General features: G+C 42.9%; 4 protein-coding genes across 7 annotated transcripts in view; all 4 read left to right on the top strand.

Annotated features, from left to right (window-relative positions):
• The first annotated feature begins 25,682 nt into the window (after positions 1-25,682).
• On the top strand, positions 25,683-109,215 carry LOC135528075 (helicase ARIP4-like). 3 transcript variants are annotated; one of them, XM_064956849.1, is made up of 20 exons: positions 25,683-25,818; positions 47,073-47,258; positions 71,785-72,022; positions 73,637-73,773; positions 80,135-80,272; positions 86,226-86,461; positions 92,221-92,403; positions 93,736-93,869; positions 94,472-94,668; positions 95,133-95,475; positions 96,045-96,222; positions 97,814-98,026; positions 98,246-98,364; positions 98,572-98,687; positions 98,962-99,061; positions 99,365-99,570; positions 101,379-101,554; positions 101,983-102,179; positions 102,543-102,922; positions 103,059-109,215. In XM_064956849.1, exons 2-20 carry the CDS (start codon positions 47,129-47,131, stop codon positions 103,961-103,963), a joined length of 4,326 nt encoding a protein of 1,441 aa, XP_064812921.1. In that variant the 5' UTR covers positions 25,683-25,818; positions 47,073-47,128; the 3' UTR covers positions 103,964-109,215. The 3 variants fall into 3 exon arrangements, with proteins under 3 accessions (XP_064812921.1, XP_064812923.1, XP_064812924.1); XM_064956851.1 differs by lacking the exon at positions 25,683-25,818 and adding an exon at positions 26,460-26,514; XM_064956852.1 differs by lacking the exons at positions 25,683-25,818; positions 47,073-47,258 and adding an exon at positions 54,593-54,998.
• A 202-nt stretch (positions 109,216-109,417) lies between these two features.
• LOC135528077 (transmembrane protein 115-like) lies at positions 109,418-113,594 on the top strand. The gene is made up of 2 exons (XM_064956860.1): positions 109,418-111,269; positions 111,662-113,594. Exons 1-2 carry the CDS (start codon positions 110,413-110,415, stop codon positions 111,891-111,893), a joined length of 1,089 nt encoding a protein of 362 aa, XP_064812932.1. The 5' UTR covers positions 109,418-110,412; the 3' UTR covers positions 111,894-113,594.
• Positions 113,595-115,056: 1,462 nt separating this feature from the next.
• Positions 115,057-119,467, top strand: LOC135528079 (rho-related GTP-binding protein RhoA-B-like). Its single transcript, XM_064956861.1, has 5 exons — positions 115,057-115,188; positions 116,955-117,112; positions 118,029-118,149; positions 118,379-118,509; positions 118,709-119,467. Exons 2-5 carry the CDS (start codon positions 116,957-116,959, stop codon positions 118,880-118,882), a joined length of 582 nt encoding a protein of 193 aa, XP_064812933.1. The 5' UTR covers positions 115,057-115,188; positions 116,955-116,956; the 3' UTR covers positions 118,883-119,467.
• An 18,217-nt stretch (positions 119,468-137,684) lies between these two features.
• LOC135528072 (semaphorin-3ab-like) overlaps positions 137,685-144,179 on the top strand; it is a 39,883-nt gene continuing 33,388 nt past the window's right edge. For both annotated transcript variants that reach the window (XM_064956847.1, XM_064956846.1), the window contains exon 1: positions 137,685-138,134. In XM_064956847.1, the coding sequence (XP_064812919.1) occupies positions 138,035-138,134 (100 nt within the window). In that variant the 5' untranslated portion in view covers positions 137,685-138,034. The remainder of the gene's footprint in view (positions 138,135-144,179) is intronic.

Raw genomic sequence — 144,179 nt, 5'->3', positions numbered from 1 at the left:
TGTCCTCTGGTCTGATGAAACAAAAATAGAACTGTTTGGCCATAATGACCATTGTTATATTTGGAGAGAAAAGGGGGAGGCTTGCAAGCTGAAGAACACAATCCCAACTGGGGTGGCAGCATCATGTTGTGGGGGTGCTTTGATGCAGGCGGGGCTGGTGCACTTCATAAAATATATGGCATCATGAGCAAGGAAAATTATGTGAATATATTGAAGCAACATCTCCAGACATCAGTCAGGAAGTTAAAGCGGGGTCGCAAATGGGTCTTCCAAATGGACAATGACCCCAAGAATAATTCCAAAGTTGTGGCAAAATGGCTTAAGGACAAAAAAGTCAAGGTATTGGAGTGGCCATCACAAAGCCCTGACCTCAAGCCCATAGAATATTTGTGGGCAGAACTGAAAAAGCGTGTGTGAGCAAGAAGGCCTACAAACCTGACTCAGTTACACCAGCTCTGTCAGGAGGAATGGGCCAAAATTCACCCAACTTCTTGTGGGGATCTTGTGGAAGGCCACCCGAAACATTTGACCCAAGTTAAACAATTTAAAGGCAATGCTACCAAATACTGATTGAGTGTATGTAAACCACTGACCCACTGGGGATGTGATGAAAGAAATTGAAGCTGAAATAAATCATTCTCTCTTCTATTATTCTGACATTTCACATTCTTAAAATAAAGTGGTGATCCTAACTGACCTAAGACAAGGGTTTTTTACTAGGATTAAATGTCAGGAATTGTGAAAAACTGAGATTAAATGTATTTGGCTAAGGTGTATGTAAACTTCAGACTTCAAATGTATGTATGCCAGTTAGGCTCTACGCTGGTTGTAAAACAAATTAATGCGCTTCATTTAAAGAAGTTATTTGTTATGTTACTGCCTTATTCAAAAATGTATTTAAAAAAATCCCCTCATCAATATACACACACTGAAACTGTCACACCCTGATCTGTTTCACCTATCTTTCTGCTTGTCTCCACCCCCCTCCAAGTGTTGTCCATCTTCCTCATTATTCCCAGTGTATTTATACCTGTGTTCTCTGTTTGTCTGTTGCCAGTTTGTTTTGTTTAGTCAAGCCTACCAGTGTTTTTTCGTGTACTCCTTTCTGGCTCTAGTTCCTGTTTTCTAGCTTTCACGGTTTTTGACCATTCTGCCAGCCCTGACCCTGAGTCTGCCTGTCGTTCTGTACCTTGCCACACCACCCTGGATTACTGACCTCTTCCTGCCCTGAGCCTGCATGCCATTTGGAACTTTGGGACTCTGCTTTGGACTACTGACCTCGGCCTGCCCTTGACATGTCGCTTGCCTGCCTCCCTGTTTTGTAATAAACTTTTGTTACTTCAATACTGTCTACATCTGGGTCTTCTCCTGAGCCTTGACAGAATCAGAAATGGTCCACCCACACTGTGTGGTGAAGGCACAACAGCGTCTTTTCAACCTCAGGAGGCAGGGGAAATTTGGTTAGTCACCTAAAACCCTCACAAACATTTACAGATACACAATTGAGAGCATCCTGTTGGGCTATTTCACCACCTGTTGGCAACTGCATCGCCCTCAACCGCAGGACTCTCCAGAGGGTGGTACGGTCTACCCAACGCATCACCGGGGGCAAACTACCTTCCCTCCAGGACACCTACAGCACCCGAAGGCCAAAAAGATCATCAAGGACAATAACCACCCGAGCCACTGCCTGTTCACCCCGCTATCATCCAGAAGGCGAGGTCAGTACAGGTGCATCAAAGCTGGGACTGAGAGACTGAAAAACAGCTTCTATCTCAAGGCCATCAGACTGTTAAATAGCAATCACTAGCACATTAGAGGCTTCTGCCCTATATACATAGACTTGAATTCACTGGCCACTTTAATAACAGAACAATAGTTACTTTAATAATAATGTTTAAATATTTTGCATTACTCATCTCATCCCGTATTCTATTCTGCTGTGCCACTCTGACATTGCTCGTCCAAATATTTATATATTCTTTATTCCGTTCCTTTACTTTAGATTTGTGTGTATTGTTGTGAAATTGTTAGATATTACTTGTTAGATATTACTGCACTGTTTGAGCTAAAAACACAAGCATTTCGTGTAGCTCCCTTCAGTAACCACGAGCACAACCGTTCCTTGATTTTAACTGGCGGCTTTATTCTGTAGTTTTAGTCAGAATTATCACCTTCCGTGAGAACTATAAAGTAAATGAAAAATACAGTTAAGCACACTCTTACAACCTTATCTTACGAGTGACTTATTAGCTTGGTATAACTCTGAAGTGCTTACATGCATAACAGTTTAACCGGCGTTATAACGGGTTCAGATTAAACACATGAATAAAGGAAAAAATACCTCATTGGCTGCTTATACAGAAGGGAGGAAATCAAACTTCACACGTATTATTCCTGGCATGAATTCACACTTCATCCTAACATAAACTCTTCAACCTTTATGAACTACACCCGATGACATGAAAACTTAGCTAACTAGCAGCGCAGGATTGCCTTCCCTCCAACAGTGTATTGCTACAATAAGGATCCCTGTTACAACAGTATTAGCTACATAGTTCCGCTTGTATTATCATTTCCCCCGCACAGCGGACACGTAAACAATTCAAACAAAAGACAACGACATAACCTGTAAGTCTAACTGTCAGTTACATTTCGTTACACCCGCAATAACATCTGCTAAACACGTGTATGTGACCAATAAAATTGACAAAATACCCCATAATGACAAAGCAAAAACAGGTTTTTAGAAATGTTTGCAAATTCCCTTTCTTCTCTGCAGATCCTCCAAAGCTCAGTCAGGTTGGATGGGGAGCGTTGCTGGACATCTATTTTCAGGTCTCTCCAGAGATGTTCGATCGGGTTCAAGTCCAAGCTCTGGTTGGGCCACTCAAGGACATTGAGATTTGTCCTGACGCCACTCCTGTTTTGTCTTGGCTGTGTTCTTAGGCTCGTTATCCTGTTGGAAGATGAACCTTCACCCCAGTCTGAGGTCCTGAGAGCTCTGGAGAAAGTTTTCATCAAGGATCTCTCTGTACTTTCCTTCATTCATCTTTCCTTCGACCCTGACTAGTCTCCCAGTCCCTGCCCCTGAAAAACTCCCCCACAACATGATGCTGCCACCATCATGCTTCACCGTAGGGATGGTATAGGTCAGGTAATCAGTGGTGCCTGGTTTCCTCCAGACGTGACACTTGGCATTCAGGCCAAAAGGTTCAATATTGATTTCATCAGACCAGAGAATCTTGTTTCTCATGGTCTGAGAGCCCTTTAGGTGCCTTTTAGCAAACTCCAAGCGGGCTGTCATGTTCCTTTTCCTAGTTCTAGGAAGAGTCTTGGTGGTACCAAACTTGCACTGTATAGGCCTATGGGCTAGGCTATATGAGATGTGAAACTATGATTTGAAAATGTTGCAAAAATAAGACATGCACTATTATTTGCCTTATTCCACACGTTGGGTATCATTCACAAGTTATAATACATCATTCACAAGTAATAGGCTAATATTGTCAACTCTCAGACCATTCTTAATTTAATGTTGTCTTCACATATCGGAGGGCCTGTTGTCCGGACCTCTGGCAGACTCTATGGGGGTGCCACAGGGTTCAATTCTCGGGCCGACTCTTTTCTCTGAATACATCAATTATGTCGCTCTTGCTGCGTGTGATTCTTTGATCCACCTCTACGCAGACGATACCATTCTGTATACATCTGGCCCTTCTTTGGACACTGTGTTAACTAACCTCCAGACAAGCTTCAACGCCATACAACTCTCCTTCCGTGGCCTCCAGCTGCTCTTAAACGCTAGTAAAACTAAATGCATGCTCTTCAACCAATCGCTACCAGCACCTGCCCGCCCGTCTAGCATCACTACTTTGGACGGTTCTGACTTAGAATATGTGGACATCTACAAATACCCAGGTGTCTGGTTAGACTGTAAACTCTCCTTCCAGACTCACATTAAGCATCTCCAATCCAAAATTAAATCTAGAATTGTGTTCCTGTTTTGCAGCAAAGCATCCTTCACTCATCCTGCCAAACATACCCTCATCCTACCGACCCTTGATGTCATTTACAAAATAGCCTCCAACACTCTACTCAGCAAATTGAATGCAGTCTATAACAGTGCCATCCATTTTGTTACCAAAGCCCCATATACTACCCACCACTGCAACCTGTATGTTCTCATTGGCTGGCCCTCGCTTCATATTTGTCGCCAAACCCACTGGCTCCAGGTCAAATATAAGTCTTTACTAGGTGAATCTCCGCCTTATCTCAGCTCACTGGTCACCATAGCAGCACCCACTCGTAGCACGCTCTCCAGCAGGTATATTTCACTGGTTACCCCCAAAGCCAATTCCTCCTTTGGCCGCCTTTCCTTCCAGTTCTCTGCTGCCAATGACTGGAACGAACTGCAAAAACCACTGAAGCTGGAGAGTCATATCTCCCTCACTATCTTTAAGCACCAGCTGTCTGAGCAGCTCACAGATCACTGCACCTGTACATAGCCCATCTGTAAACAGCCCATCCAACTATCCTCAGCCCCATATTGTTATTTTTTTGTGCTCTTTTAAACCCAAGTATCTACTTGCACAGTCATCTTCTGCACATCTATCACTCCAGTGTTTAATTGCTAAATTGTAATTATTTTGCCACTATGGCCTATTTATTGCCTTACCTCCCTTATCTTACCTCATTTGCACACACTGTATATAGACTTTTTTCTATTGTGTTATTGATTGTATGTTTGTTTATTCCATGTGTAACTCTGTGTTGTTGTTGTTTGTGTCGCACTGCTTTTCTTTATCTTTGCCAGGTCGCAGTTGTAAATTAGAACTTGTTCTCAACTAACCTACCTGGTTTAATAAAGGTGAAATAAATAAATAAAAACATTTAAATAAAAAAAATGTGTGAAATTAGTTTTGATTAAGAATGAACCATTATGAACCATTATCATGCAGCTGTCTTGGAACATGGGATCAAAAATACATGTCATCTATGCACTTAAATAGCAAATGGAGGACACTTTTCCCGTTGTCCACTTTCATTCCAGCCAGGTAATGAAGGCTATACTCCTGTTGTAAAGCAAAGCAATGTGCTTAATATTAGGAAAGTTGATAAATAAATATAGTAGGCCTAGCCTATAGAAAGCTAACGGGATCCTACTCTTTTTAATAGAGGCCATCACTCTGTTTTCTCACAATTTCATAGCCTATAGAAATGTTGAGCAACATGAGCTCATAGGTTCTCATGAAGTGTTTGAAAACATTTGCATTGATGTACGAAAAGAGTATGTAAGTGTATGCACTCATTACTGTAACTCTCTCTGGATAATAGCATCTGCTAAATGACTAAAATGTACAAATCTAAATGTAATTTCGGAGTGATTAGAAGGACAATAGAGTGCTGAATACCAGGCAGTTATCAAATTTGGTTGGCTACTAATGACCATCAGCAGCATCAAAGCCTGGAGAAGCCTCGTTACCGTGACTAAACGGTCACGTGGAATTTGACTGCAGTCAAGACTGGTGACCGCCGGTGTGGTGGTAATACGGTCACCGTAACAGTCCTAGACCAAACCTTTGGAATCATTCCTGAATGGAAAATACTTCAATTCATGGTGATAAAACAGTACATTATTTGTGTTTTTCTCTGCAAAACTCTGCAGCTTCTAAATTGCCATGGGTGGGGTGTAGTGCAGTTCTTAGAAAAGGTAAGCTGAGTGACATATGGGTTGTGAGGTCACAGCTTTCACTCACTGTAGATAGAAAGGGTATGAATAAAAAGCAGAGGCTGTTCTTGGGCATAAACCATAGTGACGGAAATAGGACACCACAGTGTCTGTTTAATGTGCCATAACAAACCAATTGAAAAGGATGGGACTATTGACTGTGAATAATACCCATCTCTGAACAAATAATCACAGCAGGCTACTGTTAACTTAGGAGTCATGTTGAGGAAAATCTGTGGAATTTAAGTGCTGCTGCCCTGACTGGGTCAGAAATGGTAGAGGTTGGCATGTTCTCTCATCGTTCATGTTTGGCAGTCAGAGTATGAGACTCTGACACCTGTGGCCCTGGCAGATGGATGCTGGTAGACAGGTCAGAGCTGAGCAGACAGGCTATATTACAAAAAGTGCCTATAAATCCAATCAAGTCAAGAAGGTACAAATCCCTTTTTAGCTTTGTGGGAAGAACCATCCAGGACAAAACTAAGGTCATGAGTAGGGTGTCTCTGGTCATGGACAATCAGTTAGAGACACCCAACACCATCGAACACTCCATGCAGGTTGCTGTTTCAACGCAGGTAGTTGTAACAGCTGGGTAAGCATTTAAAGGCACTGACACACACACACACACACACAACTATTTAAAAACCCCTTTCAATGACTAAGACAAGGACCAAGCTCAACCACTGGGAGCCACAAGGCCTTTTATTCTTTATTTTATTTAACCATTATTTAACCAGGTAGGCTACTTGAGAACAAGTTCTCATTTGCAACTGCGACCTGGCCAAGATAAAGCAAAGCAGTGTGACACAGACAACAACACAGAGTTACACATGGAGTAAACAAAAAACAAGCCAATAACACAATAAACAAGTCAATGACACAGTAGAAAGAAGAACGTCTATATTCAGTGTGTGCAAAAGGCATGAGGAGGTAGGCAATAAATAGGCCAATTTAGGCAATTTAGCAGATTAACACTGGAGTGATAAATGAGCAGATGATGATGTGCAAGTAGAGATACTGGTGGGCAAAAGAGCAAAAAAGTAAATAAAAACAGTATAGGGATGAGGTAGGTAGATTGGGTGGGCTATTTACAGATGGACTATGTACAGCTGCAGCGATCGGTTAGATGCACAGATATCTGCTTTAATAGAGCAGTGGAGGGGATGCTATAGCCTACTACAGTAGCCTAGTGTGATGCTCTTTTAAGGGAGGGATTTGTTTATTCACACACATACACACATTTGATCTATGTGTCAGTCATAATGAACATGGTAATTGGGGCCCATGCATGCAAATCTAAGAAACATATTGTGATTAAAACCTTCAGGCCTACATCCTTACAAATGCAAAAGCTGTCACGCCTGCTCCCGCTCCATCATTATGCACACCTATCACCATTGTTACACGCATCAGCACTTCATGGGACTCACCTGGACTCTATTACCATTGATTGCCTCCCTTATATCTGTCACTTCCTCAGTTTCTTCCCCGTGTCTGCATTAACGTCGTTTTGTTCCCCTTATCCAGACGCTGTCCCTGTTTTGTTTCATGTCCTTTATTTATGAAATATTCACTCACTTGCTTCTCCATCTCCCAGCGTCTGTCCTCACAAAAGCACGGTAGCGTGATAAGATGCACACCTCATCTCAACACAGACTGAGTAAGCCTACTTATTACCAAGAACAGCCAGAGTCACTGTGATTTGTAGTTTGTTTGTAGTCCATTTAATGTTATGACAAGACTAGACGAAGGTGACATAAGGGCGATTTCGAATGAAACTAGAACAAAACAGGGCCATGATTTGGGGAATTTTCACGAAATGTAATACATAGAAGGGTCCTTTGGAGGAAGGATTGCTGACATATATTTGGCATTTGTATCTTAAAGCATAATTGAGAAATAATTCCTAAGAGTTGGAACATTTGTGACATTTTGGCCTTACCCAGGCCTACGTTAAGACTCCATAAGGTTTAGGGCTATTTGTATGGGCTATGAAGGAAAAATGGTTGATGCGTGTCATATGAAGATTTCCCGCCTACTCGGAAATAGGAGTCAAATTTTGATTTCAATAACAAGTTTCTTACATTAATATATGAATATTGAAAAATCTAAACATGAGTACTGCAAATATAACATTTTTGATTTGGCTAATCCAACAATAAAATCTCCAATAGAGTGATAACATCACCAATAGTGATAACATAACCAATAGAATGATAAAATCACCAACATCACCAATAGTGATAACATAACCAATAGAATGATAAAATCACCAACATCACCAATAGTGATAACATCACCAATAGTGATAACATCACCAATAGAATGATAAAATCACCAACATCAACAATAGAATGATAAAATCACCATCACCAATAGTGTTAACATTACCAATAGAATGATAAAATCACCAACATCACCAATAGTGATAACATAACCAATAGAATGGTAAAATCACCAACATCACCAATAGTGATAACATAACCAATAGAATGGTAAAATCACCAACATCACCAATAGTGATAACATAACCAATAGAATGGTAAAATCACCAACATCAACAATAGTGATAACATCACCAATAGAATGATAAAATCACCAACATCACCAATAGTGATAACATCACCAATAGTGATAACATAACCAATAGAATGATAAAATCACCAACATCACCAATAGTGATAACATCACCAATAGAATGATAAAATCACCATCACCAATAGTGATAACATCACCAATAGAATGATAAAATCACCAATAGAATGATAAAATCACCAACATCACCAATAGTGATAACATCACCAATAGTGATAACATATCCAATAGAATGATAAAACCACCAACATCACCAATAGTGATAACATAACCAATAGAATTATAAAATCACCAACATCACCAATAGTGATAACATCACCAATAGTGATAACATAACCAATAGAATGATAAAATCACCAACATCACATATTACTCCAGTGCTAGCCTTTCTACACTGGCTTCCTGTCAAAGCAAGGGCTGATTTCAAGGTTTTACTGCTAACCTACAAAGCATTACATGGACTTGCTCCTACCTATCTCTCTGATTTGGTCGCAGGCCTCCTAATTGTCCCTAGAATTTCTAAGCAAACAGCTGGAGGCAGCGGCTTCTCCTATAGAGCTCCATTTTTATGGAACGGTCTGCCTACCCATGTCAGAGACAGAAACTCGGTCTCAACCTTTAAGTCTTTACTGAAGACTCATCTCTTCAGTGGGTCATATGATGGAGTGTAGTCTGGCCCAGGAGTGGGAAGGTGAACGGAAAGGCTCTGGAGCAATGAACCGCCCTTGCTGTCTCCGCATCTCTGAATCTAAGTGTATGTTCTTTAATTCTCTCCTTCTCTCATTCTTTCTCTCTCTCGGAGGACCTGAGCCCTAGGACCATGCCCCAGGACTACCTGACATGATGACTCCTTGCTGTCCCCAGTCCACCTGGCCGTGCTGCTGCTCCAGTTTCAACTGTTCTGCCTTATTATTATTCGACCATGCTGGTCATTTATGAACATTTGAACATCTTGGCCATGTTCTGTTATAATCTCCACCGGCACAGCCAGAAGAGGACTGGCCACCCCACATAGCCTGGTTCCTCTCTAGGTTTCTTCCTAGGTTTTGGCCTTTCTAGGGAGTTTTCCCTAGCCACCGTGCTTCTACACCTGCATTGCTTGCTGTTTGGGGTTTTAGGCTGGGTTTCTGTACAGCACTTTGAGATATCAGCTGATGTACGAAGGGCTATATAAATAAATTTGATTTGATTTGATTTGATTACCAATAGTGATAACATCACCAATAGAATGATAAAATCACCATCACCAATAGTGAAAACATAACCAATAGAATGATCAAATCAGCAACATCACCAATAGTGTTAACATCACCAATAGAATGATAAAATCAGCAACATCACCAATAGTGATAACATCACCAACAGAATGATAAAATCACCAACATCACCAATAGTGATAACATCACCAATAGACTGATCAAATCACCAACATCACCAATATTGATAACATCAACAATAGAATGATAAAATCCCCAACAGAGTGATATTCATTCCAATAGTCCAATAATATCTACTGCCTAAAGTAGCAAGACCATTGCCTAGATACATGCATTTCAAATGATATTCATTATTGGACAGATTAGTAGAGGGAGTTATGATTATAATGTGTATGGCCCATAGGACATGGCTTAGATAAGCCTTGCGTTTCAGAATACCATTTGACACAGCTTAAATTCTCAAATAGCTGTCTTTAGAGATCCAGATTGCATTGAGACATGCACACACAAAAAATGTAAACGCCCTACACCACCCTGGGCCAATCGGTCACATTCAGAGAGAAAGAGGTCCATGGAACACACTTTGAGAACCCCTGGTCTAGCCTATTTGGCTATATAATGATGGATATGTTGGGTTAGGCTACACATTATCATCATGCCAGGAAGGTCTGTCTTTCTACAACACGGTGTTAAAATCGAAATAATCAAAGGACTGATAATTCGATGTTTTTTTAAATTAAATGTTTGTTATTCATTGCTTATGAATTTCATTCTGCAAAGCATCCCGACACTGTTGCGAGCTGGTACCCACAACATCTGAAGATGATGTCGTTTGCACAACATTATCGAAAGAGTGGCGACACTGACATGAATGTCTTAGATAGCCGAACTACTACTAGGCTACACACATATAGCAGCAATAGCTTCTCCCATGCAAACACCAATGCGGAAACGGAGGAGCTCGAGCATCCTTTATGACAACCTCGAAATAAACTATAATTCAGTGGAGGGTCATGTCCTCTAACGCTATAATTTCATGGTTTTACTTTTTACCAATTACATTACACTTGATGGAGGGGAAATTCTACCCATTTCGCATTATATGATATGAATGACACGTCCCAACTGCGAACCCATGATAGGCAAAAAACAAGTAAATTGTAAAAGCTTGTCAAATCCAACTGCTGAAGCCTAACTGCATCGTTTCACTACACAACGAGCAGATATAAAGCATCGTATACAATGTCAAGTGTATAAGGATATGAAATCTATAATTGTTCTTGATACTTAATATCAACTGCACCGTTGATTATTACAGGTCTTACCTATTCATCCCCGGTCCGCCACCCATTCCTCCCCCAGCAACAGCACCATTGGCGGGCTTGATGTGCTGTCCAGAGCCCGGTGCTGAAAACGAACCGGGAGCTCCAACCATAGAGATGGAGCCCGGTTCTCCGGGTTGTCCGCTTCCCTCGATGCTTCCTTCGTTGCCCATCGTCTCTGGTTAGGAGACCAAGGAGACTAATTGTATTATTCGATAGTTTTTATAATTATATTAACATAGAAAGCTCAGAGGAGCGAACTCAGCGATGCTGCTCATCGACCGCCATCATCACCTACGATCCAGAGACCTGCGTGAGGCACGCGCACAGATGCGAGAAAAAGCCAGGGCACGAGCGCTGGTGCTGACGCTGAGATTGGCGTGCGCGTAGATTTATCAGACTATTCTCATGTTTCTTGGAGGAGAGGGAGCGCCCAGAGATCTTGGGATGATGATGATCTGTTTGTTATCTGTTGTAGGCTGCTGATGTAGGCATCATGTGAACGACACATCCACCACCAAACACCCACATCAAAATATATTTTTTAGAAACGCACCCACATTAATTAGTTAATCAAATAACCATAACCATAGCACATGCGGCCTAGGCTTGCATACTGCCATAAAGGGGGCCAACAACAACACCAATGAAGTAAATGCATCCAGTACTATGATATTTTCATATGAAAATAACACTTGATATGTGTGATACTTCTGTAGCCTAAGCCTAGAGCAACATATATTTTTTAAATAATTTGAATATAGGCCTACATTTATTTACAAAATATTATATAACAACAAAAACGAAAAATAGGGTATAGACTAATACATTCTTAGTTAGGCATCTAGTATGGACAGTGCTGGATTAGGGCACATGCCTTGGCACCCAGACCTCCAGGGGGACCCCACTGATTTTGTTATGAAGTTTGAGTTACTCAGATAGCATAAGAACACAGCATAAGCCATGGTAAAACGTGTAGAATTGCAGTAAATTTGTTTTAAAACTGTAACATTTTCCTCCACCACTGAGGGGGGCCTCCAAAGTGTTCTTGCCCAGGGCTCCAGATTTGGCTAGTCTGGCCCTGTGTGTGGAGGGAATGCTTCATTTCCTCTACACATCTTCAATAGATGCAGTACCTCTGATTTGAGTAAAGAGGGGTCTTTCCTTTATTGAATTGGTCGACAAGCCAGGCACCTTTCCTACACAAAAAACCAGACCTACACTCTTAGAAATATGGCTTCAGTTAATTTACAGTATTGTTCCCAAGGGTTCAAAATATACATAATGTACCTTGAGGTACACATATATCAAATTTTATTTGTCACATGAGCCAAATTTTTATTTAACCTTTATTTAACCAGGTAGGTGTCACGTTCTGACCTTTATTTCCTTTGTTTTGTCATTATTTAGTATGGTCAGGGTGTGAGTTGGAGTGGGCAGTCTATGTTTGTTTTTCTATGATTTGGGTATTTCTATGTTTCGGCCGAGTATGGTTCTCAATCAGAGGCAGGTGTCATTAGTTGTCTCTGATTGAGAATCATACTTAGGTAGCCTGGGTTTCACTGTGTGTTTGATTGTTCCTGTCTCTGTACCAGATAGGGCTGTTTTGGTTTTTTCACGTTTGTTTTGTTAGTTTATTCATGTATAGTGTCTATATTAAAGAACCATGAATAACCACCACACTGCGTTGTGGTCTGCCTCTCCGTCCCCTCAAGAAAACCGTTACAGTAGGCAAGTTGACAACAAGTTCTCATTTACAATTGCGACCTGGCCAAGATAAAGCAAAGCAGTTCGACACATTCAACAACAGAGTTACACATGGAGTGAAACAAACATAGTCAATAATACAATAGAAAAGTCTATATACAATGTGAGCAAATGAGGTGAGATAAGGGAGGTAAAGGCAAAATAAGGCCATGGTGGCAAAAGTGTAGACCTTATAGTTGTAACGGCTGTCTTGGTTGGAAGAAGGATCGGACCAAAGCGAAGCGTGGTTAGTGTTAATCTTTTTAATAAGAAACTGAACACTTCAAAAATACAAAACAATAAAGTAACAACCGAAACAGTTCTATCTGGTGAAGACACACAAAGACTGAAAATAACCACCCACAAAACACAAAGGAAAACAGGCTACCTAAATATGGTTCTCAATCAGGGACAACGATAAACAGCTGCCTCTGATTGAGAACCATATCAGGCCAAACACAGAAATAGAAAATATAGAAAAACTAGCATAGACTGCCCACCCCAACTCACGCCCTGACCATACTAAATAAAGACAAAACAAAGGAATAAAGGTCAGAACATGACAATAGTTAAATACTTACAAGCCCTTAACCAACAACACATTTTTTAAGAAAAATAAGTGTGAAGTAACAAATGAAATAAACAACTAACAAATAATTAAAGAGCAGCAGTAAAATAACAGTAGCGAGGCTATATAGAGGGGGTACCAGTACTGAGTCAATGTGCGGGGACACAGGGTAGTCGAGGTAATTTAGGTAATGTGTACATGTTAAATTGACTATGCATAGATAAGATAATAAACAGAGAGTAGCAGCAGCGTAAAGAGGGGGTAGATAGCTATAGTCTGGATTGGCTGTTCAGGAGTCTTATGGCTTTGGGGTAGAAGCTGTTAAGAAGCCTTTTGACATACACTTGGTGCTCCAATACTGCTTGCCGTGCGGTAGCAGAGAGAACAGTCTATGACTAGGGTGGCTGGAGTCTTTGACCATTTTTAGGGCCTTACTCTGGCAACGCCTGGATGGCAGGTACTGGGCCGTACGCACTACCCTCTGTAGTGCCTTGCGGTAGGAGGCCGAGTAGTTGCCATGCCAGGCAGTGATGCAACCATGCTCTCGATGCTGTAGCTGTATAAGTTTTTGAGGATCTGAGGACCCATGCCAAATACTTTCAGTCTCCTGAGGGGGAATAGGCTTTGTCGTGTCCTCTTCACGACTGTCTATAAGCTTACATGGTACTGTTCCGTATCATTTAGGGTACATGTGTGGACACAATTAAAAGAATTGCACCCAATATTGTGAATATAAAAAGGTACAATCAGTGGTGATCTGTCATTCAGGGCAGGTGGGGCTCTGTCTTGAGCCTCATATTTTTAGCTAAAATATGGGGGAGGGGGTTTGACTGTTTTGCATGTTATTTTAGCATTAATACATGTCACATATCAATTTGCAAACAATGTAAAATAAAGATAAGTGTACTTAATAAAGCCGCATACAAACATTTTTTTGAGTAAGGCAGCTCCATAATCAAGGTGTTTCAGCCTAGCTCAGTGCTTTTTGTGATGGTGGGGCAGCCAGGGAAAATAGGGAGTGTAGGGGTTGGTAATGTTCTCTAGTTGCGCCATGACTGGCTCAGTGGTCTGTCACTCATGGGGACATTACGTCACTGCCAAATCTAAGGGTAGAGCTAAAAAATTCAATTCCCTTGGGTGCTGCCATAGAGTTATATTAGAAGTGCCCATCCAAGAAAGCTCAAGGTCATTGGCCACAGATAAAATGACGTCAAATCACGTTATATCTACAGTAGCTTTGATTGGACGGATCATGTCAACATCATACTTTCAAAATCTTAGCTAGCAGTCATCATCATGAATCAAGTCGACAATATACTGGCAAATTCTTTTTAATTCTTGTCATATGAAGAGAAATAATGAAGAGAAATTATAGATTAAACGTATCGGTACTCATCGGCCATTGGACATAAACATTACACAACAAGTTGGAAATCGCAAATTCAACAATGACTGGTTTTGAAGGAATCAGTGGCTAACTGCAAGCATTGCAAAGCAATCACTAGCCTGCAATTCAGTGGAGTAGGTCTGTGGTCCCAAATCTGGGTTTAAGGGTCTCTTTTCCAAGTTGAAAATGATAAGCATTCAACATTGGCCATGCTGTCAATCCAGCATGATTTCTGCTGCGCTCACAACAACTGTTAATTTGGAACTAGGAAATCTGACTTCAGCGAGTTCAAGACAACTGAGAACTCGGGGAAAAAACAAGTTCCGACTGGAAAAAGATGTTTTGAACGGTCATCCAACTCAGAATTGTAAGTTGAGAACTCAGCCTCTTTCTAAAGCTACGACCTGAAGATCACTGGCGTCATCATGATTCAACCTTATTTTGTTTAGTTCCCAGTTGTCTTGATAGCACCATAAATCCAGAGAATGGCAAGAAGTTTGATGACAACATTTTCCCACGAAGGACCAGCCACGCCACCTTCCTATTCAAGTGAGCACAGCACAACAAGGTGAGACCAAAAATGTCTTGTATGCTGCTGCACAAATGATGTAATATGCCAGGTAGATATCTAATCTAATCTCTCTAATCAGCTTGCCATTCCCTCATGCCATAGTTTGTACATCTCAGTTGTCAGTAGAAACCAAATTTGTTTAAGCAAGTCAACCATATCAGCTATGTTTTTTAAAAGGCAGTAAATAAGTCTGAATGAACTGTTTCGCTGCCAGACAAGGCTCACCTGATAGCCAGGTGTAGCAGTGGTAAGGCCCTAACAGTTTGTGGGCACCATTTGTCACCGTTAAAGTGAAATTAATGTATTGTTTAGTGTTGTATTGTGTAGCGGCTTTGCTGGCCCCAACAAGATTTACATGCTAAAATCGTCACTGGGTACAATCATCACACATTCTCAAAAACCACACCCATCATTATCATATTTTCCACAATTGTTTCTTTCAATATGATTTCTTTCAATATCACATTGATTAATTGATCTTATGCTACTCAAAGATAAATATATATATATATATTTTTGTTAACATATCCAATCGGTTTAGTAGTTGGATTTATTGCACACATTACTGAGATGGTTGTTCCCATTTAGAGGGTTTAGGCAGTCTCATTTATACATTTTTCTCACCTTGCAGTCAAATGCAGGTTGTAGTGATTATTTCGAGCTATCCTAACTCTGGCTGGTTTCCAATAGGAATTACATATCACTTCGCAAGGCAGCATAATGTGACTTGCCCAATGTGAGTTTCAGACCACTGTGTTCGGGTAAAACTAAGCTGTCAAAGTGTGGCCTTATGATATAGTATGTAATGTATTGTCAAACAGGGTTTAATTTAAATTATAAAATATTCACTTAGGCACCTACTTGGTGAAGGCTACAGGACTGAAAGACATTGAATGCAACAACCATGTCTCTGTCACTAGTACAGGTAACTCTAAAATTCACTTGAAAGGCACCCTGGGAAATATGCTTTACCACCCTTTGTTAAAACAACACACCAAAAACATTTTAGTGGTACATTTTTGCCACTTAAAGGAACAAATGGCTTTGTCACTGTGGTCGTAGCCTAAAAAGTAACTTTATACCTTTTCCAAAAGTACATTTTTGTACCTGTACTATCATGTTCCCCTACGGTACACTATTGGCTCTTTTATTATGGTAAGAACTGCAAAAAAAGCAAAAAAAGAAACGTCCTCTCACTGTCAACTACGTTTATTTTCAGCAAACTTAACATGTGTAAATATTTGTATGAACATAACAAGATTCAACAACTGAGACATAAACTGAGCAAGTTCCACAGACATGTGACTAACAGAAATGGAATAATGTGTCCCTGAACAAAGGGGGGGATCCAAATCAAAAGTAACAGACAGTATCTGTGTGGCCACCAGCTGCATTAAGTACTGCAGTGCATCTCCTCCTCATGGATTGCACCAGATTTGCCAGTTATTGCTGTGAGATGTTACCCCACTCTTCCACCAAGGCACCTGCAAGTTTCTGGGGGGAATGGCCTTAGCCCTCACCCTACGATCCAACAAGTCCCAGACGTGCTCAATGGGATTGAGATCCGGGCTCGTTGCTGACCATGGCAGAACACTGACATTCCTGTCTTGCATGTTAATACTACCTCAATCAGCCTGGTGTCTGTATGTAGCCTCGCTACCTTTATAGCCTCGCTACTGTTTTTCACCGTCTTTTTACGGTTGTTTTTATTTCTTTACTTACCTATTGTTCACCTAATTTCACTGAAAGGTCTACACCTGTTGTATTCAGCGCATGTGACAAATAAACTTTGGTTTGATTTGAAATCACGCACAGAACAAGCAGTATGGCTGGTGGCATTGTCATGCTGGAGAGTCATGTCAGGATGAGCCTGCGGGAAGGGTACCACATGAGGGAGGAGGATGTCTTCCCTGTAACGCACAGCGTTGAGATTGCCTGCAATGAAAACAAGCTCAGTCCAATGATGCTGTGACACACCACCCCAGACCATGACGGACCCTCCACCTCCAAATCGATCCCACTCCAGAGTACAGGCCTCGGTGTAACGCTCATTCCTTCAACGATAAACGTGAATCCGACCATCACCCCTGGTGAGACAAAACCGCTACTCGTCAGTGAAGAGCACTTTTTGACAGTCCTGTCTGCCCATAGGCAACGTTTTTGCCGGTGATGTCTGGTGAGGACCTGCCTTACAACAGGCCTACAAGCCCTCAGTCCAACCTCTCTCAGCCTCTTGCGGACAGTCTGAGCACTGATGGAGGGATTGTGCGTTCCTGGTGTAACTCAGGCAGTTGTTGTTGCCATCCTGTATCTGTCCCGCAGCTGTGATATTCGGATGTACCGATCCTGTGCAGGTGTTGTTACACCTGGTCTGCCACTGTGAGGATGATCAGCTGTCTCTCATGTCTCCCTGTAGCGCTGTCTTAGGCGTCTCACAGTACGGACATTGCAATTTATTGCCCTGGCCACATCTGCAGTCCTCATGCCTCCTTGCAGCATGCCTAAGGCACGTTCACGCAGATAAGCAGGGACCCTGGGCATCTTTCATTTGGTGTTTTTCAGAGTCAATAGAAAGGCCTCTTTAGTGTCCTAAGTTTTCATAACTGTGACCTTAATTGCCTACCGTCTGTCAGCTGTTAGTGTCTTGACGACCTTTCCACAGGTGTATGTTCAGTAACTGTTTATGGTTCATTGAACAAGAATGGGAAACAGTGTTAAAATCCTTTACACTGAAGATCTGTGAAGTTAATTTGTAAAAATCCAAATATCTTTCTAAGACAGGGTCCTGAAAAAGGGACGTTTCTTTTTTTGTTGAGTTTATGTACCTACAACTAAAGGTACAAAGGACGTACCTTACAGGGTACCCTGACAGCATTGGTAACCCTTTAAGAACAAATCTAAACCTTTATTTCTGTGAGTGTATCAATACTTATGGTAACTTCAATGTCCTCTTTGAGCAGGAAATTAACACAGTAGCTCTCTCAAGCTACTGCAGGACTAGCTTTGTTCCAGGTCGTTTGTGCGCATTCCTCCACTACTTCAGGTCCAGGGCTAGAGCAATGTTTCTGTTGTGTCACTAAGACCTTAAGAACCCCAACAATACAGATTAATAAATCACGTCAGGTTACGGCCCCACTCCAAGGTTGATCAAATATCTTTTATGCTAAATAAACAATCACTTTGTTCCTAAACTTCCATCCACCATCAGAGCTGATATTCTGATCCAAAGTCATCAAATAATCTGCCAATGGCCAGCAAAGCATCTTGGATGGACAGCCTCAGGCATTATCAGTCACACTGATGATATGGAGGTTGTGGCGCATACTTAAGGAGATAAAAATGAGGCATGTGCCAACACACCACTCCACCTCAGGCGACACGAATGGGGAAATACCATTGGCTTGGCTGGGATGATTGATTGGCTGTAAGTCGGCCTTGATCAGCACTTTGGCTGCACACCTGTTCCCTGGACCACAGAGAAGAGCAGAGGCTGGGCAGTGCCAGTCTGCCAGTAGTTTATCTGATCCCCCTCTCCCCCTTCCATCACAGTCAGACTAGACTACAGCTATAGACAGCAATGAACAGATCCCTACTGTAATGCCATAAATGAGCTAAACTAAAGATTTTCTCTCTGTTTTCATTTGGACTGCAGTAGGCCTATCACTGGAATCTAAAACAGAACTTCGTACCTGAAACTCCAAATGACTTGATCACCTTCACTACCGTATAATGAAGGACTTGTGTTGATCAATACACTGCCCCATAGGCCCGTCAACCACAGAGCAACCGGTCTATATCTGTCATATATATCAGTTTCAACATGATTAGGAAAGCCTGGGCATTGCCAGAAGAGGAGAGTAAATGCGATGCCAGAGGAACACTTAGCACAGAGCCATATATAAAAATACGGTATACTGTAATTAGTTAAATATGGCTCCGAGATCAAGCCCTGCCTATATTAAATTATATCCATATAAGCTATAGCATATCGGCTAGCCTAATCCACCTGGACTTTACAGGACACAGACCCCTACCTATCCCTTTCATGAATGGGTTAATTCACTACCTGCCCTACATTGAGGTCTCTCCATCCCTCTCCACCACTCCCTCCCTCCTGCTACCTTTCCCTCTCTTCCCCTGTCCTCCCCATCTCACTCTCCACCTCTCCTCTCTCCTCTCACAATAGAGTGGATATTTGACCATCTCTCCCTGCTGTCTGAACAGAACATGTTGCTGGCGTGCCAATGCTGTATAAAGAAACCCAAGGGAAATCTGAGAGACAGATGGCTGAGAGAGAGAGAAAGAGAGAGATCCTAAGCAGTCAGTCACCACCACTGCAAGACGTCCACATTTTCCCTGCTGGGTAATTCAAGGCCCGTTTCTGAAAAAAAATATATCTACTCATAGCATTGCAGAGGCTTGGTGGGAGCTGTGTTGAAAGATATTTTGACATTTGATTATGTTTGTGGCGTGTTGGAATGTTGGAGTGTTTTCAGACTTCAGGACACGTAGAGCTGCAACAAGTGTAGTCTGAGGATAGGTTTGGGAGGGAGGAGAGTTTGTGAATGTCTCTTAAATGGGTTTAAAACTCCACATCAGCAGGTTCTCAAATTAGTCCAAATTTGGTTTATAATTGCATAATAAAACAAGGTTTTTAACCCCTCACGATGATAACGTGGTGTCTTGCCAACAATGTACAAAACAGCCATGTGGTAATTAAATATTTTTTAATTGTTTTTAATATGGCATGTTTGCCCTATATGCACTCTACAGAACAATTTACAGGCTGGTATGGCTTGTAATACGCATGATGACGTAAGACCCTGATTTTATTTAAAACAGCATATGACACCACTGAGAAATAAGCAGTGAGGCAGTCATTTGATTCTACAGTACAGAAGAAGAGCAGATGGAATTATCAAGGGTAAAATGCACTGTTTGGTTCCTACAGTTCTATTTAGTCCAGCTGTGCTCCAAAACAGATTTGTTATAATGACTTAATAAACTTAAAAGCATGGTGGCCTATAGCTACATGAGAGCATGTTTGGTGGTAACCATGGAACCTAAATGCTGGTCGGACTGCACTAGGAAAATTACCATGGTGAGCTACCACATCTAGTGGAGGAATATCATCATTGCACTAACAGCTGCAAACAGCATCATCATCATCAGTAATGTGATAAATTGGTGTAGAAGAACAAGGGTTATTCACCCTCCTCCTGGAGAGCCACCCTCCTCCTGGAGAGCCATCCTCCCCCTGGAGAGCCATCCTCCTTCTGGAGAGCCACCCTTCTTTCTCCTGGAGAGCCACCCTCCTGCTGGAGAGCCACCCTCCTGCTGGAGAGCCACCCTCCCCCTGGAGAGCCATCCTCCTTCTGGAGAGCCACCCTTCTTTCTCCTGGAGAGCCACCCTCCTGCTGGAGAGCCACCCTCCTGCTGGAGAGCCACCCTCCTCCTGGAGAGCCACCCTCCTGCTGGAGAGCCACCCTCCTGCTGGAGAGCCACCCTCCTGCTGGAGAGCCACCCTCCTGCTGGAGAGCCACCCTCCTGCTGGAGAGCCATCCTCCCCCTGGAGAGCCATCCTCCTTCTGGAGAGCCACCCTTCTTTCTCCTGGAGAGCCACCCTCCTGCTGGAGAGCCACCCTCCTGCTGGAGAGCCATCCTCCCCCTGGAGAGCCATCCTCCTTCTGGAGAGCCACCCTCCTGCTGGAGAGCCACCCTCCTGCTGGAGAGACACCCTTCTCCTGGAGAGCCACCCTCCTCCTGGAGAGCCATCCTCCCCCTGGAGAGCCATCCTCCTTCTGGAGAGCCACCCTTCTTTCTCCTGGAGAGCCACCCTCCTGCTGGAGAGCCACCCTCCTGCTGGAGAGCCACCCTCCTCCTGGAGAGACACCCTCCTGCTGGAGAGCCACCCTCCTGCTGGAGAGCCACCCTCCTGCTGGAGAGCCACCCTCCTGCTGGAGAGCCACCCTCCTGCTGGAGAGACACCCTTCTCCTGGAGAGACACCCTTCTCCTGGAGAGCCACCCTCCTCCTGAAGAGCCACCCTCCTCCTGGAGAGACACCCTTCTCCTGGAGAGCCACCCTCCTGCTGGAGAGCCACCCTCCTGCTGGAGAGCCACCCTCCTGCTGGAGAGCCACCCTCCTCCTGGAGAGACACCCTCCTCCTGGAGAGCCACCCTCCTCCTGGAGAGACACCCTTCTCCTGGAGAGCCACCCTCTTACAGGATTTTGTTCCAGTCCTAATTTAACACAGTTGATCCTGCAATTAGTTAGTTGTGTTCGTGTAAGTCTGGGAAAAAAGCCTGCACAAACAGTTGACAAGTTTCATCATCCTTCTATACAGATACTACAGTAATCAATGTCAGAAACATTATTAAGGGTGTGTATGGTTTGGTTGCATTCTTAAACAGAAACTTAAACATCTGATTCAATAAGTAAGGAAAGGTTACATGGCCCCAGGTAACCCCTGTTAAGGCCTGCCAAAATAATAAAATCATCCTGGAATGGCAGTTGGGTATGATGGCTCTCTCTCAGCGCTAGGTGTATCGAGACCACTGTCAGAATGGGCCCTGCTTTGCTCTGTCTCACAGTAGAGGATTTAAAAACAAACATGAAGAAGCACAGAAAACTGACAGAGGCTTGAAATGGAAGAAGGACTGCATCTCTCCCAGGAGGAGCTAGACCGGGCTGAAATGGGGGTAATTCTAGGCACTGGTGGTGTAATGCTGCTGAATTTACATTGCAGAGCACAGCTCAGGCTGCCTGCCTGACTGAGTGCCAGCCAAGGCTCGTTGTGATTGATGCAGGGGATCAGAGGAACAGTGAGGGAAGCAACAACGACGGCTCCTCAGGAAATTGGAACAGGTTCACTGGCTCAGGGCCTTTAGCTCTCCGGCCACGACTACATTCACAAAGCCTTCAGATCCCTGTCGGGGGATTGGGAGACAGACAGAGGGTTGACTGACTATATTTGAGCTGAGAGAAGAGTTATTACAGATGATAGACAGAACAGATAGATTAGATAGATATCATGCCATCGTAACATAGAACAGAATATTGGGGGAGAATAAACAGACAGAGAGAAAATAATCAATGCGAAAGGGCCATACATTTGGTTTGACATCTGCATTGGTTTGACCCAAGTCTGATAGCTAGTAAAGATAAATGCTGTAGCGTAGGTGTCTGCAACTACAAAATCATTGTAAGTCAAGATCAGTCTTCAATAGCCTCCTAGCTACAGATTGTTACACCAGATAATGTGATTTATCAAAAATCTTTGGTAAATTACATTATCTGGTGTAATAATCTGTAGCTACTGGACCCCCACTGGTTGAATCAACGTTGATTTGACATCATTTCAAGTCAATTACATTGAACAAACATGAAATAGACGTTGAATTGACGCCTGTGCCCAGTGGGAGTAGTCTCCACCTCCCCATTAAACTCGCTCTGACTCCTATCATTCCAAACACTCCACACATTTTCAGTGTGCTGTTGTGGAAAAACAAGTCATTATTTCAAGTTTATAAGAGAAATGGACCAAAAGGATATGACTTTAGTTAATTGGCTAATTAATTATTTTTTTTACAGATCAATTCTGTTTACTTGTTAGAGTGGAAGTGAACACTGCCAGTACATTGCTCTCCAACCAGGTAAATGATTTGAGGAGAAAACTGAAGTGAAAAGGGAATTCGGCAATGGAAGTTGATAAAAACAGGTCTTTATTGATATAACCTCAAGTTTGCAGGTGTGGTGACACTGATAGCTTGACTTCACAAAGCAGGTTAGGATAGCTAACGTAGCAGGTTAGGATAATTAACGTAGCAGATTAGGAGAATTAACGTAGCAGGTTAGGAAAAGGTTTAGGCTTAGCTAAAATGCTACAGTTGTCCCCAACGCAACACGAACATGCAACTTTTGGCCCGTAGCTGTAATCCATTTTGCCACAACAATAGAAGCCATCAGTTCCGAGAACAATGAGAGTCACCTGGAGGAGACTGGTGGGTGGAACCATAGGAGGAAGGGCTCATAGTAATGGCTGGAATGGAATAAATGGAACTGTATCAAACACATCCAACATAGAGAAAGACCTAGTTAAACTGCAACTTACACACATCACCAACACACACTTACCCCACCAGACATGCCACCAGGGGTCTTTTCACAGTCCCCAGGCCCAGAACAAATTAAAGGAAACATACAGTATTATACAGCCATGATTGAATGGAACTCCCTTCCATCTTATATAGTGCAAGTGAACAGAAAACCTGGTTTCAAAAAACAAAGAAAGCAACACCTCACGCCTCTCCCCCATGTGACCTACATGTTGTGTGTATGTACTGACATGTATGTGGAACTAATAGTTGCACACACTACATGTTCATGTTTTTAAATGTATGTAAATTGTCAAGTATTTTGTCTGTAATGTCTTTTTCGTAATGTCAGACACTAATAAGACTAGCTGTCGCCATTGGTGTCGGCTAAGGGGGATCCTAATCAATGAAATCACATGGAAACCATGTTTGGCTCTGTTCCAGAATTCCATTCCAGCCTTTACAATGAGCCGTCGTCTTATACCTTGTCCCACCAGCCTCCACTGGTGTCACCACACAGCCCCGAGTCTTCATTGGGGTTTTTACCAAGAGGCCAGGGTTCCGGTCGATAAGCATGGTTTAGACAGCTCCTACAGTCTTGCTTCGGTACTGCAGTTTAACTGACGCCCGGCCCAGAAAGATAGAGAAGTCAAGATGAGAAAATTCCTAATAAGACACTTTTGTCATGACCTTTGTGCACAAAATATTCATTTAATTATTCTAATAATTGTCACTGAGGCCATTTTTTTTCCATCACTCACAGCCAAAGATATTAACATTTCATATTCATCCAGCGTCTGCCATGTTATTGCATGATTTTGTTGCTGCTGATGCCGCGTTCAAAACAGGGAAATGTTTAACTTCCGAATTCAAAACGACAGGGGACTCTAAAAAAAACTAGGTCCAACTGGGAAAAATCGATTTGGATGGTCATCCAACTCGGAATCCCAACTTGGGAACTCGGGCCTCTTTCTAGAGCTCCGACTTTCCGACCTGAAGACCACTGACTTCATGATTTGACCTCGTATTTTACTGAGTTCCAAGTTGTTTTAACGCTGCATAAGCGCTAGTGTGTATGTGGAGTTGGCCGTGTAAACCGGATGCAAAACTAGTATAGATGGTCCAGGAATAGGTATATGCGAACATGAGTATATTATGTTGAAAACAATGGTCGGACATCTTCTTTCTACCTAAAATTAAAGGAGGGTTTTGTAGATTTCTAAATGGCCTCCCATGGGTTCAAGGACCAATCACAATGGCAATACAAAACAAAACATATTGTGATTAGGGAATGGGTATAAAAAATCTGACCAATTGTATTTTAGACGTAGAATGACCAATATATTGTGGTTACATGTTATAGCCTACCGATAGTAGGCCTATTTATATTTTTTAAGATTAAGATAACTTTTTTGTTCAATTGCCCACAAGGTCCAACTGAAATATGCCTTCTGGTTTTAACCCAACCCCTCCGAAAGACACACGGGCCTACATATACTGTTTTTTTTGGAGAGGTGTGGGGGGCTGCCACGGGGAGTTGTTGTGGGTGGGTTAAGTGCCTTGCTCAAGGGCGCAACAACAGGCGATGGCATCTAGAATCTGACACCAGCAATCCTTCAGTTGCCAGCTCACTTCCCACCAGATTCTTCCCATCTATCCTGGGATTCAATCTGGCAACCCTCCGGTTCCTGGCTCGCCTCTCTAACCTCTAGGCTACCTGCCGAGAGATGAACATCTTAACTCTGAGTTTGTTTTTTCTCTAACGAATATGTTATTATGTATAATGACACACGTGACATTGACAAAGAAGAAAAACCCTGCAACGAACCAGAAGTGCGTGAAAAGCGGGTTCATAACTAAATCAAGGCGCGTTTAACATAGTTGGGCAGTAGGGGGCACCGCGAGAATGAGAGAATTTAGAAGTGATGCAGACTGCTTTCTGAAGATAATCCAGTAGACTACTAGCCTACTACAGATGCTGCGTGAAATATATGGCAAAATACTCTGTTAATTACCATTCCATCGATCAATTAACGCAGAAATCAATGTGTTAGGTTACTGTGTAAGAAGATAGAAAATGTAGACTTGGAAAAGCTTCCATGTCATTAATTGAAAACCCATAGAAATTGGACAACAATCTAAAATGGGTTCATTTTATGGTTTTGCAATTCAGGCTTCATTTAAGGTATTTATTTATTTTGGTGGTATAGCAATTGGATATTAATTGTCTGTCTAAATTGCAGTTGAGCTCAATGTGTAGCAAAAAAAATATGTGAATCAACATAATAATTAGTTTGCGGCGTATTTAACTTTATGCATATTTATTATTACGCAAACTGATCATGTGTCTCAATCAATTTGATACCCATTTTCGCCGAATTTCTTAAGATTTTGTCTGTGCGTTTCCGGAACTCTCGAATTTGATTTTGTATTCCTGGAGGGGACCGACAGCGTCGTTGCTCCTCAAGAAACTGATGAAAGAAATCTCAACCTGTATGTAACAGAAAATGTATTGACAATTGAATGCAAATTAATTGACCATTTAATGAAAATTATTCAAGAAATTTCACGAAGCGAATGCGAAAGGTAAGGGTACTTTTTCGTTTGCATGCCAAATGTAATTGTGGGAGATGTCATTGTTAAAACATTTGTCGTGTTTCGTCTGCCCAGTGTGTCAACTGTGGACAAGGGGAGCCTAGTGTACATCATCGGTGGTCAGACTGCATTGTCATTGCAGTGACTGCATGTTATGAAACGTGTGCTTTTTCATAAGACTTACAGCAAAAGCAGTGGAAATTGAATATGTTTCATTGTTGTCGTTCTATCTACAACAGTCAAATAATAATTCACTTCAGTGGCATTGCTTGCTGAAGTGTTGACTGAAATGTATACCTACGTCAACCTTAGCTGACTAAACTCAACTCCATTCTGATTAACTTCATCAACGGAGTTGACCAGGCTTTGTGGAATTCAGCTCCAGCTACATTTAGTCGCCCAAGGTCAATACTTCCAAAAATGTCAATTTTAAGGAACGCTTGCCTTGTACATTTGCCCTCTCTAGTTGTCTGCCTTTCTTTATTTGCTGAAATCCAAACTTTAAAATTAAATATTTAATCAAATACTACCAACTCTTTCCTTGTTGAGATTGAATTGGCACATGCGCATTCACGCTGAGTTGCGGTAACAATGAGGAAACAGTTGGTTGTATTTGATGTGTTATTAAAAATGATGGATTTCAGCAAACAAAGCTATACAACTACAGATTACAAGCATCAGTACAAGGTAGGCGTAAGCGTTTCATAATGTTTACATTTTGAAAAAGTATTGACCTTGGGCAAATACAGCAGATGTAGTTGGAGTTGAATTCACCATAGTCAGCGAGTTCAATCTTTGGTTTTGGTTGTTTTTTTTTTTGGTGTGACATAACTAAAATCATGCATGTTCTTATCTTCTGTAAATCTTTTTTTATATGTAGTCATATCTGCCTCTGCAAGATTTGGACCATTTTATTTTTGGGGAATAAGAATTGTGACTTGCCACAGATTCCACTTTGTCATCTTTAAAAATATCTAAAGATGTCTAAGGTACAGTATGTTGTGCTGAGGGATTAGGCTCTTTGCCCTGGTCACTTGGATTAACTACTGGTTCTCTTGTTAAAGTGAATTCAAAGACATTTGCTTAATTTCCCCTTACATAACATATCCAATGAACTCTACCCAGTCCCAAACCCAACATGAACTGTTCTGTGAGCACTTGAGGAAGATGAAATGGTCTTTTTAAGCTGTCACACCTTGTTCTTTTTAGATTGCTCTCGTAACGTTTATTTTTGTTGGCCAATTTGTCTTCAATCTGCCATCGGTTCCATGTGAGTCTATTGTCATGGTGAGCAGACAGTTAATTTGTTTACTTTTAATCAACCACTCCATTGACGTTGTGGTTTTGACGTTGTGGTTAGTCTCATCTTATCCCCTTGGCTCACACTGAAAAGTGTTAACCACACAACACAGTACACCTTTGTGCTCAGTGTCTATTCTCTCTGTCTTTTCTCTGGAGCTTGTCGCTAAGCCACCTCAGTGAGGTGTGTCTCAGAGCAGCACACAGATTCCAGGTTTGATCTATCGGGAACATTTTAAATGGCCTTCTCCTTTCAGAAGGTCCGGGGGTGGCTGCTACTGGCACTCCTTTGCTTGCTCACTCTGTTCCTGCGAACAGGCACAGAGGGAGACCTGCAGGCGAGGGAGGGTGTCGTGACACAATGTCTCCAACGCACTCCCTCGCTCCCGGCCATCCCGAAACGAGGAGCCGCACTCTTCTTTCCTTCTCCTGCCTTGAACTCTCCAAACTTTGAACTCTGTCCCTGTCTCCTCCCCATCTTCTCTTAATCATGAATTCATGCACTTTTCTTTCTCTCGCCCACCCAGCAGGCTATGTTCTCACGTCCCTGTTACAGGTGTAAAAAAAGACATGTGTAGAGAAATGTATGCATGCATCACTCTGATGAGCTGGCTCCATTATGGACCCATGGCCTGTACATACTGTACTGTACTAGTCTGAGTGGAGGGGCATTCATTTTTTTTGCTCTGGAAAGGACTAGCCTATTAAGTAGAAATCAAAAGGCGAGCAGAATGTATCTAAACTCAAAAAAAGAAACGTCCTCTCACTGTCAACTACGTTTATTTTCAGCAAACTTAACGTGTAAATATTTGTATGAACATAACACGATTCAACAACTGTGACACAAACTGATAATGTGTCCCTGAACAAAGGGGGGGGGGGGGTCAAATCAAAAGTAACAGTCGGTATCTGGTGTGGCCACCAGCTGTACGGGGGGGTCAAATCAAAAGTAACAGTCGGTATCTGGTGTGGCCACCAGCTGCATTAAGTACCGCAGTGCATCTCATGGGCTGCACCATATTTGCCAGTTCTTGCTGTGAGATGTTACCCCACTTTTCCACCAAGGCACCTGCAAGTTCCCGGACATTTCTGGGGAGAATGGCCCGAGCCCTCACCTTCTGATCCAACAGGTCCCAGGCGTGCTCAATGGGATTGAGATCTGGGCTCTTCGCTGGCCATGGCAGAACACTGACATTCCTGTCTTGCAGGAAATCACGCACAAAATGAGCAGTATGGCTGGTGGAATTGTCATGTCAGAATTAGCCTGCAGGAATGGTACCACATGAGGGAGGAGGATAACGCATAGCGTTGAGATTGCCTGCATTGACAACAAGCTTAGTCCAATGATGCTGTGACACACCGCCCCCAGACCATGACGGACCCTCCAAATTGATCCCGCTTCTGAGGACAGGCCTCGGTATAACGCTAATTTCTTCAACGATAACCGCGAATCTGACCATCACCCCTGGTGAGACAAAACTGCAACTTGTCAGTGAAGAGTACTTTTTGTCAGTCCTGTCTGGTCCAGTGATGGTGGGTTTGCGCCCATAGGCGACGTTGTTGCCGGTGATGTCTGGTGAGGACCTGCCTTAAAACAGACCTACAAGCCCTCAGTCCAGCCTCTCTCAGCCTATTGCGGTGATTCTGAGCACTGATGGAGGGATTGTGCGTTCCTGGTGTAACTCAGGCAGTTGTTGTTGCCATCTTGTACCTGCCATGCATTCTGATCCTGTGCAGGTGCTGTTACACGTGGTCTGCCCCTGTGAGGGCGATCAGCTGCCCGTCCTGTCTCCCTGTAGTGCTGTCTTAGGCATCTCACAGTACGGACATTGCAATTTATTGCCCTGGCCACATCTGCAGTCCTCATGCCTCCTTGCAGCATGCCTAAGGCACATTCACGCAGATGAGCAGGGACGCTGGGTATCTTTCTCTTAGTTTTATTCAGAGTCCGTAGAAAGGCCTCTTTCGTGTCCTAAGTTTTCATAACTGTGACCTTAATTACCTACCGACTGTGAGCTGTTAGTGTCTTAATGACCGTTCTACAGGTGCATGTTCATTAATTGTTTATGGTTCATTGAACAAGCATGGGAAATGGTGTTTAAACCCTTTACAATGAATATCTGTGAAGTTATTTAGATTATCTTTGAAAGACAGTCCTGAAGGGCTGTTTCTTTTTTTTTTTTTTTTTTGCTGAGTTTATATATACACAAAAATCAAGCCATGAGGTTGAATTAATTGTCCGTAGAGCTCTGAGACTGGAGTTTGTCGAGGCACAGAGCTGCCTCTTCCCAAAACTTCCTGAAGCATTGAAGGTGCCCAAAAACACATTGGCCTCCGTCATTCTGAAATGGAGGTTTGGAACCACCAAGACTTCCTGGCCGCCCTGCCGAACTGAGCAATAGAGGGAGAATGGCCTTGGTCAGAGAGGTGACCAAGAGCCCAATGGTCACTCTGACAGAGCTCCGGAGTTCCTCTGCGGAGATGAGATAATAAATATATATATATATATATATATTATCCCAACTAGGCAAGTGAGTTAAGAACAAATTCTTATTTACAATGACTGACTACCCAGGCCAAACCCAGATGATGCTAGGAAAATTGTTCGCCGCCCTATTGGACTCCCAATCATGGCCGGATGTGATGCAGCCTGGATTCGAACCAGGGACAGTAGTGATGCCTCATGCACTGAGATGCAGTGCCTTAGACCACTGCACCACTCGGGAGCCCCGAAACTTTCCAGGACAAGCATCTCTGCAGCACTCTTCAGTAAAAGGCACATGACAGCCCGCTTGAAGTTTGCCAAAAGTCACCTAAAGGACTCTGACCATGAGAAACAAGATTCTCTGGTCTGATGAAACCAAGGTTGAACTCCTTGTCCTGAATACCAAGCGTCACTTCTGGAGGAAACCAGGCACCGCTCTTCACCTGGCCAAAACCATTCCTATGGTGAAGCGTGGTGGCAGCATCACACTGTGGGTATGTTTTTCAGTGGCAGTGACTGGGAGACTAGTCAGGATCAAGGGAAATATGAACGGAGCAAAGTACAGAGAAATCCTTGATGAAAACCTGCTCCAGAGCTCTCAGGACCTCACACTGGGGTGACGGTTCACCTTCCAACAGGACAACAACCCTTAACACACAGCCAAGACCACGCAGGAGTGGCTTTGGGACATGTCTCAATGTCCTTGAGTGGCCCAGCCAGACGCCGGACTTGAACCCGATCAAACATCTCTGGAGAGACCTGAAAATAGCTGTGCAGTGATGCAGTCCATCCAACCTGACAGAGCTTGAGAAGATCTGCAGAGAATGGGAGAAATTCCCCAAATGCAGGTGTGTTACGCTTGTAGCGTCATACCAAAGGCTCAAGGCTGTAATTGCTGCCAAAGGTGCTTCAACAAAGTACTGAGTGAAGGGTCTGAGTACTTATGTAAATGCTATATACTGCTCGCTTAACCCGGAAGCCAACCTCACCAATGTGTCGGAGGAAACACCGTACAATTGGCGACTGAAGTCGGCGTGCATGCGCCTGGCCTGCCACAGTCGCTAGAGTGCGATGGGACAAGGACAACCCAGCCAGCCAAACCCTCCCCTAACCCGGACGACGCTGGACCAATTGTGCGCCGCCTCATAGGTCTCCCCGTCGCAGCCAGCTGCGACACAGCCTGTTATCTTACCATTGGCTGTAGGGTTTCTTTTCCTTTTACTATTTTCTACATTGTAGAGTAAGTGATGACATCAAAACTATGAAATAACACATGGAATCATGTAGTAACCAAAAAAGTGTTAAACAAATCATTGAGTCACGTTTGAATGTTAGGTCACTCACTTTGCCCATTCTAAGTGACTTTGAGCATGGTATGATCATCGGGGCCAAGTACAACATTTGTTTGCAGAACGCCATCTCGGAATGCACAACTCACCGGTCCTTGTCACGGATGGGTTATTGCAGTAAACGACCACACCGGGTTCGACTCCTATCAGCTAAAAACAATACGTTTTTCCAGTGGGCACGCAATCACCAACACTGGACAATTGAGGAGTGGAAAAACATTGCCTGGTCCGACTAAGCCTGGTTCCAGGTGGCTGGTCTCAACAATCCCACAGGTGAAGAAGCCGGATGTGGAGTTCCTTGGCTTGCATGATTACAGGTGGTCTGCGGTTGTGATGCCGGTTGGACGTACTGCCACATTCTCTAAACAATTTCTCTACCATAAGCCTCCAACGTTAACTTTCAATCATCTAGCAACAGCTCTGGTGGAAATTCCTGCAGTCATCATGCCAATTGCACGTTCCGTCAACTTGAGACATCTGTGGCATTGTGTGGTGTGACAATAAAGCACCTTTTGGGTTTCGGGGCTGTTTAAATGAGAGCTCTGTTTTTGCTTGTTGGCTGCTTGTTTCTTGAAATAATTAGTTTGAATAATGCTGAGGCTAAGATCATTAATAATAGCCTATCCATTGATAATAGCCTATCCATTGATAATAGCCTATCCATTGATAATAGCCTATCCATTGATAATAGCCTATCCATTGATAATAGCCTATCCATTGATAATAGCCTATCCCTCGGACACTTATCAGGCTGCTGATTTCAATGTTTTATGGGAGACTTTTTTTAAATCCTCCAACACCTCCCCATTCACAACTTAAAAACAATGTATCTTTTCTTTTGATTTACTCTGTGTGTGTGTGTGTGTGTGTGTGTGTGTGTGTGTGCAGTGCTCCCACATCTCAGTTTTGGTTTGTGTGGGTCACGGGATATGAAGCAGTGTCTGTCTGGTGAGGGAAGGTGGGGTGTCTGTCCTTATCTAGGCTACTCTGAAACTCTGTGCACACTAACCCTCACGTAGATACACGATCCCAGAACACTCCTTTTTAGATGTCTTTTCCTGTCCACACCTGTCTATTAGGGCCGTGATGATACCAGTATTGCCATATCTTTCCATTACAAAAAATGAAAACTCGTAACAGATCAAACTCATTGGTCCTTTAACCTGCTGTATGTGAATGATTGTGTGCTATAGCTTGGGAAATAAATACAAATAAATACTCTGGGTGAAAACATAACGATGTTTGTTTCCAACATTAGGGCTGTTTTCCTAAAGTTAAATCTGCTATGTGTTTTGTTTACTTGCTATGATACTAATGAGTATCGCGATACTGGTATTGTCCCGGCCCTGCTATCTATTGCCCTCAAACTCAACTCTGGAGCTCGAAGCCAGTACCACAGGTTCCCCTCTAATCAGGGACAGATTTAGACGAGGGTCTCCAGGTGGCTTCAATTTAACTTTCTGGTAGAACAGAAAACCAGGATTCTCCGGACCTTTTAGGGTAAAGGCGTTCGCATGCTTCCCAGCTGAAATAGTTCAGAACAGTTTGCATATATTATGACAGCATTTAGTGACATTTTTGTTAGTTTGGGACTTCGGCTAGGTTTTTTTTTGGGGGGGGGGGGTCTGTTCGGCCACACTTTTGTATTTATTTAATTTTTTCTCCGGCAAGCCGTAGTCATTAGCCAAGGTCTTATGCCCCTTGCCAGTGAGTTGGTCAGCAGTAGGGATTCAACGAGAGACGACTTGTCCTCAGGCACATTTTTTTTCACTTGAGAAATACTGCACCGAGCATTCTAGTCAGATGAAAAATGGCACAACAAAATTAATGACAGATTGCTTGAGTTATCTTCGATTAATTCAGACTATTTTGAGGAAGTGTATACTTCGGCGTCTCAAAATGGACAAACAGAACTATTGCCGCTTTTTTTTCTATTTTTTCAAGCGAACGTCTTTTAAGGGAGTATGTGAGCACACTCATTCTGTTCACCTTGCCGAACTAAAGCATGCTGACGCCTTAAGAGTTGAATATCTCTGGTCTATTGTGTCCCTTCGCTCGTTGGAAGTTTTTCAATAAATTATTATTTGTAGCTACTTTTTAAGTAAATATACCTGCAGTTAACTTTGTCAGGAGATAAAGGAGGTCCACTTCAATCAGTGTAGCTGAAGTGGAGGAGATGGGTGAAAGGATTTTTTAAGCCTTGAGACAGTTGAGACATGGATTGTGTATGTGTGCCATTCAAAGGGTGAATGTGCAAGACAAAAGATTGAAGTGCCTTTGAACAGGTCATGGTAGTAGGTGCCAGGCGCACCGGTCTGAATCAAGAACTGCAACGCTGCTGGGTTTTTCCACACTCTTAGTGTTTTGTACACTCTGCATACAATGCCTTCAGAAGGTATTCATACCCCTCGACTTATTCCACATTTTGTTGTTACTCGGGCTGTTACGGTGACCGTATTACCGTCATACCAGTGGTCACGAGTCGTAATGACAGTCAAATTCCACATGTTAACTGAGACTAGGGCTGTTACGGTGACCGTATTACCGTCACACCAGTGGTCACGAGTCATAATGACAGTCAAATTCCACATGTTAACTGAGACTAGGGCTGTTATGGTGACCGTATTACCGTCACACCAGTGGTCACGAGTCATAATGACAGTCAAATTCCACATGTTAACTGAGACTCGGGCTGTTACGGTGACCGTATTACCGTCACACCAGTGGTCACGAGTCATAATGACAGTCAAATTCCACATGTTAACTGAGGCTAGGGCTGTTACGGTGACCGTATTACCGTCACACCAGTGGTCACGAGTCGTAATGACAGTCAAATTCCACATGTTAACTGAGACTAGGGCTGTTATGGTGACCGTATTACCGTCATACCAGTGGTCACGAGTCATAATGACAGTCAAATTCCACATGTTAACTGAGACTAGGGCTGTTAAGGTGACCGTATTACCGTCACACCAGTGGTCACGAGTCATAATGACAGTCAAATTCCACATGTTAACTGAGACTAGGGCTGTTATGGTGACCGTATTACCGTCACACCAGTGGTCACGAGTCATAATGACAGTCAAATTCCACATGTTAACTGAGACTAGGGCTGTTATGGTGACCGTATTACCGTCACACCAGTGGTCACGAGTCATAATGACAGTCAAATTCCACATGTTACGGTGACCGTATTACCGTCACACCAGTGGTCACGAGTCATAATGACAGTCAAATTCCACATGTTAACTGAGACTAGGGCTGTTACGGTAACCGTATTACCGTCACACCAGTGGTCACGAGTCATAATGACAGTCAAATTCCACATGTTAACTGAGACTAGGGCTGTTACGGTGACTGTATTACCGTCACATCAGTGGTCACGAGTCGTAATGACAGTCAAATTCCACATGTTAATAACCTCTTGGAACTCCCCATCCCGGATCCGGGATCGTGACTAAAGCCTCAGGCTCATTAGCATAACGCAACGTTAACGATTTCTGAAAATCGCAAATAAAATGAAAATAATGCGTCTGCTCTCAAGCTTAGCCTTTTCTTAACAACACTGTCATCTCAGATTTTCAAAATATGCTTTTGAACCATAGAAATTGACTAATTTGTATAAGAGTATGCAAAGCTAGCATAGCATTTTGAGTAGCATTTAGCACGCAACATTTTCACAAAAACCAGATAACCAAATAAATAAAATCATTTACCTTTGAAGAGCTTCTGATGTTTTCAATGAGGAGACTCTCAGTTACATACCAAATGCGCAGTTTTTCCTGAAAGCGTCTGTGTGTAGGAGAAATCGTTCCGTTTTCTACATTGCGTCTGGCTACCGAAACGAACCGAAAATTCAGTCACCTACAACGTAAAACTTTTTCCGAATTAACTACATAATATCGACCGAAACATGGCAAACGTTGTTTGGAATCAATCCTCAAGGTGTTTTTTCACATATCTCTTCATTGATATGCAGTTCGTGGAAGCTTGCTTTCCTCTCTGTATCCCGTGGAAAAATACTGGCAGCTGCCTTTTGCGCACCAATTTCGGCGAAGGACACCGGGCGGACACCTGGTAAATGTAGTCTCTTATGGTCAATCTTCCAATGATCTGCCTACAAATACGTCACAATGCTGCAGACACCTTGGGGAAACGACAGAAAGGGCAGGCTCATTCCTCTCGCATTCACAGCCATATAAGGAGACAATGGAAAACAGAGCCTCAAAAATCCTGCTCATTTCCTGGATGCCGTCTCATCTTGGTTTTGCCTGAAGCTCACGTTCTAGGGCACGCACAGAAAATATCTTGGTAGTTCTGGACACGTCAGAGTGTTTTCTTTCGAAAGCTATCAATTATATGCATAGTCGAGCATCTTTTTGTGACAAAATATCTTGTTTAAAACGGGAACGTTTTTCATCCAAAAATGAAATAGCGCCCCCAGAGCATCAACAGGTTAACTGAGACTAGGGCTGTTACGGTGACCGTATTACCGTCACACCAGTGGTCACGAGTCGTAATGACAGTCAAATTCCACATGATTGCTTCGTCATGGTAATTAGGCTTCTCCAAGCTCTGCTGCTGCTGGTCATTAGTAGCCTAGCGAAGTTGCTAACTGCCTGGTACTCAGCACTCTATTGTCCCTCTAATCACTCTGACATCAATGCAAATGTAATCGAATATCTAATTAAACACTTAATGATAGCCCATGAGCTCATGTTGAGCAACATTTCTATAGGCTATGCATATAGAGGAGGATCCCATCATCTTTCTATATATAGGCTAGGCCTACTATTTATTCTCTCAACTTTCCTAATATGAATCACATTCCTTATCTTTACAATAGGAGTATAGCCTACCTGGCTGGCATGAAAATAAACCACAGGGAAATGCGTCCTCCATTCGCCATTTAAAAGACGAAAAGAAGGTGAAAAGATGGCATGTTTTGTTTTCTGCTGCCCCTGTTTGGAGACGGGTGCATGTTATGGGTCCATTCTAAATCAAAACTAATTTCATGCATATATTATCTAGTATATATAAAGTAGGGTTCTCCGCGACAAAAAAAAAACTGTTGACTAAAAGTCACCTGCTCTTTCAACCAATCGATGGATCAACATGTTTAAACGTGTATTTTTCCATATATAGACACACCCTATGTGTTTTTATAAAATCAACTAGATGCATTGAGCTTGTCTGAGGCTTTAAGCTTAAGGTTTGATGCCTCCAGGGTGCCAGAGATAACCAGAAGGGGAAAAAACTTAACATGACCCAACTCTCCTGAAGTTAAAAGGCAACACGAGGATTTTTCAACATTTCTCATGTGGAATGCCAATTTATCTTACCATTTCTACCAATCTGCATGCCAGTTATGATTTTCAGATTCACATTTTCATGAATGTTTCATTTAATTTGTCTTCATAGCTCAATCATTGTAATGTGGTTCATCAAAATTCTATCTAAATGAAAATTTTACAAACCTAAAAAATAACTTTGGTTGCCAACTATGTAAAAATAGCCTACATAAAGCCAACAAATAATAACATTGCAGCCTGCAGGTAGAAAATATCCTGATAATTAATATGCTATAAATCACATTTGCTACACATGGCCTGTTTGCAATAAACTTTAAACATTGTATCAACTATTAACTTGGGTGTGGCCAATGCTTGCACCAGCAAACTTGCAACATTTTATAAAATATTCTGGGCACAGCTGTAGGCTATTTGTGCAAGGTATAAGAAGCAATGCTTGACTTCTGCAGGAGCTCACCTCACCTCAAATGTTCTACTGTTTGAGCTCCTGTTCCTCTTATAGAATATTAACTCAAAAGTATTGTGGAGCTCCTGCACCTAAATATAAACAGTACCAGCACCCAAAATGAGTACCAGCACCTATTTCAGTCCAAGTCCAGCACTGATAAGAAGCCTATTTTATGACATTTCCACTGAATCAGAGCATGACATTTTTCCCTTTCACTCTGAGTGGTTATCAAAAAGAGAGCGCTGGAAAGATTTTTCAAATACATTGAGGAAATATTGTCATTCTCAATGGATGTATAAACAGACTTTGTTTGCTTGCTATTTGAGGTGAAGAAAAACATTACTTTGAGAAGCTCCATAGGTCATTAGTGGTGGTGTGTTAACTTCTTGCGTCGAGCAATCCCGGATCCGGGATCCTATTTATAGCCTCAAGCTCATTAGCATAACGCAACTTTAACTATTCATGAAAATCGCAAATGAAATAAATATATTTGCTCTCAAGCTTAGACTTTTGTTAACAACACTGTCATCTCAGATTTTCAAAATATGCTTTTCAACCATAGCTAAACAAGCATTTGTGTAAGAGTATTGATAGCTTGCATAGCTATAAGCCTAGAATTCACCCAGCAACATTTTCACAAAAACAAGAAAATAATTCAAATAAAATCGTTTACCTTTGAAGAACTTCGGATGTTTTCAATGAGGAGACTCTCAGTTAGATAGCAAATGTTCAGTTTTTCAAAAAAATATTATTTGTGTAGGACAAATCGCTCCGTTTTGTTCACGTTTGGCTATAAAAAAACCTGTGTCCAGTTATAGCCTCAAGCTCATTAGCATAACGTAACGTTAACTATTTATGAGAATCGCAAATGAAATGAATGTGCTAGCTCTCAAGCTAAGCCTTTTCTTAACAACACTGTCATCTCAGATTTTCAAAATATGCTTTTGAACCATAGCAAAACAAGCATTTGTGTATGCGTATTGATAGCTAGCGTAGCATTTAGCGGGCAACATTTGCACAAAAACCAGAAAATAATTCAAATAAAATCATTTACCTTTGAAGAACTTCAGATGTTTTCAATGAGGAGACTCTCAGTTACATAGCAAATGTTCAGTTTTTCCTGAAAGATTCTTTGTGTAGGAGAAATCGCTCCGTTTTGTACATCAAGTTTGGGTACCAAAAAAAAACGAAAATTCAGTCATCAAAACGGCGAACTGTTTTCCAAATTAACTCCATAATATCGACTGAAACACGGCAACCGCTGTTTAGAATCAATCCTCAATGTGTTTTTCACATATCTCTTCATTGATATATCGTTCGTGGTAGTCTACTTTCTCCGGTGCATCCTTTGGAAAAAGACGTGCAGTTGAAGATGACGCACCAATTTCGACGGAGGACACCGGGCGGACACCAGGCAAATGTAGTCTCTTATGGTCAATCTTCCAATGATATGCCTACAAATACGTCACAATGCTGCAGACACCTTGGGGAAACGATAGATCGGGCAGGCTCATTCCTTGCGCATTCACAGCCATATAAGGAGACAATGAAAAACAGAGCCTCAAATCCTGCTCATTTCCTGGTTGAAGTTTCAACTTGGTTTCGCCTGTAGCATCAGTTCTGGGGCACTCACAGACAATATCTTTGCAGTTTTGGAAACATCAGAGTGTCCTCTTTCCAAACCTGTCAATTACATGCATAGTCGAGCATCTTTTTGTGACAAAATATTGCGCTTAAAACGGGCACGTTTTTTTATCCAATAATGAAATAGTGCCCCCATAGATGTAACAGGTTAAGCCAATCAGAAATACTATCAGATCTCCAAATAGGCTCATTTATATGACTACATTTATATGCAGGCAAGGAAGTCTATTGGCCTACTACTATGCGTGCACGTACTTACTCAACATTGACAGGAGCGCTCCAAACAAAAGACAATTACAAAACTGGTAAATGGAATTATATAAACCAAAACTTGTTTCTCAAAAGTGTAGTATAGGTTGTGCGCTCTGCAAACGTGTCCACTGACATGGCATTATAATATAGTGAATGTATTATCAGACATTACCTGAACCGAACAAATGGTAAATGTACTACTGGTGATATATGTAATGGGGAATTGATATGCCATAATAATCGAACGTGAATAATTCACACAATGAAGTTATGAAACCATGAATGTGTACATATTGGCGGGAGAGAGCGCATTCTGGAGAGAGACATGCATTGTGCAGCCACACTCCCCTTCTTGGACTGTGCAGTCCCCGCGGCTTCCACAATGGATCAGTTCACTGAGATGGGCAAGAATAAGACGGGTATCTTGTGTGCAATTAATAATGCGCTACTGCTCAACTAAAACAATCGACCAGTCTAATAATTGGGGTCAGCCCTAGTCTGGAGGTCTGCTCCTGCAAGTAAACGGTGTGTTCTAAATGTTAGCCTTGTGGTATAGTCTACTTCCAGATCTGCCTCTCTCCGTTCCCACTTATGTAAGCTGCATTGCATCACAAGGGGTGATTTTATAGTTTTTCCAATATGTAAGTCCAAGTGCAAAACAGTTTTTTTAGGCTCTTTACAAACCCAGTTACCAGAGACTTAATGTGTAGGGCTTTACAAGTAGGACATTTTTTATATACACTGCTCAAAAAAATAAAGGGAACACAACACAATGTAACTCCAAGTCAATCACACTTCTGTGAAATCAAACTGTCCATTTAGAAAGCAACACTGATTGACAATAAATTTCACATGCTGTTGTGCAAATGGAATAGACAACAGGTGGAAATTATAGGCAATTAGCAAGACACCCCCAATAAAGGAGTGGTACTGTAGGTGGTGACCATAGACCACTTCTCAGTTCATATGCTTCCTGGCTGGTGTTTTGGTCACTTTTGAATGCTGGCGGTGCTTTCACTCTAGTGGTAGCATGAGATGGAGTCTACAACCCACACAAGTGGCACAGGTAATGCAGCTCATCCAGGATGGCACATCAATGCAAGCTGTGGCAAGGAGGTTTGCTGTGTCTGTCAGCGTAGTGTCCAGAGCATGGAGGCGCTACCAGGAGACAGGCAAGTACATCAGGAGACGTGGAGGAGGCCGTAGTAGGGCAACAACCCAGCAGCAGGACCGCTACCTCCGCCTTTGTGCAAGGAGGAGTAGGAGGAGCACTGCCAGAGCCCTGCAAAATGACCTCCAGCAGGCCACAAATGTGCATGTCTATGCTCAAACGGTCAGAAACAGACTCCATGAGAGTGGTATGAAGGCCCAACGTCCACAGGTGGGGGTTGTGCTTACAGCCCAACACCGTGCAGGACGTTTGGCATTTGCCAGAGAACACCAAGATTGGCAAATTCGCCACTGGCGCCCTGTGCTCTTCACAGATGAAAGCAGGTTCACACTGAGCACAGTTCTGAGATCCTCAGACCCCTTGTGAGACCACATGCTGGTGCGGTTGGCCCTGGGTTCCTCCTAATGCAAGACAATGCTAGACCTCATGTGGCTGGAGTGTGTCAGCAGTTCCTGCAAGAGGAAGGCATTGATGCTATGGACTGGCCCGCCCGTTCCCCAGACCTGAATCCAATTGAGCACATCTGGGACATCATGTCTCGCTCCATCCACCAACGCCACGTTGCACCACTGACTGTCCAGGAGTTGGCGGATGCTTTAGTCCAGGTCTGGGAGGAGATCCCTCAGGAGACTATCCTCCACCTCATCAGGAGCATTCCCAGGCGTTGTAGGGAGGTCATACAGGCATGTGGAGGCCACACACACTACTGAGCCTCATTTTAAATTGTTTTAAGTACATTACATCAAAGTTGGATCAGCCTGTAGTGTGGTTTTCCACTTTAATTTGGAGTGTGACTCCAAATCCAGACCTCCATGGGTTAAATTTGATTTCCATTGATCATTTTTTGTGATTTTTGTTGTCAGCACATTCAACTATGTAAAGAAAAAAGTATTTAATAATAATATTTCATTCATTCAGATCTAGGATGTGTTATTTTAGTGTTCCCTTTATTTATACATATTTTACTGAAAGCTGAAGTCACTCCTTTCTTGATGAACAAGAGGAATCATGACATTGACCAAATATACTGTGTGTGTATATACAAGTATGTGGACATCCCTTCAAATTAGTGATTTTGGCTATTTCAGCCACACCCGTTGCTGAAATGTGAATAAAATAGAGCACACAACCATGTGCTCATAAATTGTCTGTCATTTGGGGAGTTTCTCCCATTCTTCTCTGCAGATCCACTCAAGCCCTGTCAGGTTGGATGGGGAGAGTTGCTGCACAGCTATTTTCAGGTCTCTCCAGAGATGTTTCTCATGGTCTGGGAGACTTTAGGTGCCTTTTGGCAAACTCCAAGCGGGCTGTCATGTGTTTTTTTTCCGCCTGGCCACTCTACCATAAATGCTTGATTGGTGGAGTGCTGCAGAGATGGTTGTCCTTCTGGAAGGTTCTCCCATCTCCACAGAGGAACTCTGGAACTCTGTCAGAGTGACCGTTGGGTTCTTGGTTACCTCCCTGACGAAGGCCCTTCTCCCCCTGATTGCTCAGTTTGGCCGGGCGGGCAGCTCGAGGAAGAGTCTTGGTGGTTCCAAACTTCTTCCATTTAAGAATGATTGAGGCCACTGTGTTCTTGGGGACCTTCAATACTGCAGGATGTTTTGCTACCATTCCTCGACACGTTCCTGTCTTGGAGCTCAGACAATTCCTTCAACCTCATTGCTTGGGTTTTGCTCTGACATGCACTGACAACTGTGGGACCTTATATAGACAGGTGTGCCTTTCCAAATAATTTCCAATCAATTGAATTTACCACAGGTTGACTCCAATGAGGTTGTAGGAAGGATGGTTAATGGTAACCAAGCTGCACCTGAGCTCAATTTCGAGTCTCATTGCAAAGGGTCTGAATGCTTATGTCAATAAGGTATTTCTGTTTTTTAATTTTTATACATTGCTTTGGCATTATAGGGTAGAGGTCGACCGATTTCATGATTTTTCAACACCGATACCGATTTATTGGAGGACCAAAAAAGCCGATACCGATTTAATTGGCCAACAAAAAATGTATTTTATTTGTAATAATGACAATTGCAACTACTGAATGAACACTTATTTTAACTTCATAAAATACATCAATAAAATCAATTTAGCCTCAAATAAATAATGAAACATGTTCAATTTGGTTTAAATAATGCAAAAAGAAAGTGTTGGAGAAAGTGCAATATGTGCCATGTAAGAAGTTTTAGGTTGTAGTTGTTATAGGAATTATAGGACTATTCCCTCTATACCATTTGTATTTCATTAACCTTTGACTATTGGATGTTCTTATTGGCACTTTAGCATTGCAACAGTATAGCTTCCGTCGCTCTCCTCGCTCCTCCCTGGCCTCGAACCAGGAACACAACGACAACAGCCACCCTCAAAGCAGCGTTACCCATGCAGAGCAAGGGAAACAACCACTCCAAGGCTCAGAGCGAGCGAGTGACGTTTGAAACGCTATTAGCGCACGCTAACTAGCCAGCCATATCACTTCGGTTACACCAGGCTCATCTCGGGAGTTGATATGCTTGAAGTCATAAACAGCACAATACTTGATGCACAATGAAGAGCTGCTGGCAAAACGCACGAAAGTGCTGTTTGAATGAATGTTTACGCGCCTGTTTCTGCCTACCACCGCTCAGTCAGATACTTAGATACGTGTATGCTAGGTCAGATTATACGCAACGCATGACACGCTAGATAATATCTAGTAATATCATCAACCATGTGTAGTTATCTTATAAAAAACAATCATAATCACAAGTTAAGTTTAATGCTAGCTAGCAACTTACCTTGGCTTACTACATTCACGTAACAGGCAGTCTCCTTGTGGAGTGCAACAAGAGAGAGGCAGGTCGTTATTGAACTAGTTAACTGTAAGATTGGATCCCCCTTGCTGACAAGGTGAAAATCTGTCTTTCTGCCCCTGAACAAAGCAGTTAACCCACCGTTCCTAGGCCGTCATTGAAAATAAGAATGTGTTCTTAACGGACCTGCCTAGTTAAATAAAGATTTAAAGGTGTAAAAAAAAATCTGCAAAATCGGTGTCCAGAAATACCGATTTCCGATTGTTATGAAAACCTTGAAATCTGCCCTAATTAATCGGCCATTCCGATTAATCGGTCGACCTCTATAGGGTATTGTGTGTAGATTGCTGATTTAATTGGTTGTATTTAATCAATTTTAGAATAACGCTGTAAAGTAACAATGTGTGCAAGTCGAAGCGTACTTTCCTAAGGCACTGTATTTAGTGGAGCCAAATATTTTTGAATAGCCTCTGAGTGTTGCACAAAACAGTAGCCTAGGCTATTGTCGGGCTCTGTGTGTCTGTGTGCATTTTGTGATTGGTTGTAGGCCAACTACGCAGTTATTTCATAAGCTTTCCTCAGCTCTTGCCTAAGTATGTTTTGTTTATTTATTTTTTTGGCCCCTCTAGATTTTTCCATCTTGGTATTGTTTGCTCAATTTCACATCTCGTGGCCTAAAATATTTGTTCTAAATAAATCTGTGAATGAGAATAGCATATAGTTTCATAATTATTCCTATTTAAAAGCTGCGACTTTAGGACGACAAACACTATTAGACTAGTTTAGAAATATTCAACTTTAATTTGTCTTAATGCTTTTATGAGATTTCCGTTATAGGGATTAGGCTTTTGGTATTTTGGTTTGCCACGCCAAGAAGGGATCTTTTGGGGGGGGGGGGGCTCGCATGCAGAATTTCTGGTGGGCGACACATTGTTCAAAGTTCTTATTTGATTTGTATGTATTTCTATCTTTCATTGTTACCTTAGGCCTCCCATCTTCACTTTCTGCGAGCTTAAAGTAGCACGGCAGGAGATCTAGCACCCATTAACCTGAAAGAGTGACTTAATAGGCCAAGTCATATTCATGTCAAATGGAGAGAAAATAGAACATTTGAGGTCCTACAACAAGACACCGGCGTGTCCGCTATAAAAATAGACTTTGACTATTGACCCAGATCATCTGACACTTGAAAAAAATTTCTGACCAGATATTTTGTCCTGCTTTGGTGACTACATTGTTCTCTTGCTTTGTGTAAATATAAAATGTGTTGATGTAGACTAGCAAATAGAAATGTAGGCAATTTACTCAGTGTCAAGCATGCACTGCCTGATCCAATTCTGATCTGAGTAATTGTTTGATATTATGATAAAAAAACACACAAAAAAAACAAAAACTAAACTATAATCGTTGTAGTTATCTATTATTCTTTTTACTTGCCCCGAACAAGCCTTAATGTCAGGCTATGTTGTGAGGACGTACTTTTTAATACTTTATTTGTGTTCTTATTGAGGTAACCCTGCCAACTAAGAGGTAGCGCAATACTGCATATTCCATAACATAAGGCTAAGCTAGGTGAAGAGTCTCATGACTACAGAATTGTTCTCAATCTTGAATGCCTCCTTCCTTATTGCTGAATAGGCTATAATGTAGAATAAAGCTCCTTTTTACTCGAACAATAACATATAGGCTAGGCACACATGTGCATACACTCACAAAGTTAATCAACAGCCTAATAAAGCAATATTCAGCAGCACCACAACACCATCCAGGTTCTCCTTTACCCAAATCCAGATAGCAGATGTTCTGAAAGAGCTGCAAAACCTGGACCCGTACAAATCACCTGGGCTTGACAATCTGGACCCTCTATTTCTGAAACTATCCGCCGCCATTGTCACAACCCCTATTACCAGCCTGTTCAACCTCTCTTTCATATCGTCTGAGATCCCCAAGGATTGGAAAGCTGCCGCAGTCATCCCCCTCTTCAAAGGGGGAGACACCCTGGACCTAAACTGTTACAGACCTATATCCATCCTGCCCTGCCTATCTAAGGTCTTTGAAAGCCAAGTCAACAAACAGGTCACTGACCATCTCGAATCCCACCGTACCTTCTCCGCTGTGCAATCTGGTTTCCGAGTCGGTCACGGGTGCACCTCAGCCACACTTAAGGTTCTAAACGACATCATAACCGCCATCGATAAAAGACAGTACTGTGCAGCCGTCTTCATCGACCTGGCCTCGGCTTTCGACTCTGTCAATCACCATATTCTTATCGGCAGACTCAGTAGCCTCGGTTTTTCGGATTACTGCCTTGCCTGGTTCACCAATTACTTTGCAGACAGTTCAGTGTGTCAAATCGGAGGGCATGCTGTCCGGTCCTCTGGCAGTCTCTATGGGGGTGCCACAGGGTTCAATTCTCGGGCTGACTCTTTTCTCTGTATATATCAATGATGTTGCTCTTGCTGCAGGCGATTCCCTGATCTACCTCTACGCAGACGACGCCATTCTATATACTTCCGGCCTGTCCTTGGACATTGTGCTATCTAACCTCCAAACGAGCTTCAATGCCATACAACACTCCTTCCATGGCCTCCAACTGCTCTTAAATGCTAGTAAAACCAAATGCATGCTTTTCAACCGATCGCTGCCTGCACCCGCATGCCCAACTAGCATCACCACCCTGGATGGTTCCGACCTTGAATATGTGGACATCTATAAGTACCTAGGTGTCTGGCTAGACTGTAAACTCTCCTTCCAGACTCATATCAAACATCTCCAATCGAAAATCAAATCAAGAGTCGGCTTTCTATTCCGCAACAAAGCCTCCTTCACTCACGCCGCCAAACATACCCTAGTAAAACTGACTATCCTACCGATCCTCGACTTCGGCGATGTCATCTACAAAATTGCTTCCAACACTCTACTCAGCAAACTGGATGCAGTTTGTCACAGTGCCATCCGTTTTGTCACTAAAGCACCTTATACCACCCACCACTGCGACTTGTATGCTCTAGTCGGCTGGCCCTCGCTACATATTCGTCGCCAGACCCACTGGCTCCAGGTCATATACAAGTCCATGCTAGGTAAAGCTCCGCCTTATCTCAGTTCACTGGTCACGATGGCAACACCCATCCGTAGCACGCGCTCCAGCAGGTGTATCTCACTGATCATCCCTAAAGCCAACACCTCATTTGGCCGCCTTTCGTTCCAGTACTCTGCTGCCTGTGACTGGAACGAATTGCAAAAATCCCTGAAGTTGGAGACTTTTATCTCCCTCACCAACTTCAAACATCTGCTATCTGAGCAGCTAACCGATCGCTGCAGCTGTACATAGTCTATTGGTAAATAGCCCACCCATTTTCACCTACCTCATCCCCATACTGTTTTTATTTATTTACTTTTCTGCTCTTTTGCACACCAATATCTCTACCTGTACATGACCATCTGATCATTTATCACTCCAGTGTTAATCTGCAAAATTGTAATTATTCACCTACCTCCTCATGCCTTTTGCACATAATGTATATAACTCCCCTTTTTTTCTACTGTGTTATTGACTTGTTAATTGTTTACTCCATGTGTAACTCTGTGTTGTCTGTTCACACTGCTATGCTTTATCTTGGCCACGTCGCAGTTGCAAATGAGAACTTGTTCTCAACTAGCCTACCTGGTTAAATAAAGGTGAAATAAAAAAATCCTGGCTGGCCGGGACTCACACTGCTGAGGGGGCAGTGTGGGGAGAGGAGCAGTGTGGCAGAACACAGTCTTGGCGTTGGAGGACGTGTGTGTGTGTGTGTGTGTGTGTGTGTGTGTGTGTGTGTGTGTGTGTGTGCTCTACATCAGTGGTTCCCAAACTTTTCACTTGGGCCCCCTTCCATCATTGGGAGATCACCCCATCATCCCAGTATCTCTACTTGCACATTCATCTTCTGCACATCTATCACTCCAGTGTTTAATTGCTAATTGTAATTATTTTGCCGCTATGACCTATTTTATTGCCTTACCTCACTAATCTTACTACATTTGCGCACACTCTATATAGACCTTTCTATTGTGTTATTGACTGTACATTTGTTTTCTCCATGTGTAACTCTTCTGTTTGTGTCGCACTGCTTTGCTTTATCTTGGCCAGGTCGCAGTTGTAAATGAGAACTTGTTCTGAACTGGACTACCTGGTTAAATAAAGGTGAAATAATACAATAAATAATGCCTCTAGGGGATGCGCCCCACAGTTTGGGAAGCACACTGTCTTGGAAACATTAAGGATGGGAAGGTGTGGTTGTTGACATTGGCATGTGTGAAGATGAAGTCCATGTTGTATGGGTGTTACAGGGCTTTGAGCTTTGTGTTTTCAGTTATCCCTCTGCAAGGTTAAGTTAACAGTAGTGTGTTCATTCATTCAATAGTTATTTTTATTTGCACTGTACGACAGAACAAAGACACCGTGTAGGCTACATTTTATGCCAAAGCAGTGTTCAAATAAGAAGTGTGTGTTGCAGGTGGCCTGTGTGTGTGAGGATGCCTAGGTAATGCCTCCGGGTGACAGAGGGACACCATGTCTGACAAGGGGATCTCAGGAAGAGACATGGAGCCCCACCTCCTCAACAGTGAAGAAGAGGAGGATGAGCTGGAAGAAGAGGAGGTGGAGAAGGATGAGAACAACGGAGATGATGAAGACTACCCTGGTAGGTGGAAACTGAAATAAGACCGACACACACAGAGAGATGAATGTTGTCTAAAGAAATGCTATCACGAGAGCTGATATGACAGTTTCATGGTATTATGTCCAGCATGGACAGAGTTAACTATGATGCTTATACAACAGGTTTTGATGGGAGGAAAATTATCTGTAATTGAGGAGTTGCAGGTAAACATGAGTGATAGTGAACTGATTTTGACAAGTTGTTTTAATACAGTCTTATCTCCTCAGTTGTGTTGGTTCCCCTTTCTGATTGTCTAACAGCATTTGCACAGTTTATTCAGGGTAGTCTTTGGTAGCATAGATGAATCCTGTCTAAACTCTGTTACTCTTCAAGAGAGGTCGGCTGTTGAACGTGGAAGAAAAAAGAAAAGAGATGGTTGAGTAGGATGAGGGGAAGGGGATATGAAGAGGATGAGGTAAAGGGGTATGTTATTTACCTCTCCCAGCCTCGGCGCTGCTCGCTGGGTTGTGGTGATATTCACACAGCCGTTTCTGGGTATGTTACACAAGCGCGTTATGAAAGACTGCCCTCTACCCCTCCCATTCTCTTGGTCTGTGCAGCTATGCCTCTTTCAGCCCCACAGCCCCACAGCGCCACTGCATCCTTGCAGCACACATGCACACAGCTACATTGTTAGGCATCAGTTCGATTTTGTTGTGGGAATGAATAATAGTTTGAGCCTGAATCTGTGTTCTCTGTTCTTTTTGTCATGTTTTCTAATATAAATATTTGGTTCACAGTCAGGAAAATGGATTGCCCCTTGACATGTAGGCTAGCAAGTGTACGTTGACTCTACTCAGTGTCAGACCTTACGCACTCGCTCACACTCCTACCTACTTTTTCTCACACACACACACGCCGACACGCATGCCGACATACACAAGTCACATACACGAACACGTATACAGTTGAAATTGGACGTTTACAAACACGTTTAAACTCAGTTTTTCACAATTCCCTACGTTTATGGCCACTTTAAAATGTGCAGTTTTGTCACAGAACACAATGCCACATAAGTCTCAAGTTTTGAGAGAGCGTTTAATTGTCATGATGACTGCAGGAATGTCCACCAGAGCTGTTGCCAGATAATTCAATGTTAATTTCTTTACCATAACCACCTCCAATGTTGATTTAGAGAATTTGGCAGTACATCCAACCGCAGACCACGTGTATGGCGTCGTGTGAGGAAGTGGTTTGTTGATGTCAAGGTTGTGAACAGAGTGCCCCATGGTGGGGTTATGGTATAGGCAGACATAAGCTACGGACAACGAACACAATCGCATTTTATCGATGGCAATTTGAATGCACATGGATACCGTGTGATGCCATTAGCATTTGTTCCCGCCAATATCCAGTAACTTCACACAGCCATTGAAGAGGAGTGGGACAACGTTCCACAGGCCACAATCAACAGCCTGATCAACTCTATGCAAAGGAGATGTCTCACTGCATGAGCCAAATGGTGGTCACACCAGATATTGACTGGTTACTCCACGCACCTACTTTTTAATTTTTTTAGGTATCTGACCAACGGATGCTTTTCTGTATTGCCACTTTATTTAAATTGTCTGATTTCCTTTTATGATCTGTCCCTCAGTAAAGACTTTCAAATTGTTGCATGTTGCTTTTATATTTTTGTTCAGTATAATAATAACAAAGTGTGTTGACTTGTTTCAAATAGGTTTTTATTAAGAAGCAAATCCATGTAAACACGAGTGCAAAGAATTGTGATCTCCCCTTTTTTCATAGGCGTAAGACAACAGTAACATACTTTTAAACAAATGGCTGCATCGAAAAATACAACAAATAAATGAAACGGGGAAAGAAAAGGAAAAACTAGTAATGGAGTGTAATACGACATTTCTTAGATTGGAGAGGATTGTCACATTAGGTTATCAATCTGACATTTCTTAGATTGGAGAGGATTGTCATATTAGGTTGTCAATCTGACATTTCTTAGATTGTGTACTAGACTAATATTTAGAGGTAATAACTTGAATGATAGTAAAGAAATGCTACTGATAATAACAGTGTAAAGGTAATAGGGAAGTATGCGCCAATTCCCCAGAACGATGACCGTGTACATTGGTCTGGCCAATTACGGTAACCTCAAATTTCAAGACCGTCACAGCCATGCCATCCTTAGTACACCCCAACCAAGCAGTCCAACATGTGCTGTTGATACGGAATCTATCTGCGACAACTTGTCTGCCAGAGGCCATGGAAGATGGAGCACTACACACACAGGAAGCTTAATGCATAAGAACATTTGTGACTTAAATGGACATATTCATCTGGGCTCTGAAGTTTCTTTGGTGCTCGTTCTACCTCCCTCCCTATTTCCTCTCCTTCGGATAATGGTCACACAGACTGTCACCTATGCCACCTGCTCTGCGCTGTTTCTGTCGCCATAACAACTGGAGCCTGGATGCTCGCTCTCTCCCCCTTTCTCTCTCTAAGTCGTGAGCGTACTTATATTCTCTTCCTCTCCCTGTCTTTTCTCTCCTCTACCAATCCTTTTGCTGCGATACCTTACCAACGCTCCCACAGGAAGTTCAGTTCCCACTTATCATCTTTTCTTCTTCCCATCCCCCTCTCCCTCTGGTTCCCTTGTGCTGGTGTGAGAGCTCAGTCATGTAGCAGCAGCCCTATATGAGGTGCTATGTTTGTGCCCTCCACCTTCCCTCTGTGCTGTGGCCCTCCACCCTCAAAACAACACTAACAGCTGGATGGAGGCAGGGGGAAAAGTATATTTGGAGTAGCAGCTGATGTTAGACGGACAGAGGTGTCGTGCCATAAGCAAAGCATAGAGTGACTGTGAAGCTGAGGGACAGACTGACATGCTGCAGGGAGAGAGACCAGGGGAGAGGCAGGGAGACGTGCAAGGGGGCAGTCATGGATAGAGGCTAGAGGTCGACCGTTTAATCGGAATGGCCGATTTTAATTAGGGCCGATTTTAAAGTTTTCATAACAATCGGAAATCGGTATTTTTGGGCGCTAATTTTGCCCTTTTTTTGTTTTGATAACTGACTTGCCTCGTTAAATAAAGTTAAGAACACATTCTAATTTTCAATGACGGCCTAGGCACGGTGGGTTAACTGCCTTGTTCAGGGGCAGAATGACAGATTTTTACCTTGTCAGCTCAGGGATTCAATCTTGCAACCTTACGGTTACTAGTCCAATGCTCTAACCACACTAACCACCAAGGTAAGTTGCTAGCTAGCATTAAACTTATCTCATTTTCATTTTACCTTTATTTTACTAGGCAAGTCAGTTAAGAACAAATTCTTATTTACAATGACGGCCTAGGAACAGTGGGTTAACTGCATGTTCAGAGGCAGAACGACAGATTTGTACCTTGTCAGCTCGGGGGTTTGAACTTGCAACCTTCTGGTTACTAGTCCAACGCTCTAACCACTAGGCTACCCTGCTAACTAGTAGTTATAACTACACATGGTTGATGATATTACTCGTTTAACTAGCGTGTCCTGTTTAACTAGCGTGTCCTGCGTTGCATATAATCAATGCTGTGCCTTGTTGCGAAAAAGGACTGTCGTTGCTCCGTGTACCTAACCATAAACATCAATGCCTTTCTTAGAATCAATACACAGAAGTATATATTTTTAAACCTGCATATTTAGCTAAAAGAAAGGTTAGCAGGCAATATTAACCAGGTGAAATTGTGTCACTTCTCTTGCGTTCATTGTACGCAGAGTCAGGGTATATGCAACAGTTTGGGCCGCCTGGCTCATTGCGAACTAATTTGCCAGAATTTTACGTAATTATGACATAACATTGGAAGGTTGTGCAATGTAACAGGAATATTTACACATAGGGATTCCACCCGTTAGATAAAATACGGAACGGTTCCATATTTCACTGAAAGAATAAACGTTTTGTTTTCGGAATTTTCCAGATTCGACCATATTAATGACCTGAGGCTCGTATTTCTGTGTGTTATTTTATGATTTGATAGAGCAGTCTGACTGAGCGATGCTAGGCACCAGCAGGCTCGTAAGCATTCATTCAAACAGCACTTTCGTGCGTTTTGCCAGCAGCTCTTCGCAATGCTTCAATCATTGCGCTGTTTATGACTTCAAGCCTATCAACTCCCGAGATTTGGCTGGTGTAACCGATGTGAAATGGCTAGCGAGTTAGCGGGGTGTGTGCTAATAGTGTTTCAATCGTCACTCGCTCTGAGATTTGGAGTAGTTGTTCCTCTTGCTCTGCATGGTTAACGCTGCTTCGACGGTGGCTGTTGTTGATGTGTCCCTGGTTCGAGCCCAGGTAGGGGCGAGGAGAGGGATGGAAGCTATACTGTTACACTGGCAATACTAAAGTGCCTATAAGAACATCCAATAGTCATATGGTATATGAAATACAAATGTTATAGAGAGAAATAGTCCTATAATTCCTATAACTACAACCTAAAACTTCTTACCTGGGAATATTGAAGACTCATGTTAAAAGGAACCACCAGCTTTCATATGTTCTCACGTTCTGAGCAAGGAACTTAAACGTTTTTTTTAATCGGTATCGGCTTTTTTTGGTCCTCCAACTATCGGCGTTGAGAAATCATAATCTGTCGACCTCTAATCGAGGCAGGCAGGGAGAGGGGTCGACAGGGTGGCAGGCAGGGTGGCAGTCCTGCATGCAGAGGAGGAAGGCAGGGAGAGAGGCAGACTGCAGAAGGACTGTATGGGGTGGGGGGGCAGACAGACAGACATGCTGCAGGCAGAGAGGGGCCGACAGGGTCGCGGGTCGGCAGGGTAGCATGCAGGGGGAGAGGCAGAGGGGAGGAAGGCGGGCAGGGAGAGAGGCAGACAGGCAGAGGGACTGTATGGGGCTCTCCACCCCCTGGCTCCTGTGAAGTGGCACAGAGCTGCAGCATGTGTCAGGGAACAACAGGAGCCATTAGTCAAAAATGTAGTTTGAAGAATAATCAAGGGGGTCTGAGAGCAGCTGAAAATAACCTGGAGACGAGACCAGGGGGAGGCTCTGTAGAAGGTCAAGGGTGTGTGTGCGAATGTGTGTTTTATGTATGCGAGACCATGGATATGCAGCCAGAAGTTCTAGTAGTCAGGTTTTAAAGCACCTTGTTACAGCTCAGAGGGCCCAGGGCTGGTTCCTCTGCCCTGCAGAAGCTCCTGTTTCTGGGTCAAGTTGAGTGTGTGAGCCGTGTTTGTGACCTGGATATTGGGTGAGTGAGGGAGCAAAGGTGACTGGGAACTAGAGGCACAGCCTGGCCTGGGAAGAACCATCATGAGAACACACTCGGGGGGGGTGTATTGGTAAAGGCGACCGCATGCTCCCCAGCTGAACAGTTCGGTGAAGTTGGTGCGTATATCATGACCACATTTTGTGACATATGCTAGGGTTTTGTCGGCTGTTCGGGCACAGAAAAACATTTCTGGACGCAAGCCGAAGTTTATGCTCCTTCGTTGTTGATTGGTCGACAGTAGAGTTTCTTCAGTAAAGTCTGTCATTCAACGAGAGCCAACTCATTTTCATGCAAATTTTTTTAATTTAGTAATACTGCACCAAGCATCTTAGTTGGATGTAAAATTGCGTGACGAAAATGAAAATGTGAAAATTAATAACAGACTTCATGAGTTATCTTCGATTAATTCTGACTATTTTGAGGAAGCGTATACTGGCTACGGCGTCTCAAAATTGACAAACAGTACTATTTCATTTTTTATTTTATTTTTCCCCCATTTGTAGGTCTTTTAAGGGAGTATGCGAGCACACTTGTTCGGCTAGCCGAGTTCAGTTCGGTTGGCGCCTAGGCCCTAGACGAAGCATGCTGACTCCTTAAGGCTGTCATTGTCAAGAAATAGCTGCTCCCCATCAAAGACAACACCTCTTTTTAAGAGTTTGTGTATTTTTCTGTATGTATGTTCTGTGTGTATCTGTGTTGGTTGGTGGTAATAGCAGGGAAGTCTGTCTGTACAGCAGTAAACAAATCCAGCACATTGATTTTCCCCTGCTTTTCTTTTGCTGTGTCACTCAACAGGAACATTCTGATATGGATTTGAATGTTGTTTATCAGTGTTAATTACCCAGTTCATGCCCCCTTTCATTTGCTAAGACTGTTTACATAAACCGAGAAATGTGAGCTAAGAGACTTGAGAGAAGTAAAGGCATGTCTATGGAGATGTGTGGTGAAGTTGAGCGTGGGAGAAATGGCCTACTCTTTGGGATGAAAGACTCCTGTATGGTCAAGCTATCTTTATAGGGCTGCTTCTACCTCTTCTTTCCCCTCCCTCCCACCCTCTCTTGTTTCTAGCTCTTTCCTCCACAAGGGGAGGCTGGGGAGGGGATTGTAAAGGTGTGTTTTTAGTGTGTGTGCAGCCTCCACGTGAGTGTTTGTAAAGTGATCCAGGTAAGGGGTGTGTGTGTGTGTGTGTGTTTGGAATGGTCCTGGGACCTGGCTCCACCACGTTGTTGAGCGCCCTCTCTTACTTTTTCCTCAATCCATCTGTTCCCTCTGTCCGAATGAACTCTTACCTCCATTACCTAAGGCAGCCTCACTGAGGAGGGGCCTGCTGACTTCATGGCGACATGGGTGTCAGTTGGTGGGGCGACTCTCCCGGTGGAAGGGGTGTTTGTGACAGCCAGACAGAGCTGGGCTGCTTTCAGCCCCTCATTGTTTTATAATTGTCCCTTGTGGCTGTGGCTCTGCTTACAGAACCATGCCCTCAATACTCTGGTAGTCTGGGGCTGTATGGCAGAGTGGCGCTGACATGGATACACTGGCTTGGCAAGAGGACAGAGCTGAGACCCATTCTAGAGTAGGAGGATATCATTGCTTATACAGAGAGGTCATGGGTAAAAGTGTCTAAACCTGTTTTGGGGGTTTGAGGTCTTGGCTAGGAGGAGGTGGAATCTTGACTAAGGGGGAATCTCGCTTTAGCAGTAGTTGAATAGCCGTGAAGGGAGGTTTCATACATTTTATTGTATTGTCTAGTTTTGGTCCACTTTTTCTGTCTTTCTCTTCTCCATCCTTCAAGAGTGCATATGTTTAGACGTGACATGTCATTTATCATTTGTCCACATCATCTACCTAACTACATGATGAAATATTTCCATTGCTACTCTCTTTCGAGCGCCCCTGCCTGCAGTCTCTCCCCTGTTTTACACGGCACACATGCTGCTCCTCCTGCCCAGTCGGCATCTCTGCTCTTAGTCTCCCTCTCTTCCGTAGGGTAGTGGTGTGCGTACATAGACAGCCCCCCTGACGAGGCCCCCAGCTCCAGCATGAAAGGTTATGTAATGAGTTTTTAGTAGAGTTTCCTGGTTGTCAAGAGCCTGACTCGACTCATATTGCCGCTTAGGACAGGGATGAGCTAGCGTACTGCCAGTCACTCATCCTGTCAATCAGTTAGTAGGGGGAAAAACTCCTCAGATAAACCGGTAACGCCAAAGACCAACAGTAGAACAAGAAGCCAGGTTCTGCCTTACAGCTTGTAGGCAAAGACTTTTTTTCACTCGAGGAAGTGAGTTAGTGAGTTTTCAGAGCAGACGGCGGTAGTCAGGCCACCTGTTCCCCCAGCATCAGAGACCGGTAACAGAGAGAGTGAGAGAGACGACACAGAGAGAAGCGGCAAGCGGGGAGTAGCATCACCACCACACACCCTCTACAAGCTTTTGGGACACTCCACACACCCCTCACGGAGATTCTAAGCATGCTGCTGCTGGAGGAGTCGGAGACCTTTGCAGGTAGGTGACCCCCTGAACCCTGCTGGCACCCTGATCCTCCTTGGTGGGTGGGGAGTGTCACTGACTCTTGGGACAGTAGCAGGTGGGGGTGACGTAATGACTGAGGTGGACACTTTGAGGCTGAATCAAGGATTACCGGAGAAAGATGTGTAGATTAATAATTTGTTGTTAGTGAGAAATCTGGATGATGATGAAGAACCAGGGTGTTTTACATTGTAGTTCAGAACCGGGGTGTTGTTGTACATTGTAGTGCAGAACCGGGGTGTTGTTGTACATTGTAGTGCAGAACCGGGGTGTTGTTTTACATTGTAGTGCAGAACCGGGGTGTTGTTGTACATTGTAGTGCAGAACCGGGGTGTTGTTGTACATTGTAGTGCAGAACCGGGGTGTTGTACATTGTAGTGCAGAACCGGGATGTTGTTGTACATTGTTGCGCAGAACCGGGATGTTGTTGTTGTTCATTGTTGCGCAGAACCGGGATGTTGTTGTTGTACATTGTTGCGCAGAACCGGGATGTTGTTGTAATACATTGTAGTGCACAACCGGGATGTTGTTGTAATACATTGTAGTGCACAACCGGGGTGGTGTTTTAATACATAATACAATGATGATGAAGAACCAGGGTGTTTTACATTGTAGTTCAGAACCAGGGTGTTTTACATTGTAGTTCAGAACCGGGGTGTTGTTGTACATTGTAGTGCAGAACCGGGGTGTTGTTTTACATTGTAGTGCAGAACCGGGGTGTTGTTGTAATACATTGTAGTGCAGAACCGGGGTGTTGTTGTAATACATTGTAGTGCAGAACCGGGGTGTTGTTGTAATACATTGTAGTGCACAACCGGGGTGTTTTAATACATTGTAGTGCACAACCGGGGTGTTTTAATACATTGTAGTGCACAACCGGGGGGGTGTTTTAATACATTGTAGTGCACAACCGGGGTGGTGTTTTAATACATTGTAGTGCACAACCGGGGTGGTGTTTTAATACATTGTAGTGCACAACTGGGGTGGTGTTTTAATACATTGTAGTGCACAACCGGGGTGGTGTTTTAATACATTGTAGTGCACAACCGGGGTGGTGTTTTAATACATTGTAGTGCACAACCGGGGTGGTGTTTTAATACATTGTACTTACTGTCTGTGAATTGGAGTTGTTTTGTAACAGTGTGCAACAGTGTTGTATAACGCTCCCTACTTATGCATCAGTTTGACACCAGCCATCCTTTCATTCAATCTGTTTCTCTCTCATTTGGTCTTTCTCTCTTTCATGTTGTTCTCTGTTAGGAGCGCTCAGATGTTTTATTTGATGTGGGGGCTCTTTGACCGTTTCTACGGTAACCTAAACAGGTGGCAGTGGGAGGATTTAGTGTTCGATGAAACGGTACTAATCAGTCTGAATGGGTGCAGCACGAGGAACAACATATGGTCAACTACAACAACAAACATATATATTTCTATACTATAGAGCACATCACATGAGGGATGTGGTTACCTTCTTCTAAGATTGTGATTTACTGGTAGCCTGTGTCTCCTTTCTTATTGTTTCTGTCCATTCCTCTGGTTGTGGTAGTTGATTGGGTTGACAGTTATGTTGTGATCAGTGTGGCCACCTCTAATGGGCATGGGGGAGTTGTCTATGTCGACCACATTACCTTTTATATATTGTACTCATATATCACAGTGTTTCTTGAACTCGGTCCAGGCGCCCGGATCATCAAGCTTGGATTATTTGAATCAGCTAAGTAGTGTTAGGGTAAAAACCATACGTGGACCCAGGGGGGAAACCATGTTTTAGCAGACCTCTTAACCCTAATTGCTCCTGTAAGTATCTCTGGGTAAGTGCCTTGCTGAAGAGCATGTAGACAGATTTTTCAGCTCGTTGGCTCGGGGACTCGAACCAGCAACCTTTTGGTTACTTTCCCAATGCTCTTAACTGCTAGACTACCAGCTGCCTGGTTAACAACTCTGTCACGATCAAACTTTGTAGAACGCTCTGACAATGTCCCCAACATGTGATCTGCTGAACAGAGATCCTAGGATGTGTCCTGATGATTCTAAGGTGTCACTACACTTGTCTACCCTACGATGCCAAAACATGTTATTTAACTCCTCTGCATTAACATGCTTGCATCCAAGATGAGCTGTATAATAGTGTGAGTAATAGATTCAGATTTCCCATATTTTAAGTGAACCCTTAGCATGGTGGTGTTTTCAGAGACAAGCCCCCCTCCCCAGTCAGAGTGGAGTGTTAGTCACACAACATGAGGTGTTATTGTTATAGAAGCACCCTCCCTGCCTTCTGCTGACCCGGGTCATGGTAATCTCTCCAGTCTGAGAGATACTGGCCAAGTATATCACTAGATCAGTCTCCGAACACTGAGGGTCGCACAGCCATGCTGCCACCCCCCTCAACGCTCCACTAACACTCCTCCTGTCCCTGTTCAACAGGGCTGTCAGGCTAGTTATGCAAGTCGTGTCCTCCTCTCCTATCCTCTGCAAGTCGTGTCCTCCTCTCCTATCCTCTGCAAGGCGTGTCCTCCTCTCCTATCCTCTGCAAGGCGTGTCCTCCTCTCCTATCCTCTGCAAGGCGTGTCCTCCTCTCCTATCCTCTGCAAGGTGTGTCCTCCTCTCCTATCCTCTGCAAGGCGTGTCCTCCTCTCCTATCCTCTGCAAGGCGTGTCCTCCTCTCCTATCCTCTGCAAGGCGTGTCCTCCTCTCCTATCCTCTGCAAGGCGTGTCCTCCTCTCCTATCCTCTGCAAGGCGTGTCCTCCTCTCCTATCCTCTGCAAGGCGTGTCCTCCTCTCCTATCCTCTGCAAGGCGTGTCCTCCTCTCCTATCCTCTGCAAGGCGTGTCCTCCTCTCCTATCCTCTGCAAGGCGTGTCCTCCTCTCCTATCCTCTGCAAGGCGTGTCCTCCTCTCCTATCCTCTGCAAGGCGTGTCCTCCTCTCCTATCCTCTGCAAGGCGTGTCCTCCTCTCCTATCCTCTGCAAGGCGTGTCCTCCTCTCCTATCCTCTGCAAGGCGTGTCCTCCTCTCCTATCCTCTGCAAGGCGTGTCCTCCTCTCCTATCCTCTGCAAGGCGTGTCCTCCTCTCCTATCCTCTGCAAGGCGTGCCCTTTGTTTTATTTATTCCACAATTCGTTTCAATTTTTTCGGAATTCATTGTTTTTTGCAGAATAGCTTTGTTTTTCTGATTTTTGCTTTGTCTATTTCTAGATAGAGGACTGATCAAGTTGACTGAGATGTTTACATGGAAACTGATGAGCAGCTGTCTGCCTCTCAGGTTGTTTCCCGTGTAAGCCATTGTAAAACACAACAGCTGTAAAACTACTTTTCTGGGGTTGAAACACACACACAGACCTAGAATAGCCTGTTCTAGGGGAAGGGCTGCCATACATTGTTGATGGGAACAGAAGATGTGGTTTTGTTTGTGAATGTACATTGTAAGAATTAAAGTCTGTTCTGTGGGTAGTTTATGTGATTGGGCGTGTACTTTATTAGGTGTGCGGTTCTTGGGCTTGTGTAACAGCCAGAGGCTGTCGTTACATAACTGTCCCTCTGCCTGAGTCCATGCTCATTGTGCTGTTGGTGTGTGTGTCAACAGCGGGTAGGAAATAGAGGCAATATGTGTCATCTTATTGGGCTAACTTGCCACGGGGGGGGGGGGACTAACCATTGAGCTCATAGATTTCAACAGTCTATTGACCCCTTAGTTATCCTTTATTCACGGCTGTAGTACTAAGACTTCTGTGGGTTGGCACATTAACCTCTCGCACATCGAATTTACACAGAAACCTTAATATTAAGTTGGCAAGTGCTGATTATTTACAAAGACACAATCTGCTCTGGCTCACATGGTCTGTGTGTAATGTATACCCACTTGCGAAAGGTTAATCAAGCTTATTACAACTCCTGGTCAATGGTACTGGTAAATATTTTGTCCTGAGGTGAACCTCTGTGAAAGGTGGCCCTGTATTGCAGCTTCCGGCAGTTTCCCCGCTCCGTGACCTGAAGTCACCCAGTGAACACATGTTGCTGCTGTGATGCTGAGCGTAGGGGCTTCTCTGATTTTTGTACACTGGACTGAGCGTTCTGAAATCTCCTTACTGACGTAGATGAGAGGGAGACCACTTCACTAGTGTGTTTTTTTTTAGTGGGCCAGTGGCTCGCTCACCCTTTGGATGTCTTCTTTTGGGCTCCTAGTGGATCTAAGGCCCTCAATCAGAAGCACTGAGTTTGTTTCTCTGATTCTGGCTCAGTGGTTTGTGGGATTTGTGGAATTAGTCATTCTAATTATGTGGTTTGATTTCCTACCTCGCTCTGGCAAATGTTCTGGTATGGCTGCCTGGGCGTGTTCTGGATTAGGTTCAGTTGGCGCAGTCCCGCACCTGCCTGCAGACCTGTTGTGTAACTCCGTGGGTCAGAGCGAGCTTCAGCAGCACTGTATGAAGTAGGAACATGACATACACACATATAGGCCAGGCTGCCAGGAAACGGGGCCTCTGAAACATTACACTCATGTGATTCATGGACCTGGATCAGACTTGGTACCAGTGTTGCATGTCCACTCCACTCAGATGACATGGATTCTGAGAGCTCTGAACGTTGTTTCTCAACTGAGTCCTCACATATTTGATCTATACCAATACCAACATTCAGTGTCTTGATGGTTATTTGATTCAGTTGATTCAGGTGTGCTAGTGGTTGAATAGGTCAAGTTGGCAATGTGAAACGACTAGGTTAAGAAACGCTGGGTTAGAAAGTGCATTGGAGAAGAGGAAGTAAATTAACTCTTTCCAGATAATTAATTGTCTTAGCGACACATGGAGACCATGATGACCTTGAGCCATTGTTGTTGTTTACCAGTCAGTTCCTCTTCCTCTTGTTGTCATGGCGCCCCCTGGTATTCATCAGGGCACGTCGCCTGTTGGTAAATGTCGGTCTGGTAATTGGTAATTGTCGGTCTTTGATAATCAGCACTACGCAAATGCTGATTCTCTGCCGTAGGAACGGTGTTACTTTAGCTAAGCACCGTTCCATAAACGACCAGGATAACATCAGAAATCCGCAGGTTTACACAAAGTGAAAGCGCCCCCCCCCATCCTCTACCCTGCATCCCTCCCATCCAGGATACCCCAGAAGAAGCAGTCGGGGAGGGGGAGAGAGCAGGATGTGAAACCATGGACTGCACTCTCTATGCTTCTGGAATGAATTAGGACAGGAAGTTGATGGGTAGTCAATGTGTCATCGCTGTGATGGCCTTTGTGTGTTTCCCAGGCTTATATAAAATAGTCTTTGTTGTGAGTATTCCTACAGTGTTGCATGGAGGCCAACTCCCCTTTATCTCACTGGCTATTATGATTGGACGACTGCCATGGCTTGCTGTGTGTAAAGTGTCGTTGCCACAAAGTTAGTCCACTCCCTATCTGAGTTTTTTTTTTTTTTTTTTATTATTTACTACCAATCGGAAGGAATTTTTGTTTTCCGAAGTCCTGTCTTTGGTGAATGGAACCTAATTGTGTCCCCACTGTCTAGTGGAATGGTGCTGATGTCCTCAACTCGCCTGGTCAGAGGCACCTATAACAGTAGAAATCCATGATCGCTTGACGATATACACTCCGGTGCCAGTTTTAGGTACACACATCTAGTACGAGGTCGGACCTTCCTTATCCCCGGAACACCCTGAATTCTTCAGGGCATTGATTCTACAAGGTGTCGGAAATATAACACTGGGATGTTGGTCCATGCTGACGCAATGAAATCAGGCAATTGCTGCAGATACAAGTCTCCGCTAGGTAAAGCCCCGCCTTATCTCAGCTCACTCGTCACCATAGCAGCACCCTCTCGTAGCACGCGCTCCAGCAGGTATATCTCACTGGTCACCCCCAAAGCCAATTCCTCCTTTGGTCATCTTTCCTTCCAGTTCTCTGCTGCCCATGACTGGAACGAATTGCAAAAATCTCTGAAGCTGGAGACTCACATCTCCCTCACTAGCTTTAAGCACCAGCTGTCAGAGCAGTTCACAGATCACTGCACTTGTACTTAGATGGGCTGTTTACAGATAGGCTATCTACCTACCTCATCCCCATACTGTTATTTATTTATTTATCTTGCTCCTTTGCCCCCCAGTATCTCTACCTGCACATTCATCTTCTGCCAATCTACCTTTCCGGTGTTTAATTACTATATTGTAATTAATTCGCCACCATGGCCTATTTATTTCCTTAACTTACCTCATTTGCACTCACTGTATATAGACTTTTTGTTTTCTTTTGTTCTACTGTATTATTGACTGTGTTTTGTTTATTCAATGTGTAACTCTGTGTTGTATGTGTCGAATTGCTACGCTTTATCTTGGCCAGGTCGCAGTTGCAAATGAGAACTTGTTCTCAACCAGCCTACCTGGTTAAATAAAGAACCTGGTTAGATGGCAGTACATTCATACTGCGAACAGCCCGTTCCATCTCATCCCAAAGATGCTCTTTTTGGATTGACCAGCAACAATGTTCAGATGTGCTGTGGTGTTCAATTGTTGTTCAGTTTGTATAAAGGGACTTATCTTGTGCCAGGAAAATATTCCCCACACCAGTACACCACTGTGACCAGCGTGCACTGTTGACACCAGGCAGGATGGGTCCATGGACTCATGCTGCTAGTGTCCAACCCTGACTCTGCCATCAGCAGGACGCAGCAGGAACCGGGATCCTTTGCACCAGGCAATGTTTTTCCACTCCTCAATTGTCCAGTGTTGGTGATTGCGTTCCAACTGGAGTCGCTTCTCTTTGTTTTTAGTTGATATGAGTGGAACCCGGTGTGGTCGTTTGTTCCAATACCCCATCCGTGACAAGGATCTATTTTTTTTAAATTGAATATCTGAAACATACAATATACTTGCAGTGAAGCCGCTCAACAACTACATCATACCAGACATCCAACAGACTCTCATCCAGAGCGACACACAGAAGCATCCAGGGTCAATGCTCTGCTCAAGGGCACGTTGACATATCTCCCACCAGGCCAAAAAACGTGAACCCGAACCCTCCAAGTTCCCCCCACAGTTCCCCAATAGCTGGACAACTAAAATCATAACAGCAATGCAAACTGTATATGTTTGTGTGCATGTCTGGCGCTATTACATGTATATGTGTGTTCTTGTATGCGTTTATTTGAACCAGAGAGTGTGTGTGTGTGTGTGCACAAACACCTGCACGGCATCAGCCTCAGGAAAACTGGCATTGACTGTAAAAACACTGCCTCTCAGTGTTTATTTATTTTTATTTGACTTTTTATTTAACTAGGCAAGTCCGTTAAGAACAAATTCTTATTTTCAATGTTGACCTACCGGGAGCAGTGGGTTTAACTGCCTGTTCAGGGGCAGAATGACAGATTTGTACACTGTAAGCTCAGGGATTTGTACTTTCAACCTTTTGGTTACTAGTCCAACGCTCTTACCACTAGGCTACCCTGCTGCCCCAGTGTCATTCAAACATACGTTTTATTATGTTTTATTTTTACTTTATTTTTTACTTTTATCTTTGACCATCATTCTATTTCTCGCACAGCAACTCCACTCCCACTTGTCTCCAATTCCACATCCCAACCTTCAGCCCATCCCACTTATCTCTGCTGGCCACCCTCTTCAGATTTCTATGCAACATATCTTTCAACTATGCTGTGATGTTTAACGTACAATTTCAATCTATCTAATCGAATAGAATCCAGATTGCGAGTTGAAGATAAATACTTTTACTAAGAGTATTAGTAAATGACTGACCCGGTCTCTCCAGATCTCCTAATAGTACCATTTCTAGGGTCAATTTTAGATCAATGTTATGCATTTTCAGCCATTCCTGAACCTGAGACCAGAAACAGGCTACCTGAGGGCAATACCAAAATAAATGGTCTATTGTTTCTGTATCCTCACAACTGCAATCAACTGGTTTGTTTGTAACACAATCAAATGTGATGGGCCATTTCACGGGACGTATTGACTGAAAGAAACCGATTTGAAGACAACAAGTCATGACATTGTGCACCAATGATTTGCCCGCTGTTTTGTTGATTGACTGTCTTTTAACCCAATGACCACTGATCGTCTTGAAATCTAGCTGGGTAGATGGCCAATGAGCTGAGCTAAACGGCAATACGCCATGTTTATGTGTTGCAAGACCAACCCATGTAGTAAGCTTCAGCGTAACGAGAGTCATTCGCTATTGAAGTTTCATACCGGAAGGAGAAGCACATATTACGCACTGCATTGTTTGGTGAACACACAGATTCAGCTGTTTATATATCAATCATAATGGCGACTAAGTCAGGGAAAGCTAAATCTAAGTCTAGGTATACAGATGTACACACAATTTTAGAATAAATTGATTGGGAAGGTGAGAGATTGTTGTAGGACGCTTCATTTAGCGATTGTGGAGAAATATTTTTTGAACGGGAGAGGACATCGTTTTGGACTGGTAAGTTATTTTCATGCTAATGCCCTTGTTTGAAATTAATAATATAAAATATTATTTGATTTTTTAAAACATTTTAGAAGCAATATATAAACATGTAATGTCATGAAATGTGAGATGCGTGTGTCTGCCGCCACACCCCAACCCACATGAAATAGCCTATTTGAGGCTGTTGAGGAGAGGGCAGGACCACATCAATGGCCAAAGTGAAATGAAGACAGTAGATCTGGTCTGTCATAATATAATAGACACAGTAGATCTAGCTGGTCTGTCATAATATAAAAGAGACAGTAGATCTAGCAGGTAATAATAGTATAATATATTCAACCTAATATATTCAACCTTCAACTCATATATATCTGTTTATTATACCTGTTGATACAGGGCTCATATGTGAAACTATTCTAACTGAACATTTTCTTTCACAGTGACACTGACTCCGAATGGGAGTCTTATCCGGTGTCCTGTATGAATTTAAGTATGCTCTCTCTAATTCTCTCTTTCTCTCTCGGAGGAGGACCTGAGCCCTAGGACCATGCGTCAGGACTACCTGGCATGATGACTCCTTGCTGTCCCCAGTCCACCTGGCCTTGCTGCTGTTCCAGTTTCAACTGTTCTGCCTGCGGCTATGGAACCCTAAACTGTTCATTTTTACTCTTGAGGTGCTGTCCTGTTGCACCCTCTACAACCACTGTGATCTCCACCCGGCACAGCCAGAAGAGGACTATTTTTCCTAGCCACCGTGCTTCTACACCTGCATTGCTTGCTGTTTGGGGTTTTAGGCTGGGGCTATATAAATTGATTTGATAGAGGACTGAGGGTCCTCCAAATATTGAAAGTGTGTAAATAGTTACCCATGTTATTTTGTAAATGTATATATACATATATTTTTTCATTTTTTAATCAATTATTATTATTTATTTTTTATTTTTTTTGTTTTTTTTGGGGGGGGGGTGTTAGAATACCATTTTGGTATTTTGTATATAGTTATTTGTTTCAAAATGTATACCTTCACCAATTTGGCCACTTGGGTACATTTGGTCTACTTGTGTGGGGCACCTGGGTGACTTCATGATAAATGTCATGAAGCACACTCATTTTGGAAGTTATCATTCTGTTATCATATCATTTGCCCTCTTATATTTTTCACTGAAATTGTCCCCATCATCCTATCTGAATGTTTGTTTTATCTTGTTCATTTTAAAGATGATGATATAAAAAATGTGGGTTTTTTCATTGTTTTATCTAAACCAGATCTATTGTGTTATATTCTCCTACATTCAATTCACATGTACACACACTTCAGTGTTTTCTTTCAAATGGTACCAAGAATATGCATATCCTTGGTTCTGTGCCTGAGCTACAGGCTGTTAGATTTGGGTATGTCTTAAGGCGGAAATTAGGGGGGAGCTGGAAGAGGTTTTAAGCGTGAGAATTTTACTCTGGCTAATCTCCAAACTCCCCCTCAGCCCTCCTACCTCCTCACACAACCTTTCCAGTGTTGCATTGATTTTAGCCAGAGCACTAGCCTCTATTTCAACAGTAAGTAAATCATCTGTGTCTGTAGATTAATCTGTTTTTCTTTTTTTTAATTGGGTTAAAGATCTTTCCATGATGGATTATGTTGTCCCTCCATAGCGTAAAGCTGTTTGTACTAGTCGATTTCCCTCGGGATCTGCTTAGTATCCAGATTGGCTCTTTACTGCAACCAGTTTTTTTACGAAAAGATAACAATGAGTCTTTCCCATGACGACAGGTGTCTATAGTACAGCCAGCTATAACTCGCGGAACCCACACAAACTTGCCAGCCATGAAGGCTAACCGCATCGTGGAATCCTTAGCAACAAAACTTTAGTTGTGAGTATATTCGATTTAATTGGCCCACCCGACACGCTAGTGTCCCACCTTGCCAACAATAAATGCAAATGCGCTACGCCAAATGCTAATAGCACTCGTTAAAACCCAAACGTTCATTAAAACACATATGCAGGGTACTCAATTGAAGCTACACTCGTTGTGAATCTAGGCAACAAGTCAGATTTTTAAAATGCTTTTCGGCGAAAGCATGTGAAGCTATTATCTGATAGCATGCAACACCCCGAAATACCTGAAGGGGACGTAAACAAAAGAATTAGCGTAGCCGGCGCTACACAAAACTCAGAAATAAAATATAAAACATTGATTACCTTTGACGAGCGTCTTTGTTGGCACTCCTATATGTCCCATAAACATCACAATTGGGTCTTTTTCTTCGATTAAATCGGTCCTTGTATACCCAAAATGTCCATTTATGAAGACTGTGTGATCCAGGGAAAAACACTTTCTAAACGCAACGTTATTTTTATAAATTAAAAAAGTTGCCTATAAACCTTGACAAAACACTTCAAACTACTTCTGTAATCCAACTTTAGGTATTAGTAAACGTTAATAAACGATCAAATTGATCACGGAGTGATCTGTATTCAATAGGAGAAAGTTTGGAAATCGTACTCCAGTTTCCCCTTTTCATCACTTCCTCCGGGAGACTGTACCACAGGATGTGCCTATTACTCATATGACCAAGGATTTACCTGCATAGAATTCACAACACTGGCGACATCGTGTGGAAGCTGTAGGAACTGTAAGTCGGTCGCTATCTATTATACCTGGCAATAGACAATACAGAGACTGGCGGATTGATTTTTTTCTTCGTCGATTTTGTGATCAGGTTTCCTTGGGATTTTGACCACGAAACACGTTCTGTTATAGTCACAGACATCATTTAACCAGTTTTAGAAACGTCAGTGTTTTCTATCCACACATACTAATCATATGCATATACTATATTCCTGGCATGAGTAGCAGGATGTTGAAATGTTGAGCGATTTTTAACAAAATGTTGAAAAAAGTAGCCCTAGCTCTAACAGTTTCAACCAACCGAGCGTAGACAGTACAATGTTCTGTTGCCCACTCTGATGACGTATGTTGCTTGATGAGGTTGAATGCCCAGCACAAGGATCGATTAGTTGTGCCTTCTGAGATGCCGTTGTTGTACTGTGCCATTATTTGTCTGTTTTTGTTTTCCACATGACACACTGTCTGTAGGAGCAATCCATGTTCATGAACATGATCGTGTACCTAATAAACTACCCACTGAGTGTGATTGATTGCTGTTCAAATTGTTGTTTGGATGCTGGCTACCTTAACTTGGCCTGATGAGGCTTTGGTCTACAACTTTGATTGGGGTGGGGGCCACAAAAAATCTGAGCTCCTCATGAGGGGCCACAGTGGCTCGCGGGTCTGCATACCCACATCTATAACCACATGCAGTCAGAGCTGTCCCTAGCCTTTTGGGGGCCCTAAGGGAAATTCACTCAATTTGTAGTTTTAAAGCAAATTTCCTGCACCGTCGACACATTTTTCCAAATCTGAGTGAGAGTGACTTGCAAAATCAATGAGGTTCCCCTGGTCAGTAATTCAACCATGATTACTACAAGTTTGGTTAAATAGTCTAGCCAGCTATCTCATCTAAAAAATGTTAGCTGACATGGGCTAATTGAGTGACTGACCATTTTTTTTTTCACAGCCACATTTCGGAATTGTACCTTGCGCATTCTACTATTCTTGAGACCCCAATTGAGTTCCCAAAAATATTTTGAAAAATATATGTATTTAAAACATTTTACAAATAATTTTTGTGGGGGGGTGGTATTGATTAGCAGGCCTACAAAAACAGCCGCCAGTTGCTCATCCCTGGTTTACATGGTACAAGGCTGAACATAACCCACACTAAACTACCATCCTAAATCACCCCCTGGTTTTCTCTTGGTGTTGGGGTGTACTTTAGGATCTTGATAATCAAAGCTGACCTAGCTATTAATAGGCTTAGTCCCAGCTGTTGCATAAGGGTCAGAGTTTTTTCACTGGTAAGGGAGTTATTTCTGGAACCAAAATCAGGAAGACAAGTCAATGAATTACCCTTTCGTCCCATACATAGCTATTTGTGACTGTTTGATTTACCCCCCCCCCCACACACACACACACACACTCCCTAGAAGTGCATTCTGATACTTCTCACTGTCACTGAAGAACATTCTCTCACTCTCACCCCCCCTCAGCCAGTGATTTCCCCCACCCTCACTTTCTGACTGTAACCTGTGCTCTGTCTGTGCTGTATGGATGTGAATCATCATAAGGCATTTCAGGAATCTGTTATGTAACTGTCCTTTACGGTAGTGGGAAGGGGAGGAGTGGAGGCGACTCCGGGACGAGTTGGTAGAGCATGGCGCTTGCAACGCCAGAGTTGTGGGTTCGAAAGTATCAATGTATGCAATCACTGCTGTAAGTCTCTCTGGATAAGAGCGTGTGTAAAATGGTCTGAATTTTAATCTGTCTCCTTGGCTTGTAACCTTTTTGAAATGTTTAATGTTTTTTCAGTAGCAGTCTCCTTTTGGAAGGGCTTGCTCCTGGCACTTACGCCAGGGTTACATTGATTAGGGCATGCAACAGAAAATGTTTTTACTTCTCGCAACGGAAAACAAAAATGAATTGTTTTATTTTTGACATGTTCAGGTATTCCCTACATGTTTCAATGTGTTTTGTAACAAATATGACCCAGTGCAGGGAGGTGGGAGTGACCGGTGATGAAGAGCAAGACTGATAAACTGGCAAAGGGTTTGCTTCCTACAGAAAGGTCACTTTAGTCTATGTTCCGTCCCAGAGAGAGAAATTACCCCTGGGCTTGAAGGATAAAGTACAAAAATATGTACACAGCCTTTTGACAACCTCCTGGATTACATAATGTATCCCTTTTTAAAATGGGTTGAATACCTCTTTTCATATTAGGGTTTTGTGACCAACCTTTCAATAAGCTCTGTATTATTTATGTTGTTAAATTGGTTTGTAAAACCAATATGACAGAGGTCACAATGGGACTGTTTTGGATGTTAATGGACCTGAATTCAGAGCAAAGAGGTCGTTTTGTAGATGGTTAGTCGGAGAGGGCGTTTCATGTCATTTGTTTTTCTACTCTATTGGCTCACCACCAGCCTCTGTCTGCATTATATAAATTACTTTTCTTCCTGTTTTGCCTTTTCTCTCTTTTGAATGTTCATCATGTTTTAGTTGGAGGCTTTCCTGGCTGGGTTTTCATGAAGGTTTCACCTTGATCCCTATCTAGTGTACTACTTTTGAGAAGGACCCACATAGGGCTTTGGTCAAAAGTAGTGCAGTGTATATAAGGAATAGGGTGCCATTTTAGACACCTGCTCAGTGAAACGAAACAAGCTCCAGGTGTTACTGCCTCACCACTCTGCCCTTGGAGTCTGGTTCTGAGATAGAGTAGTCTGGCTGGACTGGACCAAACTTGGCCCAAGATGGATGTTCTGTTCTGACTGATGTGCTGTTGGGTCAGTCTGGGTTCAAAGGTTGTCTATGCTAATAGCTGTCAGTGTGGGGCAGTGATGTTTTTCTGGTTGAAAATTGTGTATGTGGATCTGAGCAGGACAGGACAATACAGGACTGGGTCAAGCTTAAGTGACAAGCTGGGCTTATAGGTAGGTAAAAGAGCCATATACAGTGAAAGTATTCAGAAATGATTCATACCCCACATTTTGTTGTGTTAGTCTGAATGCAAAATGGATTGCATTTTTTTTCCTGTTACCCATTAACACACTGTGACAAAGTGAAAACATGTTTTTAGAAATATTATAAAATGCATTAAAAAATGAAATCCCGAAATATCTGATTTAAATATTTGCTATGACCAAATTGAGCTCCAATTTCCTTTGATCGTCATTGATGTACAGTTGAAGTTGGAAGTTTACATACACTTAGGTTGGAGTCATTAAAACTCGTTTTTCAACCACTCCACAAATGTATTGTTAACAAACTATAGTTTTGGCAAGTTAGGACATCTACTTTGCAGTATTTTTTCCAACAATTGTTTACAGACAGATTATTTCCCTTAAAGTTCACTGTATCACAATTCCAGTGAGTTGACTGTGCCTTTAATAAACAGCTTGGAAAATTCCAGAAAAGTATGTCATGGCTTTAGAAGCTTCTGATAGGCTGATTTCCATCATTATAGTTATTTGGAGGTGTACCTGTGGATGTATTTCAAGGCCTACCTTCAAACTCAGTGCCTCTTTGCTTGACATCATGGGGAAAATCAAAATAAATCAGCCAAGACCTTAGAAAAAGAATTGTAGACCTCCACAAGTCTGGTTCATCCTTGGGAGCAATTTCCAAATACCTGAAGGCACCATGTTCATCTGTACAAACCAATAGTATGCAAGTATAAACACCAAGGGACCACGCAGCTGTCTTACCGCTTCAGAAGAAGATGCGTTCTGTCTCCTAGCGATGAACATACTTTGGTGCAAAAAGTGCAAATCAATCCCAGAACAACAGCAAAGGACCTTGTGAAGATGTTGGAGAACACCGGTACAAAAGTATCTATATCCACAGTAAAAGGAGTCCTATATCGACACAACCTGAAAGGCCACTCAAGGAAGAAGCCACTGCTCCAAAACCGCCATAAAAAAAGCCAGACTGCAGTTTGCAACTGTACATGTGGACAAAGATGGTACTTTTTGGAGAAATGTCCTCTGGTCTGATGAAACAAAAATAGAACTGTTTAGCCATAATGACCGTCATTATGTTTGGAGGAAAAGGGGGGAGACTTGCAAGCCGAAGAACACCATCCCAACCTTGAAGCACAGGGGTGGCAGCATCATGTTGTGGGGGTGCTTTGCTGCAGGAGCGACTGGTGCACTTCACAAAATAGATGGCATCATGAAGGGAGAAAATGTGGATATTTTGAAGCAACGTCTCAAAACATCAGTCAGGAAGTTAAAGTTTGGTCACATATGGGTCTTCCAGATGGACAATGACCCCAAGCATACTTCCAACGTTGTGGCAAAATGGCTTAAGGACAACAAAATCAAGGTATTGGAGTGGCCATCACAAAGCCCTAACCTCAATCTTATATGCGAGCAAGGAGGCCTTCAAACCTGACTCAGTTACACCAGCTCTGTCAGGAGGAATGGGCCAAAATTCACCCAACTTATTGTGGGAAGCTTGTGGCAGGCTACCCGAAAAGTTTGACCCAAGTTAAACAATTTGAAGGCAATGCTACCAATATTAATTGAGTGTATGTAAATGTCTGACCCACTGGGAATGTGATTAAAGAAATAGAAGCTGAAATAATCATTCTCTCTACTATTATTCTAACATTTCACATTCTTAAAATAAAGTGGTGATCCTAGCTGACCCACGACAGGGAATTGTTAGTAGGATTAAATGTCAGAAATTGTGAAAAACTGAGTTTAAATGTATTTGGCTAAGGTGTGTGTGTGTGTGTGTGTGTGTGTGTAGACTTCTGACTTCAACTGTAACTACAACGTGATTGGAGTCCACCTGTGGCCAATTAAATTGTTTGGACATGTTTGAAAAGAAACACACTTGTTTATATAAGCTTGACAGTGCATGTCAGAGCAGAAACTATACCATGAAGTCCAAGGAACTGTCTGTAGATCTCTGAGGTAGAATCTATTTCATCCATTTTATTTTTATTCAGCCTGTAACACAACAAAATGTGGAATAAGTCTAGGGTTATGAATATATGACGAGGTGGGGCTTGGTTGAGCTGTATTAGGTTGCATTGAGCATGTCAGTGTTGGCTACAATGTGACAGTGGAGAGATGTATGTGGATCATACTGAGAGGGCTGTTGATGTGGGCCATAACCTTGGTTTCCTCCCCAACCTTGTTTGTCACTCTTTCCAGCCGCATAGAGAGCCAGAAACACCTGCTCATAGCCCCAGTGGTGAGGGTTTCATAAGCTCTCCATATTTATTAGCACTTACATAAGCACCCCAGATCTAGTTCAGTGTCTCCAGTCTGGAGGCAGGGCCAGACAGGTTTGTATCCAACTCTGGCCCAGTCACTCCCTGTTAACCACAAAAAAAAGTGTGTCTCAACGGATCTTTTATATCAATCCCTCTGGCTCAGTTTTAATTTTTAACTGTTCTTGAATCCGTTTTTACCTTCAGTGATGGAGCAATCCATGCCTGTTATATACAACTCCAGTCCTCGAGTACCCTGGACAAGCATACCTGATTCAACAAGTCAACTAATCATCAGGCCCTCAATGAGTTCAGTCTGTATTTTATGTCCAGGGTGACAATAAAACTGTGTGCAGTTGGGGGTACTCAAGGGCTGCAGTTAGGATCCACTGATATACAGCATACCTTTTTTATAGGTTTTCAATCAACATTTATTTGAATTGATTTATGTTTTGTATACCAATAATTACACCCTTCCCCCTCTGTCTCTCTTTACAGACCAGCCTCATACCGCTCCCTTCAGCTCGGGGAATGAAGCACAGGGAGGGGACTCTGCGGGATGGCAGTGCACCCCCCCATCTACCTCAGCCTCGGGGGAGACGCCGTCCCACCCCTTAACACAGCCCCACTCTCGACCGTCCTCACGGCCTGAGAACCAAATTCCCTCGCAGTCCCTGAGTGGAACCAAGAAGAGGTCCCACTCTAACAAACCTGCACACATGAGGAGGAACATCAGGTATGACCCCTGACCTCTGAAAACATCCAAACTCACAGATATAGAGAACAACATCTAATATAAGCCCTTAACCAGCTTCAAAGAGGCAATGAATGGTGATATTTAACCATTAATTCTTTAACTCTTTATCATCTATCCATACAGCACACGTAGTGTATCTTCAACTGTGTTCTCTTGCACTATCTAGCGTTCTGTCTTATTGATTTTCCTTAGAGAGGGCTCACTATGAAGGCTCTAAGTAGAATATCTCTGTATTACTCAGTCTGGCAACAAGTCAATCATGCTGCCATGAGTGGGATTATTTCCCCAGTGTTTATTACAGTATTACAGCTCTCTCTCACTCTCACTCACACGCACATGCAGAGATATGTTTACTTGACCAAAAGTATGTGTACACCCCTTCAAATGAGAGGATTTGGCATTTTCTGACAGGTGTATAAATCAAGCACACAGCCATGCCTTCTCCATAGACAAACATTGGCAGTAGAATGGCCCCTACTGAAGAGCTCAGTGACTTTCAATGTGGCACTATAATAGGATGCTACCTTTCCAACAAGTCAGTTCATCAATGCTAGAGCTGCCCCGGTCAACTGTAAGTGCTGTTATTGTGAAGTGGAAACATCTAGGAACGACACTCACTACTGAGTTCCAAACTGCCTCTGGAAGCAATGTCAGCACAAGGACTGTTCGTCGGGTGCTTCATGAAATGGGTTTCCATGGCCGAGCAGCTACACACAAGCCTAAGGTCGCCATGCGCAATGCCAAGCGTCGGCTGGAGTGGTGTAAAGCTCGCCTCCATTGGACTCCATTGGAGCAGTGGAAACGTGTTCTCTGAAGTGATGAATCACGCTTCACCATCTGGCAGTCCGACACATGGATCTGGGTTTGGTAGATTCCAGTAGAATGCTACCTGCCCGAATTAATATTGCCAACTGTAAAGTTTGGTGGATGAGTAATAATGGTCTGGGGCTGTTTTTCATGGTTTGGGCAAGGCCCCTTCGTTCCAGTGAAGGGAAATCTTAACGCTACAGCATCGAATAACATTCTAGACAATTTTGTGCTTCCAATGTTTTGGCAACAGTTTGGGGAAGGCCCTTTCCTGTTTCAGCATGCCAATGCCCCCGTGCACAAGCGAGGTCCATACAGAACTTATTTGCCGATCGGTGTGGAAGAACTTGACTGGCGAGCCAGGCCTAATCGCCCAACATCAGTGGCCGACTTCACTAATGCTCTTGTGGCTTAATGAAAGCAAGTCGCCGCAGCAATGTTTCAACATCTAGTGGAAAGTCTTCCCAGAAGAGGGGAGGCTGTTATAGCAGCAAAGGGGGGATCAACTCTATATTATTGCCCATGATTTAGGAATGAGATACATATACATGCATACATGCATGCACACACACAAACAAACACAGATATATAGATACACACAAAGGAACACATAGAACATTAGTAATGTATATCCCCATGCGATCTGGCTCGGTCTAGTCAGTCTGTTGGCCTTATAACAGAGATGGGTGCCTGGTGCCTATTATGAGCTCTCTCTTCTCCTTCTCCATCCCTCTCTGTCTCTCTCTCTCTCTGTCTTGTCTCTCTCTATTCCTCTATGTGATGTAGAAAGCTACTGAGGGAGCAGCAGTTGGAGGCGGTGACCAAAGCTGCCCAGCAGGAGGAGCTGGAGAGGCGGCAGAGGCTGGAACAGCAAAGGAAGGAAGGGCACGTCCCTGTGGTCCTGCTACCTGAGTACACACCAGGTGAAGACAGACACACACACAAACACACATAATTGATAGCTGTAGTGTCAAATCAGAAATATTTTTGTCTTGAATTACTCTACTCTTTAAGTATAATATTATTGTAGTATCATAATAGAAGATACCAGGCCTGGTCTTCATAGCAGATTTTGAAAAGGCGTTTTATAAAGTACGACTAGAATTTATATATAAATGCCTGGATTACTTTAATTTTAAGAGTTATGTACAGCATCCCCAGGTGTAAAATAGTAAATAATAGTTACTTCAACGTTTTGAGCTTCAAGAGGAGTATAGCAAGGCTGTCCATTGTCTCCATATCTATTTATTATGGCCATTGAACTGCTGCTATTAAAATGAGATCCAACAAGAACATCAAGGGGTTAGAAATCCAGGGGATAAAAACAAGTGTGAATGTATGCCGATGACTCAAGTTATTTCTTAAGTCTTCAATCTGGATCCCTGCACAGTCTCCTTGAAGAACTTGATCACTTTTCTAGCCTCTCTGGACTAAAACCTAATTATGACAAATGTACCATATTACGTATTGGATCATAAAATGACACCACCTTGTAGTTTACCAATAAAATGGGCGGATGGTGAAGTAGACATACTTGATATTCATATCTCAAAAAATAATAATGAATTTACCACAATCAATTTCAATAGAAAGTTAGCAAAAATAGATAAGATTCTGCAACCATCAATAGTTAATACTTGTCTATTTATGGAAAAATCACATTGTGATATGATCAAAGAGTTAATTTTTAATACATATAAGAAAAACATATTTCATTTTATTTGGAATGCTAAGCCAGACAAAATTAAACGTGCCTATTTATATAATGAATGTGAGTTTTTGGGGGGGGCTAAAATTATTAAATATTAAAGCTTTTAAACCTCTCACTTAAGGCTTCACTCATACATAAGTTATACTAAAACCCAAAATGGTTTTCCACTTCCAGCACTTCACAAAATAGATGGTATCGTGAGAGAGGAAAATTATGTGAATATATTGAAGCAACATATCAAGACATTTTTTTTACCTTTATTTAACTAGGCAAGTCAGTTAAGAACAAATTCTTATTTTCAATGATGGCCTAGGAACAGTGGGTTAAACTCTAGCGACGAGCAATCCCGTATCCGGGAGCGTAATCATAGCCTCAAGTGCATTACCATAACGCAACTTTTTCTATTCATGAAAATCGCAAATGAAATGAAATAAATATATTTAAACACAAGCTTAGCCTTTTGTTAACAACACTGTCATCTCAGATTTTCAAAATATGCGTTACAGCCAACTCTCGACAAGCATTTGTGTAAGTTTAGCATGGCATAATGCTATGCTCGGCTGTGCTGGCAGCAGGCAACATTTTCACAAAAATAAGAAAAGCAACCAAATTAAATCATTTACCTTTGAAGAACTTCAGATGCTTTCACTCAAGAGACTCCCAGTTAGATAGCAAATGTTACTTTTTTCCAAAAATAATATTTTTGTAGGCGAAAAACGTCACGTTTGTTCATCCTGCTTGGCTGAGAAATCGATCGAAAATACTTCAACTATAACGCCAAACTTTTTTCAAAATTTGCTCCATAATATCGACAGAAACACGGCAAACGTTGTTTAGGATCCATCCTCAGTGTTTTTAACATATGTATTCAATAATATATCCGTGGAGGCAGTTGGTTTCTCATAAGAAACTATTGGAAAAATGGCTACCTCGGTATTTTACGCAACGTTTTCTCCGGGAGACACCATGCGTCCACTCGCCCTATATGGTCTCTTACAGCCATTCTCCAATGGAAATGCCTAAAAAGACATCACGATGCTGCAGACACCTTGGGAAAAACGTGGAAAACGTAAGTTGACTCCTAGCTCCTTCACAGCCATATAAGAAGTCATTGGCATGAGGCTGTTTCAAAAAATGCGGCACTTCCTGATTGGATTTTTATCTGGGTTTCGCCTGTAACATAAGTTCTGTGGCACTCACAGATAATATCTTTGCAGTTTTGGAAACGTCAGAGTGTTTTCTTTCCAAAACTGTCAATTATATGCATAGTCGAGCATCTTTTCGTGACAAAATATCTTGTTTAAAACGGGAACGTTTTTCATCCAAAAATTTAAATAGCGCCCCCTATATCCAAGAAGTTAACTGCCTGTTCAGGGGCAGAACGACAGACTTGTAACTTGTCAGCTTGGGAATTTGAACTTGGAACCTTCCGGTTACTAGTCCAACTCTCTAACCACTTGGCTACCCTGCCACCCCAGTCAGTACGTTAAAGCTTGGTCGTAAATGGGTCTTCCAAATGGACAATGACACCAAGCATACTTCCAAAGTTGTAGCAAAATGGCTTAAGGACAACAAAGTCAAGGTATTAGTGGCCATCACAAATCCCTGACCTCAATCCTATAGAAAATTTGTAGGCAGAACTGAAAATGTGTGTGAGCAAGGAGGCCTACAAACCTGACCAAGTTACACTAGCTCTGTCAGGAGGAATGGGCCAAAATTCACCCAACTTATTGTGGGAAGCTTGTGGAAGGCTACTAACTTTGATGCAAGTTAAACAATTTAAAGTCAATGCTAACATACACTCAATTAGTATTTGGTAACTTCTGACCCACTGGGAATGCGATGAAAGAAATAAAAGCTGAAATAAATCATTATTCTATTTTTCTGACATTTCACATTTTTAAAATAAAGTTGTTATCCTAGCTGACCTAAAAGAGGGAATTTTTACTTGGATTAAATGTCAGGAATTGTGAAAACTGAGTTTAAATGTAGTTGGCTAAAGTGTATGTAAACTTCTGACTTCACCTGTATATGGGGCATACAACAATCTCAGCTCTGTAGATTATTTTGCAAAGAGACAGAATCACTACATCATTTGTTCTGATATTGCCCACGTATAGCTTGTTTCTGGTCACATGTTCAGGAATGGTTCAAAAATCACAACATTCACTTACAAATAGCAGTGTTCGGCAATTTGGAAAGCCATAGTCAGTCAATATATAGTATAATAATACTCGTAGGAAAGGTGTTTATCTTTAGCTCACAATCTGTGGATACTACATGATTAGAAAGTTTCAAAATATATTTTAAACATCACAGTACAATTGATCTATGGTGATAGGTGGGATGGGCTGAGAGTGGCTGAGGGGTGGGATTAAAGACCTTATGTTCAATATTGTATTGTTATGTGATTGCTGTATATAAAAATACAATGTATATGTAAAATGTATATGTAGCAGAAAAGCTGTAAAAGCAAAGATATGTCCTCTGAAGAGTGGGTTGGTGGATGGGTTAATAAAAGATTGGACATCTACTCTACTCATTCCAGGGCTTGTCTTTATTTTAACTATTTTCTACATTGTAGAATAATAGTGAAGAAATAAACTATGAAATAACACACATGGAATCATGTAATAACCAAAAAAGTGTTAAACAAATGAAAAATATATTTTGTTTTTGAGATTCTTAAAAGTAGCCACCCTTTGCCTTGATGACCACTTTGCACACTCTTGGCATTCTCTCAACTAGCTTCATTGAGGTGAGGTAGTCACCTGGAATGCATTTCAATTAACAGGTGTGCCTTGTTAAACGTTAATTTGTTTAATTTCCTTCCTTAATCATGGAACTACCTATCCCAGATCTGGGAGAATTGTCATCAACTACACTAATTAGCATAGCGCAACTGTCTAAAAATATTACTGAAATTTTTCATATTCATGAAATCACAAGTGAAACAGATTTTGAAATTCTGCTTTACAGCCAAAGCAAGACAAGCGTTTGTGTAAGGTTATCGATAGCCTAGCATAGCATTATGTCCAGCTAGCAGCAGGAAGCCTAAGCTGTCAATTATATGCATATTCTAGCATCTGGTCCTGAGAAATAGGCCGTTTACGTTATTTTTCCAAAAATAAAAAAATAGTGCCCTCTAGTTTCAAGAGGTTAATGCGTTTAAGCCAATCAGTTGTGTTGTGACAAGATAGGGGTGGTATGCAGAAGATATCTCTATTTGGTAAAAGACACGTCCATATTATGGCAAGAACAGCTGAAATGAGTAAAGAGAAACGACAGTCTATTATTACTTTAATTAAGACATAGAGGTCAGTCAATCCAGACAATTTCAAGAACTTTGAAAGTTTCTTCAAGTGCAGTCGCAAAACAAAGTGCTATGATGAAACTGGCTCTCATGAGGACTGCCACAGGAAAGGACGACCCAGAGTTACCTCTGCTGCAGAGGATAAGTACATTACCAGCCTCAGAAATTATAGACCAAATAAATAAATGAAGTAACAGACACATCTCAACATCAACTGTTCAGAGGAGACTGCTTCAATCAGGCCTTCATAGTCGAATTGCTGCAAAGAAACCACTACTAAAAAACACCAGAGAGAAGAGACTTGCTTGGGCCAAGAAGCACGAGCAATGGACATCTCTCATTTTTCTGATGAGTCCAAATGTTCGATTTTTTGTTCCATCCGCCATGTCTTTGTGAGACACAGAGTAGGTGAACGGATGATCTCTGCATGTGTAGTTCCCACCGTGAAGCATGTGTTATGGTGTGGGGGGTGCTTTGCTGGTGACCACTGTCAGTGATTTATTTAGAATTCAAGGCACTCTTAACCAGCATGAATGCCATAGCATTCTGCAGCGATACGCCATCCCATCTTGTTTGCGCTTAGTAGGACTATCATTTATTTTCGAACAGGACAATGACCCAACACACCTCCAGGCTGTGTAAGGGCTATTTGACCAATAAGGACAGTGATTAAGTGCTGCATCAGATGACCTGTCCTCCACAATCACCCGACCTCAACCAAATTGAGATGTTTTGGGATGAGTTGGACCACAGAGTGAACTAAAAGCAGCCAACAAGTGCTCAGCAACTCTTTCAAGAAAAAAAAGCATTCCGGGAAAAGCTGGTGAAGGGAAGGCCAAGAGTGTGTAAAGCTGTCATCAAGGGTGGCTACTTTGAAGAATCTAAAATATGTTCTGATTTGTTTAAAACACTTTTGGTTACTACATGATTCCATATGTGTTTCATAGTTTTCATGTCTTCACTATTCTACAATGTAAAAAATAAAGAAAAACCCTTGAATGAGTAGGTGTCCAAACTTTTGATTGATACTGTGTATCATTAAATCAAAAATCAAATCAAATTTTATTTGTCACATACACATGGTTAGCAGATGTTAATGTGAGTGTAGCGAAATGCTTGTGCTTCTAGTTCCGACAATGCAGTAATAACCAACAAGTAATCTAACTAACAATCCCTAAACTACTGTCTTATACAAAGTGTAAGGGGATAAAGAATATGTACATAAGGATATATGAATGAGTGATGGTACAGAGCAGCATAGGCAAGATACAGTAGATGGTATCGAGTACAGTATATACATATGAGATGAGTATGTAAACAAAGTGGCATAGTTAAAGTGGCTAGTGATACATGTATTACATAAGGATACAGTCGATGATATAGAGTACAGTATATACGTATGCATATGAGATGAATAATGTAGGGTAAGTAACATTATATAAGGTAGCGTTGTTTAAAGTGTCTAGTGATATATTTACATCATTTCCCATCAATTCCCATTATTAAAGTGGCTGGAGTTGAGTCAGTGTCAGTGTGTTGGCAGCAGCCACTCAATGTTAGTGGTGGCTGTTTAACAGTCTAATGGCCTTGAGATAGAAGCTGTTTTTCAGTCTCTCGGTCCCAGCTTTGATGCACCTGTACTGACCTCGCCTTCTGGATGATAGCGGGGTGAACAGGCAGTGGCTCGGGTGGTTGATGTCCTTGATGATCTTTATGGCCTTCCTGTAACATCGGGTGGTGTAGGTGTCCTGGAGGGCAGGTAGTTTGCCCCCGGTGATGCGTTGTGCAGACCTCACTACCCTCTGGAGAGCCTTACGGTTGAGGGCGGAGCAGTTGCCGTACAAGGCGGTGATACAGCCCGCCAGGATGCTCTCGATTGTGCATCTGTAGAAGTTTGTGAGTGCTTTTGGTGACAAGCCAAATTTTTTCAGCCTCCTGAGGTTGAAGAGGCGCTGCTGCGCCTTCTTCACGATGCTGTCTGTGTGAGTGGACCAATTCAGTTTGTCTGTGATGTGTATGCCGAGGAACTTAAAACGTGCTTAAAACGTACTGTTCCATCGATGTGGATAGGGGGGTGTTCCCTCTGCTGTTTCCTGAAGTCCACAATCATCTCCTTAGTTTTGTTGACGTTGAGTGTGAGGTTATTTTCCTGACACCACACTCCGAGGGCCCTCACCTCCTCCCTGTATAGTGATTCACTGGTTGATACTTAACACACTCAGGTGATTAACTACTGCATCTCTCCCTCTGTCCCCTCCAGGACATCTGTCTCAGAGTGTGTCTGCCAGCGTGGCCAAAAAGGATCGTGTGATCTGCCTGGACACCAGTAACAGCAGCACTAACGTCAGAGGAGACGACTCCAAAGCTCTGGTCCCAGAATCACACTCGCCCAAAGAAGGTGAGTCCCCAGTCACTATGAGACTGTTTGGTGTCCCTCATCAAGCTAGAGAAGCCCCAGGGTCTGTCACACATGACATATTATTATACAATATCTTACACATGTTAACTGAGACGAGGGCTGTTGCGGTGACCGTATTACCGCGACACCAGTGGTCACGAGTCATAATGACAGTCAAATTCCACATTTTGTTGTTACTCGGGCTGTTACGGTGACCGTATTACCGCGACACCAGTGGTCACGAGTCATAATGACAGTCAAATTCCACATGTTAACTGAGACGAGGGCTGTTATGGTGACCGTATTACCGCGACACCAGTGGTCACGAGTCGTAATGACAGTCAAATTCCACATGTTAACTGAGGCTAGGGCTGTCACGGTGACTGTATTACCGTCACACCAGTGGTCACGAGTCATAATGACAGTCAAATTCCACATGTTAACTTCTTGAAACTCCCCATCCCGGATCCGGGATCGTGACTAAAGCCTCAGGCTCATTAGCATAACGTAACGTTAACGATTTCTGAAAATCGCAAATAAAATGAAAATAATGTGCCTACTCTCAAGCTTAGCCTTTTCTTAACAACACTGTCATCTCAGATTTTCAAATTATGCTTTTGAACCATAGCAATTCACTAATTTGTGTAAGAGTATGCTAAGCTAGCTTAGCATTTTGAGTAGCATTTAGCACGCAACATTTTCACAAAAACCAGATAACCAAATAAATAAAATCATTTACCTTTGAAGAGCTTTGGATGTTTTCAATGAAGAGACTCTCAGTTACATAGCAAATGTGCAGTTTTTCAAAAAAATATTATTTGTGTAGGACAAATCGCTCCGTTTTGTTCACGTTTGGCTATGGAAAAAACCTGTATACAGTTATAGCCTGAAGCTCATTAGCATAATGTAACGTTAACGATTTCTGAAAATCGCAAATAAAATGAAAATAATGCGCCTACTCTCAAGCTTAGCCTTTTCTTAACAACACTGTCATCTCAGATTTTCAAAATATGCTTTTGAACCATAGCAATTGACTAATGTGTGTAAGAGTATGCTAAGCTAGCTTAGCATTTTGAGTAGCATTTAGCACGCAACATTTTCACAAAAACCAGATAACCAAATAAATAAAATCATTTACCTTTGAAGAGCTTCGGATGTTTTCAATGAGGAGACTCTCAGTTACATACCAAATGCGCAGTTTTTCCTGAAAGCGTCTGTGTGTAGGAGAAATCGCTCCGTTTTGTACATCACATTTGGCTACCGAAACGAACCGAAAATTCAGTCACCTACAACGTCAAACTTTTTCCGAATTAACTCCATAATATCGAGTCATAATGACCGAAACATGGCAAACGTTGTTTGGAATCAATCCTCAAGGTGTTTTTTCACATATCTCTTCATTGATATATCGTTCGTGGAAGCCTGCATTCTTCTCTGAATTCTGTGGAAAAATACTTGCAGCTGACTTTTGCGCACCAATTTCGGCGCAGGACACCGGGCGGACACCTGGTAAATGTGGTCTCTTATGGTAAATCTTCCAATGATATGCCTACAAATACGTCACAATGCTGCAGACACCTTGGGGAAACGACAGAAAGGGCAGACTTACTCCTCTCGCATTCACAGCCATATAAGGAGACAATGGAAAAAAGAGCCTCAAAAATCCTGCTCATTTCCTGGATGCCGTCTCATCTTGGTTTTGCCTGAAGCTCACGTTCTAGGGCACGCACAGAAAATATCTTTGCAGTTCTGGAAACGTCAGAGTGTTTTCTTTCCAAAGCTACCAATTATATGCATAGTCGAGCATCTTTTTGTGACAAAATATTGCGCTTAAAACGGGCACGTCTTTTTATCCAAAAATGATATAGTGCCCCTAGAGTTTCAAGAGGTTAACTGAGACTCGGGCTGTTACGGTGACCGTATTACCGCGACACCAGTGGTCACGAGTCATAATGACAGTCAAATTCCACATGATTGCTTCGTCATGGTAATTAGGCTTCTCCAAGCTCTGCTGCTGCTGGTCATTAGTAGCCTAGCGAAGTTGCTAACTGCCTGGTATTCAGCACTCTATTGTCCCTCTAATCACTCTGACATCAATGCAAATGTATTTGAATATCTAATTAAACACTTCATGAGAGCCCAAGAGCTCATGTTGAGCAACATTTCTATAGGCTATGCATGAAGAGGAGGATCCCATCATCTTTCTATAGGCTAGGGCGACTATTTATTCTCTCAACTTTCCTAATATTAATCACATTCCTTAAAATATAGGAGTATAGCTACCTGGCTGGCATTAAAATAAACCACAGCGTCCTCCATTCGCTATTTATGTGCATAGATGACATGTATTTTTTTCCCTGCCCCTGTTTCGATACAGGTGCATGATAATGGTCCTACCTAAATCAAAACTAATGTCACACATATATATTATTTAGTATATGTAAAGACATGATTAAACCAAGAATAGACTGATGGATGACAATATTAGCCTATCACTTGTGAATTATATATTATCACTTGTGAATGATACCTAGCATAAGAAACAAAGCCTTTCTTTTGTGACTTGTTCGAATCCTCGTCGCACACCTCGTAGCCTGGCCTATATGTTTTAATAAGGTTTGTACCACTAAAGTGGCCAAATAAGTTCTTAAAATGTAAGCCCATGAATCCGCTTACTAGGGGTGTAGAGCCTAACTGGCATATATAAGCAGTGCGTGGGTTTTTGGAAGATAATTTTCAACATAAAAATGCACCTTTTATAATAAAAGCATTACATACATTATTACATTTGCGATCACTTTTGATAATGGTGTTTTCCGCTAATGGAACATTCACCACGTTCATAGCCTACTACCATGTGCGCATTGATGCGCTTATAATGTGAAGAAATAAACTATTAGGGTATCAACATTTGAAGCTAAACATTCTGATCTGTTGCATCACACTCATTGCATAGTGGTTGTATTCATTTAGGATCTATCTCATCCCACAACTGTCCCAGACTATGTTTGGAATATTTATTTATTGCACAGAATAGAATAGGTTGACTTTTGTAATATGGGGGGTGGTAGATTGACATAGGCTAGTGCTTTTGCTGTTCATTAGGCCTACTCATCTTGTTGGCTGACGAAAAGTAAATGTGGACACTTACTCCAATATCTTCAATATGCACCTCGCAATTGGATAAGGACACGCGCAGTTGCGTCCCGATGTGTCTGTCTTAACTTGTAGCCTGTGATTAAGACCGATCACGTGAGTGGGAGTGAAATGGGAGTGAGAAACACTTCGGATTGCGCAGCAGATATTTGAGAATGTCAAATTGTGAGACTATTGGAGTGTGTACTTCCTTCGCAAAAAAGCAGAGCTCATGCCTTTCAAGCAACTTTTTTCAAATCATCATTAGTCTCATCATGCAGCCTTACAATGTATTAAAAATCAAAACAGTTAGACCATTGTAGCCCACAGCCATTTGGCATAGCCAGATCAGGACCTATCATAAGGACAAGTCAGTGTATGCTATTCTGTTCTTCTGAAGTAGACTAGATTTTTTTCATATCATACTTCTTTAGAGCTGTCTAAAATAAATTATGGATTTGTTGTGAAGGTGTAGGCTATATTGCATGGATTTATTCGACTTTTTAAAATGTGTGGAAGCCAGGAGATACCAAATGTGTTTATGTTAGTTAGTGATCAATTACATTGAAACTGGAAGTTATTTGCTTGACAATCACCGGCTAGCGAAATTTCATCACTGCCACAGACCTAACTGAGACTGATTGTGGTCCTCCTGTGCTGATCAGGTCCCCTGTACCTTTTATCTTATTGAATACCTGCCCTGGTTGTGCAATAATGAGGAACTCCGTCATTCTTAGATTTCCATCAACAACATTCAGCCAGTGATCTTTATGAATTTGACATGTTATCAGATGAATAGCCAAGTCACACTGTAGTTAATAGAGCATAAAAATATGTCAATTGAACTCAAGGGTCCCACACCAAACATGGTTTCTGAACCACTGATTGATTTAGAACTGCAAGACTGCCATGCTTTATATGCTTGGCGACGTAATGACCCATTTCTCTGTTCGGCAGGTGTTTTAAATGGGATCAAATGTGGGTTAGATGCTTACTGTATGTAAATTAAGGGAAATGATCTCGCTGCAGTGTACTTTATGAAAGTATGTCATGTAATGTTATCAAAATTACAGCATGGGGTACGTAGGTACTGCGGTGTGCTGTACCCGACTGGCTCTGAGCAGTTGCCTGAGCCAGATCAGATAAGCTAGAGCAGGAGTGTCGCTACTGTATAGAACTAAGTTCTGGTGAGTACATCATGTGCTTTTCCTCCTGGTCATGACTCTCACACTCACTCACTCACTCACACATACATACATACACCTGTTTGTGGGCATAGATCCATTCCCAGTTGAACCCCCTTCCAACCCACCCTGCATTTTGAGTCCTGGATGAGAAGGTAGGCATGGAGAAAACATCTGGTTAATGCCAGCCTCAGGCAGCTTCCAGCCTCAGGCAGCTTCCAGCCCAGGCAGCGCGGTAACATTTCTGCCCTGGGTTATGTAAACCCATCTCCCACCACTATAATCCAGCTTGTATAAGCACCCATTCACTAGACTTACATAAACCTGCTCTCTATCGTCTTCTCCTCCCCTCTTCTATGCCACATCTGTAGTTCAAAAAATGGCACAAGTTTGTGGAACTTATCACTTAATATAGATGACGTGGGGACCCGTTTAGATGTTTCTATATATTGTTTTACATTGTTATTTGAAACCAGGCCAGTGAAGAACTTTTTTGAAGATTTGTTTGCCTGTCAAACATGATGCCAGAAAAATGTGTCATTTCATAGAATTTGTGAAAATAGATTTATCTTCTTTTGGAGATAAATAGTGTTATTGAAACACTTATTATTGAATTATTGAAACTAATAAAATGTTTGATATTTTATTTGTTTAGACAATATTGTGTAACATAATGGTAGAAAATTATTGTTTTGATTAAAAAGGCAGCCACACAATGCAACACATGGGTATTATGTACAGTACCAGTCAAAAGTTTGGACACACCTACTCATTCAAGGGTTTTTATTTTTTACTATTTTCTACGTTGTAGAATAATAGTGAAAACATCATCAATTAAATAATACATATGGAATCATGGAGTAACCAAAAAATTGTTATACAAATCAAAACATATTTTATATTTAAGATTCTTCAAAGTAGCCACCCTTGATGACAGCTTTGCACACTCTTGGCATTCTCTCAACCAGCTTTACCCGGAATGCTTTTTCAACAGTTCCACATATGCTGAGCACTTGTTGGCCGCTTTTCCTTCACTCTGCGGTCCAACTCATCCCAAACCATCTCAATTGGGTTGAGGCCAGGTCATCTGATGCAGCACTCCATCACTCTCCTTCTTAGTCAAATAGCCCTTACACAGCCTGGAGGTGTGTTGGGTCATGGTCCTGTTGAAAAACAAATGATAGTCCCATTAAGCGCAAACCAGATTGGATGGCGTATCACTGCGGTAGCCATGCTGGCTAAGTGTGCCTTGAATTCTAAGTAAATCACTGACAGTGTCACCAGCAAGCACCCCAACACCATCACACCTCCTCCTCCATGCTTCACAGTGGAACCACACATGCGGAGATCACACAAAGGCAGGGTGGTTGGAACAAAGGACTGATATATTTAGATTTGTTTAACATTTTTGTTGGTTACTACAGGATTCCATATGTGCTATTTCTTAGTTTTGATGTCTTCACTAGTATATATTAACAGTAAAAATAAAGAAAAACTCTTGAATGAGAAGGTATCCAAACTTTTGACCTGGTACTGTAGATATATTATATGCTTCTCCTTTACCATCTACAATGCTCTTCTAACAAAAACACCTTGATCCCCCCCCCCTTTTCATTTTCCTTTCTCAACCATAGACGTGATCGAGCTGAGCTCCGGCGAGGACGAAGCCCTACAGGTCAGCAGCGAGTCCACCAATGAGGAGGAGGAGCGGTCGGAGGAGCAGTCGGAGGAGGCCAGAGGCACCCACGTCAACGATGCTGTGAACCAACCGGACGCCCTGGGGCGTGTCTTGGTCAACCTGAACCACCCTGCTGATGAGGTAGACCTGTTCCTCTCCCCTCAACTGGCCCGTGCCGTCAAACCTCACCAGGTATGGATTCCCTCAGTAGAATATCAAGTAGATTTGGGCATACCAGGGTATTTGGAAATACCTGCAGTCAACTTGTGGAATGAGTTGGGGGATGAAGCAGATTGCGTTCTTATTTCACCTGTCACATTATTGTACAACGGGATAAAGCAGGAGCAGGTGTGTCCAGCTGTGTGTTGACAGGGGTCTCGTTTTATATTGAGTTTTATATACAGTGTTTTTTTGCTTCAATAGAGTGATCAAGGATGTGCGTCTATAGTTTTCCTTCACACAAAATACATTAGTGCAACACATTCAGCAGAAAATAGCTTTATTTTGATTCGATGACAAAATAAGTATTTTTTGCAAAACGATGTATGGCCATCATATTTCTAATGTTTAGGTGTATCATAGGAAATGTATTTTCTAATGTTGCTTAAAGTTAATATTTAATTTTACTGGCGAAAAGTTTCTGGCTACACAGAGAAAAGCAGCTACACATCAGTCAGCGTTGTCTGCTGATAGAATGCCGGTTCATGAATTCTCATCCCAGTTTAGAAGTGCAACTGAAGCACAAAGTTAGTCTGATGTCGAGCAGAAAGTACAATAAGAACCATTTTAGATCTGCGTTTCCAAACACAGCAAGATATTAATTTTTTCCCTTTGTGACAACACAGAATTCTGCGTTAACACGACCTCTAAGTTTAACTTGCTATCTAAGTAAGTGGCTAAATGAATAAGGTGACAGCCATCATAGTGTGTTAGCTTTCTGCCATGTTTGAGAAGTCAAAGCCCTTTGGATGCTGTTTGCACAGCTGCCACTGCCATATTGATTTCCTTGTGTTTTTTATCCTTTCCGTTCTCAGCTGTCTGCTCCTCCCCCCTCTTCTTCAAGCAGATCAGGCAGGCCTGTTGCCTTAGCGACTCCAGACTCCACACAGCTTGTAGACATGCTGCTGGAGCCTCCCAAGTTGCTCAGCGGTCTAAGGCATTGCAGTGCTTGAGGCATCACGACAGATCTGGGTTTGATCCCAGGCTGTGTTGCAGCCGGCCGCGTCCGGGAGACCCAATTGGCCCAGAGTTAAGGGAGGGTTTGGCCGGCCAGGATGTCCTTGTCCCATCATGCTCTAGCGACTCCTGTGGCGGGCCAGGCGCATGCACGCTGACACGGTCGCCAGTTGTACGGTGTTTCCTCCAACACATTGGTGAGGCTGGCTTCCGGGTTAAGCGAGCAGTATGTCAAGAAGCTGTGTGACTTGGCAGAGTCGTGTTTCAGAGGACGCATGGCTCTCGACCTTCGCCTCTCCCGAGTCCGTACGGGAGTTGCAGCGATGGGATAAGACTGTAACTACCAATTGCATATCACAAAATTGTGGAGAAAAAGGGGAAAAAAGTGTTTAAAAATGTAGATGTGTTGCTGGAGAGCCAGTACTGCGTGCGTCAAAAATGTGTTCATTTGCACAATGCAGTGGTGGAAAAAGTACCTAATTTCATACTTGAGTAAAAGAAAGATATCTTCATAAATAATGACTCAAGTGAAAGTCATCCATTTTCATCAGCATATTGATTCCACAACACAAAGGGCTAATACTCTTGACCACTGCTACTCTATCTTCCGTGATGCAAACAAAGCCCTCCCCTGCCCTTCCGACCACGGCGCTATCTTGCTTGTCCCGGCTTATAGGCAGAAACTCAAACAGGATGTACCAGTGACGAGAACTATTCAACACTGGTCTGACCAATCAGAAGCCACGCTCCAAGATTGTTTTGATCACGAGGACTGGAATATGTTCCGATCCGCCTCAGAGGACAATATTGACCTATATGCTGAGTCGGTGAGTGTGTTTATAAATAAGTGCATTGGAGACGTCGTACCCACTGTGACCATTAAAACCTCCCCTAACCAGAAACCGGGGATGGATGGCTGCATTTGCGTAAAACTGAAAGCGTGATCCAATTTGTAAGTCGCTCTGGATAAGAGCGTCTGCCAAATGACTTAAATGTAAATGTAAATCCACCGCATTTAACCATGGAAAGAGGTCTGGAAATATGGCTGAAGATAAACAGTGTAGTTTTTCCCTCCGCAAGGCAATCAAACAAGCGAAATGCCTGTACAAGGACTAGGTGGAGTCATAATTCAATGGCTCCGACACGAGACGTATGTGGCAAGGTCTACAGGATATCACGGACAAAAATGCTTCCAGACAAATTAAACACCTTAGCCTGCATTGAGGATAATACAGTGTCACCGTCTTGGCTGACGTGAGTAAAACATGTAAACATGTTAACCCTCACAAGGCTGCTGGCCCAGATGGCATCCCTAGCAGTGTCCTCAGAGCATGCCCAGACCAGCTGGCTGGTGTGTTATGGACATATTTAATCGCTCCCTATCCCAGTCTATTGTCCTCACATGCTTCAAGATGGCTACCATTGTTCCAGTACCCAAGAAGGCAAAGATAACTGAACTAAATGACTATCGTCCCGTAGCACTCACTTCTGTCATCATGAAGTGCTTTGAGAGGCTAGTCAAGGATCATATAACCGCCACCTTACCGGCCACCCTAGACCCACTTCAGCTTTCATACTGCCCCAACAGGTCCACAGATGACGCAATGGCCATCACACTGCGCACTGCCCTGTCCCATCTGGACAAAAATAATACCTATGTTAGAATGCTGTTCATTGACTACAGCTCAGCATCCAACACCATAGTACCCTCCAAGCTCATAATCAAGCTGGAGCCCCTGGGTCTCAACCCCTCCCTGTGCAACTGGGTACTGGACTTTCTAACGGGCTACCCCCCAGGTGTTGAAGGTAGGAAACAACTTCTCCACTTCGCTGACCCTCAACACTGGGGCCCCACAGGGGTGTGTGCTCAGCCCTCTCCTGTACTCTCTGTTCACCCACAACTGCGTGGCCAAGCACGCCTCCAACTCAATCATCAAGTTTGCAGACGACACAACAGTAGAGGGCTTGACAACCAACAATGACGAGACAGCCTACATTGAGGAGGTGAGGGCACTCGGAGTGTAGTGTCGGGAAAACAACCTCTCATTCAACGTCAACAAAACAAAGGAGATGATTGTGGACTTCTTGGGCGTTCACATCACAGACAAACTGAAGTGGTCCACCCACACAGACAGTGTGGTGAAGAAGGAGCAACAGCGCCTCTTCAACCTCACGAGGCTGAAGAGATTTGGCCTGTCACCCAAAACCCTAACTAACTTTTACAGTTGCACAATCAAGAGCATCCTGTCGGGCTGTATCACAGCCTGGTACAGCAACTGCACTGTCCCCAACCGCAAGGCTATCCAGAGGGTAGTGCGGTCTGCACAACGCATCACCGGGGCAAGCTACCTGCACTCCAGGACTCCTACAACGCCCGTTGTCACAGTAAGGCCAAAAATATCATCAAGGACAACAACCACTTGAGCCACTGCCTGTTCACACCGCTATCATCCAGAAGTCGAGGTCAGTACAGGTGCATCATATCTGGGACAGAGATAGAAGCTGTTTTTCAATCTCAAGGCCATCAGAGGATGCTGCCTACATTGAGACCCAATCACTGGACACTTTAATAAATGGATCACTAGTCACTTTAAATAATGCCACTTTAATAATATTTACATATCTTATATTACTCATATCACATGTACAGTGCCTTGCGAAAGTATTCGGGCCCCTTGAACTTTGCGACCTTTTGCCACATTTCAGGCTTCAAACATAAAGATATAAAACTGAATCAACAAGAAGTGGGACACAATCATGAAGTGGAACGACATTTATTGGATATTTCAAACTTTTTTAACAAATCAAAAACTGAAAAATTGGGCGTGCAAAATTATTCAGCCCCTTTACTTTCAGTGCAGCAAACTCTCTCCAGAAGTTCAGTGAGGATCTCTGAATGATCCAATGTTGACCTAAATGACTAATGATGATAAATACAATCCACCTGTGTGTAATCAAGTCTCCGTATAAATGCACCTGCACTGTGATCGTCTCAGAGGTCCATTAAAAGCGCAGAGAGCATCATGAAGAACAAGGAACACACCAGGCAGGTCCGAGATACTGTTGTGAAGAAGTTTAAAGCCGGATTTGGATACAAAAAGATTTCCCAAGCTTTAAACATCCCAAGGAGCACTGTGCAAGCGATAATATTGAAATGGAAGGAGTATCAGACCACTGCAAATCTACCAAGACCTGGCCGTCCCTCTAAACTTTCAGCTCATACAAGGAGAAGACTGATCAGAGATGTGGCAAGAAGAAAGCCATAAAGAAAGAAAGCCATTTCTTCAAGATATCCATAAAAAGTGTCGTTTAAAGTTTGCCACAAGCCACCTGGGAGACACACCAAACATGTGGAAAAAGGTGCTCTGGTCAGATGAAACTAAAATGGAACTTTTTGGCAACAATGCAAAACATTATGTTGGTGTAAAAGCAACACAGCGCATCACCCTGAACACACCATCCCCACTGTCAAACATGGTGGTGGCAGCATCATGGTTTGGGCCTGCTTTTCTTCAGCAGAGACAGGGAAGATGGTTAAAATTGATGGGAAGATGGATGGAGCCAAATACAGGACCATTCTGGAAGAAAACCTGATGGCCATCGCTCATCCATATATTTATATGTACATATTTTCATTCACCCCTTTTAGATTTGTGTGTATTAGGTAGTTGGTGGGGAATTGTTAGATTACTTGTTAGATTTGTGTGTATTAGGTAGTTGGTGGGGAATTGTTAGATTACTTGTTAGATTTGTGTGTATTAGGTAGTTGGTGGGGAATTGTTAGATTGCTTGTTAGATTTGTGTGTAGTTGGTGGGGAATTGTTAGATTACTTGTTAGATTTGTGTGTAGTTGGTGGGGAATTGTTAGCTTACTTGTTCGATTTGTGTGTAGTTGCTGGTGGCTGTGTACTCACAGTGGCTGTGTAATCTTTTCTCTCTTTACGTGCTCTATTCTGTTTATGCATACTGGACATAATGCAATGGGGATGTGTGAATCTGGTTTGTAATCTCTTGACTGAGGTAATTGCTGGGAATTGTTAGATATTACTCGTTAGATATTACTGCACCTTTGGAACTAGAAGCACAAGCATTTCGCTACACTCGCATTAACATCTGCTAACCATGTGTATGTGACCAATAAGATTTGATTTTGAGTAAAATTCTACCTATAGCTCCGACCTATATATGCATAACTTTATGAGCTGGATTTCCTGTCTTTGCAATTTGTTTATTTACGTTTTTGCTCGTCAGCATATTAGGCTACCAGCTTCCATGGAAATGTGCAATTACTGTTAAATGAGCTAATTTTATTACCATCCGAGTAATAGACTCCCGATGGCCTTTTTTGTGTGTTTTTTGGCACCCTCTTGTGTACTAAGCTGGTAATACTGTAATTCCCAGGGTGAGAGAAGGACGGTATGACGATATGCAAGTCGGAATACCGCCCAACCCTAATATCAAGCCTATCAAACCGTTTTCTCTTCATACATAATCAATCTACCAACCACTGACTCAATAGGGCCATTGATTCTCTTGTTGGCACAGGGAGTCTAACAGTTATAGGGCTAATTTCCCAGATCCATATTAAGCCTAAAAAGCACTTTCAATTAAGATTTTCTGCCTCTGCCACACCCCACAGAGCCCACGGAGACAGCCATGGTATACAATGCAGTTAAACAAATATAGCAATTAACAGACTTATCAATCTGCTAATGATCGCACAACTTCTGTCCCTCCCTCTTTTCCTCCTTTCTTTTCTCCCCCTCTCCCATCAGATCGGTGGGGTCCGGTTCCTGTATGATAACCTGGTGGAGTCTCTGGAGAGGTCTAAGCGCAGCAGTGGCTTCGGCTGTATCCTTGCCCACAGCATGGGCCTGGGCAAGACCTTGCAGGTCATCTCTTTTATAGACATCCTGCTTAAACACACGCAGGCCCACACCGTGCTCGCCATCGTTCCCGTAAGTGGCTGTGTACTCTTTTCTCTCTTTACATGCTCTATTCTGTTTATACATACTGGACATAATGCAATGGGGATGTGTGAAGCTGTTTTGTAATCTCTTGACTGAGGTAATTTACTTTCTCTCTCTCTCTACCGCTCTCTCTCTCTCTCTACCGCTCTCTCTCTCTCTACCGCTCTCTCTCTCTCTCTCTACCGCTCTCTCTCTACCACTCTCTCTCTCCCTACCGCTCTCTCTCTCTCTCTCTACCGCTCTCTCTCTCTCTCTACCGCTCTCTCTCTCTCTCTACCGCTCTCTCTCTCTCTACCGCTCTCTCTCTCTCTACCGCTCTCTCTCTCTCTCTACCGCTCTCTCTCTACCGCTCTCTCTCTCTCTACCGCTCTCTCTCTCTCTACCGCTCTCTCTCTCTCTACCGCTCTCTCTCTCTCTCTCTACCGCTCTCTCTCTACCACTCTCTCTCTCCCTACCGCTCTCTCTCTCTCTACCGCTCTCTCTCTCTCTCTCTACCGCTCTCTCTCTCTCTACCGCTCTCTCTCTCTCTCTACCGCTCTCGCTCTCTCTCTCTACCGCTCTCTCTCTCTCTCTCTACCGCTCTCTCTCTCTCTCTACCGCTCTCTCTCTCTCTCTCTCCGCTCTCTCTCTCTCTCTACCGCTCTCTCTCTCTCTCTACCGCTCTCTCTCTCTCTCTACCGCTCTCTCTCTCTCTACCGCTCTCTCTCTCTCTACTCTCTCTCCCTACCGCTCTCTCTCCCTCTCTCTCTCTCTACCCTACTCTCTCTCTCTCTCTCTCCTACCGCCCTACCGCTCTCTCTCTCCCCTACCGCTCTCTCTCTCTCCCTACCGCTCTCTCTCTCTCCCTACCGCTCTCTCTCTCTCCCTACCGCTTTCTCTCTCTCCCTACCGCTCTCTCTCTACCGCTCTCTCTCTACCGCTCTCTCTCTCTCCCTACCGTGCTCTCTCTCTCCCTACCGCGCTCTCTCTCTCCCTACCGCGCTCTCTCTCTCCCTACCGCGCTCTCTCTCTCCCTACCGTTCTCTCTCGCTCCCTACCGCTCTCTCTCTCCCTACCGCTCTCTCTCCCTACCGCTCTCTCTCCCTACCGCTCTCTCCCTACCGCGCTCTCTCTCTCCCCACCGCGCTCTCTCTATCCCTACTGCTCTCTCTCTATCCCTACCGCTCTCTCGCTACTGCTCTCTCTCTCTACCTCGCGCACTCTCTCTCTCTACCTTGCTCTCTCTCGCACTCTCTGTGTTTTCTCGTCTTCTCGCTCTCTACCTCTGAACCGTTTTCTCTCTCTATCTACCCCTCTCTCTCTCTACCCTTCTCGCTACAGGTCAACACATTACAGAACTGGCTGGCTGAGTTTAACCTCTGGGTCCCTTCCTCTGAGGCATTACCCGCAGACATCAACCCCGCACACTTCTCCCCGCGGATCTTCAAGGTCCACATCCTGAATGACGAGCACAAGTAAGTTTCCCGTCCTCTCTGGGAACAGGGATATCCCACTACCTCCAATTTCAAAGCTGAAGCCTTTTAGCCATGATCATGGTTTGTGTTTGTGAGTGACTAGAAGCTCTGCTTATATGACACAACTGCCAGGGATCTGTCTCTAAAAATAAATGCATATACAAACATGACTCATCTATTACCCAGGTGTGTAACTACATGAAGTACGTAAGGCATTTAAAGTACATCAACTATCAAGACCTTTGGCAAGAAGGTTTGATTAAGATATAATGCAGGTCGTCTTTATGTATATACACTGGGGCGGCAGGTAGCCTAGTGTTTAGAGCGTTGAGCCAGTAACCGAAAGGCTGCTAGATCGAATCCCTGAGCTGACAAGGTAAAAATGTCATTCTGCCCCTGAACCATGCAGTTAACCCACTGTTCCTAGGCCGTCATTGTAAAGAAGAATTTGTTCTTAACTGACTTGCCTAGTAAAATAAAAATAAATAAATAAGTCTCTGCTATTATGTGTGGAACATTGTCCCTGATGTGCTATCTTTCTTTCTTTTTCTTCGCTCTCTTTTCTCATCTCTTTTTTTCTCTCTCTCTCTGCTCTCTTTCAGAACCACGGCCAGCAGAGCGAAGGTGATCTCTGACTGGTCGCTGGATGGCGGCGTGCTCCTGATGGGGTATGAGATGTACCGCCTGTTGTCCCTGAAGAAGAGCTTTGTGGCGGGCCGGAAGAAGAAGTCCAAGAAGCTCCAAGGACCAGTGGTCATTGACCTGGACGAAGAGAATCTACAGCAGGAGCTCCTCAAAGGTCAGTAGGTCAAAAAGGTCACCTCAGAGTGAGGTTGACACCTGTCAATCAACACTGATGTCAGTCATGGCCTGAGCTTTTCAGAGTTTTCAAACCAGCAGCTTATGGCAGTTTTTCTTTCATCAAACCAAGGTCATCTGCACATTTGGATTTTGAGAGATCCTAATGTTTAACCCTTTGTTAGAACCCATGTTAGATATTTGTCATGTGCACCAGGATGTGTGTACGAGTTCATGGGTTTCCAGTCACGACATCAATTTAGTATTTCATCATGAGTGACTCCGATAACATGAGTGACTTAGATCAATGGAACGTAAAGAAAATGCTTTGATCAGTCCTACACATCTTACCGTCATGGCTTTTTTGTTTGATTTAACCTTCATTTAACTAGGCAATCTGGGACTGGTTGGACTTCCATTGTTCCTGAAATAGCTCTAACTTGACATTCCTCTACTCTCCTGAAGACATAGAGAAGGCCCTGTCTCGCCCAGGCCCGGACGTGGTGATCTGTGACGAGGGCCACCGCATTAAGAACTGCCACGCCAGCACCTCACAGGCCCTGAAGAACATCCGTACCCGGAGGCGTGTGGTCCTCACGGGATACCCCCTCCAGAACAACCTGATAGAGTACTGGTGCATGGTGGACTTTGTCAGACCTGACTTCCTGGGCACCAGGCAGGAGTTCAGTAACATGTTTGAGAGGCCCATTCTGAACGGGCAGTGTGTGGACAGTACGCCTCAGGACGTCCGGTTGATGAGATACCGAAGTCATGTCCTCCATAGCCTGCTGGAGGGCTTCGTCCAGAGGTGAGAATGAGAGCTGGTTATACCCGACATGAACTGTTGCTACTACAGTATTCTCTTTATACTTTATAGGCAAGTTTCCCCCTCTCCGATTAAACCTTAAGATTACTTTATTAGTCAATTGCACACAAGGTCCAGCCAAAATTTGACTTCTGCTTTTACCCAGCCCCTCCGTAAACACACATGCAGGGTTTTTGGAGAGGTGCAGTGCTACCACACTAGTCGCCTGTGGAGCTGTTGTTGTGGGGGGTTAAGTGCCTTGCTCAAGGACACAACGGCAGGCAAAGACATCTAGGATTTTGATAACAGCAACCCTCTGATTGCCAGCTCATTACCTGCCAGATTTTTCCTTTCGGACCTGGAATTTGAACTAGCAACCCTCCAGTTACTGGTTCACCTCCATAACCGCTAGCCTACCTGCCACCCCAGTCTATTCCTGGACTAAAAAGTACTTTCAATGGATATTCTAGTTGAAGTCTGATAATGGTTGTGTTTGTTCATGAATGTAGAAGAGATCTGTATGGTATAAAAATGTGTGGTCTAGCTCTGGTTGTGCTTGTGTTTGTTCCCAGGCGTGGCCATAACGTGCTGAGAGACCAGCTCCCCTCCAAGGACGAGCATGTGATCATGGTGCGCCTGTCACCCCTGCAGAGGGCCCTCTACACAGAGTTTATGAACCGCTTCAGAGAGGCAGGCAACAGCGGCTGGCTGGGCCTTAACCCACTCAGGGCCTTCTGCGTGTGCTGCAAGGTGTGCATGTCTGTCTGTGTCTGTTCTGTCATACACAGGAGTGAAATAAATGTCTGAAGGACAATCGGAAAGTATTCAGATCCCTCAACTTTTTCCACATTTTGTTACGTTACAGCACTATTCTTCAAATGGTTTAAATAAATACAAATCCTCATCAATCTACACACAATATCCTATAATTACAAAGAAAAAAATGTTTTTTAGAAATGTTTGCAAATTGATTACAAATAAAAAAGAGACCTTATTTACATAACTATTAAGACTATTTGTTATGAGACTCGAAATTGAGCTCCGGTGCATCCTGTTTCCGTTGATCATCCTTGATGTTTCTACAACTTGATTGGAGTCCACCTGTGGTAAATTCACTTGATTGGACATGATTTGGAAAGGCACAAACCTGTCTATATAAGGTCCTACAGTTGACCAGTGCATGTCAGAGCAAAAAAACAAGCCATGAGGTTGAAGGAATTGTCCATAGATCTCAGAGACAGGATTGTGTCAAGGCACAGATCTGGGGAAGGGTACCAAGAACATTCCTGCAGCATTGAAGGTCCCCAAGAATACAGTGGCCTCCGTCATTCTTAAATGGAAGAAGTTTGGGACCACCAAGACTCTTCCTAGAGTTGGCCGCCCGGCCAAACTGAGCAATTGGGAGAAGCGCCTTGGTCAGGGAGGTGACCAAGAACCCAATGGTCACTCTGACAGAGCTCCAGAGTTTCTCTGTGGACATGAGAGAACGTTCCAGAAGGACAACTATCTCTGAAGCACTCCACCAATTAGGACTTCATGGTAGAGTGGCCAGACGGAAGCCACTCCTCAGTAAAACCAGCCTTGATGAAAACCTGCTCCAGAGCGCTCAGGACCTCAGACTGGGGCGAATGACAGTGACCCTAAGCACACAGCCAAGACAAAGCAGAAGTGGCTTCGGGACTAGTCTCTGAATGTCCTTGAGTGGCCCAGCCAGAGCCTGGACATGAACCTGATCGAACATCTCTGGAGAAACCTTGAAATAGCTGTGCAGTGATGCTCTCCATTTAACCTGACAGAGCATGAGATGATCTGCAGAGAAGAATGGGAGAAACTCCCCAAATACAGGTGTGCTAAGCTTGTAGCGTCATACCAAAGAAGACTCAAGGCTGTAATCGCTGCAAAAGGTGCTTCAACAAAGTATTGAGTAAAGGGTCTGAATACTTATGTAAATGTGATTTTTTTCAGTTTGAAATGATGTGGTATTATAACAATATTTGGATGACGTCTGAATGAAATGTGGACATGTACATGGCGTTTGATGTACAGCGCATTGGGAAAGTATTCAGACCACATTTTGTCATGTAAAAAAAAATGTTACGCCACAGCCTTATTCTAAAATGAATGAAATTGTTTTTCCCCCTCATCAATCTACACACTAGATTGATGAGGGGGAGAAAAACTATTTCATCCATTTTAGAATAAGGCTGTAGCGTAACAATGTGGGAAAATTCAAGTGGTCTGAATACTTTCCCAATGCGCTGTATGTCACATGATGTGTACTACATGTCCACATTTCATTCAGACGTCATCCTAATGTTGGAATAATGTCTTCCTGTACCAGATCTGGAACCACCCAGACGTGCTGTACGAGGCGCTGCAGAAGGAGAATCTGGCCAATGAGCAGGACCTGGACCTGGATGACATCACCAACGGCCACGCCCGCTGCCCAGCCCCCTACCAGAAGGGCAAGACCCCGGAGGACCCCAACAGCATCGGAGGGCTGAGTCTCAACGCTCTGCAGGAGAAGGCCAACCAGGTCATCACCTACGAATGGGTACGCAGCCACACTTCACTACCATGTTTTTTGTTTTTCCATTCAGTTTAAGTGGCAGGGGGTTGAGTCATCATGGATTTATGACGGTTGGGAAACAACTTGAGGGTCGCTCATTTAGAACGGATTCTGTCGTAGGTTTCAGTAAAAACAGGTTATTATCCTAAACGGTGCACTACAATTACACTACTGTTCTGTTACCTCATCTCCTCTCTCTCTCAGGCGAAGGAGATCATGTCTGACTATAAACCTGGGCTCCTGGAGAACTCTGCTAAGATGGTCCTGCTGTTCCACCTGATCGACGAGAGTGTGAGGAAGGGAGACAAGATCCTGGTGTTCAGGTAGGCACAGAAACAGAACCTCAGTTGTTTTACTGTTTTGATCTTACATTTCCGTTCCTTTAAAACAACTGTTGCTACGCAACATATTCCACGAAGACTAAGGCCGAAGCACAGACTGACCAACTTCTCAAATGGTTAAATTAGTTTCACTGTAATTTCCAAGCACCCCTCCTCACCGTATCCCTCCCTCCACTGTTTCTCGTGTAGTCAGAGTTTGTCCACCCTGTCAGTCATCGAGGAGTTCCTGGCCAAGAGGCCCATACTGGCGGGCAGCGCCAGAGAGGGCTATAATCAAAACTGGGTCCGCAACCACAACTACTACAGTAAGTGTCCCCGTTTCCATGACAACCACCACTGTCACCATGTCTCTGTGACTCCATTTGTCCAGTGGTGTCTTTTACTGAAGCTATACAAATGTATTCAGTCTCCCCAATCCCATGGTGCCACTTTTCCTATTGACTTACATTGACTATCGCCACCTGCTGGGGATATTGATATCTCACCATCATTCTGTGTATGAAGCCCTTGGGTAAAAACTGGTTGTTCCTGTGTGTTGGAGAAAGGGATTGACTTCCTTTTTATGGTTTGTCTCTTTAGGACTGGATGGGAGCACATCTGCTTCAGAGAGAGAGAGGCTCATCAACCAGTTCAACGACCCGTCCAACACCTCCGCCTTGATCTTTCTGCTGTCCACCAGGTAAAAGACCTTCACAGGAACACACTGGTAGAAATAATTATCATTTGTTTGTAATCATACTTATGTATGGTCACACTAGTAACCACACTAGTTACAAACACAAACCCTCATTCACACATGCACAGTCCTCTATTTATATATATATATATATATATATATACATACACACACAAACCCTCATTCACACACGTGCACAGTCCTCTATTTATATATATATATACACACACACACACACACAAACCCTCATTCACACACGTGCACATACACATCAGGTCAGTGACGTGTGCTTCTTCCCATCCTCAGGGCTGGTTGTCTGGGGGTGAACCTGATCGGGGCTAACCGTGTGGTGGTGTTCGATGCCTCCTGGAACCCCTGTCACGACGCCCAGGCCGTATGTCGGGTGTACCGCTACGGCCAGAAGAAACCCTGCCATATCTACCGCCTCGTCTGTGACTTCACCTTGGAGAAGAAGATATACGACCGACAGATCTCCAAGCAGGGCATGTCCGGTGAGTAACCAGTGAACCAAACAAACACAGAATAGAATGGATACTGACTTCATACAGACTACACCTCTGCTTCCTGCAGCCATGTCTACTAGGTCTACTATTACATGGTCATCTGCTACCAATATCTTAAATCTACTCTTACTATAAGCCAACCCTGTTAAGGGCACTTCAGCCGGCCCAGTCCACTTCACTAGCACAACAGTGTGTGTGTGCTGAGAAGTGCAGCAGTCCTGTGATCTGTCAGACTCCTCTCAGGCTAAGGGCACTCTGACATAGTTTGCCATTGTTAGGCTCAGTTGGTAGAGCATGGCGCTTGCAACAGCAGGGTTGTGGGTTTGACTTAGAGTGCCTTAACCTGTTATGGATCCCTTCGCGCGCCAATCTCTTTAGCGGGATCGATTTGACAACATCCAGTGAAATTGCAGAGCGCCAAATTCAAACTACAGGAATATCAATAAAAAAATATAAGTGTAATACATCAAAATAAAGCTTTATTTCTTGTTAATCCAGCCGCAGTGTCATATTTCAAAAAGGCTTTACGGCGAAAGCAGGCCATGCAATTATCTGAGGACAGCGCCCCGCATACAAACACATTAAAATAATTTTCAACCAGGCAGGTGGCGACACAAAAGTCAGAAATAACGATATAATAAATGCCTTACCTTTGAAGATCTTCTTCTATTGGCACTCCAAAATGTCCCAGAAACATCACAAATGGTCCTTTTGTTCGATAATGTCCTTCTTTATATCCACAAAATGTCAATTTATTTGGCGTGTTTGATTCAGAAATACACTGTTTCCAACTCGCCCAACATGACTACAAAGTATCTAATAAGTTACCTGTAAACTTGGTCCAAACATTTCAAACAACGTTCCTAATCCAACCTAAGGTATCCTAAAACGTAAATAATCGATACAATTTAAGACGGGATAAACTGTTTCCAATACCAGATAAAAACAACTTGAAGCGCGTTCCAGTTCACGCGCACCACACAGTAGAATCCATCTGGAGTGACACTCACAAAGAACAGCCGTACCTCTTCATTTCTCAAAAGAAAAACATCAACCAATTTCATCTAGTGGAAGCCATAGGAACTGCAACCAGGTTCCTATTAAATAGGGCTTTCAATAGAAAACTAACGGGAAATATTATGACCTAAAAATAAAAAAATTCCCTGGATGGTTTGTCCTTTGAGTTTCACCTGCCAAATCAGTTGTGTTCTACTCATAGACATTATTTTCTATCCAAATCTACCAATTGTATGCATATCCTAGCTTCTGGGCCTGAGTAATAGGCAGTTTACTTTGGCACGTTTTTCATCCGGGCGTGAAAATACTGCCCCCTATCCCTAAGATGTTTTAAGAGCGTCTGCTAAATGACTAAAATGTAAAAATGTAAATGTAACACGTCGGTCAGCTATGCTGTACACACAGAAAGGGAAGGCCCACACTCTTAGAATTGAATTGAATAATAAAATAGACATGGCCAGGGTATGCTGTATGCCATGTTTCATGTCACACGCAGAGACCTTTTCATGCAGCTGTTGATGGCCCTAGACATGAGGTGGGCAACTCCAGTTCTCGAAGGGCCTGATTGGTGTCACACGTTTTCTCCATCCCTATGAAACGCAGCTGATTAATCAAATTGCATTCTAAACTGAAGATCATGATTAGGTGATTATTGGAGTCAGGTGTGTTAGCTGGGGCTGGTTCAAAACTGTGACACCAATCAGGCCGTCGAGGACTGGAATTGCCCGCCTTAGACATAGTGTTACCCCCTTTCTTGACTCCATCCCTCCTTTCTGAAGACCGAGTGGTGGATGACCTGAACCCGGTGCTGTCGTTCACGCGAAGGGAGGTGGAGTCTCTGCTGCACTTCGTGGAAGAGGAGCCTGACGTGTCACAGGTGCAACTACAGCCCCACCAAGAGATAGAGGCGGGAATCAGACATGCCTGCCAGCTCTACCCTCACCTTGTCACCAAGGTAATACACCTATATACACATCTATAAACACACACTACATCACAGGCCTGCCAGCTCTACCCTCACCTCATCACCAAGGTATATACAGTTGAAGTCGGAAGTTTACATACACCTTAGCCAAATACATTTAAACTCAGTTTTTCACCATTCCTGACATTTAATCCTAGTAAAAATTCCCAGTCTTAGGTGATGCTCTCTGCGCTTTTAACGGACCTCTGAGACTATCACAGTGCAGGTGCATTTATACGGAGACTTGATTACACACAGGTGGATTGTATTTATCATCATTAGTCTTTTAGGTCAACATTGGATCATTCAGAGGTCCTCACTGAACTTCTGGAGAGAGTTTGCTGCACTGAAAGTAAAGGGGCTGAATAATTTTGCACGCCCAATCTCACTTAAACTACTCTCCATGTCTGTCTCTCCAGCAACCCTTTCACCACGAGTCTCTCCTGATGGAGCGACAGGAGATGAAACTCACCAAAGCGGAGAAGAAGGCCGCCAAGAAGAGCTACGAGGATGAGAAGCGTGCATCGGTGCCCTACACGCGCCCCTCTTATGCCCACTATTACCCCGCCAGCGACCAGAGCCTCACAAATATCCCTGCCTTCAGCCAGCGCAACTGGTGAGATGTTCCCCTGGTCCCCAGAGACGTACACGTTTTCTCAGTAACAATACTACAGTTGCATACAGTCAATCAAATGTATTTTGTAAAGCCCTTTTTACATCAGATACCCAGATTAGCAAACAGTGCAGAAGCAAAGTGTCTAGAAAAACCCCCAAAAAGAAGAAACCCAGAACAACAGGTCCAGGAGAAGGTAGCACTCCTGGCATGGTTCCATGAAGAACTAGAGAGAGATACCTAATGTGACACCAAGTTTTGAATTCCAAAGTTTGAACTGTTGATAAAATCTTTAACCCTCCACTCTCAATTCGGACTGCCAATACCCCACCCTGTCATCTTTCCTCTCCCTTAACCCCCCTTCAGGCGCCCACCCCCCCGACAAGATGAGAAGCCGGTGGTCAGTGTTCGCCCAGTTCAGTCGACTCCAATTCCCACAATGCCTCGCCAGGCGTCTCACAGCTCTGCCCCCACAGCAGACACCGAGTCCAGCTCGGGCTTTCCCGTCAACTACCTGCAAAAGGCGGGCGTATTCGTCCAGAAGATCGTCACCACCACAGATATCGTGATACCTGAAACCAACAGTTCAACTGATGTTAAGGCCAGAATCAGTGCAGGAGAGAGCATCCACGTCATCAGAGGAACGAAAGGGACCTACATCAGGACTTGTGATGGGAGGATATTTGCCATCCGCACTGCAAGCAAGCCCAAGGCAGGGGAAGAGAACTCAGCTGCTGCACCCAAAGGTAGCAATCCCAACTCAACCTTTAGTCAGTATCGTTTTTACTCATTTGGTACATATGGATCTGTTTTTATCCAGTGCTGATGGTTGTTTCGTCTAGAGAAGTATCTGACCCGTCTGTCTTACCTTCCCTATCTCAGACACCCAGAAGGTATCGGAGGAGGCCTCCGCCAACGGCTGCCCCGAAATCCTGAGTGAACTCCAGAGGTACGAGGCTGCAACCAGAACCAAGGCCCAGGATCAGCAGGACTCCAAGGCTTCGTCTGCAGGTGCAGCGGCTCCACAGGAGAAGGCGCCGGCAGAGAGCAACAATGGCAGCAGCATGACTAGCCATGCCAAGCCCTGGAGCGATGCCTCCGCCCCGGCCAAGCCCAGCACAGATGCCATTGCTGCCCTGGACCTGAGGGGCACCAAGCGCAAGGCCTCCACCACGTCCAACGTCGAATGGGCCATCAAAAAGCAGCCGGCCCCCAGCAAGCGCACCTCGGCCCAGTTGCCCCCCCAGGCTTTTCCCTTCGCGGCAGGCTATGACCTCCCACCCATGGGCCTCAACCCAGCAATGCTGGGCTCCATGGGGCACCCCATATTCATGGGGGCCGGCTTGCCCTACTTCCAGTCCCACAGCCAGCAGGGTGACCACCGTCTCATGTTCCCCATGACTCCCGACCCCTTCGGCTTGGGGGGCGGCACCCTACCTAGATCCTCCTCCACCATCACCTCCTCGGCTGCCCCTGACCCAGCCTCCCTAGCTCCCTTCATGCTGGGTGCTGGTATGGCTGGCATGCTGCCCCCAGGTTTCCCCATGTCCTACGGCCAGTCTATGTGCATGTATCCTAACTTGCTGCACCCCGGGGAGCTACCGGCCGCCACCCCAGGCCCCGCTGACTCCAGCTTCTTCTCCCACTTCCCCTCCTCTGGCCTGGCAGTGGCAGGGCTGGGTCGCTCTGATGCCCACTGCCCGGCAGAGAACGCCGGTGGAAGCAGCTCAGACAGCAACAACGACGATGAAGATGATGATGATGTCATTGAGGTGATGGGACAATGAGAGCCTCCAACTGTAGGAAAGAGGCATGTGGGTTGTAGGGGACAGTTAGTGGAGTTGCTGGGGCTAGGAAAGCTGAAAGGGAAGGGACAACCAAGCCCACCTCCTCCCCTAGACCTATTCCCCATCCTAAATGCAACATGCACACCTTTCAGAAAACGAGAATCTGTGTTGGAATATAACAGACTGGACAAAGCACCAAATCCTTATGCTGAATATCTTATTTAAACATTTTTTTAAAAGGCAAATCTGAACTTATGTGATGAAGAAAAATGAACTTGGGGCTTCCAAAATGTTGTCCTGTACTGGCTTTTGCAAATCACTGAAGCAAGAGACTGCTGGGTTTGGACCTGCAAACCACTTCTTTGTCTTCTATTAAAAAAAAAATCCCAGCGGTTGATGACAGACTAGGTTAATAACTAACTGACAATAGACTTGAATTAATATGTCAATTTTATATACGTAGTTGGTAGTAATTATTGTATGGCGCAAAATATCAGTTACATGATATTGTTCTTCATTGTCATTATATGCTACTGAATATTATTTTATATAGTAGTCATGCTCAAAACATGTCACAACTGTTTTCAAAATCGATTTGATTTACCCCTGAATTTACTGCGTTTTGTTTTTCAGAAAATGGACTACTTGAGACTCAATTCAAAGAAACAATTAGGCTCTTTGTTGGGTGAAAGATTAAGTCAAAAACCTTAAACTCAAAGAATGTACGCTTATTTACGACTTTAATGCAGACTTTGGGGACAGGCATCACACTTGTGAAGATCTGATTTTGATTTTTGATATGTCATCTACATTTTTCAAATGTACACATCGTCTACAGGCGACGATGTGAAAACTGTGATCTTGCTAAACTCCAACAGTCCGAAGGGAGCTGAATTGAAAATGCCTTGCCTCTGTCTCTCTGAATGTTACCTAGTGGGAGTAGAGAAACAGCGAGATGGGCAGTCCTAGGACCTGGATCTCACCCATAGTCTTACTGTAGCTTTGCTAAGTGATGCAAATATAACCCATGAACCCTCTGGTGGTCATGTGGGTCACCTGTCTACTTCTCTGTCTGTTTCTGCATTGTGTACCCAAGGGTTCTAGAGTAGAGAACTTCTGTCATAATGACTCGCTCTGCCTTGTGGATAGCATGAACACTCATTTTCAGTTCCTTTTTCTCATCTTTGGCGTATGTGATTTCAACAGAAGAACAAACAGGGTTCAAGAGATCATTGTCAAACCAAAATCATTTGAGAGGAGTCAAAAATAGCTGTGCCAAAAAAAGTACAAAAATGATCCTCTCCAGAGAGGATCATTCTCTGGAGCAACCAAATGTCACCGTCAACTGCTATTGGCCTAGAGAAGAGGGTTTCTTTCCCTAATTTGGTCACAGTTTTGTCATTATAGACTTAGTGAGCTCATTGTAAAGATGATGCTGGCTTAAGACTTCACTGTGTAACAAAGTACCGGGACATTGATTTAGAGAGGGGGGGGGGTTCTGTGACCTGGTTCTGTTTAATAAACAACAGAACTTTTCATTTCTGTTACTGCTGACTGTTATTACCCCCCTCATTACATACGTTGGCCGCCTACTGTCTTATGCCGCATTTACGTGCTAGTCGGAACGAGGAAGCTCGGAAATGTCCAACTTGCTAACTGGTTGAACGCGGCATGTGTATAACTACAATCAATTAGCAAGTCGGGAAATGTCTGACTTTCCAACTAGCATGTGAACGCAGAAACTACCCAACACTTTGGGAAGAGGGAAGCCCAGCCCATCACCTCCACCAAGTCCCTAGCCTTGAGTCTCTTCAGCAAGAGCTTTAAACTCCAGTTATTGAGTTTATTATGAGACCCTTACATAATCAGATTTGTTCATCTTTTCATACCATACTTAAGGTGTTAATTGACCTGTTATTTCTATTTTTTTATGTACCACTCTTATTTATGACAGTGCATATTTATTAATTCCTTTTTTTGTTCTGTTTTTGTAAGGGAAATGTTTTATGTTCGTTTACTAGAACACGTTGATTCTTGTTACATGACTTGAGGTGGTCGAACCACTCATTAGCAGATAGAAAATGTAATCCAGTGCTTTTGTTTACAGGACCAACCAGTCAAGGTGGTCGAACCACTCATTAGCAGATAGAAAATGTAATCCAGTGCTTTTGTTTAGTTTTTATTTATGTTCATATCATCCAGATGTTCATGTGAATCTATCTATCCTCATTGCAAATGAAAGGTAGTTCTCTCAGTATTCATTCATCTTAAGTTGTTGAACCAACTGTTTTTTTCCCATAGATTTCTACATGAATGTAAGTATTTATTTATAAATCAATTCAGTCGGCGACCAACTGACTCTCTTAATTCCATTTATTAAAGTCAAGCTGCTGTCTTGAGGAGAATGGCTGGAAGAGCCTGTATGTAGTTAGTGAATGGACATGTAACAATGGATGGCTTTTAGATAAAGAAAATTTTGTTTCTAAATAAAATAAAATCATGTTTTGAATGGAATTTAAATTTCATTTACTTTGATAAGTTACTCTAATGACACAGATTCTCAAGATCTAGTTGAACATAAGTAACTCTTTCACTAAACTGATGTCCTTTTCAACTTGGTTGGGGGGGAATAGACACTGTGTCGGAAACTGAGCATATAGTCTAGAGACGTCCATCAGATGACATTACCTAAAATCAGATGAAGAGGGCAAGATTGAGTATAGCTCACTCAATCTCCTGTCCTAGTCGACAATCCATAGCAACAGGTTCAAACAAAACTGATATTGTTACACAGAGACTGGTGTACTGTTCTGTATTTAGAATGAATTCATAGTTTTCTATTACATGCTTTTAGTGTTTGTATTAGCTTTGGTGACATGAGCTGTCTGCAAGCCGATGATTGCATGTTTTGACTACGAAACTGAAATGATTTACATAGACTTTACCAATCAAATATTTAAGTAACTGTCCAGTGTTTCCAGATTTCTGACATATTTATTTTTAACCTTTATGAAAATAAGAATTTGTTCTTAATTAAAATGTTGGCCTAGGGACAGTGGGTTAAATGCCTTGTTCAGGGGCAGAACAACAGATTTTTACTTTGTCAGCTCGGGGATTTGATTTGGCAACCTTTTGGTTACTAGTCCAACGCTCTAACCACTAGGCTACCTGCCACCCCCATATATGACCTATATAGTTCATTCATATCACATAGAAATGACTTATAATTAACTACCATATTACTTAATTACAATTTTTTGGAAGGATAATTTAAGTATGTTAAAATCAGCTTTTCTATGTTGGAATGGTGTGGGCATTCATCCTACAACAGAATGGTGTGGGCGTATTCCGGTAACATGGTGTGGGCAAGTAGACTGCTGATTGGCCAGCTCATCCTCTATGAGGAAATGTTTGTTTGTGATACAAGTTTGAGGTGGTGTTTTAAGTGTTTTTTCGGCCACTGTATGAGTTAACAGAATATTAACTTTTAAATGGGAGATTTTCACTGGACAGTTGCTTTAATTACTTACAAGCCTTAGATTTCATCATTAGCTATGCAAGCAGAGTCTGTTAAATTGTATTTAAAAACAAGTGCTTTTATCTTCTCATTATGATAATACTTATTTGAAAAATAAATAAGAATTTAAATGGACCCAACATACAGTATCTTAACATGTAAAAGGAATTCCATGATGTCTGCTTATTCCATGAAACTTGGCCATAGTGGACTGGATTTCCCTTGACTTGTTTACCGCTCTTTGGTGTTGTAGCTCTGTGTTGCCCTCTGATCTATACTGTCATGTTTTAACGCCTTGGGGAATGGTAGGTGCAGGCAGAGATCTGCGAATATCTATGATACACTGCCCTGGTTCTTTGGCTGAGTTTGGGTCTTCTTACATGTCCTAGTAGCTTGGATATTCATGTTTAAATGTTTGAAGGCTTTCAGCGTTTGAGTTGCCTGCCCTTGGCCTTTACATAAGTCAAGCATTCACATGTATTTGGTTCAGTCAAATTGTCCCCCTCGCCATCATTGCATACTCATGATTTAACCTCACTGTACCAGTGGTTTGTCTTTGAATCTGTAGAAGCAGAGCTGTTTTTCTGAGAGAATTTGATCAATATGCAAAAAGGTGACAATGACATTTGAAACACACATCAGAGCAGTACAGTTGTGTCCAGCGTGTGGCTGGTACTCTTTTTCTCCATAAGCACAATTCCACCGAGGCATCCCAGATCCTTGCATGTCTCATCTGGGTCTTTTAGTCTCATGTTTTCAGCACTGTGAGTGGACAAGGTCATTTTAATAGTGTTTATTTTTCACATGATTGTGTTGTTTAAGGGTGTGTACACTTGGATGGATGTCTTCACAGAGGACAGTTTCCAGTTTGTTTCTTGTTTTATTAGTCGTATGGGACACGTATACTTTGTCCACAAAATGCTTACTTGCATACTCACCATTGTTCTTAGCTAGTCAAAGGTCACTCACTTGGGCTTCTGTGGTAGCCAACCATTACCCACTTTGCATTTTCTGCCAGTGAGCTATTAACGTTATCTAAGTTTGATTTCCAATGGTGGAAAAAGTACCCAATGGTTATACTTGAGTAAAAGTAATAGAAAGTTACTCAAGTAAAAGTTAGTCACCCAGTAAAATACTACTTGATTAAAAATCTAAAAGTATTTGTTTTTAAATATACTTAAGTATCAAAAGTAAATGTAATTGCTCAAATATACTTAAGTATTAAAAGTAGTGAAAATATATATATATTTTTGAGATAGCCAGGGGCACACTCAGACATTATTTACAAATTATGCACGTCTGTTTAGTGAGTCCGCCAGACCAGAGGCAGTAGGGATGACCGTGTGTTCTCTTGATAAGTGTGTGAATTTCACAATTTTCCTGTCCTGCTAAGAGTTAAAAATTAAATAAGTACTTTTGGTTGTCATGGAAAATATATTAAATAAAAAGTACAATACTTTCTTTAGGAATGTAGTGAAGTAAAAGTAGTCAGAATATAAATAGTAAAGTACAGATACGCCTAAAAACTACTTAAGTAGTACTTTACAGTATTTTTACTCAAGTACTTTACATCACTGTTGATTTCAGATCAGATTTTGCCAGTGCTCCGTCTGTGGTGTTTGATTCTTGTAGCATTCTGATGTCAGGGTTTTGTCTTTTTTTAAGTCTTGAGAAATGTGAATTATTTTTTATTGTGGAAATTAATAACTGAATAAAATTCATGTGTTTGTGGTTATCCAAGTATTTGTATGCCTCTTGAATCGATGCTTGAGGAGAGAGAACATTTTAAATACTTGTCAGTTTTAATACATTTTTAAGTTATCCATGCCCCATAGGCTGCCCTTGGCAGCTCAAGGATCTAGCAACAACAAAAAACTATGTTTCCCATAATCAACTAGTGCGCCAAACTGGCGTGACTTGACGCTTCGTGTGTGTTGGTGACGGTGGCACTGGCAGCGCAAGTGTTGTTGGTCAGTGTGAAATGCTGGGAGTGCCTCACAAGACATCAAATATTCACGAATAAATCTGTTGCTTTATATCGGAATAACGTTGAAGTAACCCAAGAGACTTCTGACATTCTGAAATCGTAGTGACTCAATTAATTTCGCGTGAACCTCTAATTGTTTGCCTCGACAGCATTGCTTTGACGGCCTGTTGCTTGCTAGCTAACGCAGGAAATCCTCTAACGTTAGCTAGCTGGTGGACTAATTTGATCTGTGTGCTGAGGCGAGAAAAAAAGGAGCTGGTACTGTTTCTTTTTTTGTAGTTTTCGTAGTTCTACAACTCAAACCCGTTTATCAAATGGGTTCATGAACTATAATGGCGGATTTAAAACATCGTAACAGTCTGACTTCTTCCTTAGCTAGTTAGCCTAGCTAACTACTTATTCCACAGTGCTTGCTAGCCAGCAAACTGATGACGTTTATCTAGCTAGCGTTTGCTGGTTGAATATCTGGGAATTGTTGGTATGATTTCTAAAGTCAAGTAGCTATTTACTAATTGGGAAGTTAAATTGTATGTAAACTTCAAGGATGACACTGTTCAATGTCAATTGAGCGTAATTGGCATGTTGCTAAATGTGTCGGCCAGCGTGCTAGTAAGTTATCTAACGTTTGCCCAACTACTCTTATCTAATCAGAAACAAGGTAACTTCAGCAAAGTCCATAGCAAGGTAAGAAAGTTGCTCCATCAAGTGTTTTGAACAGTGAGGCCAGGCCATAAGGTTGATTTAAACCATTAATTAGCATTGATTAATCAGATTATTTCCCGGATGAATCTTCACTATAGAGAGTGGATGTTGTCTGGTTCCGCTGATTTCGTTTGTTATTCTTGGCACTGCTAAACAAATAAGGGGGAAAAGGCCAGCACGTGAGAAGTTGCGGGTCAGACAAACTTACTCATCGGCCCTTGCTCAAGACTAACAGACAACACAATGAATCGCTATCTGCCAGTTGCACGACAGCACTTCTTTGGCGCATTAGCCAATACGAGCGTTGTGGTGAAGTCCATAAGTGCCATAGTGCTCCTTCTGTACCTGCTCTCATGGGCAGTTGACACTCCATATGCCCTGGGCGTGACACCTGGCTACCTCTTCCCCCCTAACTTCTGGATCTGGACCCTGGTGACCCATGCCGTGGTGGAGCAGCATGTGTGGGGAGTGGCAGCCAACGTGGGGACTGTTATCGCCTGTGGCCGTCTGTTGGAGCCTCTGTGGGGCGCCTTGGAGCTGCTCATCTTTTTCACTGTGGTCAACATCTCTGCAGGCCTCCTGGCTGGCCTCTCCTACTTGCTCACGTATGTCGTCACCTTCGACCTGGACTACCTATTCGCGGTGCGAGTCCACGGGACACCAGCCTTCCTCGGGGGGGTGTTGGTGGCCCTTAAGCAGACCATGGGGGATACGACGGTGCTGCGGGTTCCCCAGGTGAGGCTCAAAGCTGCCCCGGCGCTGGTCCTCCTCTGCTTTTCCCTGCTCTGCCTCTCAGGCCTGCTGGAGAGTGCCGCCCCACTGGCGGCCTACAGCTTTGGCGCCCTGGCAGGCTGGGTCTACCTGCGCTTCTACCAGAGGCACAGCCGGGGCCATGGCGACATGTCAGATCACTTTGCCTTTGCCTCCTTCTTCCCTGAAGTGGTACAGCCGGTGGTGGGGCTGCTGGCTGGCCTGGTGCACGCAGCCCTGGTGAAGATCAAGGTTTGTAGGAAGATGGTAAAGCGCTACGACGTGGGGGCACCTTCCTCCATCACCATCAGTCTGCCGGGGACGGACCCCCAGGACGCAGAGAGGAGAAGGTGAGTGCTCTAGAGGCCCAAATAAACACAAACACAGGCATCCATTTACCAAGAGTTGTTTATCTCATGCTTCATTTTCTGGTTGACACACTTACAAGCTATCATACTCATGTCCTTGTTTACATAGACGGCAGTTAAGCCTACATACTGTATCATCACACAGAATTTTGTGTTGCTGCCTTGCTATGTTGTCTTCGGTCTCTCTTTATGTAGTGTTGTGTTCTCTCTCATGTCGAGGTGTTTTGTCCTATATTTATGTTATTTTATTTTTAATTTAAATCCCAGCCCCGTCTCCACAGGAGATCTTTTGCCTTTTGGTAGGCCCTCATTGTAAATAAGAAATTGTTCTTAACTGACTTGCCTAGTTAAATAAAATGATGATCGTCTTACAGGCAGTTGGCGCTGAAGGCCCTAAACGAGCGACTGAAGAAGGTGGAGGACCAGTCGACCTGGCCAAGCATGGACGACGATGACGACGACAATGAGGATGAAGTTCGGACCGACACTCCCCTGCTCTTGGGACAGGAGAGAACGACGCCAGCAGGGGGGTCTAGCGGCTCCCAGAACACCACGGGACAGGAGTCCAGCATCATCAGCTTTGAAGACGCCCCCTCCCGCTCATAACAGACACACTGATACACACTCAGTCATGCTTAGTTTTGACTAGCATACACTACAGTGACTACACATGCACACATTAGCCCTAGCAGTTTGACACATTGTCAACATTGTCAGGCCTATCAGTTTTACGGTCTGACTCCCCAAAGTTGTACACAAATACCATCACGGACCCAACGCTCCTCCGGGCCCACCCTCATATGTTCATTGAAACATTAATGCAATGTACAAACATATTGGTTGGACTCTCCCTACCTACCACTTTGCGTCTCTCCTGAATAAAGTATTGAATGGGTGCACAAAGTGTTTCGTAAAGCTCTTTTGCCCCAAAAGACAGCTGTTCCACACCTGCTACTCGTCTGGCTCCCAGATTTTGTGACTGAGACACTTGGACTGGAGCAGAGACTCTTGGCAAACTCCCCATCTGTTGCTATGTGTTACTATTGTCCCAGAGTACTCTTTCAGCAGACGGACTGAGATTCTCAGCGGTTTTCTAGGTCATCCTTTTGTCCTGATGGGTGTTTCATTTTCAAGGTCAAATACGTCTTTTCTCTGGTCCCCATCACTGAAAGACTGAAATGAATCTAGGTTTACCCCACAACTGTTTTACCGCTGTTAGATCTTCTGTTTTCAAATGTTTCCTAAATTTGTGGGAAACCTGATAATTTGACAAGTTACTCTGTGGATGATGCGTTTCCTGTACCTGTTTTGAGGGGTTTACTTTTGCTCTGAATACTTGGTGATTTTCAGAATATCAACTACTCTGAGTCAGAGTTGGATTACTAGATGGGGAACCATAGCCATAATAGAATAAAGGGAATGTGGGTGTGTCTTCCTCTTTGTTCATACTGTTGATTTAAATTCTGTCAGAATATTTAGTTCTGGACAGAAAGTTTTGTGTGTGTTTGGATTTAGGTGAATGAGTGTGTAACTGGGAGAGGGAGAGCACTAGATTGTTTACACAGTGGCTTCCTGTAATTTCTCACTGGTTTGCCCTGATAAAGTTCAGCAGCTTTTGACAATGACAGTAATAGTCACTGATGCACTCTTGACATGCCGCCTTCTCCCTAAGGAACATTTTGTCAATCTCTTGTTTGTTTCTTTGGCTACGTTCCCACAGGCAGCCCTATTCACTTTTTCTTCCACTAATTGGTCTTTAACTAATCACAGATATTTTTCAGAGCTGACCTGGTTGGTAAAAACGCAGCTTTCTACAGGGAGCCCAATTCTAAACTTTTTTTTCACTAATTGGTCTTTGGACCAATCAGGTCAGCTCTGATGTGATTGGTCAAAATACCAATTAGTGGGAAAAAAATCAGAATTTGGATGCCTGTCTAAACGCAGCCTTTCTAGTTTCTCTTTCTTCCCCTTATTAATCTGTCTCAATGTTGGTTAAGATAAGAACTGCACTCTTAATCTAACACACAATGTATTTATGAGGTTTGTTAATGCTAGTGGCAGTACCTGTTTGTGTGGAATGACTGGAAAGGTTTAGGTGTGGTGAATGATGGCAATACTGATGCAGTTCTGTTTAATTTGTTGGTGGTGACTTCAAGGCTTGGTTTTCAGATATTGTCCGTGCACAGGACAGTTTTCCCTGATTTCCACTATTGGTGTATTTCTTTCTACTGTGGCCATTGCAGATTCCTCTTTAGTTTCTGATCTATTTGTTTATCTCTATATGAAATAAAATATGATTGTATGACATGTAACAATAAATTGTCTTTTTGCAACACTGGGTAGGTGGTACTAATGGAGCACATGTCAGCTGATATTTATTTAGGCTGCCACTAGATGGAGCAGTTAGCACAGTATGTGATACTCTAGAGCTGTTTCATTGTATGTCATGAAGGGCTTTGAACTGACAATCTTTTCCCAGGGGTACTCCACGTTGCCTTATTTAGGTGACTGTGACTTAGATTGGAATGCCTAATAGAAATAAATAATTTATCTAGCTTGACTTATATTTGTGATAAGGGTAGCTCAAATTCAAACGATTACCAGCCTACATTAAAACATGTTTTTACCAAGACACAGATAACAGTTAACATAAATCAACATGAGTGTACTGTATTTTATATTGCATTTAAAAAATGCTTATCCAGACTTTTTAAAATGGGTGTTACCTATATTTTAGATGATGATTCAGGCTTTCCAGAATGTAATTGGACTTAAATTTGCATATATAATGAATGACAAGGGTTCATATTTTATATTATATTTAAAAGTGATTAGTAATTTACACAGTTGTGTAATGCCAGAGACCAGTAACACTTAAAACTAGGAACAATAACACCAGTGACAAATCTGTAGACAACATGGCATAGCTAAAATGGAGGCCACAGTCGCTCAAACCACACTCCTTAAATTCAAAATAAATCACTTAATCATGTGATTTGATCAATTATTTTAAAACAATGTCCTTTCCCTTACTATAAACTGTGTAACACCAGTGACACATCTTAAGGCCTCACATCAAATTATTCATCCAATTGCTAACGTGCTTTTCAAAACAGACCTGGCTCCAATGAACCTTTGACCCAGGAAGAACTTGCCAAACAGAGTGCTTTTCAAAACAGCCCTGGCTCCAATTAACCTTTGGCCCAGGAAAAAGTAGCCAAATGGTTGAATCTTTTCAAAGTGGTGCATTTTATAAAGGGTAACACCCCTCAGTGGTAACACCAGTGACATGGAATTGAGGGACAGCTATTCACAAAATTATTTTGAATAATGAGTTGATATTTATATATATTTGTTTTTAAGTAGGCCACAACATAAAGCTTATACTTTCTTTAGCTTTATGACATTTAAAGTGGGAGAAAAAAAAAACTTTTTTTTAAAATCAAAATATGTCACTAAACTTCGACTCTAAAATATATACAAAACATGGTTTGCAATTTAACTGTCTTACATATGCTTTATTAACAATATACTTTCATTATCTGACACTTTTAACTGTTTTTCCTGGTGGTTATGGCTGGGACAGCAAAGACACCATTTTCGTAGAACGACCCAATGCGAAGGAAGGAAGCATAACCTGTCCACTTATTGGGTCCTTTCTAACATTTATTTTGTGTGGGAAAAGTTTTGGAATGCAACTATTATTGAAAAACCAAATCAAAACGGTGTGGATGCTCATCGAAACCGAGTGACGTGCACGCGCAGGCGTGGCTCACGCTCGTCCCCGCCACCCTTCCCCCTCGCGTGCACACGCAAAGTAATTCAACATTGAATCGAAACGAGGGTTAACGGCGAAGCAAGACAGCCCTGGGAAAACGACTGCAAGCCATCTAAACAACAGGTACAACTACTTTTGAAACACTTTTATCGAAATATTACAACATTGGTGGAGTGTAATGGTAGGATACATTTTTAGAAGGTGGTCCGGCCGTACATCGTCGTCGGTCTCGCATTTCGAAACGAGCCCGAGAGGACGACCTCAATAGTAGTAACGTTATACCGCGTCCGCACTGACTCAAGCTACTGGCTAGCTAACAGCAGTAACCGTTGGAAAAGGATCTCCATTGTTTTTATCCTTCAAAAGAAATTGCCAGAACACTAGCTATGCTAGAAACCTACCGTACCCCCACCAGCTAACTTTCTTAGGTAGTTAGTTAACGTATGCATAAGCAAGTCAGTATTTGGAACCAACCGGCGTGTTAGTTTGCTGCTGTTATCTAGAGCAAGTTAGCCAACAACTAACGTTATCGGTTAGCCACCATCATCAACGGTGCCCCCATAATTCTGACCAGTTGGCTAGCTTGCTACGTTGGCTAACTGTGTTTTGTCAAGTAGCTAACGCTACTGTAGCGTCCTAGTAGTGAAGTTATGGTTATTTATTTATTTTACTATAACGTGTAATCCTTTAAACAAATGTTACACACTACTCTTCTCGCTACCTAACTATAAAAAACAAAACTTTGACTCTGATTGGGTGGCTTAGTTTGGCCCGGCCATAGATTTCAAGTATCCGTCTCTTTATTTTAAGTATCGTTGGTTAACTAGCTAGACAAGTTGCGGTCTAGGGTTGACCATTTTAATATCACTTCAGATGGACCAGACACTGTTTTTCTGGTAGAGAGCTAGCGAAGTGAGTTTGTTGTGAATGGGGCCGCCCTTATACTGCGGACAACAGCCATCTGTTGATGCTTTGACGCCATCTTACCTAAACATTTGAATGATCCACCCTATGGGCAAAAATGCACCTAGTTACAGTAGCTTTAAAGCCCGTCTGTCCTAAGCAGTATTATAGTAGTAATTAATGTAATGTCAGCCAATAAACTAAACGCTGCTTGCCGTGCACCATTGTCTGATTTTGTCCTGTACGTGACTGCTTCAGAGAACCCATCTTATGTGGCGTTTGACTAATGCGGACATCACATTAATGATTACTAGGATACAGCTTTGGCACATACTTCACTTCTACAATCACATGATGTCCACAGGATCAGTGTGCTGGTAGTCAAATAACCAGTCAAATGTATCATGTTTATACATGGCAATACTAGCTAAATGTTGTCAAGACCTATTCTGGAAGTAGTCTACACATAAGAGTTGGTGCGTTCGGTCACACATGTGAGCAGCAATACGATCACTGAATGGATGGGCTGATTCTCTTTCCCTCTTTGCTGTCAATTTCCTTGCACACACATTTACCTGAGGAAACTTACTCAACAGTTATTAGTGGAGATTTCCGGCATCATGTGTAGAACATATACCATACCTGCAGTTTGTTCTGGATCATGCCAGTTTTGATAGAGCCTGGTTAACATTGGTTGTTGATGTCTTCTAAGACATGGATGGATAGGACCAGCTGGTTAAAGTTCAAAGTAAATTATCCCTTTAACTTCAGGTGTTGAAGGCAAGTGTGTTCCCCCAATAAGCCCCACTGGGAGAAATCGTTTGAGGATACAAGTGTGACTTAGCTCTGCAAATCTCCACAATTGTGTTGTGTCCAGTCAATCCACTACATTGATCCTATTTGAGACCACAGCCGTTATAAAACCTGTTTAATATAAGGCTGTTGGCTTGCTTGTCTCTTCATGCATTTTATTTCTCTCTTCTCAGGCATGGCAGCGATTCGTAAGAAGCTGGTGATTGTGGGAGATGGTGCTTGTGGGAAGACCTGTCTGTTGATAGTGTTCAGTAAAGACCAGTTCCCTGAGGTCTACGTACCCACTGTCTTTGAGAACTATGTGGCTGACATTGAGGTGGACAGCAAACAGGTAATGAATATAGACTCAACAACATACTTTTTTTATTTCTCAGTTGAAGGTGTAAACAAGGTTAAATGAATTACGTAGCCCTAATTGCTAGCTGGTTTTCAAGGTCGCTTCACTGTGTTTAATAGTGCTGGTCTTGGCTATCATGGTATCGGCTCGTTGAGATTGGGCTACATTTATCTGTAACTATAGGGGCAGATGGGTATAATGGTATGGCACATGTTTGTTCAGTTAACCAGGTATAGAAACATATTAGGTGCAGCATATGCTTCTGAATGATGTAAGGAATATTTATTCTAAAGTTGTATTGTAAGACCCTATGGCACTTCATTATATTGCGGCCTGTGTGAGCCATAAACCCAGGTCTCCTGGCCTCAATGTGGCTCGGCTATAAATCTGGGACATCTAGATTTGATAGGCTGAATGAATTCTGCTTACGTCATGTCATACTTGTAGAAGTGTCTTGCTCTAATTTGCTTTCCCCCTTTTAACAACCGAGAAGGGCAAGTAAGCTTTCTATTAACCCTTTAGTGTGTCACACCGATGAATGTCTTCAAGAAATGTCCAGTTATTCATTTTCAAAGAGTGGCTCTTATCAGAGATGTGATTTTTCTCGATTTGCTGGGAGTTTGTTTTTCTGCCATTGGCCTCTTTTCATTCCTCATCGAAGTTGGCCTACACCTAAAAGTAATATCCAGTTATCCTGATTTCCTGTGTGTTCATGAGTCTGTGGTAGGCAGATGTCATTAACTGTACAATGTGCATTTTACTGAATCAATGTGTCCAAGGTTTTCTATGGTTTATTTCTCTTGCCAGGGGTTTGCTGATTAACCCAGTCACAAGAACAGCTGACATACACTTGCCACTTCAAGCATATCTGTATGAGGGTTAACATTAGTTGTTGTCTACTCTGTACTAGGTGGAGCTGGCTCTGTGGGATACAGCTGGCCAAGAGGACTACGACAGGCTTCGCCCCCTCTCCTACCCCGACACTGACGTCATCCTCATGTGCTTCTCCATTGACAGTCCAGACAGCTTGGGTAAGCTTACACACTCACTCTCTTAATGTCACCCGCACAAGGTTTCCTTTTATAGGTGGGTTGTTCAGCCCATTCTGACTAGTGAAGTACTCACTCACACATCCAATACGCATAGGACAGCAATAGCTCTTCTACACCTCCTTCCTCCGGTACACTACCCCATATCTTCCCAAATGTACTGAGTGTTGGTGTGTGCTTGTCTGACCCTTGACCCATTGATTCCATACAGAGAACATTCCTGAGAAGTGGACTCCAGAGGTCAAACACTTCTGTCCAAACGTTCCCATCATCCTCGTAGGCAATAAGAAGGACCTGCGCAACGATGAACACACACGCCGGGAGCTGGCCAAGATGAAACAGGTACGTAGAAAGGACCGGTACATTTTTTGCTTCCCTCTACAAACTCGTGGGATTATAAACAAACTGGGATGAGAGAAAAAATGACCACGTTGCCTACAAAGCTTTTGGGAAAACTCACCCTAAACTATCTGTCACTCTTTCCGCATGATATGGTCAGTGCTTTTTGTATGTCCTGACGGTGCCTCTTAACTCTCTGTAGGAACCAGTGAAGCCAGAGGAGGCCCGTGACATGGCCAACCGGATCGGAGCGTTCGGCTATATGGAGTGCTCGGCCAAGACGAAGGATGGCGTGCGGGAGGTGTTTGAGATGGCCACCAGGGCGGCACTACAGGCCCGGCGAGGAAAGAAAAGCAATAAATGTCTCCTTCTGTAGACTGCATGACAGGACTCAGTCCCTGTACCAGGGGCTCTGGCAAGTGTGTGGATGGACAAAGGGGGTTGGATAAGCACCCGTTTACATCTCACCAACCCCCCGACCCCCTCACACTTGCCGACCGACCGTTGGAGCTCGTGTTCTTGCTTTGGGAGATGATCTTAGAACGTATAATTTTTTTTGATGTTTGGTTTTTACTCATCTTATTTTTTTAAGTCATGGTAAACATTTATCAGTATTTAAATTTCACCTGCCAAATGCTGTTGTTGGGGCAGTCGTGAGAAGGGCTGGCCTCTGGACTGCCAGTCAAGTGTTCTGTCGGCCTGGACTCTGGGCTGGCTGCCGTTTCTTTGTTTGGAACACACAGGGCTGAACTCCTTTAAGTCTCTTATGTACAAATCATTTTAGTTTTTGGATGTGAAACCGTAAAGTAAGTGTTGAAATGAATAAACAGGAAAACATGTTGTATGCAAATCTGTAAATATAAGACGTGGGTATATTCATATGTATACACATACATGACTGGAACTGTATTTGTAAACTAGCCTTGGTTACATTGTGTAATAAATTACTTTCTATAACAGATTTCCTTTTTTTGTTGTGGGAATTGAAGGGCTACAATTTGCTTTGTCGTGCAAGGATGCTTTTCAGAGATGTTATGGTCCAGTGCAGCTGTTGTCTATATATCAAATCATTTCAAAAGTACCTTTAGTGATTGTTCTCAATGAAAATAGTCAAAAAGAAACAGTTTCTTAGCAAAGGGTAGTTTCTCCAATCATTTTCATTGGACTGTCGGAGTGATCTGAGTGGGGAGGGGGAAATTAGCTGTTATTGGCATAGAGTTTTGGAACTTATTGGTCTAACAAATGTTTTGCATGCTGATGTCACCATGGAAGACTAAAAGTCAATGGGCGTGTTTTGAGTGGATCATTTGGTCAATTCGGTGATCATTGTTGGTCACTGCCTTTCAAAGTGTTGCATTATGGGGATAAAAATTGTCCAGCCTGCATGTTGAACTTAGCAGGAAGCATGTGATCAAAGGTAATGACGTTTTGACTGCACATCTCTGCAGTTGCTCTTCAACTTCCTCCTGCAGCCAACACCTGCATTGTGGGAGGCTCTATTGTCAACCAATCATTAGGGTGTTTTTGTTTGACACACCTGAATATGACTGAAACAGGAACTTGGCTGCAATTCATGTATTCAGTGAATATGTTCAAATGAATGTGATATGAGGCTCGTTCTCTAACCAATTGATTGTACACTTGTCAGTTTGTGAGTGTGTGATATGGGGATTGGAGACATGTTAATTTTGACATAAAGAAAAACCGTGCGTGCTTTTTTTAAGCCGTGCTTTTAGAAAACCACATCCGTGTCTGACTCGGCTGTCGCAGAGTGCACCTCCCCCGACTTCACTCCTCGACTTTGGTCTACAGTCGGTTGCTTTCGGTTTACCACTCGAACAAGCCCAAAGGGTGCATTCGACATTGCAGCCGACTTTAAAGGAGTGTCCAGACAGCTGATCTACAAATCAATATTATCAGTCGGTCACAATTTACCAATGATACATCACGGTTTCGATGCTCTCGAACACGACCCTTCCCACTAAAACAGGCTGAAATGTCAGGCAGTCTTTTCAAACAGCTCTTACAATAAAAGGGCATTATAATTTTTCCCCATTTCACGGTGTTATTCCAACCTCTGTGGAAATATAAAACAGGAAAATCTATTTTTTTACCTTTAAAGTAACTGTCCAGTTCATATATTGTTAACTCATACCCAAATTATTTTGTTGCCTCGTGGCCAAAGCATAAATTGGAGAAAAACACTTATATCCCAAACAGACCGTTTAAAAAATGCTTGCTGTTTCCTCATATAACATGGTGTCATTGGCTGAGCTGGCCAGTCAGTGGTCTACTCTTATGAATATTTTATGCCCACACCATTCCAACACAGAAAAGCTGCCTTTTAACATACTTAATTACTTTTCTTTGGAAGGAAAACTATTTCACTCATATTGTAAATAATTAAAGGTCATACTTTATAGAAATCTGGAAACACTAGACAGTTTCTTTAAAGGTTGAGAACCACCTACAAGTGCTGAAGGAAAGTGTCACCTGACAATCAATTAATCACACAATTTATTTTACAAAGACCTTTTTAAATCAGCAGATGTTACAAAATGCTTTACAGATACAGAGCTACAAAAGTATTAGAACAGTTCAAATGTTAATGTTGTTTTGGTACTCCCGCAAACAACACTCACAACGTATTCATACACCTTCCCTTTTCCACATGTTGTTGTGTTACAGCCTTAATCTAAAATAGATTAAATAAAAACATTTCCTCTTCAATACCCCTTAATGACAAAACAAAAACAGGTTTTTTGAAATTTTTGCAAATGTATTAATAATAAAAACAGAAGTACCTTATTTACATAACTATTCAGACCCTTTGCTATGAGACTCGAAATTGAGCTCAGGTACATCCTGTTTCCATTGATCATCCTTGAGATGTTTCTACAACTTGATTGAAGTCCACCTGTGGTAAATTCAATTGATTGAACATGATTTCGAAAGGCACACACCTGTCAAGATAAGGTCTCACAGTTGACAGATCATGTCAGAGCAAAAACTAAACCATGAGGTCGAAGGAATTGTCCATAGACCTCAGAGAAAGGATTGTGTCAAGGCACCGATCTGTGGAAGGGTACTAAAAAATGTCTGCAGCATTGAAGGTCCCAAAGAACACATTGGGGGAAAAGGGCCTTGGTCAGGGAAATGACCAAGAACCAGATGGTCACTCTGACAGAGCTCCAGAGTTCCTCTGTGGAGATGGGAGAACCTTCCAGAAGGACATGAGAAACAAGATTCTCTGGTCTGATGAAACCAAGATTGAACTCTGGCCTGAATTCCAATCGTCACGTCTGGAGGAAACCTAGCACCATCCCTACGGTGAAGCATGATGGTGGCGGCATCATGCTGTGGGAATGTTTTTCAGCGTCAGGGACTGGGATTGAGGGAAAGATGAAAAGAGCAATTTACAGAGAGGTCCTTGATGAAAACCTGCTGCAGAGCACTCAGGACCTCAGACTGGGGCGAAGGTTCACCTTCCAACAGGACAACGACCCTAAGCACACAGCCAAGACAACACAGGAGGGGCTTCATGACAAGTCTCAATGTCCTTGAGTGGCCCAGCCAGAGCCCAGACTTGAACCAGATCACCCACTCTGGAGAAACCTGAACATAGCTCTGTAGTGACACTCCCCATCCAACCTGACAGAGCTTGACAGGATCTCCAGAGAAGAATGGGAGGAGTACGGGTACAACAAAGCTGGGACCCAGTGTCTCCTGACCCCTCCTGTCTCAGCCTCCAGTATTTATGCTGCAGTAGTTTATGTGTCGGGGGGCTAGGGTCAGTTTGTTATATCTGGAGTACTTCTCCTGTTCTATCCGGTGTCCTGTGTGAATTTAAGTATGCCCTCTCTAATTCTCTCTTTCTCTCTTTCTTTCTCTCTCTCGGAGGACCTGAGCCCTAGGACCATACCTCAGGACTACCTGACATGATGACTCCTTGCTGTCCCCAGTCCACCTGGCTGTGCTGCTGCTCCAGTTTCAACTGTTCTGCCTGTGATTATTATTATTTGACCATGCTGGTCATTTATGAACATTTGAACATCTTGGCCATGTTGTTATATTCTCCACCTGGCACAGCCAGAAGAGGACTGGCCACCCCACATAGCCTGGTTCCTCTCTAGGTTTCTTCCTAGGTTTTGGCCTTTCTTGGGAGTTTTTCCTAGCCACCGTGCTTCTACACCTGCATTGCTTGCTGTTTGGGGTTTTAAGCTGGGTTTCTGTACAGCACTTTGAGATATCAGCTGAAGTACGAAGGACTATATAAATAAATTTGATTTGATTTGAGAGACTGAAAAACATCTTGTATCTCAAGGCCGTCAGACTGTCAAACAGCCATCACTAACATAGAGGCTGCTACCTACATACAGACTCAAATCAAATGCCACTTTAATAAATTGGTCACTAGTCACTTTAAATAATGTCACTTCAATAATGTTTACACATCTTACATTACTCATCTCATACGTATATACTGTATCTTATACCATCTATTGCATCTTGCCTATGCCGTTTGGTCATAGCTCATACATTTATTTATATGTACATATTTTTTATTCCAACCCTTTAGATTTGTGTTTATTAGGTAGTTGTTGTGGAATTGTTCGATTTCTTGTTGGTTATTACTGCACTGTCAGAACTAGAAGCACAAGCATTTCGCTACACTCACATTAACATGTGCTGACCATGTGTATGTGACTAATAACATTTTATTTTATTTGAAGAAGACTCAAGGCTGAAATTGCTGCCAAAGGTGCTTCAACAAAGTACTGAGTAAAGGGTCTGAATACTTATGTAAATGTAAAAACAAAATTGCAAATATTGTGTGTAGATTGATGAGGGAAAAAAGCAACGTAACAAAATGTGGAAAAAGTCAATGGGTCTGAATACTTTCCGAATGCATTTGGTTCCATAATCATAGAACACAATGACTACATCATGCTTGTGACGCTACACATTTCTGGGATGCATTTTCTGTTTGTTTTCGTTGTGTTTCACATTATTTTGTGCACAATAGAAATTAATGGTACATAATGTATTGTGTCATTGTGGAGTCACTTTTATTGTAAAAAAGAATAGCATATGTTTCTCAACAATTCTACATTAATGTGGATATTACAATGATTAGGGATCATCCTGAATGAATCATGAATAAGGATGAGTGAGAAAGTTGCAGATGCACAAATATCATACCTCCAAGACATGCTACCTAACCTCTCATTATTAGGAGAGACCAGGGCTGGTTGTAACACTTTTCAGCTTATCGTCAGTTTTCGTCAGTTTCTCAGAGATCATTTATGGTAGTGTATTCAAAACTTGATACAAGCAACCTACACCTGTCCTTTACAAATGGGTGTGGTTATTAAAGGCTAATTGACATAATTTTAGTCAATTAGAGGTGTACCTGTGGATGTATTTCAAGGTCTACCTTCAAACTCAGAGTCTCTTTGCTTGACATCATGGGAAAATCAAACTAAATCAGCCAAGACCTCAGAAAACAAACTGTAGACCTCCACAGGTCTGGTTCATCCTTGGGAGCAATTTCCAAATGCCTGAAGGTACCACGTTGATCTGTACAAACATTTACATTTACATTTAAGTCATTTAGCAGACGCTGTTATCCAGAGCGACTTACAAATTGGTGAATTCACCTTCTGACATCAGTGGAACAGCCACTTTACAATAGTGCATCTAAGTCATTTAAGGGGGGGGGTGAGAAGGATTGCTTTATCCTATCCTAGGTATTCCTTGAAGAGGTGGGGTTTCAGGTGTCTCCGGAAGGTGGTGATTGACTCCGCTGTCCTGGCGTCGTGAGGGAGTTTGTTCCACCATTGGGGGGCCAGAGCAGCGAACAGTTTTGACTGGGCTGAGCGGGAACTGTACTTCCTCAGTGGTAGGGAGGCGAGCAGGCCAGAGGTGGATGAACGTATGCAAGTATAAAGTATAAACACCATGGAACTAGGCAGCCATCATACCGCACAGGAAGGAGGCGCGTTCTGTCTCCTAGATATGAACGTACTTTGGTGCGAAAAGTGCAAATCAATCCCAGAACCAACAGCAAAGGACCTTGTGATGATGCTGGAGGAAACCGGTACAAAAATATCCATATCCACAGTAAAATGAGTCCTATATCAACATAACCTGAAAGGCTACTCAGCAAGGAAGAAGCCACTGCTCCAAAACCGCCATAAAAAAGCCAGACTACGGTTTGCAACTGCACATGGGGACAAAGATTGTACTTTTTGGAGAAATGTCCTCTGGTCTGATGAAACAAAAATAGAATTGTTTGGCCATAATGACCGTTGTTATGTTTGGAGGAAAAAGGTCGAGGCTTGCAAGCCGAAGAACACCATACCAACCGTGAAGCACAGGGGTGGCAGTATCATGTTGTGGGGGTGCTTTGCTGCAGGAGGGACTGGTGCACTTCACAAAATAGATGGTATCATGAGAGAGGAAAATTATGTGGATATATTGAAGCAACATCTCAAGACATCAGTCAGGAAGTTAAAGCTTGGTTGCTAATGGGTCTTCCAAAGGGACAATGACCCCAAGCATACTTCCAAAGTTGTGGCAAAATGGCTTAAGGACAACAAAGTCAAGGTATTGGAGTGGCCATCACAAAGCCCTGGCCTCAATCCTATAGAAAATGTATGGGCAGAACTGAAAAAGCTGGTGCGAGCAAGGAGGCCTACAAACCTGACTCAGTTACACCAGCATTGTCAGGAGGAAATGGCCAAAATTCACCCAACTTATTGTGGGAAGCTTGTGTAGGCTACCCGAAACATTTGACACAAGTTAAACAATTTAAAGGCAATGCTACAAAATACTAATTGAGTGTATGTAAACTTCTGACCCACTGGGAATGTGATGAAAGAAATAAAAGCTGAAATAAATCATTGTATCCAATATTATGCTGACATTTCACATTCTTAAAATAAAGTGGTGATCCAAACTGAACTAAGTCAGTGATTATTTTATTAGGATTAAATGTCAGGAATTGTGAAAAACTGAGTTTAAATATATTTGGCTAAGTTGTATGTAAACTTACGACTTCAACTGTATATGTAAATCTACAAATGCATGGTGTTGTCATAAATACGAGGAGTGAAGTGTTACAATCTACCCCATGTTCTGGGTTAGTTATAATAGTGCTTGGGATGAACAGAATGTAACATCATGTAAAGTGCATAAATCATGACATGCAACTAATTATTGAATGCCTTTATTGAGACCATGAGAGCCACATTACCATGTTTAACATTTTGTTTGGCAGACATAATAATAAATACAAATAATAAAGTGTTTATTATTTTACCCTCCACTAAATGGTCTTTCTCAACCAAACAACAACTAGGCTAAACTAAACACCTGAATGTTTGTGGTGTGTCTGTGTGTATGTGTGTGTGTGTGTGTGTGCGTGTCTCTGCGTGTGTGTGTGTGTGACTGAATGTTGGACATTTTCGATTAATCAGAGTTACAGTTGTGACAGTGCTGTCATGGGGTACAGGCTTGGTGGGACCATATTTTGCATTCCCAGCACTGCACCCAGACCTCCTTGGACGTGGAATTGTTAAAGTGCTCCAAGAAGTTTTCCACGTTGGAGGGACTTGAATCTTCTGCATCAATATGCTCTGTTTTGGCTTTTTTTCTTATGCAGGACAGTTTTTTGTTGTTGTTCAGTGTGGTTTGTCTTGGCTTGCTTCTTTCCAGTTTTTTGTTGTGGTTCAGTGTGGTTTGTCTTGGCTTGCTTCTTTCCAGTTTTTTGTTGTTGTTCAGTGTGGTTTGTCTTGGCTTGCTTCTTTCCAGTTTTTTGTTGTTGTTCAGTGTGGTTTGTCTTGGCTTGCTTCTTTACAGTTTTTTGTTGTTGTTCAGTGTGGTTTGTCTTGGCTTGCTTCTTTACAGTTTTTTGTTGTTGTTCAGTGTGGTTTGTCTTGGCTTGCTTTTTTTCAGTTTTTTGTTGTTGTTCAGTGTGGTTTGTCTTGGCTTGCTTCTTTACAGTTTTTTGTTGTTGTTCAGTGTGGTTTGTCTTGGCTTGCTCCTTTCCAGTTTTTTGTTGTTGTTCAGTGTGGTTTGTCTTGGCTTGCTTTTTTCCAGTTTTTTGTTGTTGTTCAGTGTGGTTTGTCTTGGCTTGCTTCTTTACAGTTTTTTGTTGTTGTTCAGTGTGGTTTGTCTTGGCTTGCTTTTTTCCAGTTTTTTGTTGTGGTTCAGTGTGGTTTGTCTTGGCTTGCTTCTTTCCAGTTTTTTGTTGTTGTTCAGTGTGGTTTGTCTTGGCTTGCTTCTTTCCAGTTTTTTGTTGTTGTTCAGTGTGGTTTCTCTTGGCTTGCTTCTTTCCAGTTTTTTGTTGTTGTTCAGTGTGGTTTGTCTTGGCTTGCTTCTTTCCAGTTTTTTGTTGTTGTTCAGTGTGGTTTGTCTTGGCTTGCTTCTTTCCAGTTTTTTGTTGTTGTTCAGTGTGGTTTGTCTTGGCTTGCTTCTTTACAGTTTTTTTTCGGCAACGAATTGTATTTTTGTCTTCTGAGTGCTTTACTTTTTATGCTGTTCTTCCAGTGATGTATCTTGGTGGATGTATCTTCCTACCTTTTGTTGTCATTGTCCTGCACCCTGGTTTTGGGAAGGGGCGTACATCAACTGGGTTGTAATCAGAACGGTAATCAGGTTTTTCCCATCACAACCTGGTATGTGGGGAGGTGTCCTGTGAAGTGGCTTGAGAGGTGGCCTGGAAGGCAGGTGGAGAGGTGGCCTGGAAGGCAGCTGGAGAGATGGCCTGGAAGACAGCTGGAGAGGTGGCCTGGAAGGCAGCTGGAGAGGTGGCCGAGAAGGCAGCTGGAGAGGTGGCCTAGAAGGCTGTTGGAGAAGTGGCCTGGAAGGCAGCTGGACAGGTGGCCTGGAAGGCAGCTGGAGAGGTGGCCTGGAAGACAGCTGGAGAGGTGGCCTGGAAGGCAGCTGGAGAGGTGGCCGAGAAGACAGCTGGAGAGGTGGCCTGGAAGGCAGCTGGAGAGGTGGCCTAGAAGGCTGTTGGAGAAGTGGCCTGGAAGGCTGTTGGAGAAGTGGCCTGGAAGGCTGTTGGAGAAGTGGCCTGGAAGGCTGTTGGAGAAGTGGCCTGGAAGGCTGTTGGAGAAGTGGCCTGGAAGGCTGTTGGAGAAGTGGCCTGGAAGGCTGTTGGAGAAGTGGCCTGGAAGGCTGTTGGAGAAGTGGCCTGGAAGGCTGTTGGAGAAGTGGCCTGGAAGGCTGTTGGAGAAGTGGCCTGGAAGGCTGTTGGAGAAGTGGCCTGGAAGGCTGTTGGAGAAGTGGCCTGGAAGGCTGTTGGAGCAGTGGCCTGGAAGGCTGTTGGAGAAGTGGCCTGGAAGGCAGCTGAAGAGGTGGCCTGGAAGGCAGCTGGAGAAGTGGCCTGGAAGGCAGCTGAAGAAGTGGCCTGGAAGGCAGCTGAAGAGGTGGCCTAGAAGGCTGTTGGAGAAGTGGCCTGGAAGGCAGCTGGAGAGGTGGCCTGGAAGGCTGTTGGAGAACTGGTCTGGAAGGCAGCTGGAGAGGTGGCCTGGAAGGCTGTTGGAGAAGTGGCCTGGAAGGCAGCTGGAGAGGTGGCCTGGAAGGCAGTGGGCACAGTGGCCTGAGTGGTGGCTGAAGAGATGACCTGGGAGGAAGCTGGCAAGGCCAGTGTGTCAGCTGGAGCAGGGCGATCAGTGACAAGTGAGGGTACAAAGTCACATTCCTGAAATATATCAGGGTTGTATGGCCAAATGCCAGTGCAGCTGAACCCAGCCTGTACATTGATGGTTGTTGTGGCACCTGGAAGTGTTGTTTTGACAATGCCTGTAATGTCATATATGGTCATGGTCTTTCCGGGCTTCATCCTCATCCAGGCATCACTGGCAGAGTTCACCATTTACTTCAATGGCCCATGCACACTCCTTTCCAGGAGCTGGAGCTTGTGTGAGTGTGGGGGGAAAGAAAGCAAGACTATACCAGAGTGCCTACAGAAATGAATGGCCCTGATTGACAGGTGTGAGTTGTGATTGAAGGACCACCTTCCTTTCCAGGCTGACATTCGTAGGTTTGGCGAAGTGTTCAAGGAAAATGAGGAAGTCATCCTCCTGCATCCAGCAAGATCCATTTCCACTTCCAACACATCCAATTGATCAATCCCGTACAAAGTGGACCTGGTTTACCTTTTGCATGGGAAAACAATTGTTGGGGGGATATAATTTCCTATTGCATTGCCACGTTTGTACTATGGTTATTCCTGTCTTGTCAACATTCCATATGTCATTCCCAGTGGCGATCTGTCATTCAGGGCAGGTTCAGCATTCCAAACAATGTGTTTAATAAGTTGAGAGGTCTCCAATTTGTACTGAAATGTAATTATATCCCTGAAAGATTACCTGTTAAATTGGCTAGGTTTCACCAACAAGCTTTAATGTCCTGGAAAATATGTTTCCTGCACAATTTTTCCCCACATTAAGCTCTTTTGTGGAATTGTTCAAACATAACTGTAAGGAATAAGTCATTGTTCTACCCCAGCTGGCATGAGAGGAATAGTCACTTTGTTCTTGATGTTTTCGGCAACAGGGGTAATATTCTTTCATATGAACAATTTACAACATTGAATGAGTTTTCAGTACTTTTCAGATAGTTTATTTCTGTGATCAAAGCCATTCCCAGTGGTATTACTACACTAATGGAAACTCATCTTAGCTTTGGTGATGATCACTGAGCTTATCCACAACTCAGTTTGGAAGGCGTGCGTTTACTGGAGAAATCTTGTGGTAACAAATACATGAGACACATTTTCCATTCATAGAACCAACATTGTCTGGAAAAAAGCTTGGTTGATGCCTTACAAATATTGTATACCAAACTAATTTAAGGAAGTGCACCTTAAGATTCTACATAAGATTTACCCATGTAATTCTATATTATCCAAATTTGTTGATATTGATATCTGCGTTTTCTTGTGAAAAAGGTGAAAATCTGACTCACTTGTTCTATGAATGTAAATCTTTTCTGATATTGAATACAATTGCACATTACAATTGCACATTGACATATTTTTTACATTATTAATTGAATATATTTATTTTAATGTAATTGACATATATATATGTATTTTTTATATTTTATGATTTTTCTTTTTGTATGTTTTTAGTATTTTGTTTATACCTGTGTTTTGTTTTGTTAGACATGTTTGATGTAGGCATGTAAGTTGTTGATAATTTTGGATAATTAATTAAATACATTTAAAAAAAGGAATTGCAAGTGTTACAACTATCCTGTGTTACTTCCATCCCGGGTCCCCCCTACAATAACAGGGGAGGTTAGCATGGGGGGGGGGGGTATGATTTTTGTTGTGGATAAAAGCCTGTGCGTGATGATTTAGTGCACATAAAAATAACTTTTGCTGTTAAATTCCCATGTACCGAGTAAAAAATACAAGTTAAATAGGTTTCCATCGCATTTTCAACTCGACTGATTGATTTGTCATTAAAAATATTTAATCGAATGTGCCCACTCTGGTATTGGCAAGTGGCCTATATCCAACAGCTCGCAGATACAGTGCGGGTATTGCCTATATTATGAGATGACTATGGACAAAAGAGCGAGATTATTTTAATTTGTCAAATGTCAGCCAAGCGTCGATCATCATGTCACCAGAATAATACCCTCCATATTTATTGGAAATGGACCTCAAACTCATTCACTTTCACCAAAGGTTAGCCTAGTGGTTAGAGTGTTGGACTAGTATCCGAAAGGTTGCAAGTTCATATCCTCGAGCTGACAAGGTACAAGTCTGTCGTTCTGCTCTTGAACCTGCAGTTAATCCTGTTCCTAGCCCGTCATTGAAAATAAGAATTTGTTTTTAACTGGCTTGCCTAGTTAAATAAATAAAAACCACCCTGTGAAGTTCATCATCATGTATTTTATCTGTAGGCTAATAAACTGCATGATTTCCGAGTCATAGTGTTCCACGTTAACTTCAATATGATCATGGTTATTATATCAATAGTTGCACATAAAAGCGTGTCCACCGCAATTGTTCGCATAATTCATTGTATCGACATAAAAAGATTCCACTTTGTGTAGCCTATTTTATTTTGTCGATATTTCCATCAGGCCTGTCAATGACATTTTATTTATCCGACATGTAGGCCACTTTACTCGCATAAAAAGGTTGGATGCAAACCTGGTTATTCTACCGTTTAGACAATTCAGTCTGCTTCGAGCTTCAATATCAATCTGCTTTCAAGGATGCAACTGAAAAGTTCTGAAAATATACAACAGACAACCATTGCAGCAGAAAATTCTGACACAGTTGCTAAAAAGGAAGAAACCTCGTCACCGAGCCCCCACCCCCTTAGCCGGTCACACCACACATCTCGTAAAAGGCCGATGTATTGCACAGCTTCGCTCTTTCTTGCGCAAGGCATTAGCGGAGCGGTGACGTGGGCTAGAGCTGGAAAATCCTGCGCCTCCGCCGCCTTTTCATTCTCGGATGGTTCTCTCGCAGCCTCCACCACTGAGACCAGTTTAGTAGCCCTGTGCAGTCAAACGGCGGGTTTATATACCAGGCTATTTTTAGCCTTGACGAGTGAAACTATATTGAACCAATATGAGCTCTTCTTTCCCTGAGCCGCCCAATGAGGGAAAGAGGGGGTTTGGAGGCGGGTAAACACAACGAGTATCTGTAGTGAGTGACTGGCTGGGAAGACTGAGACTGATTTTAATTTCTGCGTTTAATTTCCTTCCCGAAACGACACGAATTGCCCTGATTCAGCGCCCAAAATTCTTGGACTCCCACAGATGAAAAACACCAAGCCCATGGTCAGGTTATCTGTCTGAACTATGTTTCTGACATCTTGTTGCTTCTGGAAAGTCAAGAAGATGGGCCATTCCCACTGCCGACTGAAGTCACCTATGTCAATCCACAAATTACTTACTCACCCCCCCCCCCCCCAAAAAAAAACGACAAAATAAAAGCATCCGAACATCTAGACCTATTTTTGCCTAGTACTCTCTAATATATAAACCATCTTGAATATTATATAATATAACCAAGAAAATAGATTAGACATGAATAGTAATTCCATGCAGTACTGGCACCATCGAGAGCATTCTGACTGTTTTGCATCACTGCCTGGTAAGGCAACTGCTCGGCCTCTGACCGCAAGTCACTACAGAGGCTAGTGCATACGGCCCAGTACATCACTGGGGCCAAGCTTCCTGCCATCCAGGACCTCTATACCAGGTGTCAGAGGAAGGCCCTAAAAACGGTCAGAGACTCCAGCCACCCTAGTCATAGACTGTTCTCTCTGGTACCGCACGGCAAGTGGTACCGGAGCGCCAAGTCTAGGTCCAAAAGGTTTCTTAACAGCTTTTACCCCCAAGCCACAAGACTCCTGAACAGCTAACCCCCCCTTTTTATGCTGCTGCTACTCTCTGTTTATTATCTATGCATAGTCACTTTAACCATACCTACAGGTACATATTACCTCGACTAACCAGTGCCCCTGCACAGTGACTCTGTACAGGTACCCGCTGTATAAAGCCTTGTTATTGTTATTTTACTGCTGTTCTTTAATTCATTATTTGTTTAAAAAAAATGCTTATCTATTTTTTTATTTAACACTTATTTTTCTTAAAACTGTATTGTTGTTTAAGGGCTTAAGGGCTTGTAAATAAGCATTTCACTGTAAGGTCTACACTTGTTTTCAGTGCATGTGTCAAATACAATTTGATTTGATTTTTAAGAACTCAGTTCGTGGGGCTCAATATCCTATTGAGAGTTAGAAAATTAGTCTAGCCAGCTATCTAAACTTGTACTTCTACACCTGCATTGCTTGCTGTTTGGGATTTCAGGTTGGGTTTCAGTACAGCACTTTGATATCAGCTGATGTAAGAAGAGCTATATAAATAAATTTGATTTGTAATAATCATGGCCGAATACTGACCAAGCACGCAGGACACGTGCCCAGGGGCCCTGACCTCCAGTGGGCCCCACTGATTTTGTTAGTCACTATCACTCAGATATCATTAACCTGGCATAAGTCATGTCAAACGGCTTATAATTTCAGGAAATTATCTTTAAAACTGAAAAAATGTTTCTCCGGACTGTGGCAAAATGGATAGAATTGCAGGAAATTAACTTTAAAAAGTAAAACATTTTCTCCTCCATCAAGAGGGGAGGCCACTAAACCAAATCTCGCTTCAGGGGACACTACTTGCCATGAGAAGGCCTCTCTCTCATGATTCCATGCCTGTTCTTCCATCACTTATTCAAATTTATCAAATAAAACATCCCATTAAGCATCCTAGACAATCTCTCTCTCTCTCTCTCTCTCTCTCTCTCTCTCTCTCTCACACACACACACACACACACACACACACACACACACACACACACACACACACACACACACACACACACACACACACACACACACACACACACACACACACACACACACACACACACAGCTGCCGAAGAGCGCGCACTTGAGCGTCTTTCTATGGTCCTACCATCACTCCTTTCTGCATGTTCTTTCTATGGTCCTATCACCCCTCCTTTCTGCATGTTCTTTCTATGGTCCTATCACCCCTCCTTTCTGCATGTTCTTTCTATGGTCCTATCATCCCTCCTTTCTGCATGTTCTTTCTATGGTCCTATCATCCCTCCTTTCTGCATGTTCTTTCTATGGTCCCATCATCCCTCCTTTCTGCATGTTCTTTCTATGGTCCTATCATCCCTCCTTTCTGCATGTTCTTTCTATGGTCCTATCATCCCTCCTTTCTGCATGTTCTTTCTATGGTCCTATCATCCCTCCTTTCTGCATGTTCTTTCTATGGTCCTATCATCCCTCCTTTCTGCATGTTCCGTTTCCCATTCCTAGATTGTATTAGGCCTACAAGTGTCACCCCTACCCCATTCCAAAGGGCTGTAAAATGGTGAGTAAGATAGCTCAGATATGACTTTGTGTAAAGAAGTGGTTTTGGTGTACGACTTTCTTGTCCGACCCCGACTTGTCCTTCGTCCACCGGCACAGGTGACAAGAGACCTACATGTTGATAATTAATCCTATATGCGAAAATGCTTAAAAATTCAGTTGAACACAGTACATAATTATCGTGGCGATCAGTAGGCCTATTAATGGTTTATTAACAATTAGCAGGTTATTATGGCCAGACGGCCATTGGATAGTTGTATAAATTATTTTCAACTCTCTCCAAATTGCCTCCACAGGTGAGTGAAAGACAGACAGTTGATAGTGTGATCCCTTATTGTCACATAACTATTGTAGGCATATTGGACACTGTGTTAACTAACCTCTAAACAAGCTTCAATGCCATACAACACTCCTTCTGTGGCCTCCAACTGCTCTTAAAAGCTAGTAAAACCAAATGCATGCTTTTCAACCGTTCGCTGCCCACACCCGCCCACCCGACTAGCATCACCACCCTGGACGGTTCTGACCTAGAATATGTGGACAACTATAAATACCTAGGTGTCTGGCTCGACTGTAAACTCTCCTTCCAGACTCATATTAAACATCTCCAATCCAAAATCAAACCTAGAATCGGCTTTCTATTTCGCAACAAAGCCTTCTTCACTCACGCCGCCAAACTTACCCTAGAAAAACTGACTATCCTATCGATCCTCAACTTCGGCGATGTCATCTACAAAATAGCTTCCAATACTCTACTCAGCAAACTGGATGCAGTCTAACACAGTGCCGTCCGTTTTGTTACCAAATCATCTTATACCACCCACCACTGCGACCTGTATGCTCTAGTCGGCTGGCCCTCGCTACATATCCGTCGCCAGACCCACTGGCTCCAGGTCATCTATAAATCTATGCTAGGTAAAGCTCCGCCTTAGCTCAGCTCACTGGTCACGATAACAACATCCACCCGTAGCACCCGCTCCAGCAGGTATATCTCACAGATCATCCCCAAAGCCAAGACTTTATTTGGCCGCCTTTCCTTCCAGTTCTCTGCTGTCAGTACTGGAACAAATTGCAAAAATCACTGAAGCTGGAGACTTATATTTCCCTCACCAACTTTAAACATCAGCTATCTTAGCAGCTAAACGATTGCTGCAGCTGTACATAGTCCATCTGTAAATAGCCCACCTAATCTACCTACCTCATCCCCATACAGTTTTTATTTACTTTTCTGCTCTTTTGCACACCAGTATCTCTACTTGCACATCATCATCTGCTCATTTATCACTCCAGTGTTAATCTGCTAAATTGCCTAAATTGGCCTATTTATTGCCTACCTCCTCATGCCTTTTGCACACACTGAATATAGACTTTCTTTTTTTCTACTGTGTCATTGACTTGTTTATTGTGTTATTGGCTTGTTTATTGTTTACTCCATGTGTAACTCTGTGTTGTTGTCTGTGTCACACTGCTTTACTTTATCTTGGCCAGGTCGCAGTTGTATTCAATCTCATGTTCAATATTCAATCTCATGTAACGAAACCAAGATAATGCACATCCTGTGCCCAGTCCCAAGACAATGTAGTTTAACCAGTTCTTTATATAGCAGTGCTTTGGATAGGGGTCGTTTTTGGGACATGACAAGCTGCAACGCTTTTATTATTTTCCAGTCTTGCAGCGACGCACTTCGGTAAATTAATGTAGATGCACTTTGGCTAAAATGGTGTTGGCCACTGAGTGGTCTGAGCCACATGGGGGCGCCAAGACCCTATATGATTATCAAAAGGACATTGAGTAGTCGAGACCCATAATTTGAGCACAGAAGTGGTCTGGAGTTGAATTCTTACATGCGTCTCCTGGCACACCAAAAGCTGAAATATACAAGGACAACAGGAGGTCAGGAAAGGGTAAAGGAGAATTAGCCAAGTTAAAGCAAAATATAACTTGTAAACTTTGGGTCACACTTAACATTTCAAGTGATGAACATCCCACAGAAAACTTTGACCATGCTTTTAAAAATGATAACCGTCTTTCCTCGTTTTACTCATTCCCATGTCCTTTCAGTTCAGCTCAATATTTACCCTGGCCATTTTCAATGTTGTGATGTTGCCTCTAGAATTGGAATCTTCCTTCTCTCTCTTTTTGAACTTCTTGGCCTCTTTCTTCTGTTCCCTCTCCTCCCACTCCAGCGGTCCTCCAGCTTCTGCCTCTTCTGTTCCCTCTCCTCCCACTCCAGCGGTCCTCCAGCTTCTGCCTCTTCTGTTCCCTCTCCTCCCACTCCAGCGGTCCTCCAGCTTCTGCCTCTTCTGTTCCCTCTCATCCCACTCCAGCGGTCCTCCAGCTTCTGCCTCTTCTGTTCAGCCTTCAGCAGCTTTGCCTGGTTCCTTTGATTCTGCTCCACAAGTGTGATGTCATACGCCCCCTTGGACATCATTCTGTCATCTATGTGCTCCTCGTTGTAATAGGTTATCTTAATCCTCTTCTGGTAGCGATCTTTAACCTTTTCGTTCACCCAGCGATTCACCTTCCTTCGCTTGATGTTCCCCTTGGGCTCCACACTTCCTTCCTCCTCTCTGAGGTCCTTCCCCTCCTCCTCGTTGACACTCTCCTCCATCTCCTCGGTCTCAGCAATGAGGCTGGAGTACTTACTGCCACTGGATTCAGCTTCTTTCTCCTCCTCCTCTCTCACTAGGAAGGGCTTTGGGTTCCTCTTCATCTGGTCAATGTAGTTCCTGCATTAGGTTTTGTAGGTCTGAGCCTTGGCCTGGTGTTCAGCGTCCTTAGCCTCCTGGAGGAGCCACTGCTTGGCCTCTTGGATCTCTTCAAGGGGAATGATCCGTCCCCTGTAGACCACATCTACGTCTACACATTTTCGCTCATCAAACTCAATGTCCAGTACCTCACATTGGGTCTCGGCAGCAGCCATCGTGGCGTCTGGAGCTTGATTGTGCTCTGGATCTTGGCTGGATTGGAGAGTTGGGTCATTCTGGGTCTGGAGCCAACAGTCAGGTGTGAGCTCGACCTGGGGCCTTGGCTTGTAGACAATGAGCCTAGGCACGTGCACAGGCAGAGCAGGCCCCTTCTTCTTGTTCTCACTCTGTGCCTTCTCCAAATACACCTCTTCCAAGGTTTTCTCCCAGCTCTGTCACCTTTCCTCTCCAACTATTCTCTCCTCCTCTTTCATCTTCTGCTCCCTAAAATCAGATAAGATAAGTCAATTACTCTATTATCCTATGGGGAATTTTTGTGTGCAGATCTGTGCATACATTAAAACACATCATAAATCATAGACAGGGACATATCTAAACAATTACAGCTAATAAATACAAGTCTGGTCTTGTCCAGGTTGGTAAGAGTCTCCAGCTGTCTGAGTCTGTCCAACTCCCTCAATCTATCATCCTGCTGTTTCATGGCCAGGTAGGTCTCTCCCTCAGTCATCACAACTGTCTCCCTCCCCAGTCTCTCCTGGTTCAGGGCTTTTGTCCTGATCTCACTCTGTTTCTGTAATTCTGAGTTTTACATGCTTTATCAACCATCACGATGCTACAACTAGCTACTACTTCTACGGTACAGCTGTACTAATACAACTACTGTACTACTGTATTACTACTACTACTGCTACTACTACTATTACTAATTCTCCATCTGCTTCTACATCTGCATTGCTTGCTGTTTGGTGATTTAGGCTGGTTTCTGTATAGCACTTTGTGACATCGGCTGATGTAAAAAGGGCTTTATAAATATATTTGATTGATTGATACTACTACTACTACTACTACTACTACTACTTCTACTAATACTCAGTGGTGGGAAAACTACTCAGTTTTCATATTTCAGTAAAAGTAAAGATAGCTTAATAGAATATTAAAGTCACCCAGCAAAATACTACTTGAGTAAAAGTCTAAAAGTATCTGGTTTTAAATGTACTTAAGTAAAGTGGTAGAAAAAGTAGTTTTAATCATACTTAAAAGTAAAAAAGTAAATGCTATACATCAAAGGCCAACAAAAGGACTGTTTGATGCAGCGGAGTGAAAGTGACAAGAAAGCAAGAGGCGGTATAGAGAGAAATAAGATGAAAGGCACACCACATAGCAGTTGTCTTATTCCCATCTAAAGTAGGTTTTCCTGCAGCAGTGAAAAAGAGAGAAGGAGTGTGTGTGTTTGTGTATGTAATTTGGGAACTCTTCCCCCGCCTCCTCTTTGCCTATACGGAGGAGAGGAGGACTCACTGACAGAGAGAGAGAGAGAGAGAGAGAGAGAGAGAGAGAGAGAGATCAGAGGAGATGAGAAGAGTACAGTGGGAGAGGAATCAAAACTCAACAAGGGGAGAAACCCAGACATAACAGAAAAGATACAACAGAGTGAGAGACGCATGAGACGAGTCACACGAAGAGAAGAGATGAGAGGAAACACATCTGATCAGTAGCTGTTTAGCTGAAACCAAGTGGGAGTAGTGTGTTTTGTTGGACTAGATTTATCTAGGTATCTTTCCGAGCCCACACACATATACTCGTGATTGTGTTTCCTGCACGTGCCTTCCTCGTGAAGTGTGTGTTGTGCTCAGGACTTTGAGTGTGTGTGAGTGAGAGACCATGTGGAGGTTCGTGACCCTGGTCCTCCTAGCCCACCTGGGGAGCAGTCTGACGGGGGCATGGAGAGCCTCCCAGCCTCGCCTGCAGTTCACCCACTCAGGTAAGACAGAACCCCTTTCTCTCCCATTCACACCCTGCTGTCTCTTTGTTAGTGTGCCTCACGTGCTGTATTTTTGAATAGCTCTCCACTCACTGTGTTGTCTATTTGGATTGTATCATCTCGTTCCTTCTATGTCCCTATAACTGCTTCGCTCATACCATTACATAATAAAGGATCAGCTATGTTTGGAAGAGTATGGCAGTTTTGTGTGAAGATTTGTGTGTATGATTGACAAAGTGCGATTTTGTGTCGTTGAGAGTGCAAATTTTTGATTTAAAGAATGTGTATGATTGTATATTCATCTGTCTTTTAACAGAGTTTTGGTCTGTGCTCAGTGAGTACTGATTGATATTTGAGCTGCTCCATCTACTCATATCTGATAATGCAACAATAATAAACCCCAGTTGGGAGTGATAGTCTAATCGTAATGGTCTGTACTCACACCATTAAAACACACCCAGACATCACACAGACTCTGTGAAGTACAAATAAGAATCATATTCAAGGCTGAAAAGGACATGGCCTAGAAAGTACAAAAGGAAATGATGCAAGGAGGATCTGCTGTATTTCAGTGCTTCATCTGGCTGCTTTTGATGATGTGTACTTCCAGATGTGAATTGTGCTTAATACAAGGTGTTTCAAGGTGGTACTGTGGTCCTGTGTGTTAGAGGGAGAAAGAGTGTGTGTGATAAAGGAATTGCTGGGTGTCAGAGATGTGTGGGTGTGTGAATGTGTGCATCTGTGCGTCTTTGTCTGGGCGTACATGCGTGTTTCAATCCGATGCAGACACCGACACACAGACAGTGACTCTCAGAGGGAGGACCATGTGCTGGTCATTTCCCTCCCGACCTCCGATGTACGTCTGATAGCCTGACTGCCTTTTCCTCTGCTCTTCACGGGTCAGGGGCGCCTGATTCCAGATCAGATCCTAGAAGACCACATGTGATGGAGCTGGTTTTTAACCCCACCATGGCTGATTACCCCATCAGCTTGGCTGCCTGGTCCCTCTCTCTCCAACCCTCCTAGCCTTAATGACTAAATTATCCCAGTTATTCAGTCAAACTTCACATCAGCCAGCCAGCCAACACTGGAGTTAGACTGCCTGCCACCCCACTTATAATGACTCAATTATCCCAGTCGCTTGTAGACTCTGGGCCTGATTTCCCAAATGATAAATGACAGCTGGAGATTGGGTTTGTGCCCCCCACACACAAAAGGGGCATTTTACTGCTGCAGATTCAGTGAAATGTATAGCGGCACATACAAAAGGCTAATGAAGCAATCTCAGCGGTTAAGCCATGTGAAAACCACACACAAGCGGGTTATAATAGAGTTGGGGTTTGATGATGCTTGCCGTGTCTGGTTTCCTTTACAGTTCACCTGCTGCTCTTGTGACCTGTGATGGTGTATTATTACCCGGTACAGTGATTGGAGAGGCGGCCATGTTTGAAAGTTCATTATAATTTAGATTGATTCACACACAACATACTGACATAGACTGGGAGTCATTTCATCATCTAGATGATGACACATTCTCCTTTCACCTGAGGGGAGAATTAGTACCCCTCTTCCTTGGTAGCACCCTTGACAACGGCAGACAGTGGTTTTGCAGCCTTGAACTAAAGGTGTGCGGTAATACTTAGACAAGGACTCAGGCAATCTGACTATGATTTATATCTATGTATTCAGAAAGGTGAAAGGGCAAGGTGTCCACTTGTGCCTGGTTGAGTTGTGAAATAATCCAGATGTCGGGGAGTGTGTGTTTGTCCGTTTCCCAGACATCTCCAGTCCTGCCTTTCTAATTGCACAGTAATTGGTGAAGTGATAACCCCATTTCCACAGGAAATGTGCCCCGGTTTCCTCATCTCTCTAGTGGCGCACCAAACTAAGTCTTCCTCCTGGGACCTGTGAGCCAGACAACTCAGCTAAGGGGCTCCCCATGTAGAGACACAGACAGCCTAACTCAGTCACACAAACACACAGACAGACAGACACTCACACCCACACACACACTTTCTCACTTACGCACAGGGGTGGGGGAGGGGGGTGTCATAAAAATAAATATCATAAATACCAATAATTGTAGTAACCCTGTGTTTATAAACGTAGATATTGACTTTAACACTTCAGCATGGTTTTGTGGCACAGTGCAGAAGGTTGAGTGTTCACAGACCACAACGGATGAGTTCACTCTCCCTAACTGTGTGTCATTACACTACGATCAGAGCCGGCTGCAGACAACGATCAGCTCGAGGAAATCTGATTTTCAACATTTTGATGCTATACTGTATTTATAATTATATAAAATATATGCCAGGAATTGTCCAGGTCTCTGTGCCAATGCACCACACACAACCAATAAGAAATGCATAGCTGTATACCGATTCCTTTGAGCACTTGTAATCATGGTTTGTGTTTTCAACACCACAATCAAGTAAAGCATGTCATCTATGTGGACGACTTGGGAGAATGATGATCGGCAGCAGAATGCGCCGAAGTAAAATTACAGCCAGACTGGCCTGCTACTGTGCCCTTCTATAATCTGTTCAGAGTCGATCCACAACTGACCCAAATGGAATGAAACACTCAAATAACAGGGCTTTTGCAAGAATTGGCAACTGCTGGACAAATTATTACAAGCTAGATCATCTAGATGCAGGCAAAAGTGTGCAAGGTGGTATTGAATATGTCACTGTCACCTCAACCTTGTTGACCTGTGTGCACCTACGTTGTAAACTTTCATTCATAGGCTCGGTTGTAGCAACCTCATGATGGGTATAAAGAACATTTGAGTATCACGTAGTAACCTAAACCTATCACTGTTATATTGAACTGGGTGAATGGAATATGAATGACAGTCATCCAATGTGCTGTAATAGAAATAAGTCCATGCTCATTAAAAAATAATAATCCTTGTTCATTTTAAATGGCACTGGATCAGCTATACCATATTGCAGATAGAGTGTTGCTTCCATCAATGTAATTCTGTAAATATACAGTGCCTTGCGAAAGTATTCGGCCCCCTTGAACTTTGCGACCTTTTGCCACATTTCAGGCTTCAAACATAAAGATATAAAACTGTATTTTTTTGTGAAGAATCAACAACAAGTGGGACACAATCATGAAGTGGAACGACATTTATTGGATATTTCAAACTTTTTTAAACAAATCAAAAACTGAAAAATTGGGCGTGCAAAATTATTCAGCCCCCTTAAGTTAATACTTTGTAGCGCCACCTTTTGCTGCAATTACAGCTGTAAGTCGCTTGGGGTATGTCTCTATCAGTTTTGCACATCGAGAGACTGACATTTTTCCCATTCCTCCTTGCAAAACAGCTCGAGCTCAGTGAGGTTGGATGGAGAGCATTTGTGAACAGCAGTTTTCAGTTCTTTCCACAGATTCTCGATTGGATTCAGGTCTGGACTTTGACTTGGCCATTCTAACACCTGGATATGTTTATTTTTGAACCATTCCATTGTAGATTTTGCTTTATGTTTTGGATCATTGTCTGGTTGGAAGACAAATCTCCGTCCCAGTCTCAGGTCTTTTGCAGACTCCATCAGGTTTTCTTCCAGAATGGTCCTGTATTTGGCTCCATCCATCTTCCCATCAATTTTAACCATCTTCCCTGTCCCTGCTGAAGAAAAGCAGGCCCAAACCATGATGCTGCCACCACCATGTTTGACCGTGGGATGGTGTGTTCAGGGTGATGGGCTGTGTTGCTTTTACACCAAACATAACGTTTTGCATTGTTGCCAAAAAGTTCCATTTTGGTTTCATCTGACCAGAGCACCTTCTTCCACATGTTTGGTGTGTCTCCCAGGTGGCTTGTGGCAAACTTTAAACGACACTTTTTATGGATATCTTTAAGAAATGGCTTTCTTCTTGCCACTCTTCCATAAAGGCCAGATTTGTGCAATATACGACTGATTGTTGTCCTATGGACAGAGTCTCCCACCTCAGCTGTAGATCTCTGCAGTTCATCCAGAGTGATCATGGGCCTCTTGGCTGCATCTCTGATCAGTCTTCTCCTTGTATGAGCTGAAAGTTTAGAGGGACGGCCAGGTCTTGGTAGATTTGCAGTGGTCTGATACTCCTTCCATTTCAATATTATCGCTTTCACAGTGCTCCTTGGGATGTTTAAAGCTTGGGAAATCTTTTGGTATCCAAATCCGGCTTTAAACTTCTTCACAACAGTACCTCGGACCTGCCTGGTGTGTTCCTTGTTCTTCATGATGCTCTTTGTGCTTTTAACGGACCTCTGAGACTATCACAGTGCAGGTGCATTTATACAGAGACTTGATTACACACAGGTGGATTGTATTTATCATCATTAGTCATTTAGGTCAACATTGGATCATTCAGAGATCCTCACTGAACTTCTGGAGAGAGTTTGTTGCACTGAAAGTAAAGGGGCTGAATAATTTTGCACGCCCAATTTTTCAGTTTTTGATTTGTTAAAAACGTTTGAAATATTCAATAAATGTCATTCCACTTCATGATTGTGTCCCACTTGTTGTTGATTCTTCACAAAAAAATACAGTTTTATATCTTCATGTTTGAAGCCTGAAATGTGGCAAAAGGTCGCAAAGTTCAAGGGGCCGAATACTTTCGCAAGGCACTGTATACAGTACCAGTCCAAAGTATGGACACACCTACTCCTTTAAGGGTTTTTCTTTATTTTTACTATTTTCTACATTGTAGAATAATAGTGAAGACATCAAAACTATGAAATAGAATCCCCCCCAAATTCAGGTGTGCCAAACTTGTAGCATCATACCCAAGAAGACTCAAGGCTGAAATCGCTGCCAAAGGTGCTTCAACAAAGTACTGAGTAAAGGATCTGAATACTTACAGTACCAGTCAAAAGTTTGGACATACCTACTCATTCAAGGGTTTTTCTTTATTTGAACTATGTCCTACATTGTATAATAAAACTATGAAATAACACATATGAAATCATGTAGTAACCAAAAAAGTTATGTGATATAGTTTAGATTTTAGATTCTTCAAAGTAGCCACTGCTTGCCTTGATGACAGCTTTGCACACTCTTGGCATTCTTTCAACCAGCTTCATGAGGAATGCTTTTCCAACAGTCTTGAAGGAGTTCCCACATATGTTATTGATTGATTGACTATGACCTTTCAAATCACCCAGCACTCTTCAGCCATTCCTGAACCTGTAACCAAAAACAAGCTACATATGGACAGTATCAAAACAAATTATCTAATGATTCTGTCTCTTCACAGCAAAATCTGCAGAGTTGGGATGGTTGTATCCCCCATATATACACCATTCTATTGGTTGCAAGAATGTTATATAATAATTTAAATTGGAAAATTCTATGTTTTGAATCCGGCCTGACAGCTATTCCTCTATCTTGTGGACTTATATTGAAAATTGGTGCAGATTCGTATGATTTTACGTGTGGTATGATTACTATAGCCTATTGCAGATCTGGACAAACAATCCACCTACCACTATTGTCACTCTAAATAGATGACAGGATAGACAGTTGTCTGGTAAGGTGTAGTATGTAAGATGTATAAATTGTATAAATAAGTTTACTCCAATTGGGGGATCGGTGGTAGGGTTTGTGGGGAATAATAATAAAGGTATATTCTTTAAAAAAGTATGTATGTCTATTTAGGTATGTGTATGTATATACAGTGCCTTGCGAAAGTATTCGGCCCCCTTGAACTTTGCGACCTTTTGCCACATTTCAGGCTTCAAACATGAAGATATAAAACTGTATTTTTTTGTGAAGAATCAACAACAAGTGGGACACAATCATGAAGTGGAACGACATTTATTGAATATTTCAAACGTTTTTAACAAATCAAAAACTGAAAAATTGGGCGTGCAAAATTATTCAGCCCCTTTACTTTCAGTGCATCAAACTCTCTCCAGAAGTTCAGTGAGGATCTCTGAATGATCCAATGTTGACCTAAATGTCTAATGATGATAAATACAATCCACCTGTGTGTAATCAAGTCTCCGTATAAATGCACCTGCACTGTGATAGTCTCAGAGGTCCGTTAAAA

Source organism: Oncorhynchus masou, chromosome 33 (genome assembly GCF_036934945.1).
Source record: "Oncorhynchus masou masou isolate Uvic2021 chromosome 33, UVic_Omas_1.1, whole genome shotgun sequence".
NCBI classification, from domain to species: Eukaryota; Metazoa; Chordata; class Actinopteri; order Salmoniformes; family Salmonidae; genus Oncorhynchus; species Oncorhynchus masou.
This window is presented reverse-complemented; position numbering and strand designations above follow the sequence as displayed.

Excerpts from the sequence above, each read along its gene's own strand:
- LOC135528075 (XM_064956849.1), top strand. The coding sequence starts at position 47,129 with ATGTCTGACAAGGGGATCTCAGGAAGAGACATGGAGCCCCACCTCCTC. Across the intron at positions 94,669-95,132 it reads ACAGCAGGAGCTCCTCAAAG|ACATAGAGAAGGCCCTGTCT; the intron begins GTCAGTAGGTCA and ends ACTCTCCTGAAG. Across the intron at positions 96,223-97,813 it reads CCTTCTGCGTGTGCTGCAAG|ATCTGGAACCACCCAGACGT; the intron begins GTGTGCATGTCT and ends TTCCTGTACCAG.
- LOC135528079 (XM_064956861.1), top strand. The coding sequence starts at position 116,957 with ATGGCAGCGATTCGTAAGAAGCTGGTGATTGTGGGAGATGGTGCTTGT. Across the intron at positions 117,113-118,028 it reads TTGAGGTGGACAGCAAACAG|GTGGAGCTGGCTCTGTGGGA; the intron begins GTAATGAATATA and ends ACTCTGTACTAG. Across the intron at positions 118,150-118,378 it reads TGACAGTCCAGACAGCTTGG|AGAACATTCCTGAGAAGTGG; the intron begins GTAAGCTTACAC and ends GATTCCATACAG.
- LOC135528077 (XM_064956860.1), top strand. The coding sequence starts at position 110,413 with ATGAATCGCTATCTGCCAGTTGCACGACAGCACTTCTTTGGCGCATTA. Across the intron at positions 111,270-111,661 it reads CAGGACGCAGAGAGGAGAAG|GCAGTTGGCGCTGAAGGCCC; the intron begins GTGAGTGCTCTA and ends ATCGTCTTACAG.